At 41.2% G+C, this 144,179-nt stretch overlaps 1 protein-coding gene across 7 annotated transcripts; it reads right to left on the bottom strand.

The window, feature by feature from the left end:
• Positions 1–31,917: 31,917 nt before the first annotated feature.
• cnih3 (cornichon family AMPA receptor auxiliary protein 3) lies at positions 31,918–104,117 on the bottom strand. Of its 7 annotated transcripts, none has more exons than XM_034580125.1 (7): positions 103,539–104,117; positions 89,825–89,893; positions 77,172–77,219; positions 49,441–49,553; positions 42,122–42,265; positions 41,464–41,519; positions 31,918–33,728 (listed from the first exon to the last, which is right to left on the bottom strand). In XM_034580125.1, the coding sequence occupies exons 1-6, from the start codon at positions 103,947–103,949 to the stop codon at positions 41,492–41,494; spliced, it is 813 nt and encodes a 270-aa protein (XP_034436016.1). In that variant the 5' UTR covers positions 103,950–104,117; the 3' UTR covers positions 31,918–33,728; positions 41,464–41,491. The 7 variants fall into 7 exon arrangements, with proteins under 7 accessions (XP_034436016.1, XP_034436013.1, XP_034436018.1 ...); XM_034580122.1 differs by having other exon boundaries at positions 42,122–42,268; positions 103,539–104,114; XM_034580123.1 differs by lacking the exon at positions 31,918–33,728 and adding an exon at positions 39,280–39,562 and having other exon boundaries at positions 42,122–42,268; positions 103,539–104,114.
• Positions 104,118–144,179: the final 40,062 nt, after the last annotated feature.

The raw sequence follows: 144,179 nt of genomic DNA, 5'->3' as shown, positions 1-144,179 counted from the left end.
CCAGAGTTCAGTGTATGTCTGAAAGCAGCTTTTAAAGTATCTTCAAACAAGACATATATTAATTTGTTAGATAAGAAGTCATACACAAACATAGACACACATGCTGCGTCATACATGATCACAACAGTAATGTAGGCATTATCTGTGGATAACAGTTACACTTGGATTCATACTAATGATTGGCTCAGGGTTTAGAGCTGTAGTGTCCTTGGGCAAGATACTGAGCCCTAAATTGCCTTCTCATAGAGAAAGTGCTGCACCTAGATGCACTGTATGAATGTATGGGTGAATGTAATACTGTAAAGCACTTTGAGTGGACATCAGGACTAGAAAAGGGCTATACAAATACAGACCATTTACCCACATTCCTGTTTCAAACTTGATTAACTTTAACTTTTTAAGTCTTGATTCAAAGGCCTCCACTGGCTGGAGAGTGATCATCTAAGCCTACGTTCACACTGCAAGCCTTAGTGCTCAATTCTGATTCTTTTCTAGATCCAATTTTTTGGCTAGATCCAGGCATTTCTGGGTTTGTCCTTTCAAACTAAACTGTAGTATTATAGATGTCAGTCCACAGAACCCTGAAGCTGCACCACTGCTGATGCACAAAAAGCAGAAGAACTGACTGTTGCCGATTTATTTTACATTTATTAATATTGAATGTATCACATGTCCAAATTGGACCAAATTTGGCACTGCACTTTCTTGAGAAACATGTCAAGTATGACGATGATAAGATGATCGCTTCTTGAGCGTTCCACAGACAATCAGTTTTCTGGAATTAATAAATAGCTGGATTGCACTTCAGTTTGAATGCAGGTTTTTTCTCAGTACTGTCGAGACATCTGTTTGTAAGTGACGTTTGGCATTTTACTCATGTTTCACCTCATCTCTTCATCCCATCTGTATCTCACACCAATTTTCTTCTTGACCGAATTGAGGCAGTAAGGCATGAAAACTGTTGCATAATACATGTTTTTGAAAAGGGAAAGAAATACTTCAAGTTATAGTTTCTTTCCTCATTTAATATCCATTTCCTCCCCCTACACCCCCCCCCCCCCCCCCCCCCCCCCCCCCCCTTAAAAATTCCTGTATGTTTTCCACTCCTCTTCGAAATGAGCACAGATTTGCTGTAGGGTGTGGGGGATGCGTCAGTGAGCTCCATAGAAAATGTATTAGCAGCTCTGATGTTGGCCAAAACTGTGATTGCTTAAGCACTTTTTTCATGGTGCGATGTCAAATGGATGTGTCATGCTTGATGGAGACAATTTCTCCCGACTTTTCCTTGTGTGCGCTGGAGTGACCGACCCACCTGCATTGGAGCACTTGTGAATGAATATGATATCTTCTCATGTGTTTGTGTGCGTCGTTTGAGGATCACCTTCATGGATGAAATCAGTGAAAACAGTAAGAGCAGCTCTCATGATGTGGGGGGAGATTTCCCTCCGCTTCACTCTTACGAGCTCTGGAAACTCAGTAAATGAAGCGATCTCTAACACAGACACACACATACAATCAAAGATGAATAAATTTAGCGGCGTGTCCTCAAATCTTCAAATCAGTGCCGTACAGTCTGTTGCAAACACAAGTTATATAAACTCATTAGCTTCGCAGAAGTCAGATTTTATGACTGTTCATGCCACCAGCTGTCTCTTAAAGTGGCATCCTGTCGTCGTTATGGGTTACTGTGACATTTTGGATTATTAGTGTTTTAAAGCCAGAAAAGTTTTATTTGCGGGGGCTAAGATGCAATTTTCATCTTCACTTTTCAAACATACTTTTTGTGAACTCTTTTTTACCATTGCTCATGCTGAGTCATGCCCTGAACGCTGTGATCAATCAGGCTGTGCTGCCTCTGTGTTTTCCCACTGTACTGCACAGCAAGGTCAAGTAGTTTTATCCGTACCGCTAATGAAGCTCCACTAACCTGGTGACAAACACATTGTATTTGCTCTAATTACTTGACGACAAATGAATTCTGTCAGTGGAGAGCCACAGCAGAAAAGCTTCAGTCATTTGCATGAACATTAGCAGTAAGTGATCAGTGAATAGTAAAATAAGGCTAAAATCTGAAAACACAGGCGTCACTCTAAAGTCCAAAATGTGGGTTCAGTTAGGAGGTAGAGCTTTTGCAGAGATTCCTCTCTCGTGTCCAGCACAGCTTAGCAGCCTTTAACAAGTGTAATATCATAAACTTGCCTATAGCAAGTGATGCAAAGGTGTGCTGCTGGTGGTCACTGAGATCCCCAGAGATGGACATTTTGACTGAGGTGTGACAGGTACTCCGTCCCTCAAGCCTTCATCCATCCATCTTCTGCCATTTGCTGAGGTCAGGGTGTCAGCAGGTTTTGTAAGGTATCCCATGCGTCCTCTCCCTAGTATTGTCCCCAAGCCCAAAAAGGCGCACGCAAAAAGATATTCTAATTCATAAAACCGTGCACACGCACACCTCAACGCAATTTTCCCATATAAATCACAGTCCACTTGGAAACGTTTGTACGTGGATCTGCCTCATATCCCGCCCTCTACACGCCCACTTTCAACCACAAAACGGTCGATGCAAAGCACCTCATGAACATTATATTATCCTGCTTGTAATGGTGTTTGTTAGTGAGGTGGAGGTGAAGAAAGACAGATTGTCTGATGGCCACAGCAGTTATGTCATTAATAAAGAAAATACACTGATACACTGCTGCTGCTGTTAATACAGTGAGTGAGAGTGAGGACGATAGAGCTGGTGAAACACATAGGATATCTTCTGCAGACTAGACCATCCCATTTCAGTTCGGCCCTCACGTTTTACTCAGTCTACGGAGGCCTGGTCTTCGTAGACCAGATCCTCTGAAGGGCGCGATCCCCGAATTGGTGTTACATATTAGTGCTACAGGCTGTCCTAGCCAGTTAGCTGCCTGTGAGTTGGCGACCTCATGACATTTTGCTGTTTCAAATGTGGTGCGACAAGGCCTGTAGTCATTCTGATACATTTAAATGTAATTCAGGCGTATGGTTAGTGCTGTTCATTTGATGTTACACTGCTGAAAGGCTATTCATAAAGAGAAGCCGTAACAGAGCTGACAAATGCCTACTTAGGCCTTTTGAAACTGTGATGGTAAATTAAAACTGAAAAATAGAAATGAAATACATACTGTGTATTTAATGGATGTCCTTGTTTGTGCATGTACATCTGTATTTCTGCTGCTTCACTGCCTCAGTCTGCTCCAGCCATGAATCATCAGCTGCAGACAGACGCATACTTTTCCTTAATTTGTCACTTTTTGCTTTGTCTGACAGACGTTAGATCAGAGCAGCATAAGGAATTGGGGGAGGGGGATGGAGATCCTCAGACAGACGGCATGATCGCATCATATGTTTCTTCTCCAACTCAGCCTGTCAAGGTCAGTCAGCTGGAAATGTAAGCTACATTTGGTCATCATCGAGTCGTAGTAGTAGTCAGGATTCAGAGACTGGAAACACTTGATTGATATACAATAACACAAATTATTATTATTGCAGTAAATTAGGTTCCCTGCCTGAAATGTCTTAGTGCGACTTTTAAAATATTATCCTGCTTTAGATGTGATAATTCTGACAAGGAGGTTATGATTTTTTTTTGTTTCGTTTTTGTTAGTTCGCAGGATTACACAAAAAATGAATGGACAGATTACCACAAAACTTGGTGGAAGGATTCTGGGGATGGATCAGGTGGTGGATGCAGGATTCTTTTTTCACTTGTGAGATAGGATTTTTTTATAAACATTTTTTTTTAACAATTTCTCATATTTCCCAGAGAATAATTCCAGAATCTTGATGAAACTGAACAGAATAAGACTGAATGTGCAGCTTGATTGTTGGGCTTGGTGGAGGTGTAGTGCTATCCCAACTGATAAAGAGGAGGATGATTAACAGGTGTTTTAGGCCGTCATACTAATCGGTGGTGTTTTTCTCTTGGTTTTTTGTTGCATTCAAATCAGTTTTCTGGATTTAGATATATGCTAATGATTTAACCCAGCCTTTTAAAGCTATACTTACTGCTGTCTAGAGTTAAAAAAGATTTAATGATGAATTATAATTTGGCATCATACATCTAAATGTTAGAACAAAATCCCTGCTGATCATAAAAGCAGCTCATACAGCAGGGCAATTCAACTTTAATAGCAAGTGGGCCTTATAGGAAAATCCCTGGGGGTTTGTGGGCCTAACAGAATGTTTGTCTAATGTTAATAGGTATATTACTATATGAAATAAACTAGTGATGCACATCCCTTTCTTCCCCTAATCTAAGTAGTAAAAAACAACTATTGAGTAATTGAAACTCAGACCAGCTAGCTACTGGGGTCCGGGGACATGCTCCCCTGGAGGAAAAGGTTTTTTGTAAAAGCCCAAATTGAGTGCCTATGGTACTTTGTAATGCAGTTCCTTCTTAGTTCCTTCTTACACAGTAATTATTGCATATTTTCTACCAGAATGTTGACATGTAGTGAGTTATTTGAAAGAAAATGTAGCAGTTTGTCTCAGACAAAAGATATGTTATCAAGACAAGCTCGTGACAAACATTATAATACAGATGGACAGCTTTGGTTTGTCACATCTTAAGTATTCACCAATCTTTATATAAAAAGTGTTTATGTAAAACATGTGGAGCAGGTGGTTTTTGAAGGTCTTCACTGGCCTTTCACTTTTTCCCCCATAAAAACTCAAAACAGGTGTTTTGCTGGTCGACTCGAATTAACATCCCTTCACCTGGCTCACTGTGTCCACTCAGCTCTGATCACGCCGTGTGTGTGAGCACTCGAGTGTGATTCAAGTCATGTGTTAGCTTTTGTTTGTCCGTGAGGCTTTAGCTTTACATTTGTATTATCATGTCACCCACATGTCGGCCTGATTTGTAGCCAGTCTCGTGGGCCATAGAAAACTTCAAATGGGCTGTGTCTTGGCCAGTCAAACCACCATTAATCTCTGTGTTTGGAGGAGCTGTGCAGGACCCAGGTGGAATTTAATACCAGATGTGTGGAACAGAGTGGGCTACATGTAAGATACCAAATCCTTGAATAGAAGAAGAGATTCATGGGAGAAAAGCCTTTGATGTGCCCTAAATTAATTAACGTTCTCCCATTTCTACCAGGACATAATTAGACTTTTGGTTCGCTGAGGTCTTTCAAGTGAGGGTTTTATGATAATTATTTTTACAACAAAAGAATGGGTCAATGGGTCAGCATCAACGAAAGCTGAGTCCTTCATCCAATAATAAACAACAACAAAAAATACATACATCATGAACATAAATGTATTTGTTTTAAATGTGCATAAACAGTAATAGAAGATGGTATTTAACACAACACACCAAATGAGGGAATAAACACATTATTTTACAATTAACTGCATGTGCCCTAAAATCCAAAATTGCCATTTATAACCCCTCGAGTTAAAATGTATCCTCCAAAATGTATATTAAAACTCTACCATGGTTTGGGCCTGTAAACATCCTGTGTGTGTGTGTGTGTGTGTGTGTGTGTGTGTGTGTGTGTGTGTGTGTGTGTGTGTGTGTGTGTGTGTGTGTGTGTGTGTGTGTGTGTGTGTGTGTGTGTGTGTGTGTGTGTGTGTGTGTCAAGTAAAACCTAAAGACAGAAATAGCAAATTATACCCCTTCCATTTTTTTAACTAACTTTGTTCATATATACAGAAACTCTACTGTCAGAATTTTAGAATTGAACGAATTAACCAATTGACTATAAAAAGGCGTTTCAAGTAGCAGAGCAGAACAGGAGTGAGTGACCAAGTGACCTTTCTCGTGGCTCATCTCCCTCCTAACTTTACAAATACACACATAAGCACAGACAATGCTACTGAGGAACAAATTAACAACACAAATGACTGCCAGACACGCTGAAATATAACCTGCTGCTAATCCTGCGATCACCATTGATTCTAATTCATCATCCGAGCAGCTACGATTTATTTCCATCTACTCCCTGTGTTCTGATAACGCTGCTGAGCTATTCACATTGCCGTTATCTTATTTGGTTCGAGGCCGTGTGACACATAGTCCGTCTGAACGAGGACACAGCCGATAGAAAAAGCCTTGAGAGCATAATTTAAAATGCAGCAGATGGTGCATAGGGATGCAGCAGCAGCAGCAGCAGAGCTAAAGGTGTCTGGGCAACAAGATGTAACAACATGTACCATGATGCATCCTCACTGCTCTCAAGAGCTAAACGTAAAGATTTTTTCGCTCTCTTTCACCCTAAATGTGGAATCTCTAATTCCCTGTGCACTGCAATTCTTGTCACAGATACCTCCTACATGTGCTACCTCAGTAACACATTGAGTGCCATCCATTTGGTTAACATTGCTCCTGGCCTATTTACCTGTTCTCCATCTTTTAGCTCCTCCAAACGATAGGGAGATGCCAAGAAGATGGATTAGGATGCAGAAATATTATTTGCCAAATGGAACCGGGCGGCTGTGGCTGAGGGGGAGAGCGGTCATTCTCCAACCAGAAGGTCGGCAGTTCGATCCCAGTCTTCCCAATCTGCATGCCGAAGTGTCCTTGGGCAAGATGCTGAACCCCAGATTGCCCCTCATACAAAAAAGAAAAGTGCTGCTAATAGATGCACTGTATGAATGTGTGTGTGTGTGTGAATGGGTGAATGGCAAACTGACCTGTAAAGCGCTTTGAGTGGTCATCAAGACTAGAAAAGCGCTATATAAATACAAACCATTTACCATTTATTCCCACACATCCAAATTTGGTAACCACTAGGTGCTGGACAGAAGTGATGAAATTCAGAAGACGAGAATGTGCTCACTCCAGTTAATGCTCCCAGGTAGGTAACGTTCGGGCACAGGCCCCTCTTCAGACATTTGCACATTCTCGTCTTCTGAAGAAATGGACTCTACTAATTCATTATATTCCCGTATACCTCTAGTGGGGCCCTCTTGGGAGCTGCTTTGTCTGATATCACTCAGACTTGAGTGGATGCCCACGTCTAGTCCCGCTTCTGAACTCCCTCTGTCTGTCTTAGTCTCTTGGCCCCCCCGCCCACTTGTGATCCACTCAATGCCATTGAACCACAGCACAGTGGTTCAGCGCCACTTGATCAGAGTGGTGTCAATAGCTGCTTGATTTCCTATGTTGAGTGGTTGAGCTCTTGGACAGAGGTCTTCGACACGGCTTCAAAAGAGTGAAGGGCTCTGTATGGAGCAATGCAAACCGTTTGAAGTTCCCAGTGTTTCTCTGGCCCTTGAAAGATGTGATGCGTGACACACATTTAAAGGATTGAAATGTCTTCAATGATGGCAGACCTTGGTGAGTTTCTGGGTCGGGTTGGAGAAGCATTCTCAGCTAAAAGCACAGCACCAATGGTGTGCTTCCAGTTCCATTCCCGACTCTGCAGAAACCCAGATCAACCAGCACAATTCACTGGAGCTGTCAAAAGAACACTAACTGCTCACTGGCGTCACCATTCGTTGGAAGTCCTGCTATAACAATGGGGAGGGTGCATAGAAATTGTGGATAATGCAATAGCTCAGTGAATTTAAAGCATCTCAAACCTCTAAATAACCTCTGTAAATATATTTGGCCCATGGTGGATCCACGGATTAAAAGGTATAAAAATCGAGTGCTGCTTAGAACCGACTAAAAAAATAAAAGGAAAATAAAAAATAATTTTAAAATGCCAACAATGCAACCTATATAAAGAGCCCTAGGACGCTCCAGAAAGGCTACACAGCTTATTTTAAAATTCCTAGTTTTGTTAAAACCACAACTAAAAAGTGTATTTAAAAAGGTTTATTAAAAACAATCGATGAAACAATAAGCATGACAAAATTTGAATGTCTTAAGACTCACTTAATGTCCAGGTACAATATTTTCTGCCGTGGCCCCGCCCAGGCTGGAGTATACATGCCGATCCGACACGGGCTGCTGCTCTTCGGGCTCCTGTGGCAGTGAGTCTCCTGGACCATGGGTTCCGCCGAGGATCGTTCTACAACTCACTCTTTGTAGTTACCTGCTGCGTCTGCACTCCCTAAGGGGCTTTGCCGGTTAGTAGAGCTGCAAACTGGCCCTCCTTATTCTGGGCCTGATCCGAATGTCTGCTCCGTCTTTGTCCACCTGTTGCCACTTTACTGTTTGCTGTTGGGGTCAGTGCCTGGGTGTTTCAGGCATGAAAAACACTTGCATGCACTTAACACAAATAATAAAAGCAAAACAATCAAAACAGAATGATACAAATTATTTTAAAAAACTGTTTAAAACATGCAGCAACTTGAAAACACGACCATAACACTGACCTCGTCACATTTTCAGTACCTGTTCAATAGCTACGGTTTATCAATAATTCATTATTTGAAAACCATTCAATTCACCTGTTCAATCAGTCATCTTATGATTATTTTGTGTGTGTGTGTGTGTGTGTGTGTGTGTGTGTGTGTGTGTGTGTGTGTGTGTGTGTGTGTGTGTGTGTGTGTGTGTGTGTGTGTGTGTGTGTGTGTGTGTGTGTGTGTGTGTGTGTGTGTGTCTGTGCAAGGTTGTTAATATTTACACGCTGGAACCATGTGGCGCTGGTTTAAAGTTAATCCAAAGGTCTTCCTCCAACACCGGAGATACACACTGCGAGCAAAGTGGAGATCCTGCTGAGACACAAACGCACACACACGCACACACGGTCACATACGGACACACACTGCATAATCCTGGTGGAAGTGAGGTGAATGCAGCTAAATAGGTGTCATGTGGAGTTATTGGAACAGTAACCTTTGCCTCTGCTGTTTATTCACCTCAAATCCTCTGAATCTCTCTTAGGTCTGTTATAATGTGCTTTTAAAACATACTGTAAACATACTGTCATTTAGTCAGTCCGATCAGATTTGGCTGTTCAATAATAGTCGACAATTTGTTCTGTTTTTTTCATATAAACTACCCAGCAATGCTTTATTGAACTGCCACATTGATTATAGGGTTCAGCGGGACGTTTCGTTGCACGATTTATGCCACACGGTCTTTAATCATAACTTTGGTAAGACAAACTGCCAGATTTGCTTTGCATTGGTTGATACATCCTCAGAACCTCTGCCGTGTCCGGGCCATCATCTACACCAGTGGTTTTTGCTCCCAAGATTTATTGCTATGACACTTTCCACCTGGTTTTTGTCTTTGGGTGCATTCAGTCCTTTGTGCATTATTAGTACTATTTGTGGCTCACGTCTCTGTAATCTCTGATTACTTGCCTTCCGGGTAAAATCGCATGAACTTTGAATATGTAATCCGATATTACACACACACACACACACACACACACACACACACACACACACACACACACACACACACACACACACACACACACACACACACACACACAACTGCAAAACATAGTCCAAGAACCCAGAGGGAAGGTTACGTTCTCTTGGAACTCTACATCACTAATTAACAATGCTTGTGGAATTCATGAGCAATATTATTTTGCTAATAAATTAATGCAATAATGTGTTTAGTAGGAATGTCGTACTGTTTATTTAAAGTAATGCTTTATACACCTACAATATAAACACATCATATATACCTTTTAATTTATTTTTTGTAAATATACAGTATATTGATATATAATTGATATATATTTCCATACAATGCTCACTGATCCAGAGACACTTGTCAGCAGCATATGCTGTGAGATTATTTTAGATTTAATAAAAAAATTATAGATTAATTTGAAAACTCTTGCATTTTTTAAATTTATTTATCATTAAGCTTGACTTTATTTCTTCATTTTCCATTTCATCAATTATATTTTTCTCGTTTATACTGTATCAAGTGGGTTTTATTTTCCGTCTTATGTTGCATTTATCGTGGCCTTCTACTGTGTCTATTTTCATGTGAAAGCATGTAATTTCTTTTCTTTTCTTTTGCAGGGCCCACTTTCATCTCTGTTATTTATCTGGCATGTTGAGGAGTTTTACTACTGCTCTTTAAGACTATAATACTTTTTATGCACAACAGGGAGCTTACATGAACAACCTCACCCGCATGCTTTTGTCTACTAAGCAGCTTAACTGCAGGTTAAGAGTCTGCTGCTATTGAGGAAGGCCTGGGCATTACTCATTCATGCTGCCCGCCCAGATTATTAATAGGGCTCTTGAGATATCTCCCCTACTTAGAGCCCAAGAACCTAAATCATTATTAAAGAGTAATTCCACCAAAGCAACAATGCTTTGTTTAATTGAACGTGTCAGCGGTGTCAGAGGATAGAGGAGAAAGTAAAATATTCCGGGGCTGCTGGGTGAACTGATAGTTCCCAGTAGAAGCAAGGTCACTCACTGTGACCCCCCCCCCCCCCCCCCCCCTCCCCCAACACAAAGACACCATTCAATATCAGGGTGCAGGGGAAATTGATCTGCGGCTCTCTCCGAGGAGCCATTGTTGCTGGCTTCCTTGTATTAAATGACAGAGCAAATAAGAGGAGATGAGATGGGGATGGGGGAGAAAGGGAGCGGGCAGTGTGGCGGTTGGCCAGATAAGATGATGGGGGAGGAGGAAATGAAAGGAGAGGAAGAGGCCGTCGATGAGACTGGTGATTCAGCTGCTTATAGTCAGTTCACCTGCTCACCTTCCTTGTGTGTTCGGTCTCTGTGATCCATCTCACTCTTGGACAGTTTTTGCTTTTCCTCATATCCTACCCTCAAAATCAAGGCAACAACCTAAATGCTTGACAGTGTGATTATATGTCACGCAAAGGATTTGGACATTGGGACGTCCAGCAAATGTCGGAGCAATAGCAAAGAGAGAGACCTGGCATCAGCTGCTGCCGGGCTGAGATGGTTTGACTTAATTATTTGCTGTTATAACAATGGACTGAAATGTCATTACTGCAGCTCCATCTACAGGCTTCAGATGGAGATGGCTCCAAAGTACGTCAACTGCACAAGATGACAACTTCCGTATCCAGGATATTTTGGCTTCATCTCTGGACAGTGGGAAGAAGTGGAGTGACATTGTCCATCTTGTATACAGTCTGTGGTTCTGTCCCCTGAGTTCCTGGCCTCAGTACAACAAGCGCCTCTCTTGACGAGCTGATGTTGACCCCATGATAGGTATGGGCTAATGTGGAAATGTTGCTCATAACAAACTGCTACAGCAAATAAGACATATTAAATTAACTATATGTGTTTTCAAATTTACTGTCATGAGTGAACACAACATACTTTTGCAAAAGGCCATGGCTGAATAATTAATGTTGCTATCAGTCAAACTGGGAGTTTCAATTGGCCACTTCCTTCAATTCCTTTCGGATGGTTAAAGGCTTATTTACTTGTTGGACCACTCCTGACACTGTGGAATGTTGCTGATGAATTTGATGATGCTGCTCTTTTCGGTTCTCGTCCATCTGTAGCATTGTATCTGGTTTCTCTTAGGCCATAATAAAAGTGATTGAAGTTAGCTGAGGCAGACGACTCAAGGTGATGCTGTGGTCTTGAGTCATCCGACATGTCAGCTGAGCTTGCACACTGCCATGACCATTTGGGTGGCCCGTTTAAACTGTCAAACTCATTTGCTCATTCCCTGCTGCTGCTTATTCGTCTCTCAGCTCATCGCCGCCGCTCGAGAAGCCACCTGTTCCCTCTGGCACGACACATCGATTCCTGTCCGCTTTTAATGATGGTGTTTGGGATACAGCCCGGAAGTAGTGACAAACAATAGATATGAGACATGTCTGATTGATACATTAATCCATAATTTACTGTATAATGGTCTGCTTGACCTGTCTCACACTCGTAATTGGATTACCATTGACAGAAGTTTGGTTGGGAAAGGTCACAAACGTGTATTACATCATCTGCAAATACTGGGTCTTCATTGAATTTGTGTGCAATTTAAGTGTTCTTCTAAATGGACCGAGTAGCTCTTCACCCCTCATTTAGAATAACGCACCTTTCAGACATGCACTGAACTCCAGGTGGAGGGCCTGTACGTGAGAACACAAATGTCTGAGTCAGTTGCCGCAGACATCCTCTGGAGTTTCTCCTGCCAGCCCCCGAGTAATAACTCTGGATAATGTCCAAGTGAGCCTATGTGAAAATTAAGCAAGTGGGCACATTGATGTTTCTAAGGCCACGGTCACACATACAGGAATTTAGAAGTGGCAAACCTTTGCCTCCCGTTCACTTCTAATCTATGTGAGCGGGGAGGCGAATGAAACATTCACTTCCTGTGGTAAAGCAAATCCACAATGTGGTTTTACGTGGATTTCAACTTTCGTGAACTGAAAAGAGGAGCCATGAAGATGTGAAAGACACTGGAGAGACGGTTGTGAACGCATCTGAGCTGAGGAGCATCCTGCTGCGTTGATCTCGTCTGAAAACTGCTTTACATTTACTAGCATCTATAGCGTCAGATGTCAGATAACCCAATGAAAACATTAGCCTTTTAATGAAAATATATATGGCTAATGGTTTATAGGTGGTGAGCTGGTTCCTCTCCCGTACAAACTGCCAGTGCAGGTACAAGGGAAAACACAGGGAGAACTTAACACAATAGTGATAGTGGTCACATACTGACTTTATAGTACATGTACTTGTCCATTTAGAAGAATGCATTTCCTATATTTCTGCAATTTGTTTTCACCAGCATTGAAATGTAGCATGCATTTGTGGATTTTGAGTGGAGCTCTATATGTAAGCTATTCAATCTGCGTTTTCAGATTGTTAGGGTATTTGTGGATAGGAACACATATTTGTTGAGTATCAAAAAGTCACACACAAATCATTGTATGCATTTCTAAAAAAAATGTCCTTTCATTTTGAGTCAGATTTCTCTCCTCAGGACACATCCAGGATTAGAACCGTTAACTGTAAACATCATTTATTCAGATACTGTTGATATATAATGAGTGAAACTGATCGTGGAACATTTGACACTGACACTTCTTTCTTATTCTCACACATGGAGAATGACATTATGTGGTGAAGGCAGCTTCTAAGATTTGTCCGAACTTTTTCACCCAGCTATTGCTTTGTGTTTGTGTGTGTGTGTGTGGACAGTAAGAGTCTGAATGCTCTTCTTATTTTAGACTTCCCAGAGGCGGTACTTCACAGCCTGCCTAACACTGTAGCACAAACACATTTGTAGTCAACACACACACACACACACACACACACACACACACACACACACACACACACACACACACACAGTAAACAGTGATTGTCATCGTCTGGATTGGAACCACGCCAAACAATAGCTCAGTTACACACTGGGGTGGTGATAGATGAAGTGAAATTGCCGTTTATTTCATGCTTCAAGTCGAAGCTGTGCAGAAAACGACCTCCTGACTGCGGTAAATCAACAGTTACACACAATATGAACATCGCAAATGTAGAAAATGTAGCTAATAAATCCTGGCACACACCCAGACAAGCACGCTTCTAATAATAAATCCACTCATGGTAATTCATAATGGCACCCTGTGTGTGTGTGTGTGTTTAGGGGGGGGGGGGGGGGAGTGGGTGGATTGATAATGTGTAATTACATAATCTATTCCAACTGGTGACTTTAATTCAAATAGTGTGAAAAGCAATAATATTGCATTTGCTGGAATTTTCCTATGATACTTTAATATGGATGTGGACAATTCAATGCTACAGATCATGCAGACCGTACTTGTTCTACGTTGCAGCTTCTTTCCTTTTGTCGCACGCTCTCTGAACTTATTCTTTTGTTCATACACAGCCTTTGACAGGAAATTAAAGATTTTTAAAATCATATTAACTTAGTTTGAGACTTTAAAATCCAACTCCGTGCACAGAGTTTCTTTCGAGCTTTCAACCTCATCACTTGGTCTTCATCAGTGGACGGATTCTTAAAGATGAATCTGCTAACATGCAAACTCAGCAGGTGTAATGGAATCAGGACTTCTATCATCTTAGTGTTTACTTACTTCATCAGCTGCAACAGTCCCTGAATTTTCAATGAAATTTGCTTTAATAATCAAAATCCCTGCCAGCAGTTTTGGTGACATTCTGGCCATATCGACGACATCAGGTCAAAACTATAGAACAATCTGAACGGAACATTACCATGAAATTTGCTGAGCTTATTCATGCTCCCCAGAGGATGATCTCCTTCCGATTGGAAGACTTCAAGAGCGTTCCTATGAGCTGTGTAGGCTGGATTAGAACGTTACCTTCAGCTAGCTAGCTACCTTGCTTTGTTCAGAAAATGAGGGAAAACACTGCTTACCTTACCTTACTCTCCATCCCCATGTTTTTCTATTTTTCTTAGTGTACCTCATTCTTATCTTTTTCTTTGTTTTAAAGAGTATATTGATTGTTTCCCTATTATATCCTTCACTATGTAAAGTGTCTTTGTAAAATTATTATTATCCTATTCAAACCAACACTGTCATGACGTTTTTTAAGTTCCTAAGGCATCATAACATCTACTCAGCTTGCATGTCAACAGATCTCCACTGAGCAAATGTTCTCAGCTGGTGATGACTGTGCAAAGCAAAAGTATTAGTCTAGATCATTTTTTTTCTAATTCCAAGATCACAAATTAACTTTCATAACTAACATCATTGACTGCTAGAAGTTCCACTGGCAGTTGTGTGCGGAGAGAAGTTGCAATAGCTCAACCAAGGAGGGGAAGAAGAGCGATAGCTGACAAACGGCAAACGGATTCCAAATGTGTTTAAGAATTGCCCTTAGTAGAAAACAAATACATTCATTACATAATGTTAGGACCTTGACATGTATGGTATCACTTATGTCTCAAATGATGACATTTCTCAGTGCTGTAACCTGAAAAGAACTATATTTGACTGCCTGTTGGTTTTTACGGGGTGTAGTGATCATTACAGCCTCTAGGGGCTGCTAGCAGAGTTTTGAGCCTTTTTTGGTCTCTTTGATCAGATTACTGTAATCCCACATCACAGACTACATGTAACCCACTGCTTGTCAACCTTGTGTTTTTTGTGCTGAGGTCTGACACACTATGAACATTCAATGTAAGACAGCCATTGAGTAACTAACACACACGCACAAATCCAAATCCCCATCAAAAATAGGTTACCTAAGAACAGATGCAAAGCTCAAAGGAAATAAAATTCTGCCACTGCAGATTTCCCCTGGAGACTATGTTGGCATGTGACTGTGTGTCTGTCACTGCAGTGTTCACGTGTGTCTCTATATCATGTGCATTTTTCACTACGCAAGTTGCGTGTGTGTGTGTGTGTGTGTGTGTGTGTGTGTGTGTGTGTGTGTGTGTGTGTGTGTGTGTGTGTGTGTGTGTGTGTGTGTGTGTGTGTGTGTGTGTGTGTGTGTGTGTGTGTGTGTGTGTGTGTGTTTCACGGATTCCATTTTTATTAGTTCTGGTGTCCTTATCCTGCATAAACAGATGAGAGGTTGGCAGGGTAGACATGGAGCCAGTGGGGGATGAGGAAAAATAAACTGTGAAAGAAGGAGAGAGTGAGAAGTACCGAGCTGGATAAAGACGGAAATAGAGAGGGATAAAGGCAAATAAATAAATAAAATTAATAAAAAATAAAAGGGTGCACTGTCTAATGGTAAATTTGGAATGCTGTGTGTGTGTATGTGCACATGAATTTCCCATAATGCATCTACCTAGAAACACTGAACTAAAGGTTAAATCGCTCCAGATATTCAAATCACCCAGTTTTAAGAGTGTGAAATGCATCTACTGTGATGGTTCTCATGGGAGTGAATCTCGCAGCTACACACTCTGGTCTGGGCTGAATATAGAGCCTGAAATGTGCCACTAGAGCAATTCAAGGCTTTAACGGTTTCTTTTAGTGTTTATTCTATAGCTTCTTAACATTTAAAATGACAAACTTGTTGTATTGTTAAAATGCACCCTGCAAAGAATCGTGTTAAGACTATTAGATGTTTGGTTCTAAGTGTGTTTTACTGCAGAGGAATATCTAATAAACCTCCCGTGCCTTTACAGTGCTTACAAAATTGAAGTACATGTATCTCTTCATCTCTGCTCTCTCTCTCTGCTGGCTCAAAGACACACTGTTAAAGTTTTATAAAAAAAAAAAGATTATGAATTGTTGTGCACACAGTTGTTTTACTCTATGGTGTGTGGATCATAGGCTCACACAGGTGTTAAAGGTAAGGTAAGCAATATTAATTCAATACACTTTTTGTCAAATTCTGTCAATATCTTTGAGTATGTTCTGTGTATGCAATTCAAAGCACTGGCTCTGTACACCACAACACTGTTGTATTGAATTGCAACATCAGTAACAAGGGTATGAGTGCTCGTGCACATGATGATGAGGGGGCTGAAGGGGCAGTGGGAGCAAGACGGAGGTCTCTGAAATTGGATACAGACAATTCTATAGGAAGGGTCATAAGTATCTGCTAACAGTTCACTAAACGCTAAAAATAAAACTGTTACATCTCAAACGAGATGCTGTCATCATTCATCTGCCTTTTACTATCAAGGGGGGAAGACCTGAAAAAGTTCAGAGCGTATGACAACTACTGTTAGCTGCTGGCCCATTGTTTTATCAAGTTATTGTTTGTGTTTTTTGCTGCGAAATAGGGACGTCCTCTAGTGTGCTAACAAAGAACTGGATTTGATTGCAGCAGTTATTCACATCCATCCTAAATTCAGGTTTCAAATGAGTGATTTACTCAATTACTCAAATGACTTAGTGGGTAAAGACTTTAATGATGTGCATATCAGTTGCTAGGAAACAATAGCATTGCATCTAGAGCAATCCACTTTGTAAATAAAACGTTTACAGAACTACAAGCTGTTCAAAAAAGGGGGGACAAATTAAACAAATCTGTCGATCCTTTGTATAATACTTTTTCTTTTTTAAATTAGCAGTATTTCTACTTTATAATTCCACAATTTTACCAACAAAGGTGATGTTACTAGGAGAATATTTGATGTGTTCTTCGGTCTCGTCAGTTCGATCACTTTCAGACAGCAGTGTGACCGGGGTTAACTCAGCGTGCTTTACACACCGTGAGAAGCATGTTAACAGCTCTGTCTGCAGGATTTCAGTTAACTGCATCAAATCATTAACACCAGATAAAGGTTGGGCTTTATTTTCACCCATTTCTCTGTGCACCTGCTCGCTTGCTCTCTTGATCATTAATGCACCATTTCTCTCCATCTGTTAGTGGTTCTGCAAAATAACTTCAATTCAAAAGTTCAGTGTGTAGGATCCAGTGGCATCTAGTGGTAACGTTGCAGATTGCAACCAGATGAAGACCCCCTCACCGCACCCTTTCCTTACGAGCCTGTCGGAGAAGCTACAGTGGCCCTCAACATAAACACGTTAAAGGCCCTCACAGTGTTTGTCCATTATGGGCAACTGTGGCTATGCAACATGGCAACTTGTTGGGCCCATTCCAAATTAAATTACAATAATGTTTAGTATCAGGTGGTTATACACAAAAAAATGTCTGAATATTATGTTCCCAGTCTTCCAGTAGATCCCCCAAATTCATTAAATTGGACCTTAAAATCTCCAGTGCAATGAATTTTAGTTTCCATTTCTGTTTGCAATGTCAGTTCTCCAGTGTTATGGGTCATTGTTGTTTCACATTGGGTGTAATGTTACTCAAGGGTCATCTGTAAAATGCAGAGCATTGCATTGTGGGATGGTTTTTTCTGAATTAAATTGAACTCGGATAAAATGAAATTGTTACACTTAGTATCTGGTAATGTGTGGTTTTATTTCACAATGTGATCTTTTTTTTCCTACCTACTTTATTTTGATTTAACTTAAGGAACTAGTATGTATTTTATTCAATTTTATTTGTTTTTTTAACTTATAAATGTGCTAATTAAAAATTTGGTGTTACGTCGTGTTGAGTTATATAAAGGTATTGTACAACAACATAAAGTTTTAAAATTTGCATTAAAAAAGATGACAAATTAGATCTTCAAGCAAGTTAGTTATTTTAGTTGTTTGTGGCCTTGATGTTGGTTTGATTGTTTAGTTCTAAACTGGTTTGTTCGCTTTGCGTCTTTTTATACACGAGTAAATAATACATGTTAAATTTAACAGCCTTCTGATTATCAAATTCAATTTTAAAATTACACTGAATTATTAATAAACTTATTACACTCTCTATCAGTATTGTTTTCCTTGCTTCATGCATCCTTTATTTTAATGCAAATTAATTTAGCCCCTTAGGAATGTTTACATGATAAATCGGCTACAGTCGATTGGGCCCATATATGTATGTATCCTCTCTGCCAACCGCTGCTGCAGTCGGCAGGTGACACCACAAAGCATTAAATGGGAGCAACTCAAGGTTAAATGTCTCATGGGGGCTTCTGTCCATCACTTCCCCTACAGGGCCTTGCCCACTGATCTGAGGCCTCAAAGTTGTTAGGATGTCAAACTACAAAAGTGGGTCTGCAGGGAGACAAACACACAGAGGCAAGAGGCAGAGACGCACACAAGGTGAATTTTAATTGTCTTAATCTGGGTTGCTGGGTTCATTATGGAAGCCACAGCGTCAGATTCAGACCCAGGACTAGCTGGCTCTTTGTTAAAGGGATAGTTCACCCAAAAAATGAAAATTCACTCATTACCTAGATATTCACTACGACCTCCTCCTCACTGATCCCTGCTCAGCGACACTGCCACTCATGCTCTGCTGCCGAACTTGCCTCCACCACCCCAGCCTCCACCTTTTAGAACTGAGTCCAAACACAGATGTGGTAAATGGTATTCATCTTGAACAAATGTGGCAAATCAAGGGAACATCCAAAGAATGGAGACAACCGTGCCAAGCACAACTGTTTTCCCATTTGTGCAATAAATGGTTAAATCATGACAAAGTGTTCCTGACTGAAATAACCGTAACACACGACCAGCACTCTGCAGCAGCAGCGGCTGTGACTCATGTGACATTGTCACTTACGTGTTCACAACAACATGTGCGTTCATGACAACAGCAACAACAACTGAGTCGAGCACCATTGAACTTTGAATAAGCAGGTGAACAGCTCTTTGTGCAGCGCCAGTGGTGCAGCTTCATGGTTCTGTGGACTGAGTCCTGCAGCAGGTCTTAACTTGCTGCGGCTTAATTACTGCCAATAACTTTTACAGTTTCAGAAAAAAACTGCAACCACTACAATAGTCAATGTAGAATTCTAGCATCTCTTTATCAGCCTAAAATAAAGCAGTGTACAGAGGTGAAGCCAGATGTGCTGTTGTGGGAATAATGGTTGGAATAATATCTAATTTCTAATTCTAATTTCACAACAGTCCTTTGTCGATTGCAACTTTTAAGGGGATCAATATCTTTAGCAAAAACATTTTGTGAGCACAGTTAATTATATTTATTTATATATTCTCTAACACATAATGATCATCGCATTCGCCCATTTAGCTCGTCCACATTTAGCACAGAGCCTTGAGCTGTGAGCAGATGGAGAGGAAGAGGAGAGGAAGGACTTCATGTATAAAGCTGTTTCGGAGTTAATGGCCAAGCTCCTCAGACATATTTGGAGAGTAACAGTATTTCTCAGCAATATGTGTGTTTCAGGGTGCGTGGGAGCTCGTGCGAGCTCCGCCAGCCTCCTGGTTAATGTAACAGTGTTGAAGGTCACCTCAGCGTCAAGGAGAGGAGCATATCTATCTGTAATTAGCACTCCCACAGAGAGCTCAGCATCTATGTGTAACCAAGCCACTGTACACTCACACAGGCAGAGCTCTCATTGACTGCATTCATTCTGTAACTCCTGCCTCCCGCCCAGTAGCAACTGGGATTGGCTCCAACTCTCCAGATTGGACTGATGGATGGATATTTGTTCAAAGCAATAATATGGATATTTGTCATGTTTTGTCCCACTCTCATTAGCCAACCCTATGTAAAAAATTGTAAACAAGGCACCCCCTGTCAGAATTCAACACTGATTGGTCTGTTTGTGTGTCAATCAGGCAACGTGCCATCGTCAAGGCTGTTGCTACCCAAAGAATAATCCGCAAGTGTCATAGAATGTAATGCTGGTGGCTCTTTCTTACAGAACCTGTTAATATACAATCAGGCTTTGACAACAGAAAAAGGATAACTCCAAAGAGCAGTGTTTACCACATCTGAACGAATATTGTCACACGACGCACAAACATCATTACATCAGGTTTATACTCGATTCGGTTTCTTCCACGAGCCCCATGCTCAGTCTCTTTGTCCCAAAAAATAAATGATTCCCAAAAAAAAACCACTCAGTGGAAGTTTAATCCAACAAAAGTTGTCCATATTACCTATGCATAATTTAGCTCAAAAAAAAAAAAAACGTACAAAAAGATCTGTGTCTTCAATCAATGAATAAAACATGGGCAAGCCAAGGTAAAAAAAAGAAATCTCACCAGTAGTGACTTGTCATTGGATAACTCCATGCTCAGTCCCTTAAACTCTGGTGAATGTGGCCGTCAGCGATTTCTACATATATTATTTGTGGGCTGCAGAAAATAGCCTTGGTCTCTACTAGGCTCCAGGTTTTACTCCGTTCCCTTCACGACACTTTTGCCACTCTTTCAAAGTCATTCCACAGTTCACCTGATGTTTTTTTACAGCTGAACCACAAATAACAACCTAAGATGACTAACACAAATGTAGGGCATATACACATAGAGGATTGAACAGTCTCATTATTAACACAATTAATACGAGTTAAACTCTACTTGGATAAACTGACCTAATAATTAATTGATCCCTACTTGATGTTAAATAAAGATGCTGCATTCATCACATCTAAGTTGTTAAATGGTGTGCTAAGCGCTAAAAGAATTGTCCCCCCCACCCATCCTGATGAAAATGATGAGATAGTGCAAACACATACATGTGGACGGGAATAAATGAGCGGTACACATCGGGATCTCACTTTGAGGGTTTGAAAATATTAATGTCACCAAATTCTGGGTGCTTCAATAGAATATAATTTCAGTCGAGTCTACCTGATAAAATTTGGTTTATTTCTTTTTGGGAGATCAACGACCAAATAGCCAAGTTAAAAGATCCCATTTACACTTGGTCACTTCAATAGCACAGTTTATATAATCAGGATAATAATCAGGATAACAGCAGCGGCATTTCTATTTTATGTTGAGTTATGAGGAGGTCTGGCTGGTGCGGTGGGATTTCATTCAGTGCTGCTGACAGAGAGATGAAGCAACGGTGCAAAACACAAAGTTAGAGATATTATATCTAAATGTTTTCATGATTTTGAGGATGGGGGACATCTCTGAATGGTAGACGATGTGGTGGTTTAGGGTTTCAGTTTCAACACGGATCTGAAAATGAGAACGGCTTTCCAGATTCCCATCCAGGAGCGGTTGCTGATAGCGGGGAGCCGCCCACCTTCATTTACACGGTGTTAACCCTTTCAATATAAATGTCATGATGTCGAGACGTCCCAAACAGCTGACTCTACGTACGCATTTATCCTGAAAGGTCCAAGGTGGAGTCATTTAATTAAGTTGTACAGCTTAAAGAAACACTTTCAAGGGTGCAGTGTCACTTAAACTTAAAGCTATAATCAGGTATGATGACATTTATGTTTGAGCTGAACACATTATAAATGAATCAAGTTTTATTCTTTATCACATGGATCATTCAGAGCCCTTGTGTTAATTTCAGCCAATTGTCACTGTCCGATCCACCACACACCTCAACACCTGTGCTGTTGAGCAGAGCATCAACCAGTCACATCATTCTAGTGCTCTGGAGAGTCACTTACACAATCTCCCTCTATCCTGATGCATTAAAGCAGGACAGGCTTCCTACGGTGCAAATGGCAGTAAAGGCTGATTCTTCTGTATCACTGGAGTCTGTGCCAGAGGCTCTGAAGGTACAAGTGCTCTTTAGAGATGGGTTCATTTGCAGTCCTCTCTAACGTTACAATGGAACGAGCTATAATCCTTTTCTTTTTGATGGCCTCATTTCGCTGTTTTAACTCTGTAGTATTCTCTGAACAGGGTTTGTAAGTGTATAACAGTCAGGTTGTGTGTAGTAGAGATACATAAAAAGAAAAGAAAAACCTGGACTGAAAATTGTAATGCTTCATTTTCATTGTACAGTTATTTACTTTTAAACATTGACCTAAATCAGACTCATTTTTAGAGCAAAAAAACGCTAACCAAAAACCAAATTTACACTTTGGGGCAGTAGCGCTCAAACAGAGGTCCAAGGATCCCCTGTGAGCACAGTTTCCAGATTCCTCTATTGAAATGATCATGATAAATCAGAATTCAGTTGACATGGAGAAGATATTTCTAATACATATCTAATGCCTTTCTAAGATATTTCTCTTCTACTGTTCTTTCACATAACAGTAGAAAACTAAATGTAAAAAAAATAGACTATGTCAAATGATTCCAAAGGATGTATATGAGGCTTCCCCAGAATATTTTCCATCTTGTTGGAGGTCCTCCGCTAAGTTAAAATTAAGACCCTTTGCTTTAGGGTTTTGCAACAAACTGTAAACACAGTATTAATATATTATAAAGTAGATAATATTGAATGTGTTGGCTAAAGGTTTGTTTACACATCCAGCAGAAATGCTGCAAATTAGTATTTAGTGGAGTCAAGTTTCAGTCCAAACTGTAATTGAAACTAATCAATAAACTCTGTAATTGATTTGTGTATATAACAACTAACATGTAAATAGGGGCCTCATTTGAACCTTTCACAAATGTGGCTTTTATAGATTTTTCTTGATATAAATTCTGAGTTTTGGGAATCAAGCAGTTGTATAATGCAGTAATTTTAATTGCTCTCTGCGTGTGAGTACTTTCCCAAGCTTGCTCCCAATGGCTTAGAACTGTGGTAAATTACGTGAAACTTTAAATTTGTGAGTAGAACATTGATCATAGACACTTTCAAATTCACCCACAGGATTTTATCATTGAACTGGAATGGCATTCAATAAAACGTATAACGACAACCAAGCCACGGCCAATAAAAGCACCAATAAAACACAGCTCCGCTACATTGTTTTTACTGTATTGATATAACATGAAACAAGGACTACATCAGTTTACATCCTCTTCTCTGACCGCTGTGCGACAATCTTCGAAAAATATTGGAACAGATTTTCCATAACCATTGAGTATTAAATAAATGTATACAGATTCAAGAAATCCATACTCCCCCCTCCTCTTGTGGGCAAATGGAACATCCCACCTGAAACAATACCAAGTCACTCAGTGTATATGGCTTAAAGTCGGCTGGAATGTCAAACCACACCATAACACACAGCAGTTTGCAGGATGCAGAGCGATGAAGTAATGTCATTCTCATCCTGATCTTATCCATCTCGTTTGTAAGAGACGTGGAACAGACACAGGAGCACTGGTCTGTACAGGTTAACCTTTAGCCTGAAGCCCAGCTCACTCCCCCCACTTCTGTTTCCTCTCCTCCAGCCTAGACAAAAGCCTTTCCAACCTGACTGACGTAATTCGTTGCCCTGACTTGGTGGGTAATCCGACCAGACCACAGACATTGAGAATAGTTCATAGGAAAATCCAATATTCTCCCTGGTTGTCTTATTTGTCGTTGTAACTCATAAAGAGGCAGGATTATTAAAATAAGACTGTTTCATAACCAGATAAAAACTCCTTGGAGGGGCTTTAATATGCCAGATTTTTTTTTCATCAAGATCCATGAATTATTTCCTGGGAAATCAGTGATAAAACTCACAATGTTAAAGAAAGTGATAAGAAAAACTTAAAATACCCCCAGATCTGCGCCTACATTTAATGGGTTCTTTTTTGGGCCACACGCCACCCGTCCAATTTTCAAGAAAATGTGTTCAGCAGTTTTTGCTTAATCCTTGTAACAGACAAACAACATTGAAAACATAACCTCCATGGCAGAGGAATTCTTATTTTTATTAAATATTGTATTGTATTGTGTTTGGAAATATGTTATGATTTCTTTGAGTCAGTATTTGCAATAAAATTTGTGGGGGAATATCATGTTTCTGTCTCTGATGCTGAGTTACTGTGACGTGTGATGTGATATTCATAAAGTGAGGATAAAAAAAAACTTACTGTGATGGCCCTGAAAAGTGCACTGATCCTTTCGAATTAGAATTAGTGTGGTTTATTCATGTACAATAATAGATACAGATGAGCAAGTCATTTTGTCAGCTTTTATGTTTACCGCTTATATCGTGATCAATTATTGATTGTTACAATTAAGAGAAGCTTTTGCTGCAGGAGCCCCGGGACACTGCACACGTCACTCTCAGTCACTCACAAACCTTTTTCCTATTAAGGGCCATTTCAATTTTCATGACCACCTTCTAGGGCAGTTCTTATTGAACACATATATCACACTAACCTCTCTAATACGATAGCTGGGACTGCCTCTCTTTGGTGAGGCGTGAGATGATGATGCTATTCGCTGCTGGTTCTCCACATTTTGGGCAGTCAGTCTTAAAGGGATAGTTCACCGAAAAATTTAAATTCACTGATTATCTCCTCACCACTTATGCCGATGGAGGGCTGGGTGAAGTGTTTGAGTCCACAAAACACTTTAGGAGTCTCAGGGGTAAACAGGGTTGCAGCCAAAGTGACCCCTTCTTCAGACGTAATAAAACAACAGAAAGAAACACAGCATGCCTCCATACTTCTCCTGAGGTGTCATCCAAGTATCCGTTAGCCCCAACATTCATTTTCTACTCGAAACGAGGTCATTTGCACCATGTTTTGAGCCTAAAAGTCCACTACCGGAAGAAGCGATGCTAGTGGACGTAGCGATGCTAACGCAGAACCCGCTCGTGTCCTTGGGCGAGAGCTTGTGTGCGGTGGGTGAGGGTTTCCGGTGTGTGAGTGCGAATGTGAACGTGCCTCTGAGGAGGATATTAGAGAGAGAGACTTAAAACATGGTGTAAATGATGCCAGTTCGAGTCGAATATGAACGTCGCGGCTCCCGGACACTTGGATGACACCACAAGAGCAGTATGGAGGCAGGTTGTGTTTTTTTGTTGTTGTTTTATTTGGTCTGAAGAAGGGTTCCCATTTACTTCAATTGTATTGGATTCGGCTGCAACACTGTTCACCCCCTGAAACTCCAAAAGTGTTTCGTGGACTCAAACACTTCACCCACGCCTCCATCAGCAGAGTGTTGAGTAGATAATGAGTGAATTTTCATTTTTCTGTGAACGGTCCCTTTAGGCAGAACCAAGTCAGTGTTAAAAGAACTACTCACACCGGCAAGTTATAGACAAGTACTATACTATAGATATACTACATTTATTTTTATATTTATTCAACTGATGTTTTACCTTTTAGTTAAAAAAAAAAAAATCTCCGTCCACACGACCTTTGTTTTACAAGATATCGCCTTCCAGACGAGAACACAAAAACGACTCTCAATGCTCAAACAAGCATGCCAGGCCAGTAGGTGGCGATAAAGTCAATGATCTCTTAAATACCAGAGAAGAACATTGTAATCATGCTCAGTGAACTTAGGTCAGAGTAATATTGGAGGAGGCAGATACCTTTGAATGTAGGCAATGTCGAGGAGTGATGCTAAACCAAACGCAGAGAAACCGGCACATAGCTGTCATTGTTGTGGTTTCAGGCACGTGCTCATTATGCAAAGTAACAGTGGGCATGCACAAGGTAAACGGTCACACCATCTTTTCACAATCACTCAGATTTGTAAACATGGAAACATAGAAACTGGAGTTTTTGAAAATCTGCATTTTGGAAGACTTTTGTAATGATTCAGTGGGTTCAAAAGCTGACGAGAGGCCCAAACACAGAGAAACAAGTTTGACAAACATCTGCGTTAGTGTGGCCGGGGTCCTGTTGTCTGAGCTCCCAGTGCCCTTTGTTAGTTTGTCTGGTCATACTATCTCCTTGGTCTTGCTTCATGCTCCTGTTTGTCCTTGTGCAGATGTTTTTCTCTGTCGGTTGGATTTTTGCGCTTTACTCAAAAGCATGAGTTTGAAACAAAAATCACAATTCCAAAAGATACAGGTCAGTGCACGGGTAGACGAGTATCTCAGGCAAACAATGCAGAGGAGGATGAGGTAGAGGCTTAATCAAAGAACGAGAGCAGAGTTATCTAGCCGGAGAAACTTAACACTGGAAGAAATTGGGCTGGACACAAGGGAACTAAAACAAAGTGGCACAAGGGAAAGGAAGCACGGAATACACAGGGGGAGGAGAGGCAATGAGACACAGGTGTAACACATTAGGGCTGGCCAGATAGTCACAGCAGCCGGAGACACGCAAGGACAGGAAGTGACAAGAGGTGAGGTTAGTGACGTCAAACAAGAACCAGGAAATAATAAAACATGACCCAAGGGACTGAGTGGTTCCCTGACAGCCATTTTCAGACATGACCTCTGGGTAAAATCTGGAGAATTGAGAGTTGAGCAGCTCAACAGTAGCAATAAGGCTCTATAACAAGTTCTACTTCTGGATGAAGTTTCAGCTTCTCAGCTGTTAGCTTGCTCACCACAAAACTGTGTCTCTGTTATAATTTGGTCTTGTGTTGGTCACTCTTCCAGTTTAGCTGCTGATTTCTAGCAACACTGTGGACACACGATTAATTGCTGTCATGAGTTTTTTTGCTTGTTTTTGATATATCTGAGTTGCTTTTTTGTAATTATGGATTGTCTCACAGGCCATAAACAGCCTGGAGGCCGCAGGTTGGTCTGCCCTGCCAATGACTAATCAAAGAGTCTCAAGGTTACTTAAAGGTTCAGTGTGTAAGATTTAGGTGAAAGGGGTATAATGGCAGACATTGAATATCAAATGATCTTAGTGATGTTTTCAATAGTGTGTTTCAAATATATTGTACGATTTGTTGTTTTTTTTACCCTAGAATGGGGCCTTTGTATTTAAATACTTTATATTTACATCTCGAGCGGGTCCTCTCTACGGAGGCTGCCATGTTTTTACCAGTAGCCAAAACTGGACAAACTAAACACCTTTTGAGTTATGACAACGGAGGGCTACCACAGGTTCCTGTCATGTTTGGAAGCGTGAGGTGAGGGGTATTCAGCTGCAACATGCAACTTCACCACTAGATGTCACTAAATTCTACCCACTGAACCTTTAACTTACAGGTGAGGCAACTGTGAAACACAGAGGGATTCAACATGCTACAGTGTGCTCTCAGTTATCAGAGGCACCTGCAGTCCTCATGTGTCTGTCGTACAGAATGTGTAGTATAGGAAAATTAGCTAAATATACTGTGAAGACTTATCTTGCCAAGATAGGGGAAATAATTTGGCTGCTTGTCCAAGAGTGGGCTGTAAAACACCAGTGAATGTTATTTAGTTTTTGATGGATTCCAGGGATTCTCAGATATAACAGAAAACGCCTGCTTGCACCTGCCATGGTGCCCATTTCTTTTTCCCGTTTTCTTCTTTTTTTGTTTTTGACAGGAAAACCAGTGCTTATGTGGAGGACATCAACATGAGTTCTTCTCTTGTATTAAAACTCAATCACATAGCAAATTCATTCAATTACTGGACTGGACATTATGATGTATGGCAGTGCAAATTAACCAGGTTTTATTATTTTCTTTTTCTTCATGGGCAGAAAACCTGCTTATGTTTTCTTACTATTTACGTTTAAGTGGCACAACACACATTACACACAGAGAAACCAGCAGGTCATACCTTGCAAATATGCATTTTGGGAATTGGGGAGGACGTTGTACAGGTGGTTCAATTACAGGAATTACATTACTTTTACAGCAATATAATACACTATAAGGATCCAGAAATTCTCAACTACACTCATCATTATTTCATGACTGTTGGTTATTTTAAATGTAAAACACGACTCATTGCATTGTTCTAACCACTCTGCCAACATGATAGTTTCTATGTTATAATCCTTAGTCATACATACAAGTTAGAAACCAATAACATGAAAGCATGGCCAAGAAAATCTACTCTGTTCTGCACAACAATCCCAACTTGGTGAGCCAGATTTCTCCTGTACACAAAGTTTAAGAAATCAGATATAGCAACTTACCAGTAACCAGGTTATATCAGTGCAAGTAAATTCTTTATAGTTACTTTACTAAATACTGAACTTCAATATTTAAGATTTTGATTCATGATTATGAAAAGAACAAGTTTTTATCAGAAGTTTTAGTCTCAGTCAATAAGACTAGGGATAATTTATTGATTGATTATGAGATAGCAAACCTTGCCTTGTTTCATCATAAAACTGATTTTGTGATTTGTAAATTCGTTTGATAGACATCAGCACAAGTTGCACCATGTTTAAACAAAATGTAATAATGTATTGTAGAGGGAGATAAACAATAACATCTCCAGCCAGTCATTGTTTTATGCCAAAGGGAGACAGGTGAAAAGGAGATGTGTGGCAGGGCTAAAAAAGGTGGAAGAAAATACAACATGAGGAAAAGGGATTAGAGATAAATTCACAAGTGGGGTGTGCAAAACAATTTTTTATGTGTGTACATGATATCTTTCTGGTAGTAGCAACTTCTGAGATCGCAAACTTATTATACAAAGCTTTTCTCATTAGGGTAAATCTGCATGTATGACTTGAATCAGTTAATGGACCTGTAATTGTGTTGGATGCACACTGGCCACACAGGTGAAATCATCCCCCTGTCACCAGTGGCGCTGTGAGTAATGCAGTTTGACAGCACAGCCATATGAAGCACACGGGGAGCTGACAGACTGCCCATCCAGCTCTGCAGGATGGCTCAATTGCACACGTCAAGTACCATAATGCTTAACTGCATCTGCCACCCCTACCCTTCTCTCTCCCGCTCAGTGTCTGAGGATAAAATGATCTCGGGGGAGGATAGTGAAAGAGGCTGAAGGACGTGTAGTGAAACAAACAAAAGAAAAAATTGCAAAAGACAAAAGTGTTTGCGATAAGGTGAAAACAAAGGACTCCAGCTCCCCGGGGACTGTTAAAAAGATGGCAGACGACTTGAGAGGTGTTTTGAGGACAAAGTGAATGAGTCAGGAAACAGCACTCAAGAAAAGATGACTCAGCGGCTCAATAAGACAGACAGTGGTCCCAATGTTGTTAAACCTGAATATCAGGACAACAACTGACTATAGAGACATTTGTGAGGGACTAATAAACCTGGAACTTAGTACTATTAATTACCATATATGGTAATGCAAACCCATCAATAGTGATCAACCTGTCAGTCTTTCAAGAGTTCTCTGCCAATCGAAATAATTTATTTGGAAGGTAAAATGACATGGGTGGCAAACTGGAACAGTGGTTTGCACTGTCGCGTCACATCAAGAAGGTTCTTGGGTAAGCCAGGGGTCTTTCTGTGTGGAGGTATCATGTTATCCCCATGGTACCCCACACTCTAAAGACATACAGGGGTTAGCGGTTAGGTCAATTAATTAATTTGACTCATTAGACTGCAGGTATGAATGTTTTTCTGTCTCTGTATGTTCACCCTGTGATATTCAAGAAGTGCACAGTTGAACAAATAATGACATTGTATCCATTTCATAGAGGTAATTAGGAATGTTATGGTTTCCTTAGTTGGTATGAAATCAATCTAGAGTAAAAAGGAATAATAAAAGGAATAAATATATAAATATGTTACAAGCAGATGATAGACTCAAAATAGTATGCCTAAAAAGACTGGGATTGAACTGCCGACCTTCTGGTTGGAGGATGACCACTTTATCCTCAGCCACAGCCACCCAGGATGGTGTCTCATTGAACAAAACCATCAACCTGGATAAACTTCAGCTCTCCTGTGTCCCATGTCAGTCCATTCTACAGAAACTGACTCCCTGTCCTATATTCACAGTTTGGAAAAACTAGGTTTGAACTCTAGGTGAGTCACAGGGCCTCTTTCTGAAGGGCCTTCACATCGACACAGTAGCAAAATGCATCAGCGGGCTTCAGCCCCATACAGCGTGGGATTAAAAGTGGCTCCCTCGCTGTGAAAAGTTGAGGGAACAGAATTTTACAGACAAACCTCAGGTTCCAGACGGCTGAGCACAGTGTGCCAGAGCCGGAGGACAAGAGCTCAGTGTCATTTCACAGCTTTGAGAGGAGCGCTGGTGAGGATTTGGGAGGGAGAGAGAGAGAGAGAGAGAGAGAGAGAGAGAGAGAGAGAGAGAGAGAGAGAGAGAGGGGTGGGATGAGGAGGTGCAGAGTGGGATGGGGGGGCTCATGCAGATGCCAGTCTGCACACACACACACATATATACACAAACAATGAAGAGCCAAAAGGTCAGAAGCGTGTGACTGGTTTAATTAAGATGAAATACATGGCAGTGATGTGGACACCCAGGTGCATACTGGGAAGACAGACTGTCACCAATCTGTCGTCGCCTGTCTGCCACAGACACACACACACACACTCACTTACCTGTACACGCACACAAACACACACTCACACACACATTAAAACTATCCTGTCACAGTCAGTGATCAATTTAACCATGAAATGTGTATTTTAATGCAGTTCAAACCAATCATCTCAGTCTGCTCCTCTGTGTCACTTCCTGGCTGGGCCGTCTTTTACAAAATTAATTTCCTTGAATATGTCTTCTCTGTGTTTTTCCCATCACTATCGTGTTTCTTTGTTTTCCAGTCCATCTGTTAGTGCTTCCTTATGTACCATGCTACCTGTGTCATTTTCAATTCATACACTGCAGTTACATTTTGCACTTTATATATCTGTCCTTTAACCCTTGCAAGAGTTTTAACAGACTGTAAAGTGTAGTTTTGCTGGTTTTACTGAGGTAAAGGAGAGTGGAAGTCAAATTCTGAGCAAATAAGTTGCAGAATTGAGGAAGGAAATTTACAGTAACTTGACTTGAGCTCCGCGGTGTCAAGGCAAAATCTGCAGTACTTCAGTACTGTGTGTTTTTAAAGCAAAGTGGCTTCTATTTAGCCCAATTTACTTATGTATGATGTTCAAGGAAATCTAACCACACAAAACCAGAAAAAGTCTATATGTACTAAGTGATATATTGTAGAATCCTCATTCATGTTCATTCATGGTTGAACTGTGGAATATTTTTGCACAGAAAAAAGACTGTGGATCTTTGGGTGGACAGGAACGAGTGTTAACTTATCGCAGAGGCATGTGAGTATTCTTTTATCAAAAACTGTAAACATTTTTGGTCTCCTTGAGGTTTCCTCCTTTTAAAAGGGAGTTTTTTCTCTCCACAGTCGTCAGTGTGGGTGAATAGTTTAAATACATGTTGCATTAAAAGTTAGATCTGTCGTTCACATGTGGCGATTCGGCACCATCTGTGTGTCACTTTTATGATGGTGGATCGCGTATCAGAGATCGTGATCGTAATGGTGGATCCTGTATGGCGGATTCTGTATCGTGCTGATAGTGGTGGTGGACCACGATTGAGGTGGCAGCTGATGGTGGATCCTAATGGCGGCAGTGGACAATGACTGTGGACTATAGTGGCCTCCGATCTTGATGGTGGATCATGATCTTGCTGGCTGCTGACCATGGACTATGATTACAACAAGACTGCTTGATATATAATATTTCTCCTCAGATACTCGACCATTACTGACAATAATCCATCAATTCATTGACCTTCAGTTATGCTACAAAGTGTTTATTCTAATCAATGCTGCAAATACCCTTATCTTGATGATGTTCTTCTTTACACTTGGCATCTATTGCACTTCTGTCCGTCCTGGGAGAGGGATCCCTCACATGTGGCTCTCTGAGGTTTCTACCTTCTTTTTACCCTGTTAAAAGGGTTTTTTAGTAGTTTTTCCTTACTCTTGTTGAGGGTTAAGGGCAGAGGATGTCACACCCTGTTAAAGCCCTAGGAGACAAATTGTGATTCGTGAATATGGGCTTTACAAATACAATTTGATTGATTGATTGACTTCCTATTTAAACATAATATATAGAAAAAAGTATGACGAGTTGAAAAATATGGACACCAAGTTTTGATTTTAAAATACTTTTATTTCATAAACAATATCTAAATTTTACTTGGTTGGTCACATACACGGTAAGGATAGAAAATGACTTAGAATAAGAGAAAACAACAAGAAGTGGGCATTCCTATCTGCTCCTTGAGTCAGTGATCGAGTGAGGGATGACGGTGGAGGTCTACACACCTGGTATTACCATCCGTCCTGAGAGATCCAATCACTAGTAGCCAGCGATAAGGACGTGTGTTCACACCTGGCATTAAAATGTGTCCTGAATGTGTCTCCTGTGACCACAAAACCCACATGTTAATACCAGGTGTGTGCTAAAATATCTAAAAGTGGCAAACTGTGCTACATGTGGAAAGGGGAGGTCCAATCACCTGCACTGCTGAATTGTCTGCGAGCCAGATGCCGAGTTCCCTGCAGCTGCAAGGGATGACCTCTAACCTGCATATGGAAGGGGACTTTATCTCCGGGAAATAACTATATAACATCTCAATATACTCAGGCAGTTTCTCAAATATCATTTGCATTGTCTGCTACTTTTGCTTTTACTCAAATCACTGAGAGAGATTATTTTGAGACACCTTTCACTTCCTCTTATTCCTATTTTAGAGTATGGAGGCAAGCTGTCAGTATCTCACAAATAGACATAAATAAATAAATAAATCAATTCAAATACTGGAAAGACAACATTTTGGTCCATGGTGTAAATAGAGCTAGAAAAGACCCCCCCACCTCTTATCTTCAAACAGGGCTGGATAGTTCTTTATATGTTGGAAGACCGTCACCTGTGTGGCTAGACTATCATAAATCATTTCTAATATATAACCAAATATTGCGAATATTGTGCAAGATCAAAGACACTATTTGTGCAAAGAATGTGTGCTCCTCTACTATAAAAGCTTTGACAGGTTTCAGTTTTTTTGTGGTTTTACTTCGGTTCCGAGTTCTAGAAAAGCTTCCCACAATAGAACAACACGAGGACAACACGAAGAAGGCTTTTGCTGTATAGAATACCTTTTGCCGTAGATCAATTAGAAATGCCTTTTGTTAAAGAATACACCAAAAATGCACACGTCACAAAAGCCATTCACATAATGTTCGAAAGAGAAGTCCACAGGCTGTGGACTGTTATGTGCCGTCTGTGGGGAGATACAAAGAGAACTCTCCTCCCTGGTGCTTCCTCCAGAGCTCATTTCTCTGTTCTGTACAGTGTGATCCATCCGTCCACTCGTCCATCCACCCCTCGTTTCGGGCTCACCGGGGAAGCTACGGTTGGCGAGGCGTCGGCGAGGAATGACTGAGGGTCGGCGAGCGGCGCTGGGCTGGACAGTGCTTCACCATGTGCTGTGCCTGAGACAAACTGTGCAAACGCTACTGTGCTCTTCGTCCTCCGGGCTACCGGCACTGCTACTGTACAGTGAGTATGGTACCACTCAGAGGATGTGTGTTTGTGTGTGTGTGTGTGTGTGTGTGTGATACAAACATTGGCCAGGCAGTGATTAACTTGGGTCTCGCTATGACCAATCAGACTGTAAACAGCAGATTTAGTCTTCAGTTTTTATGTACAGTCGAGCATAAAGCAAGTCCTTTCCTCTTTGGGGGCGAGGGCCAGAGCATAGAATGAGCTTCAGCCCCGACGTGTTCATCGTTTGGCCTCACAACACAAAACATGTTTCTCTCATTGTCTTTTCTGTTAAATTTCCTGTCATTTCAATTCTAGAACTGACCCAAAGGGCAGTCTGTGAATCCAGAGGCCTTTTCTATTTCTCTGTAGTATAAATCAGTTGTTATGAGGTAACCAAGGAGTAGACCATACTGCAACACAAGAGAAGAACAGGAGAAAGGAAGTGAGACGAGGCAGACGTGACGAAGCAAAAAAATTACATAACAATTGAAATCATCTAAAGGCCCATTTGAAGCATTACGATAAAACTTTGTGTGTGTGTGTGTGTGTTTGACATCTCATTCATCCATAGTTCTTGGTGATTGATCTCAATGCTGCTGCCTCAGCTGCTCGCATTTAAAGGGAAGTCAGTTTGTTTGTGTACTTGATGTCAGCAGTTGACTTATTTATCTCGGATTCTGACAAGACAACAGACTTTTATATGTGACGTCCCTTTGAAGCTTCTCTTGTCATAATCTGCATAATCTTCTCTAACGGCTGAATTTCTGCCATAGAGACACAGTGTCAGGGATCCTGCTATGCACCTTAATGGTCCTAGTTCAATAATAATCAGTCGGGTTAAATGGACATAATACTCACATTGTTCCTCTTACAAAAGAAAAGTGGAATTTTGTATGGAGGTTTTTCCTGTCTTTATCCAAGAGTGTCTTTGAGAACCCTGCGCTTGCACTCAAATAGCCCCTGCTTGGGCTTAGACTTGATCTGCTTGTGCTCAAACTGTGATCTTGCACTCTGATTTCCTGCGCTCCAGCTTCAGCTCTTCTTCTCGCCCTCACACTGTCTGTGCACTTAGTCTGCCCTCAGATTCCTCCTCTGCCCTTGGTTTTTTCTTCTGCATTTGGAGTTTTTTGTGCAACAAGTCTGTCAAAATTCCCCAACCAATAGAATGCCAGGTATAGTGTTAACAAATGAAATTGTCCCGCCCTCGTTGCGTTAGCTTTATTTTAAGGGTCCCAAACGGGTGGGTAAACCGGGTTAATGCACTCCGACCCTCCACAGCTTCATTTACACACTCAGCTAACACATCCACAACGCGGGCGCACAGTTTTGAGTGAAAACCAGAATGTGAAATTAATAAGTCCTGCTCTCAGATTGAAAGACCCCATAATTTTGCTGCCAGTCTTACTTGCTCTGCTGTAGCTAATGATGGCTTATGTAACGTTAGCCAAACTCGATACCACTATGAAACCAACATCACTGAGTCAGTTTGCCGAGTTTATGACTCCTCTCTTCTGTGCAACCCTGTTTTTCATCATCTGTCTATGTCCATGCTCACACAAATGTACGTCTATGCAGATGCCCAGTGTAGTGCAGACAGTAGCACGCATCCATCTGCCAATTTTGTGATAACGCCACCAGTAATTTGAACCTTTAAACTTGTAGATCTACAGCCAACACTCGTATTTCTGGGGCCTGTGACACCAAATATACACAAAAATAAAATGTTAAATTTGTGGTCAAGGTGGCAACCATTAACCTGGAAGTTACAGAGTCTTGATTTACTTCTGATGTTGCAAAAAAGTCCTGCATGTTAAACGTTTTTTTTTTTGTTGCTTTTCCTCACATTGGTGGTTTATGTTCCTGAACACTGCTAACAGGAAAACTGTGGAAACTGATCACAACAATATATTAGCGTATGTAATAATCAGTGGAATCAGGTTTATATAATAGGAACAAATAAGTACAAATAAAATAAACGTTTTGTTTTATAAATAACAATGTAATTTAGTTGAGATGTATCTTAGCATTAAACACATTGGTGAGTCCTTACATTTAGATATAGATCTGTATCAGAAACTAAAATAAGAAAACGGTCTGGATTTTAAGAGAAGCAAAATAATCATTGTGACAAAACATATTTAACCACCACGTACGGTAAATAACATTGAATTGCAAAACTAAATCCCCATTTTTTACATTCTTTCTACACTACATTGCAATTTTACAGTTTTTTTTCTTCCTGCTATGATGTATATAAAGTACATCAAAATATAAAGGAAACAATCCTTCCTGGCATGTTTGTGTTGTTTTTATTTCCTAGAATACACCAGCAGTGAAAAACTTTGCCAATGAATGAAAAATAAAAAAGCAAAGGCTGATGAGCATCATGTAATGCAATGAGCATGTAAACAATAAGCTGTAAAACATATTGCTGCGAAGTGTAATGCGATTCCACCAGGGTGATGCTTTGACACTGATGAGCTTCAGTCAAAATACTATATATGATTATTTGAACCTGGAAACAAACAGGATGATTAAGCATCACATGAAACGTCAACAGCATAAAAATCACAGATTGGAAAGTCGACACTTATTCAGTTTCACTGAGCTGTGACTTGACAGGAACAGATTTGCATCTCACTGACAGAAACTCATGACTCCAAACTTCAGTATTCATCCCAGAGTCATCAGGAGTGGATGATTTCTCCTCAGGGTCTTGTTGTCCTACTGGTAGAACCTTGCAGAACCAGGCTGGTCTGGATGTTTTGTCAGAGTCCAGACTCGGTTGTGAATTTATAACTGACCCATAGATAGGTGGGTTTACATTTGATTTATTTATTTAGATGTTGTAAACTGTATGTGAGTGGGTTTATTATCTGAGGAATAAGCATTGCTGTAAATCATCTCTGGATAAAAGAAATGAGACAGTGGCTGTCATGTCTTTGTATATGTGCATTGTTTCATTTATATTTGAAGAAAACCTGCAGTCTCTCCTGGTTTGCACAGTTGCGTTGTGTTAAACTTATATCTAAAGGCTCTAGAATTTTTATTCTTGGACTAGAGCAGCTTTGCATGATTCATAGTTCAAATAACGTCTTTATATATCTCAAATGACCTGTTATGCAGCCCCTCAAATCGAAACAGGCAGTATAAGCTCAGGCCTCCTCAACAGCCCACTCTTTCTCATTGATCGAACTTCTTACACAAAACATATATAACAATCTTTCTAAATACGCCTCTCTTAATGTGGGAATTGTGCTAAAATGCTGTCAGGGGTGATAAAAAAAAGCTAATAATGCAAATAGAACATTAGCCTAATTAGACAATAACTTAACAATGTATGCTAAAATATGACTTGTGTCATGAGATACTGCAGCAGAGAAATACTTCTCTCGAAAATGTGTAATGCAGATTCATTGCTACATTTCCACGACTACTTATCACACCGTTTACAACATTAACAACAACAATAATAATCATAAATGATAATGATGATTGTAATAAAAGCAGTCAACACTGTAATATTTTTATGTTCATGGTTGGGGTGGGGGGGGAAACAATTTTTAATTGTGAAAGTCCAGCCGGGTTTAGTGAGCGTTATCAGCCATTAGACCAGGATCTGCATTATAACTGTAGCAAAGTGCAATTAAGTCCCGGGATCATTAGAGCAAACGTGAGGTGAAATTGTGCTGAACACAGGCTCCTCACAAGACACCTTATTACACAGTAACTACATGTGGTAATGAGGTAACATCCAATTATTGTAATTAGAGTGCAGTGCAGCCCTGCGTGTTAATGTGTGAGGTGAAAGGACGGGGAAATCTAATTCCCTCCAACTATTACGGGATTTTCACCAAAACGCTGCATTGTTATAAACTTCTTTCCAGACGGTCTACAAATGTCAACAGGCTCCTTATTCTCCAATATTCTTTTATGGAGGGAGTTTTAAGCAATGCGTAAAAATGTCTAGGGTAATTCTGTTGAACATTCGTGTCTTGTGACTCAGTGCTGCATGGTTTTTAATCTATCTGCACAAACAGTATACAAAAGTGAATATTCCACCTTGTTGTTAAGATATATGTCTTATTGCAAATTATTGTAATTGCGGTATTGCCCCTTCAAGTTTTGTTGCTTCAATCTAGCTTCACATTGCTACATGTAGTCAGTGGATCCACTGTGATACAAGAGTAAACTTTGCTTCTACTTCACTGAAAAATGACCACTCGCACTGGTCCATAGCTCAATGGCTGCCAGTGATAAACATTCTACATAATGATAACGTTATAACTACACACATTTTCATGAGTTGTACATGTTCCCTATAGTCAAGTATGAGCATCTGTCCAGTTAATGAGCCAAGGTGTGTTTGTGTATCAGTGCGTGAGTGTTTTTGTGGGTGTGTGTGAGCAAATACAAAGGGCAGATTATCATGTACTCTGGAAGGTGGAAGGAGCAACAGTTGGGATAAAAAAAGGTTTGACTTGTAAATGTACAGCAGGATGACAGTCACGACACGCAGGGCAGCCGCATCCAACAACATGCTGAGGACCAGTACGCTAGAGCACAGGGTTAAAAAGAAAACAAGCTGAGGAAATACCGAAGCCTGTCGTCTTCTTCCATGGGGAAAAAAAGGATTAGACACCTGAGTGCATCACATTACACACAAGTCTCCACAGAGGACAGAGGGAAGAGAGAGGCTGGAGGGTAAAGATCAGAGGTCACATTCTGAGGGGGACTGTTATTCAGGCAGGGCGTCGTTCTGCTGAGGAAAGTGAGATTTATGTATATTGATATTGTGCTAAATTCTAAAAAAAATGTCTCCTGGTTTCTAGGTCTTGATTTCTCTCCTGAAACATTACGTAGATCTATCTCAATGAACAAAATATAACGTAAATAGATGAGTGTATGTATAAATGTATTAATCTGCTCAATTCCCCCTGAGCTTCTATCCTCCCGCTGTCGCCCAGATGGACAAAGTCAAGAGTTATAGAGTAATTCCAGTTGGTCATCTGCACCGGATACGCTCCACTGCCCGACCAAAAGATTTTACATCACCCCCTCACCCGGGTGTGATGCTGAGTGCTCAGGTGCAGAGTGTGTTTTCATCTGTGTGTCTGTGAGGGCATGCACGATTTCATTACGTGAATATGTGGGATTTTGCGTACGTGTGTGTGTGTGTGTGTAAGATTAATTGTGAGGGTGTGAAGGATCTTTCGGTCACAGATGCAGGAGAGTGAGCCGGAGTGTGTTTGGTTTCAGGGAGCGGTGAGAGAGAAGGGTCAGTGTCATGACATAAGAAAACAGAAACAAAGCCCCACAGAGCAGGTTTCAGGCCTCTTCACTTCCAATTCAACCAGTTCTATTTACTCATCAAATCATCTCTTTGTGTTGACCAACAATATGTTTGCCCTGCACATCTGTCTGTGTATGTGGGCAAAATGAATCAACAGAGGGGCGAATTTGGTGGGAATATTAAGTGGAAAGGCATCTACGAATGATTAACTCATGGAGCTGATTGGGTCTGCTGATTTTTTTTTTTTTTATGATACCGCCACAAAAATTGAGGGATAATCTAAGTCTTATATTTATCAGTAAATCATTTTACATCAATATGACATGTGGCATTAAGAGGAAGTCACAATAAGTCCGAAAATGACATCGTGCATCACACTCAAAAATGCATTCCTCCAGGTATCGCTACATCCTATAGGACTATAGAAACATTCTTTTTTTGATGCCTTAGCTTATTTAGCTTCATCATCATGGTTTAAAATGTAATTATGGCATCCTTAAAAAATGGCTTTGATACAATATAAAAATGTGCATCGCCTGATTGGGATTTATACAGCACGCAGGCAGGGTGTGCATCGCCCCTCTGATGCTGTTCATTTTTTATGCAATCATAGTTTACTTCCTGAATTGGTAACTGGTTTGACATGCACAATTCTCTACTTCCATGATAGAAGATTTGTGAATGAAAGAATACTAAATTTAGATGCTGGCCAGCTCACAGGTTGATACTGCACTGTGATTTTTTTGGTTCCTACATGAAAATCAGACCATGTTTGATGTCAAAAATACGTCTCAATTGTGAAAACAAATATTTTCTCTTGAACTTGGTGGAACTGAAAGTGAATGGGCCATCACTGTGCTTTGTAGAGGGCTATACCTCACATCTGCTGCTGCTGCTGCTGCTGCTGCTGTTGTCAGCGGTCTTTAAAACATCAGATCAATCCAACATGAGCTGAAGCAGGAAAGGATGGAGTGAGATGGAGAAGCAAGATGATTTAAGTTCAAGAAGAATGCTCTGTTTACAGCTGTGTCCACATGTGGACCAAAACACACTACCCAGGACATACTGTATTTTCTCCACAAATAAAATATAAGACTACAGTGATAGTTTATATTGATATTGCATCTCTTATCCTACTATAAAGTTGTAGCCCTCTTGGTGACTTCTTCCAGAGAAAACTTTGAGTCATACATTTCTTTTATGTTTTAGCCCATTAACTACTTATCACATATAATTTACATTAGTGTACCTATTTTGCACAATTTCCTTTACATACAGTTAAAACACAATAAGACGCGTAGCTTTTCTCTGGGACTCGTTGAAACGCGTTGTGATGGTTTAACACGCAGGATTTCACACGTGGGTAAAACACACGCGTCGTTTTACTCCTGTGGCGTTCACGTGACGTCAGGTAAAAATGTTCAGGAGCAACTATCAGGTAAGTTGAAGTCTTCCTCCATTCTTCGAGCACAACACTGTGAATGTCGCGTGTGAATAACGTGTTCTCCGTGGGCTTGTGCGAGCTTCAGCCCTGTGTGACATTTAGCTGCAGGCTAACAACAACACCTGTGTGCTGCCCGCAGGGTGGAGCCGTGGTGGAGGTGCTCAGCGGACAGGGTAAAGACCCCGTGGCCAAATGGAAACTAAGCGGGGGGTCGTCGGCCAATACGGAAGGTGAGTCTGCGGGGCTGCGTTCCAACATGGCGATTAAACACAATCTTTATCATCGGAACTTTAACAGCACATGTGCCCCGCGAGTTGAGCTAAGTGCCACAGGGCCCAGAGATGTTCTCTTAACACAGTCCAAACCACCAGTACTGACGTCCTTTGAAGTCATATCTTAAGTGCCATTTTTGTTGAACCAACAACACATCGAACTCAAGGCTGATGTTGACACTGGTATGAAAATGAACGAGATGTGAGCATAAATCAAAATGCATATATCGGTTTCTTCTAATTATTGCTACTATATCATGCCAGGAGGGAGTATACTCTAGTGTGAAAATTTGCATTTAAAATGTAAAGACATCATCTTTACCATTATCAATGAAAGGTTATAGTCAGTATGATGATATCTTTAGAAGAGCAAATTGCTTTTGCCAAGGGAATGAGACCAGGTAGATAAGATATCTTGAAAAACATCCAGAGGGATCAACACAAAGCGGCGCATCATTTCTCTGGCACATCTTGATTTCATGATATATTGTCATTAACGATATAGGTTAACTTGTTAGAGGTCTGGTAAAGATATTTCTATTAAAATCACATAAATACACCAAAAATATTTTGCGTTATAGAAAAAGACCAACACATCATTGCTCATGATGTTGCTTTTCTACCTGTGTGGTATTGCTGTGATAAACATGTTAACAGCATACAAACATACCTGCTGCCTAAAAAGACATAACAACAGCACATCATACAAGGGTGGGACCTAACCAACCTTGCAGCATGTGTTAAATGTTTTATCACAGCATTATCGCACGCATACAAGAGCAACTTCATGTTAAAGTTGCAATCCTTTTCAGGTTCGGGAATAATTTGTAATCAAAAATCGCGCTAATACTGCCATGTCTACAGAGACGCCAAATCCCCAAAGTACAATCTGCAACTGATATGGCTCCACAAAAAATCTCAAGCTACGTGGCTGTACGGCTAAAGGCCATACAGCCACAGCAGCCATGCATGAAATATTAATAATTGAAGGCAAGCTTGGCCTCCATATCAGGTGATTTTATGAAACACTGTGGTAGCCATATGGAAGATTGTTAAGGTCAAATTTTCTTCAGAATGTTATTCTTTCAACTTACTATCCTAGCATAGAAGATCAAAAAAAAAGATAAGGATTGTACCTTTAAGTGTTTCCATTGATAAGACCTATTAGAGGGATATTTCCAGGTTCCACACACTGCAGCACCCACATGACACATGGAACAGGAATCCGGAGTGATTAATAACAGCATCGTTAGACATGGACAGGAACATTGAGTGCATTTCAAAGGAAAGATATCTAGCAAAAACAATGGTAAATATCAGGCACATGTTAAATCAAGAAGCGATCTAAAGACGTAGTTTTATCCATGTCAGCATTACAGTGGTGCTTGTCAATGAAGTAAAGAATCAAATTCTCTTAACATCACATGCATTAGCAGTAGTGGCCCTACAAACACAAATTATTAGCCTAACAAACCTAGAGTACATGAGAGAACTTGCATGTGATTGCCAGAGAAATGGTTACTTTATTCAGTGATTTGCACTCACATTGCTTTGTCAGAACTGGGGAATCAAACAAGTTAAATGGCCACACGATAGAAACAGAGTTGGAATCAAAAGCGATGTGAGTGTAAATTTTTTGTTTTCACAATTTCCCTTCCAAAACAGGTCTAATGCATGTTTTAAAAGAGTAACTTCAGTTCAGCTTTCTGTAAACTCTAGCTGTTGCAATCAGATTAATGTAATCTATTTTAAATGTAATCCAATCATTTCCCACACCCTCTGCCTTGTGCTCACCAGTAGAGATAGTAGAAGAAGGAAAGGACGAAGAAGGACAGCTTGCACCACGCCTCCTTCAGGCAGAACTTGAGTGTGTCGCCGTTCATCACGGACGCCGGGTCGTAGAGCAGCTCCTTAGTGTCCGTTGGGGAATGAAAGTACCTACCACAGAGGGCAAAGACCACACCGCGGGTAGTTGACCCGTTCCAGAACCCAGGGGAAGGGGGAAAGAAAGGAGGGAGGGAGGCAGGGTAGATGGCGGAGGAAATGGGAAAGACAAAGTATGGACAAAGATGGCATGATGAGTTAGGCGGAGCACCATCATGCAGAAGATGTGGGTGAAATAGCAATTGAATAGGCTTGAGGTGATTGACTGTTTGCGAAAACTCCTTCTCTTGCCTGTCAAGCTTTAGAATTCTCAACATGCTGAAGCCATGATTATGTCGCTAAGAGTTTGGAGAGTGGGTCCAAGATTTTTTTTAACCTCAACCAAAAACATTTCACCAAAGGTACGAATTGAAATTTTTTTTTTCCTACTGTAACTTTAGATGTAAATGCTAGCATGATAACTACCTTTAAACTGCCAGTAACAACCTAGTGTTACTCCAAAGGCTAAGGGGGGTATCATTAGCTAACTATGTTAACTACAGGTTACATTTGAAAAAACATCAACTCTGTTCTGGACTAGAACGCCTAGGTTAAGCATGATTATGCATACTGTAAGAGTTTAGGCTAACATGAGCTGCTTTATCATGTTCTATACTGGATTAGGAGGAGTTTAACCTCGAGCAACTCTAGCCAAACTCGACATGACACTCGAGATATGTTCCTTTAATAAACTGAAAGCTGTCTTTTCCTTCCTTCAAAATCGGGATCCCATGGATATCTAAAGTCATCCAGCAATGACAGTTAGCCTGGGGTAATCAATGTTTGGATATATATTATAGCAGCTCTAACAGGATTTCAATTATTGATAACCACTGTAGCCAAACGCGAATGGCTTGGAGCCTGACGAGATAGATTCTCGTTTTGTGCGGAATCCTGCTGTCTCGGAAGGATGAACACTGACAGTCACTAGTAAGGGTAGCAGCAAACAGTCCATCAGGGATATAAGTTGATGTGACTTATCTTGTCGTGAAACTGTTTGTTTCCAACAAGATAAACAAAGCATGATTCAACACAGTATTTCAGTAGATATTCAAATATATTTTCACCCAGGTCTGTTCGAAAGGTATCAGGGGTGGGGTTCTTTAATCCTGTCAGCTCAGCTGGTGAATTACAACTCCGATTTTTTTATGCATCAACATGATTCAAAGAGTAATTTTGTTCCGTTTCAAATTAGTTTATATGCTGACTGATTTATGGCTGAAGAGAAAATCCACCCTATAAGAGAATCTGCATAAAATATTTAATTGGTTTTAGCATAATCAATATTTGTAAACAGCGGTCTCTCTCTCTCAAGGCTGTGTCAAATGAAGATGTGTCACCAAAACAAAACCAAAAACCTGGTGGTGATTAATAGCAGAGTCGGGGGCTGGGGGAATTGTTGGATTCTTCCAGGAGCTTTTACATCCCAGTGAGACCTATCTCAGGAGGGCTGTTACAATTATGAAATCAAGCCGCTCTGAGAAGTGCTGGCATTTGCTTTTGAGAGAAAGCTGTTCATGTACTGATGCAATTGCCTTCTTGCTGATTTTATAGGGTGAAATTTGCCTTTAATGGACCCCAGAGTTGATACAAATGAACAGGAATCTGTTACAACGGATTACTGAACATTATGTTAGGGACCAGATGCATTCAGATGGTTTGCTTCTTCTTTATTCTTGGTCATTTAGTCCATACAGACCATCATAATGAATTTCACATTCAAATGATGGTTTGAGTGGTTTGATGGGTAATGAAGTCTAACCAGAAAGCTGCCATCACAGCTAATGCACGTGGCCTGTTCTGTCGTAACCCAGGTGAACAGATGGTTAATGCATGTCCATACTGAATGTAAATTCATGTTCATTGGTTTTTAATGAATGTGAAACATTGCACATTTGGTTGACATGAATTAATTACAATGTACAGTCACTAAGTCACTGTTAATGTCGGCCAAGTATGACTCATGCATGTGTGAAACACTCTATAATGCAGCAGAAAATGCATCTTGAATGAAACAGGGGTCTTTGTAATGAGTCACTGAACATCATTACCACGTATTCTTGCAACATTTACATGCACAAATGGCTGATGATGAGGTAAACAAGATAATATAATAGTTAACGATACGATTTGCTAATAAATTGTCATTTAAAATAAAAAACAACACCATTTGTTACACTATTCCCCTGAGAAAAGGTAACAGATGACACAAGAGTGAGATGCGTAAACAAATCTTCTGCAATATGTTAAACAACACACACACACACACACACACACACACACACACACACACACACTTTGAGAATGATTCAGCTGGCACCCAAAGCATTCTAAGAAACTGCACATCGCCAGCTTTCCTTAAAATTTCCCATCACACACCCACGTTCACATATTGTGAGAACTTATTTGTTTTGATAAACAAGCAAATATTCCCCACCAATGAAGCAGCCGGTTACATAATCGCACGACTAATGCGATCATTAATTCTCCACTGAGGCCCGGGCACATTGTCTGTCTGCGTGTTGCTCTGTCACACTTTGAGCCAAAGTAACAGCCCTAACAGGCCAACGAGGGACTTAAGACAACATCATTGCTTTAACTTAGGTAATCCTGGTGACACCACATTGTAGACACTCTATTACTACTCCAAAATCGAAGGTAAAGTCATTGTTAAAGTCACAGTCTTGGAAGCGTTCAAGTGAGGTGTGGTGCAGCATGCAGGATGTAACATTTTACTTCCACCTGCCGAGATCACATGTTTTTGTTTACAGCACATCGACACCCGAGTCTGCCCTCATCAAAGCTCTCCAATCTCGTTGTCTTTCCAAGTTGACAACTCCTTCACTGTCTTCTACGTATATGGATCCTATTTTCCATTCTGAGATATTTTTTATTACTATTATTCCGTTGCGTGTTAGAAACGTCATTGAGGCACCCAGTTGCTTCCAGTGAATCCTCCGGATAATCTCCTGCTGTTTTGTCACATAAGCCCATTCGGACATTATCTAGAGCTTTATCGAGGGGCTGGCAGGAGAAACTCTGGGCTGCAGCAACTGACTCAGACAATTGCATGTCTGAAAGCAGATATTTTCACCATTAGCTGCACCTATCGATACCTATTTTGTATGCAGAGCTTCTGAGATATCCTTCTCTGATATTTCTAGAGCCACTGGAGGTGATTGTAGTTCTATAGTTCCAATCTGTGGTGTTGAGAGAATTGAAAAACTGTATCCAGCAGCAACATGTCTCTCGAGAAACACTGTCCAAACAAAGTCCCTCTGGACCATCAGTCGTCGAGTTGTAGTCCAAGACAAAACGGAGGAACAGTATTAGTGGGCTTTGGAGGATCTAGTTAGGAAATACCTGCCCCTTTTATCTTGAGCAATTTATATTTCACCTAATATCGCTCCTTCTCTATATCTCCACCTCCGTAGCCCCTTGGCTACATGCTTCACTGATCTACAGTCGACGTGGAAAAATCCAGAACATTGCAGCAATATACTGTACATGTCAGCCCTTCTGAACCAGGATGTTGCCTGAACCCACTTCCTATGTATGTTATTTATTTGCATGTTTTCCGTGTTGCAAAGTAGTCCTGACGTTCCCTGGAATTTGATTGTGTACCACATAGGCAGTGGAAAAGGCTTATATGAGAAGAGCAGATTTCCCAAGGTCAGAAAGACATTGTTTTTTCAAATATTATGTTTTCATAATTTCAAAACTCTAGTATTTTTCAGTGGTTTTAGCAGAAATGTCAAACAGTCAGAAACCTTGGCACAAAATATACTGATCTGCCTCATGTTTAATATTATCATGGCTACGTATGTAGCACTTTATAGCACTTAAGTGAGGATTTGTGTTTTTAACATCCATAGTGTCTCTATACCTGTCCCTGCCTGTGCTGCTCAGTTTCCGTGACCTAACCCTTTAAGACAGAATTATTTCATTAGTTAGGAAAAATGGAACCCCAAAAGAAATATACAGTGGCTTGAGAAAAAACCCTCGTATTGTACAATTGGACAAGATGGATACAATTATCCTTTGTTGAAGCTCGAGGCTTGAGTCTTCTTGAGACTGCCTGTCATCTTCATGTCTCTCCACAGATGTTCTATGAGGTTTAAATCTGGGCTTCGGCCACACCACTCAAGGACAGTGGTGACTTTTAGTAAAGGAATTAATAAGATGTTGAAATCTTGACACTTCTTAATTACTTGTGACTTAATTAAACTGACATAAAAGTGGATTCAATTTATTATTTGAACAAATTTACATTTTGAATGTGGGTATTATGAACTGCTCCAGTGAAGAGCTTTTTACGGTGTTTGAATGGTCACTGACCTTTCCTATTGCACCCCCCCTCAGGACAAACGTTTCATTTGGTAAAGCTAATGTTAAAGCTGTGAGGACAGATTAAACATCAGTATATAACGAACGCCAATACGAAAGGGCAAAGCGTCAGGTTTTCCAGTCTTCTGGGGTAAACTTGTGGCAGATGGTGTGTGGACTTTAGTCTGGTCTTTGGGTTAGTCCACTTGAGGACAGCCAGAGACTTGTCCTAAAGACACTTATGTCTTTGTGTTGGCTTTATGCTCGGGGTCATTGTCTGGCTGAAAAGTGAAACATCCTCACTGTCGTGGTTGAGGTCGTGTGAAGCCTAGAGCAGTCCCCCCCCCCCCAAGTCTTGGCTGCATTCATCCTTCTGTCTCCCTGTCCCCTCTGCTGAGAAGACCGCTCCCCACATATAGCATGATTCTGCCAGGTATACTAGGTGTATACTATTGATTTTTGTCTCATCAGACCAGAGCTGGGGTCTGATTACTTTCTGAAGCCACTGAAAGTGAGTCATTTCAAGTGAGCAATTTACGACAACTGGTTTTCCTCGCAACAGGACATCCTTCAATACAAGTTTGAATCGACAGACCTCTCAAAATCCATGGAATCTGTGTGAATCTGCCCTTTCAAAACAGTCCTCCAGAAATATCCGATCAAACCGAGCCTCACATAGACATCGGAGCGAAAAGCTATAGCGCATATACACACCCTGCTTTTTGTTGCTGTGATACATGGACACTGCATGTATCCATGAGCTGAGTGTTCATTTTGTTCCACCATCAGTGACTCCATTCCTCCCCCTCTCACTCCCCCCTGCATCTCTTGTCCATATTAGATCGGTCTCCTGTCACTCACTTCCTTTCTCACCAAACCTATCGGACTCCAGCTACTCCCTCCTTCACCTTCCATCCTCCTGCTTCTATGACTTACCCCCTCTTCCTTGTGTTCTCATTCCTCTCTCTCTCTCTCTCTCTCTCTCTCTCTCTCTCTCTCTCTCTCTCTCTCTCTCTCAGCTGTGCAGGAAGCAGCATCTGTAGCTGGTGGGCATCTGGCACAGTCTCCAATTAATGAGACAGCAAGATGCTTTTCCCTCTTTGGCTCTCCTCTCCTCTCCTCTCCTCTCCTCTCCTCTCCTCTCCTCTCCGCTCACTCTGTAAGTTCAACCAGCTGAGCACACAAGCTTAAACCAATCAGGCTGTCAGCAGCCAGCGTCCGACCCACGACCAGCGGGAAGAGCAGCAACAAAGACAAAAACAGATCCAGAAGGAGCAGCGAAAGGAATCTGAAGATCGCTGATTGGTGACCTATTTTCAGACACTGCTGTTCAAGGGGCTGGTGATGCACTGATCACTGATATACTTGCTTTTACCCACACATTTGATTCAGCTTCAAATGGGGGAGTTTTGTCCTCAGAAACGCGACATATCCCCAAGATGCCATTAAACACATGAATGATAGGGGGCGGTGTATCATGTTGTGGAGAAATGTCAGAAGAAGCCAGAACAAAGAACAACGACAAAGCTTTGAAGAGAAACCAAAGGATCTTGTTACCACTTTTGCTTTAGCTGCCATGATCAATAAGTTCCCTAACCTTCAGTCCCAAGCCCATTCATTCCTACTGAAGACATATAGTCTCAAAAAGATATAGTTACAATTTTGACAAAAGGCTTGAGTTGTTTCCTAAACAGCTGGTTATTGAGATTTATACAGTCCCTTCAGTTAGGAGACTTTTTGTTGGATTGTTGCAGCTTAACATGTCTGATTAAACGGTAGCTTTTCTAGAAAATCAACGTCGTGTGTTGATGTGTTTTGGCTTTTTTGCTTCAAAATTGCAAGAGGAACTTAAAAAAAAAAAGCAAAAATAGCCACGTAATTTTAGAACCATGTTTTTATTTTATGCATTTAACAATTTTCATATTTAGAACGTTTTTATGCCATCACTTGAGCGTTCATACTGATTTGTCATGTATGTGAACATGTTTCAGCCTTTTTACAGGTGTGTCTCACCATAAGAAGTTTGTGTGTTTGTGTTTCACTACAACGTTTTACGTGGTACTAAGTAATTAAGAACCCATTTTTCTGCAGAGGAATTGGCCTTCAGAAGTCATTTTTAAATTTGAGATGTTTGCGCCACACACGTTTGCATCTTCAGAACCAGGAAGTGAATTTGATGACATACATGAATACGTTTTAAACAAACTGTTATTGCTATGACTCTTGAGAAATTACACAAATTGGTCAGATTTGCAGAAAAAGAAAGCTGTGATTGGACAAGATTGGAAGTCGGGATTGGATGAATTTGTGTTCATTTGTTTCCATGGAAGGACTGTTTTTAGCAACTGTTACTCAAACTGAGAGAAATCATGAAAATACTTTTTGGTATTTATTGATACTAAGCTATGCTATTTATATGTGTGGGTTATTACACATCTTATTTCTAAGAGAGGAAGTCGATAGAGGATCATTAAATAAAAAACGCAGACTGCATTCAACTTTTGAGAAAGAAATACATAAATTTACAATGGCAACTTTCGTGTGACTATGGAGAGATTATGGTCAGTAAATTGTGGTTAAACAATGTGAAAGGTTTGGTAACTTCACCACATACCTATAGTTTTGGGGTAAATGTTTCATGTAAATTGTGAGGTCTGGAATCACATTAGGATATAATTACTTCTCTTTAACATTGTTGCATTGGCAAAAAAAACTAGAATATCATAAGTCTCATTGTTATCTACAGCTTTTTCAGCATAGGTTTCTTTTTGTCAAAGTTTCAGACAAACAACCGCACACGCATACACACGCATACACACGCATACACACACACACACGGACAATCCAACGGATTGGATAGTTACCTCCAAGTGTTGTAGAAGAGCAGGGGGATGTTGAGGCCCACAGTCAGCCACTCCTGGGCACACAGGAACATGATACAGAAGAGCCCATGGATGGAATACTCCGGTAGCACCAACTGCAGAGGAGGGAGACAGAGGCAGGAGAGAGATGAGGATTAGTCACATAGTTCATCTTCTTGGGCAGCTGAACTTGGTTTGTTGGAACATTTGTACGTGGGGAGGTGATTGCTGTAATTTAAATGGATGCTTCCCCGCAAAGAAAATGACACTGAAAATTCGACATGACGGCTCCAAAAATGAAGCCAAAACTACATGATTGGCCCCTGATGGCTGGCTACAGTACTGCTAGTATAATCTGCCTCCTCCATGTTAGTAGATGGCATATGAGCCAAACTACAAAGTCAAATTACACACCGAATACATTTTTATCAAACCGATGTGTGTTAAAGTGTTCATGTTTTCTGATAAGTTTGGTTTTAATTACTTATTCAATGCTTTCTAAACAGGCTGAGAAATATTGATTGACAGGTCAGACAATGAATTGGTATGCAGCTCCACTTCACGATCCCTACTGCGTAATCAGTGGCTCAAAATGACATCACCAGCGTAAGATGGCAGCACCTGTATTCCAAGAAATGTTGGCCTAATTCTTTCACAATGGTAGAAAGTGGAGACACTTAATGCATCATTTTTATTGGTGAGACCGGCTAGAGAGATGGAGCACGGGGGGGGGAACTAGATTGATTATTCAGATGTACATCCCTAATAAAAGGTTACACTCAGTTTTATCTGTTTCTCCATCTTCCTTTTTACTGCAGTGCTGATACTAAATGCAGATATTACTTGAGCTAAAACTACATTCAAAGGGCAGTTTGCTAGCAGATGCCACATTATCATTTCAATGCCCACAGGTGAAAGAAAGCGCATCAAGCATCATTAGCATTCAAATCCTTAGCCTAGCCTATATTTAGCCACTGAAATCTGTCTATCTGCATGTATTCCAAGTGGCTAAATGCCCCCATTCAAGATTATGGAGAGCTTAGCTTCACAATGGGCAGCACACACTGATGGCAGTGGGCCATCATTATCATAATTATCATATGGCAAGACCACCTCTTGGCAAACAGTGAGGGTAAGAATATGTGTGAGGGTACTCGCCACCAAACCCAAGAGATTCCACTATCTCTCCCCCACCCCCTCCCCCTTAAGTAACAAAGCTCCCTTTTGCTCCCCAAATTGAAAGGTTGAGGGAAGTTTAAAGAAGTTATGAAATGTTTTATAATGACCCGACATTTGCATTTCATCTACATACGCCCTCACTTGACAAGTCCTCACGAGAAGTAACCCAACAGCCAAACAAAGGTCACAAGAAGAAGAATGCATTGAAGAAGAAAGGGTACAAGAAATCTAGATACGTTTTTCAGTCAAACAAAGAAAAGATTACTGTAGGAATGGACCCTGAAAATAGCTGCTGATTGTGCGATTACTTTGTAATAACACTTATCATGTTTACTTCTATTTAAAAATGTACAATTTCTTCACTTCACTTCATTCACACAGTTAATTTTGTATTTAGTCAACCAAGATAATCTACTGCTGTAACCTCAAAATTCGCTTTTTATTTCGAAATGATCAGCTAAGGTTCTGTTGTTGTTAAGCAACAGACGTTGGAGCATCATTAGCCCTGACACTGTTACAGATGATCACTTCAGATTAGACTAAACACATGTATAAAACTTGGCTACCACAGGAGCTGACATAAAAACACTAAAGCCTGGCTTACCAAGCTACGTGAGTCTTAGGACTATTTTATTGCGTGGTTAAAATTGTGTGTCATGCAAATCCCTGCAAACAATAACCCAAATCCCAGTCTGAGTCCACCGAAGCCTTTCACCACTATAGTTAATGTTATTCACAAAGAAAGCCACTTCATCACTCATGTATATTTAACAGTGTACAGGGCGGCGCATTATGGTGCCACTCTGGGCCTTGAACATTACTGTATACGCTGCCATAACAAGGCCGTGTTCAGGATGCATTATTCAGATGGCTGCATGCCTCCTAATAACAGAAAAACACGTCTCCACTCAATAGCTCTTTAACAGTGGAAGACCAGAAAACTGCTGTGAAGACAAAACCTAAATATATCCATTAGTTTTTACACATGCAGCAGTGAAGCCGTGCACAGTGCAGCACATGGACGAGAGCACACACACGCACGCACACACACACACGCACGCACGCACGCACGCACGCACGCACGCACGCACACACACACACACACAGAAACACCCCACATAGAGAAAAAGCTTGAAGTAAAAGACAAATAGTCACACTGAGCTTTACATTCTCTCTCCTCTGTTGAGATCCCTCATGTTTATTGGCTCAGTGCTCAGATGAGGTTGCAAACATGATCTGTCACTGCAGGAATTACACAACACTGAGATGTGCATACAACTTTAAAGGCAACAACATCACAATGTGATGTCAACAAGATGAAGAAAGCATTGTGTCCCCAAGAGGCCTTGTAAAAAAATTCAAAATAACCACGCTGTTATAGGCATTTAATATGAACGCATCAAAGCGTTAGATTCAAGTATCCTGTCATATGTTTACTGATTGCAGACTTGGATTTGTGATTGCAAACCTCATCCAGTTATGGCTTAAAACTGTTGACTCAGACCAATTCAGGCATCGTTATTTCTCTAAAACTCCAGCTCCCACATAGTAGAAAACTGAGAAATTAATGAAGGTGTAACAATTCACAGATATGAACTGTAAAATGGTTTAAATGAAATGTAAGAGATGCAACTACATCCGTTTGTGGACCCCCGGATCCAACTAAATGTACTATGACACAGTCGGTGGCCTGTTTTTGTAGTTAAGATGCTGTTGACAGAAACAGTCTTAAAACTCCAGTAAAAGTTCAATAATCAGTGTAAGACTCAACCTAGTTGTATTAGAAGAACAACAGCAATATGTGTGACAACAACTAAAGCTGAAGATTTGGATTTTAGACATTGTAGACAGAATTCTGGCCATATGTCGGCTCTGTAGAACAGAGATGAAGTACAGCAGTGGCAGGACAAAACCTTAACACAACAGTGAAACCTGTGCAGGCGAGGAGGAGTCTGTGGAGGCTGGCATCTCCCTAACTAACTGCCCAAAAAATTACATGTAGTTCCGAAATGATACATTTGTTCTTTGATTATGTCCCTGTTTGATAAAGGAGGGTGAATTTGGGTAATCTGGGAAATTGGGTAATGTGGGACACCTAAGTTCCTGTCCTGTGTTTATTTCCTGTTCTAGAAAATCTAGTCAACAGGACTTTTATTATAGGTTTAGCATTAACACCAATCCTATTTTTAAAATGGGTAATGTTGAGCTTGGCACAAAGCAAGGCTATTTAGGCCTTTTTTAAAGCCCAATACAAGTGTCCCATATTACAAAGTGACCTGTCCCAGATTATCAAACTCAAGCAAGAATTTGCTGTTTGGCATAAAGAACACTAAAAGAAGTCAAAATTGCAAGAACTGTCCCAGATTACCCAAATTCACCCTAACAAAAAACTAGTTAGCATTCCATTAAGTGAAATACATTACTGGCTTATTGTAGTTTATAATGGCAAACCAATGTCGATATCAAACAAAGGATTGTGTCACTAATGGCAACTACATCAGCCATTTTCAGACCAGTTTGCCTTTCACACATGCACAACACAGCAGGAGGTTTTCTGCATAGACGCGTTAACAACAGCAACGTTACTATTGATTCCGCTGCGGAACACATCGTCAGCTCTTATCACCACAAACTCTCTTGACACTTTCGACTAGATGTGTGTGGCTCCGCTTTTTTTACCCGGAGATGTTTGTTTTCTTTCTTTTTTTTATTTTAGCATTAGTTGCGTGTTGGAAGCGTCATCCATTTGCTCGCAGTGAATCCAGCAGGGGAAATCCTGCTGTGTTCTGCAGACCTTCTACTGACTCTCTGCTAGGGGACCAGGTAGAGAAAGTCCTGCAGAAACTGCCGAGGCTCCCACTTGGACATTTTGCATTCATACATCCAGTACTTCTCCGGAGTTCAGTGCACTTTCTTCCCTCCCACATTTACTACTACATCCCAACACTTAAGTTGGAGCTGCAAATCTATATAACATCAGACACTCATGGAGAAACCAATGTAAACCCTTTAGTAGTATACTGTTAAAGTTGAGGTTCTGGAAAAACCAAACTACCTTTTTCCTATTTACAATTTGGGTAGAAAGCATAAAGTCCTATTTGCTCTCTAAATCCAACAGTGTGACCACAAACCATTCAGTCAAGGTCTGCTGAGCAGTCGCGCCCTTTCGTATAAACAGCTGTGTTGAAGTGTGAAACATTTAGTCATTGTCAAAATAAACTGACCAAACAGAGGCTGTTCATTGTTTACCATTACAAATACTGATTGTATATGTTCAGTGCACACACACACACACACAAATGCAAATTAACAATTAATAAACTCCACTGAACACTGCAGATGCCCTTGCAATGACTTCTTTGTATCTTTATATTCAGTGGGTATGTTCACAATATAGCATATATATGTGTGTATGAAAGCATATGCATTCAATTTCCATGCTAATGTGTAAAAAAACAATTTTCTTCCTTCAATCACAGACGTGTGTGTGTGTGTGTGTGTGTGTGTGTGTGTGTGTGTGTGTGTGTGTGTGTGTGTGTGTGTGTGTGTGTGTGTGTGTGTGTGTGTTGACAGAGGGACCCATCTGGGACTGTGCCTGGCTGGGACAGCAGATCTGTTTCTCTGGCTGTGGTGCCCGGGGGCTCCCCCTCATACCCATCTGATCCATCCAGCAGCAGCACTGGCAAGGCTTCATTCATGTGGGGATCTACATTTGACCCCAGTCACTACCAGAGTCCCAAGATACACAGCGACTCTGCAATCTAGAAACACCACTGCAACCATGATGCATTCCACACCGACAAAACTCACAGCACTGTGTATGTTAGAACATTGAAAGTGTACATACTATACTGTAGGTATAGATATAGGTACCTGTAGTTTAACCATGACGAGCTACATGAACACAGTTTTCTGCAAGGCTGCTATAATGGATTGAATTATAACGTTAGGTATTTATCTCATATTGGGCACCAATGGCAGTTTACACCCAGTTTTTTTAACACTATTGAAGATATTTAGGGTAAAATATACAGACAATAATAACAATGACAAAGAAAACAGCGTGTCCGCGAACCGAGTTGAAGTTGTCTTCTTCTACATCCTCAGATAAACTACGGCAGTGGTCGGTAACTAGGTCAAAGCATGGGTCTAAATCTTCACCAGATCATTTTGGTTAATTAGTTTTTTTAATTTCATCTTATCGAACATTTGCGGAAGTCGTGGGTGCTGTTCTCCGCCATGGCAACAACATTCACAACACACTAATAAAGCACAATCTTTATTTTGTTGCTGCAATGCTTTATATTGAGCTGAATGATTGTTGTGTATCTAGAGTTGTGAACTTGTGTCTGAAGATTGTGTTGATTGTAGCTGACACACAATTTATGAAAAAATAACATTAAATTATTCAAACTTACATATAAACTACACACATGAACAATAATATAGCAAATTCTGTTTAATTTGATGAATGTCACTGTGCACCAAAGACTTTTTATAAAAAGGGTGTATTGTAGAACTGAGGAGGACTCACTAATGACTAAGGACAAATTCTGAAGTTTCTCCGGAGAATTAACACAAGACAAGAGAAGATAACATTACAAACAGGCAGATTAGGATGGGCACTGTACTAGTTCTACTAATTTGTCTTACTATCAAACATAATTTGCTAAAAACTGAATCATACTCTTCTGCAGTCAGACAAACATTATACATAGATTTTTTGATTCAATTCGACTTACACTTCCCAAAGATTTCATTATCTCTAATGTCCATTAGGAAAAAACTCTCAGAAATCAGCATAATCCCTGACAAAATCCCAAATATTTGCACGAATTACGTATAAATCATATGTTCTGCACACTGTGAGGGCAAAATTTAAGCATTTTTTCTTGCTGAATGTGACATGAGAATATTGATAGTACTTAAATGTCTGTGTATTAAGAAGAGCCAGGAGGCAATAACATTCCCATACGTTATCGTTATACCCTTTCTCCTTGAGGGAGCCAGCTGACCGGTCCATCACAGGCCTGACACAGAGGCAAACTGACGCCTACTTTCACACCTCAGGGCAATTGAGTCTCCAATTAGCTGAGGCCCGCTTGTCTTTGGACTGTGGGAGGAAGCTGGAGTAGCTGCAGAAAACCCACGCAGGCACAGAAGGCTGGTCATCAGGTTCGAACCCAGAACCTTCTTGCTGTTCCACCTGCAATTACCCTACCTTAGCACAAACACCGTAGTTGTGGTTATAGAGTAAGCTGCTCTGCGTGCTGTAACTATTGGTTTTTGACTCAAAGTGACTTCTTGCAGTTCACAGTGTTTGCCTGTTAAGGTCATGGTGACAACACTACTACTGGAAGTTACTGTCTCTTTATTATCAGCCTAAAGATAATAAGAGAAAAGCTATACCTTTCTATCTGTTTTGCCACCCAGCTTTTTTTACTGAACTTTACTGCTTCTGTTAACCCTACTCTATATATAAAATATAAAAAAAGCCGAGAGTAGGCATAAAGGACCTATATAACCCATATGGCCAATTATCTTGGTGTAACACCTGTAATTTAGAAAACCAAGGGTAATATTTCACTGATGAAATTCAGACAGAATCTCTGTTCATTAAATTGAGGCTAAAACCAACAACAATCAAGCAACTAAGGTCCAACTAAAGATGATAAAGTCACATTTATTTTCATCAAAAAAACTACTAAATGAAAGTAAGGTGGCAAAATCGACACTTTACTTTATTTTACTCCGCTGTCTCTGATAATATGGTAATCCAGCCTATATTCCAGTGATCACTCGAATTTTCTCTGCTCGTTCACCGTCACATGCTCTTTTTTTCCTTCTCATTACCCCTGCGCTCAGGCAAACAGCTCTCAGACCTCTTACTGCAAATCACCATCCAACATGGTAATTGAGGCTCCTCTGCCCACGCGTGTGTGTCAGAGCCCAAGTGGAACCTGGCAGGGCCGACTCCACTCGGCCCAACCTCTCCAGGTCCAATTAGTCAGGCCCCCCCGCCATGGAGTGCGCTCAGAGGCTTTTTCAAATGTGACTTTCTTTTTTAGGCGCGCGGGGTAAGTCGCTGGGTCACAAGCAACACTAGCAACTGAGGGGAATAAATAGAGGATAAAAGAGATGATAGAGAAGCGATGGGAAAAGAAAGAGAGACGCAGCATGTTCATTGTGCGGCTGCTCACCAGTTTCACAACTTCATTTCTCCAGTCACCATCACACCCGGGTCACACTGACTGTTTGTCAGCCACCTGCTTGTGCAGCTTGCAGAGCAGCAGCACGTGTGAAAGCACAGATCCCCACAGTGCAGAGTGGCTGGGACACTTTGGGCCTTATCTTGCAAAACGATTGTGAGGTTCACCAACAAAAACCTCGCTAGTTTAGCATTTCAACGTTGTTTAAAGGACATATTATCAAGATGGTATACTGCTCCTCCTTCATCGGTGGGTGCACATCATGTTTACACACACACACACACACACACACACACACACACACACACACACACACACACAGATGTTTTTCCCTTGTGTGATGTGAAACCTTCTCCTCTACAGAAAGTATTCACTCTTACTTACAAAAAATGACAAAATGCTTTAATAGCAATATATCAAATCCCAATCACACCTGGGTTTTAAAGGACATGGGAGGTGTCACTCTGATTGGTTTAATGCATGTTGCTTCTAAAGCTCATTGGTTACAGCCTATCTGTTTTAACCATTTAACAGTGGAAAAATAGATAAGTCCATAGTAAAGTGGCTTTGGTCTTGTGTCATGCATCATTCATCATCACTGAACCAGATGAAGCCCGCGTATAACATCCATCAGACTTCAAAGCATGAAATACATAACTACATCATGGATAAGGTTATGGATGGAGTAGTTTCCTGCATTATTTCCATCAAACTGAATGCATGTCTAAGAACAATTGTGGAATCTGGTTGGTTGAGTTTTTTTTTTTTTTTGCTGAAGCAATCAATATTGAGAATCAATGAATCCTTTCACACTTCCATAAGACTCTCACGGACTAACAAAGGCCCACATCACTCAAACTTTCCCTCTTTCTGCAATTGATTGATGACATCATCAGGGTTATTTTTACTATTATTTGACAAAGGTGCCTCACAGAAATCAATGGTGCGTTTAAATCTGTGTGAACATGTGGTCCCCTCCTCCTATAATCTCCCACATTCATTCTTATTGAGTGCCAAATGTACTGTCACCAGTCTTTAATCAAGTCACTTCCTACTAACGATAAACATTATTTTTTTTCTTAGCTTTTTTTGACACCTGTTTTCTTTGGTTCACTCTTTCACTTAAGCTTCAATACTATATGGATACATTGTTGACATTTGGAGTTTATGACAACCATTTAAAATGTGTTAACATAATAATTAGTTTTTACTATGTGTTTTACCTTGGTAGCTAAGGCCATCAGTTCTATCAGTTTCAAAGATTCAAGATTCAAAGATATATATATATATACATATATTATAGTCTAGAATTTATAGAAATAAAGCATGAAGGCTAAAATAATAACAGCAGAAGACAACTGTATACAAAAGATAGAGTCCAGCTCCCATCTGTAATTTCACTCATAATCCTGCACTGCACTGGAAAATCCCATGTGCACAACTCCAATAGTGTTGTAGTTCAAAGGTGAACCAAGAGTGTCAATCTATAAATGGTCATATCAAAAACATTGATCTATCTTGGTATGTTTTCATCATGTACAATCGTCTGACTGCCCATGTTATTCAGAGATCTCATCAGTCTCTGAGTATCAAAAGTTGGAATAGTGATATAAAGAATTTAAATAACTCCTAGTTTTCCTTTACATTGAAGCGGTATTCTACATTCCAAACTTAATTAAAATAGCATGCCAGTTTTATAATTGCTTAAATATTGACATTTTCAAGATATAAGGATTTGGCACAACAGTAGTGATACTATATATTCGTCCACGGCTTCTTGCATTGATTGCCAAGCTGCTGAGAGACCATGTTCCCTTGAGCTGAAACATCAAAGCCTCCTCTGCTTCGTCTCGAACACACTGCGCTCACTACAGTATTCAGCAGCTCTCTGCTGATGCCCTTTCACCCTGAGGCCAGGAATGATAGGCGTGAAATTGGAAGAGTCTTGTTTTTGCAATTGAGTTGATGAAATGCTCTTTCCGCATGAGTTGGCGAGGACGGCTGCCGCAGGCGTGGGCATATTCGAAAAGCCCTCACACACTCGGATGGAGCTTTGGGTCGGGCGACATATGCAATGTTGCCTTCAGCCGGAGGAAACTGGAGAATTAAATTCAAAGATTTACTGTGATATCTGTGCATCGCTTTGAGTTTGTACCTTGAAAAAGGTATTGTACTGTCATGACTACTAAAGTAACTGCTAAGAAATATTCTCCAGTCAAACCTTTACGTTTTAGACGTGTCAGCCGCCATTTTGTTACAGTAGCTGTCACCTAAATCAAAAGTGGTGTGTCTCATTTTGTAATGAAAGGCGACCAAGTGGGGATTGCCAAGTAGAATATCCCCCTGACTTTGAGACACGCACACACACTATCGTGTCTTGCTAAAAGCATGTGACAGGGTCGTAATCTCACTGAAAGTTGAGTTGTTGAAGGGGTTCTTGATACAAACACTAATAAGAACTGGAGCATCCATCACAGCATCTGAGTCTGTTAAAGCACAAACGAGTGCATCCTTGTGTAGTAGATATAATGCATATCTTCTCTTGAACCTGTTTGCTTTCTCCTCCCACTGAAGGTCTTTATGTTTGCTTGGAATGAAACTGACAAGCTATCGTGGTGCAAAGTTAACGACTTACTCAGAGCAGTTTAACATGAACATGACAAGAACTGACCTCCAGACAATATAGGACCCCGCATCAATGTTAAATGGCAAGAGGAAGAAAAACTGGACTAAGATAATTCAAAAATCAAATAAATTACCATTTCTCTTGTTACTATTGGGATGATTAAAATCAGCTTGAGCTCACACGAACAAGAACTGCAGATTTTAGGATTGGTGTGTATGTTGCTGGCTAAGAAGCTAACTAGTGTCATCACATTAGCCACGAGTAAATGCTCGCCGAACAAAAAAATTGCGTAAATAAAACAAAGAGAAAAAATGCTTTAAATCATTACAATAGGAGAATGATGGTGTTTCCCATTAATTATCTATACTGTGGCGGCCCACCAATTTGTATTTGTTCTTCCACAGTTTCACAATAAACCAAACTTGGTGTTTGGCTCCATTGCTGTTTTGTATTGCTGTGTGTGGCGCTATTTGCCACGTGATTGCTCGCCATGTCGCGTTATCTATTTTTTTTCCCCTCTTATTTCAGTATCCGTTCATGGCAGCTTAAGATGGAGGTTATGCCATAAAGATTTCAGTATTGTCAGGTGTTGGAAACTAAAAATCTTGCATGAGATAGTGAAAGACGAAGTGAATGTTGATTGCAGGTTGATGACTGGAGAAAAAACTCCCAAAGTCAGATATGCCACACGCACATATGGTAAATGGCCTGTATTTATATAGCGCTTTCCTAGTCTCGATGACCACTCAGCCACAGCCGCCCACCTCACTACACAAAGGGCACACACTATTTGAACATCTGCATCGGAACGTGAATCATTAGGTGCAGAATCGTCCACTTTGACCGAACCTCCTAAAGATACTGGGTTGAATACGTTGCTGTGCCTCGCGGTAGTGTTTCTTCTAGTTCGCACTTCCATGCCCCCTCCCATATCTTCAGCCTGGTCTCTTCCAACAAAGATTCACAGGCTCCCTGACAAGCTAATGAGTCCTCCTCTCCCACACTTTTCCCCTCTGCATCCCCTCGTCTTTGGCAGGCCCAGCCCTTCAGTTTGATTATACCCTGTTCTGTTTCAGAAGATGTGGACAATGGTGGTCACGTGGGATGATGCAGCAATACCCCTAGTTTCAGACTCCCTTCTTATTGAGTAGTGGCTTCATCAGCACCCTTCCCATCCCAATGTTACGATGATATTAGATCTAATAGTCAATTCAAACTTGTCCGATAACTTGGTGTCAAAGTATCAGCTTTTGGGCAGTTTAATTGAATTAACATTGGATACTCATGGTCCCCACAGGATGAAACTACTATTTGGGGTTATTCTTGATTTCTTTAACCCTAAACCAAGATTTTGAAGAAATACTTTTTGTCTTTGGCGAATTTGTAACAATGAAATAAGGAGGGTAATGTACACTTTTTCAATAATTTGCGCTAAACAACAAAGCATTGTAGTAATATGTTCTTCCATATCACCACCCATGGGACAACAGGGATATTTTTTGTATTCTCTTCATAATTAATCAGGAAAAAACTATCCCTATTAAAGGAGAGCAAAATCCATAATTTCTTCCAATGTAAATATCAATTTCCTGCATATTTATACAGTATTTATTTTTTATTACATTGCAAAACTTTTCTTGCTTCTTTGCAAAGTACTCTTATGACATACAGAACCAGTTTACATGTGTACACACTCTCATGGTGTACATACTATTATGGTGTTGGTCATTAGTGTTTTCAAAGTACTACATATTCTCCATTATTACTGTAGAGTACAGTCCAGACCACCCACCACTATAATTGAAGTAGTTTTGGACCATTCTTTAACTTCCCTAGCTGTATGTCTACTTCTATGTAAGTACAATAAGAGCAGTGTTAATCCAAAGTCAAATTCCTTCGATGTGTACACATACTAGGCCAGTATGTTCTTCTTAATTGGGAACAAACAGCAGTTCTTACTGTCTCCCTTGAATAACATGTTATCCCTCCTACTTGAGCCCATAGCTGTCACTAACCAGGTAAAAAGTGATGATGGTTACAGGGGCCTGCTATGTAGTATAAAGCTTTTACTGGAATGTACAGTAATAAACTGGGACCCGGAGCAACATTGTTTCAGTGGGTCCACATATGCTAACAGTGCCCCTGCTTGTGAACGACTAAGAAGATGATGCTGTTTACATTTTCCAGACAATTGCGTTGGGAATCGAGCAATGGTGCATAAGGAGTTCAGCTACGCCTCTTTCACTGAACATCTCCGCCACAATTACTATCATTCTCTTATGCTAATGTATTTGTTAATTATCCTTATGAGGACAAATTGTCTATAAATAACACTGCAGGCACTTAATGATGATGTGACACTGTTATATCCTGTACTGATCTGCTACAGGCTCAGGGACACGTTAACTTTCACAAAAGGCTAATATTCAAACCAATATAAACAAAGAACATCAGTGTATCAATACACACAGATGCACACACATATTTGTATGTAGAACTTGCCTAGGTGACAGTCTGGTATATGCAGACCCATAGAGAATAAAGCACATTGGCTGAGTGTATGACTAACTCTGAGTATATCCCCACGACTGTAACACGCACTGTTTATAGAGAACAGCTTCTGTCTGTCAAAAGCACACAGAAGCCATGCAGAGGAAAATGCTGCATAAGTAAATTCTTAGTAGTTTTTCAGTCACTGGGATTATACACCTTTTCTCCAGCAGCGACAGTTCACTGTTAAGATGCATGATGGGATACCCAGCTAAGTAACCCTGGGAATTATTTTCATTCAAATCAGCAAAGCGCATTTTGCTGTGGCAGCACATATTCTATCAGAAGTTGGGATGTGGAGATAATGGTGGTAGATGATTGTAGAGTTAATTACTGGTGCATCTTTCCTGCTGGATGCAGAGGTTTGCTGCCACGATCCTTCCCTTACCTTAACGACATACTGTGTTTTAGTTTCCTTACATTAAACATTCCCTGACCTTTTCCACACATATATTTAGCCTTGTGCAAGAGCATTTGTGTATTTTTGCTTGCTCATTAGATAAACGTTACGTGTTCATGGGGAGGCTCTCGTTTTACTGGAATGTACAGTAATAAACTGGGACCCGGAGCAACATTGTTTCAGTGGGTCCACATATGCTAACAGTGCCCCTGCTTGTGAACGACTAAGAAGATGATGCTGTTTACATTTTCCAGACAATTGCGTTGGGAATCGAGCAATGGTGCATAAGGAGTTCAGCTACGCCTCTTTCACTGAACATCTCCGCCACAATTACTATCATTCTCTTATGCTAATGTATTTGTTAATTATCCTTATGAGGACAAATTGTCTATAAATAACACTGCAGGCACTTAATGATGATGTGACACTGTTATATCCTGTACTGATCTGCTACAGGCTCAGGGACACGTTAACTTTCACAAAAGGCTAATATTCAAACCAATATAAACAAAGAACATCAGTGTATCAATACACACAGATGCACACACATATTTGTATGTAGAACTTGCCTAGGTGACAGTCTGGTATATGCAGACCCATAGAGAATAAAGCACATTGGCTGAGTGTATGACTAACTCTGAGTATATCCCCACGACTGTAACACGCACTGTTTATAGAGAACAGCTTCTGTCTGTCAAAAGCACACAGAAGCCATGCAGAGGAAAATGCTGCATAAGTAAATTCTTAGTAGTTTTTCAGTCACTGGGATTATACACCTTTTCTCCAGCAGCGACAGTTCACTGTTAAGATGCATGATGGGATACCCAGCTAAGTAACCCTGGGAATTATTTTCATTCAAATCAGCAAAGCGCATTTTGCTGTGGCAGCACATATTCTATCAGAAGTTGGGATGTGGAGATAATGGTGGTAGATGATTGTAGAGTTAATTACTGGTGCATCTTTCCTGCTGGATGCAGAGGTTTGCTGCCACGATCCTTCCCTTACCTTAACGACATACTGTGTTTTAGTTTCCTTACATTAAACATTCCCTGACCTTTTCCACACATATATTTAGCCTTGTGCAAGAGCATTTGTGTATTTTTGCTTGCTCATTAGATAAACGTTACGTGTTCATGGGGAGGCTCTCGTTCGAGTGGCATGTAAGGCTATGTACGCACCATTCTGGGTACATCTCAACCTTACTTTGTAAAGTTCCTTGAGATGATGAATTTAAATGCAATTGAACAATTTAATCCACAGTTTGCCTCCCGTCTGCACATTAAAAAGCATAAATAAGTGCAGTTGGACGATTATTATTTTCAAATGCACAACTGTTCTTATTTGGCGAACAAAAACCTGCACTTTTATCCTTTAATCTTCAAAATAGGGTTTGGAGAATTTATGAATAATTTAATAAGGTATCCACGCAAGTGTGTCAGGTAAGCAGGATGTGGGAGAGCTGCGAGCCGGAGCCTGACACGTGAAGACGGTGCTGAGCAGCAGGGAAAAACAAGTGAACATAATCCACGGAAATCATGGACATTTTAAATGATGTATGGAGTGATGCTGTTGTGCCGACCACGTGTAGAATTATTCACAACCCTTCTCCCAAATCACAGACTGCAGACAAAACACATGTACCAGGTGTTTAAGGGACAAACAAATCTGGTGCGATTCTACAGGTCGTTCAATCTTCACAGAACAGCAGCACTGATGTGTCACACTCATGGATGATATTGTTGGTAGTGTTATTTTTTCTAAATTTGCAGCTGATGGGAAAAGAAGCAAACAGAAAGAGTCCACACTTGACGTAATTGACGAGTTATTTTTTTACTGGACAGATCTGTGTGTGTAGGTGTGTGTGTGTGTGTGTGTGTGTGTGTCTCCGTGTGTGTCTGCAAAGCAAAGCCAAAACAATTGCCCTGCCCCTGTGATAAAAGGTGGTCTATTCATACACGGATGCAATTTGGCGCCAAAATCAGCACCAGTATTCAATCGCATCACCTAATCGGTATAAACACAAGCCGCACCTCTCCCCCACATGTGAGGAAACACATTCCTTTGGAAGCAGGAATTGGTGAAAATGTGCAAGAAGACAACTGCATAAAAACTGCATTTCCCTCGTAAGCTCGCAGTGCACCTGCAGGGAAATATAGTCCTCAGACTGCAGAGATTCATTGCTTGAATAGAAAGAGTCTAAATGTGTCCCTTTCATTATATGCTATTTTAAGATATCTACATTGAATACATTAGTTTAGAGGATTGCATGACTGACATCCACCTTTTTGCAAGAATGTTCACCCATAAACACAAGCCAAAAGAGAACACACACGACATACACACACACACACACACACATTCAGAGCTAAATCCCACACACAGAATCACCATCTGTGCAGTGCAGACTGCAGTTTTCCTTTGTGTCCTGTGTCTTGGCAAACTTCACAGAGTTTTATCAAAGTATGCAGGACAGGCCCTCAGTGGCCCCACATCAGACAATACACTCACACACACACACACACACACACACACACACACACACACACACAGTCCACAGCACCTGCACGCCCAGCTACTCCTACTGGCTTCTGAGGATTGTCTACTAAGAGGCTACTATGTAGTGTGTGTGTGTGTAGCTGTTTTCAGACATGACCTGCAGGTAAAATCTGGAGAATTGGATACTGAGTTTGCCTTTCACACATGCACAACACGGCGGGAGGTTCTCTGCACAGACGTGTTCACAACAGCAACAAATCCTCCGCATTATTCAGACGAGAGGTGGAGCAGGAAGTGGCGTATCTACTCTGCTGTGGAGATCACGTGATTTTCTTAACAAGACACAGACACGGTGTCGGCTCTTATCACCACTAACGGTGTCTTAGTCGGTGTCTTCTACGTGTGTCACCACTTTTTCACCTTTTTTACATTTTTTTTAGTCCTAAACCCAAATGCTTGCAGTGAATCCAGTGGGGGATCCCCTGCTGTGTTCTCACATCGACCGCTCCGGGATTTCTACGGAGTACCTGCAGAGTTCAGTGCATGTCTGAAAGCAGCTTGTGTGTGTGTGTGTGTGTGTGTGTGTGTGTGCGTGCGTGCGTGTGTGTGTGTACACAATGGTGGAAAAACACAAAGAAAGGACAGGGGACAGACTGAGTGAGGTGTGGGTATGGATGCATGATGGATACAGGAAATGAGAGCGAGTCAGGGAGAGATGGGGGGGTGGGGGGGTCTGAGGGATGGAAGGAGGCAAAGAGACCTTTGTACTGGAACTTCAAACGCATCACGGCAACCACAGGGGACCCTCCCTCCCCCTCCCCTTTTCAGCTGACTCCTCTGCATCCTCAAATCTGGTTGGCTATAACTGGAGCGTGGGGTAAGCTTCACGATGACATCACTAGCATGTAGGAGTGAAGGGAGGAATAGAAGGAAGGGAGGAAGCCTGCAATTAAAGAGTTTATGGCTTCCAAAAAATTGAAGAACTGTCTAATAATCTTTCGCTTCATTATTAATGAAGCAAAATGTGCACTCGAGAGAGACACATACAGATTCAGATACAATATATCACCTAAATTAATGGTGTGACCCCTATTTCTCATTGGCTTTGGTGAAAGTTTCCTGTAATGAGTAAAGACACTGACCTGAGGCGGCTCAGGGGACACAAAGAGTGATGAGTATAGGGCTGCGGCAGGAGCAGAACCTCAGGGGCAGGTCCGGGTACAGTATGTGTCCAACTTATCTGCTCTATGCATTTCAGCTTCACTTCACAGTTTCCTAGCTACATTTTACTAAGAAAGGCAGAAAAAATGTCTGTTTGGAAAAGATATCTGTAAAGAAATCCCACAAGTTTCCCTTTTTTGCAGGGGTGGTAAATTTTGATACAAAACGTTTATTTTTAATAAGTTGGAACTATGTGTTCGTTACCTTTAAACCGACAATAATTCATAAATAAAATGTTTTTTTGGCCTCATGGAAGCATCACATATTAAGTTGAAATGGTGAAGTTACTTATTTACACATCCAGCAGTTACGGAACAAAATTAGAATTCTGGAAGTCACGTTTCTGGCCACTTGTTGAATCAAAGTCTAATGTTTGCTCACTTATAGCTTTGTTTTGGCAAATATTGCCAAGCCCTAACATTCACATTTAAAACAAGGTCATTTACACTGTGTTTTCAGCATAAAAGTACACTACCGGAAGTAGCGATGCTAGCAGATGTAACGATGCTAATGCGCACACCACGTGTGGCCTTGGGCGAGAACTTGTGCGCAGTGTGTGTGGTTTTCCGCTGTGTCCGTGCGAACGCGGCTCCGAGGAGGATATCAGAGGATATTAAGGCTAAAAACATGGTGTAAATGACACCGTTTCGAGTCAAATATGAATGTCGGGGCTTGGATGACACCACAGGAGCAGAATGGAGGCATTTTATGGTTTTTTTTCTGTTGGTTTTTTATGTCTGAAGAAGGAGTCACCGGTAACTTCAATAGTTTGGGATTTGTCTGCAACACTGTTTACCCCTGAGACTCCAAAAGTGTTTTAAGGCCTCAAACACTTCACCCCCCCATCGCCAGAGTGGTGAGTAGATAATGAGTGAATTAAAATTTTTGGGTGAACTATCCCTTTAAGTTAACAGGTTTGAATTTGTTATGTAGATTTGGATGCATAATTATGAGCTAATGATAAAGCGAGGTAACGTCAGGATTAAATTCAGCTTGACTTAATGTTTTGACATCACAGATATATCATCACAAGTTAATGAAACATTATCTAGTGACATTTATCTATTCTGAGGAGACTTCAGTTACTTTTGAATGAAAATGTAACGTTGTTGCAAAGTTTGGTGAATTCATTTCTTTATGTCTCTGGACATTGGTCCTAAAGATAGAAAGAAAAAAAAAATACATTTCAGCTACCTGTTTCCTTTATTATTAACTTACTGATTAACTGGTTAAATTAAAGCTGTGAGCGAGCTGCAATAGAGTTTGCGGTGATAAGAGATGACGACGGTGTCGGGGTGAACAAAATCACGTGATCTTCGCAGAAGAGTTAATACGTCACTTCCTGCCTCTGCCTGCTGCACCCCGCTGCTCCACCTCTCGCCTGAAACATGCAGAGGATTTGTTGCTGTTGTGAACGTGTCTGTGCAGAGAACCTCCTGCTGCGTTGTGCATGTGTGAAAGGCAAACTCTGGGTAAACGTTGTGGCCAATTCTCCGGATATTACACGAAGGTCATGTCTGAAAACTGCTTTGGAGATTGTTCTGTCATTTAGAAAACAATTACTATGTTGGTGTAAAAGGGGATTTTATGTGAGGAAAACACTGTGCTCTTTAAAATCATCCATATTCATGCAAACAGGGAAATCCATGAGCTCTGCTGATTTATTTTGTGCCATGCCGTAGATACAAACTGTCGTCCCACCTCATGCCCGCTAAGTTTTTAACCAAGTGCTCCCTCCTCATGAATATGAATGGGTTCAGGATGCATTGCTGTTTTGCCCTGGGCTTGAATCTGAGTTAACTTGGAACGGGCAGGCTGACCGGCTGAGTTTATATTCTTGGAGAGAGTTCACACCATGATGCTGCAGAGCTTCAATTTGCAAACGCTGCATTCAGCATCTGCTAATTGAGCTCGTGAAAAGTCACGTGTGTTAAGAGAAAGGTCTGTTGTATGAAGATATGGATGGATGTATACTTAAGTCCTACAAGCAACATCTGGATGGACAGATGTTTGGATGGAGGTAGCATGGAGTATGACTGTACAATGATTTGGGGATTATGCTGCTTGTCATATTCTACTCCATGTGGCAGCGAGCAAGCTGCTATTAAAACCATGCAAACCGTGCTGCTGTTATAACCTGCTTTGCATATATATATCTTTTTATTAGGGTGTGTTGTCTGTTTGCTGACAACATGCTGCTATAGCATCAGCCAGGTGTTGGCAGATGGAGTGTACACTGTGTAATACCTCTTCATTCATGTGTGAGCACAGCCTCGTATTGAAGCACATCTGTTTCACGGTCTAGCTCCACCAATGCACTCTGTGCTGTAGTGCATGATGTTGCTTATTTAGGAGAAGACTGGAGGGGTGGATTCATACTGTATGTGATATACTATTGGTTACAGGGGTGTTTCATCAGTCAGACATTAATGACAAGCTTTTATTCCATCCATCCATTATCTGTAATGCTTCTTTTGCCGGTGGAGGTGGTGGGGGGGCTGGAGCCAATCCCAGCTGACATAGGGCGAGAGGCGGGGTACAGTTCACTAGCGTATCACAGGGCCAACATAAGCTGCGTTCAGAGATGCACTGAACTCTGCAGTTCCTCCGTATTTTCTCCAGAGGAGGTGCATGTGTGGACGCAATTGTCCGAATGAGACGATCCACAGTTTCTGCAGACTTTCTCCGCCTGGCATACTAATATATTGTCCGTAGAAATGGGTGTGACACGCGAGACGCAAAAATGAAAAAAAAAAAGAAAGAAAGAAATATCTCCCGGTGAAAACGTGGTGACACACACGTAGAACACACAGACGAAGATGTCAAGAGAGTTTGTGGTGATAAGAGCCGACACTAGTGTCTGTCTGTTGTAAAGAAAATCACGCAGCGAGTTAATACATCGCTTCCTGTTTCTGTCTGCTGCACCCGGCTGCTCCACCTCTCGCCTGAATAATGTGGAGGATTTTTTGCTGTGAACACATCTGCGCAGGGAACCTCCTGCTGCGTAGAGCATTTGTAAAAAGGCAAGCGGGTAAACTCCATAGCCAATTCTCCGGATTTTACCCGCAGGTCATGTCTGAAAACGGCTTTACGGAGACAAACAACCCAACCCACTCACATTCACACCTACAGACAATTCAGGGCACATCAATAACTATGTTTTCATTTGAAAATGAATCGACTCTGCCTTACTCCACTCCACATTACTCCAGAGATTTGGAGCCACTAAAAAACGGAGAGAGGCTGCATGCCCTGATTTGGAAATGATGACTTGGACACTCAAAACCGCTTACTGATTGGGTCTATGCGTTCACGACGTAGCTTTGCCTACTGATTTGCTATTATTAGAGAAATCTGCAGCTAACAACCAAATGCTTTCTGTGTACACCAGCATGTGTTCCTGCAGACACGGGGATAACATGCAAACTCCACACAGACCTGAGACGACTGTGCTTACCATCGAGCCGCCGCCCCCCCCCCCCCATCTATTCCATTTATGTTATTGATCTAGACCTTCAATCACTATTATTTTACAAATTATTTGTTTTTATACATTGATTAGTGTCAAGATAGTTGAATCCATGGTTTTCTCCCAAAAAAATGAAAGGTTCTTCCTAGACATGAGGTTAACGGTGTTGTATTTTCCCACGGTATGCAGTTTGAAGAAATTAGCACAGTGTGGTAATGGTACAGCGTCAGACTTTGAAAAGCCTCCACTCCATAACCCAAATCAGCATCCAGACTATTATAGTCACCAATAACATCATCATTTATTCAACACTTCCTGTGCACAATAGTACAGATTCTGAGAGAAGAGAGTTTATTTCGTGACGACTACAACTATGGAAATCTGGGCTGTTTCGAGTGTAAGTCATGCAGCACACCATTATTATTCACTTCCTGCTGAGCCTAACAGTGGCTGGTGTTTTCTTGTCTGAGACGAGTTTCCCCCTCCCCCCTTCACCCCCCCTCCCTCCTTTCACTACACCTCTCAGGTCTTCTTTCCTGGCAACAGTGTGTGGGATCAAGGGAGCACTGTGGTTTGCATATAAGCTCATTATTGTGACTGACAGGGAACTTACACAGCTGCTGCGTGAAGGATAACACAGGAGAAATCACACATGTACAGCCATTTATCAGCAACACACCAGATGGCCCTGTTATTGTTGTCGGTTTACTTAGTGTCTGGCAGTCGCATAATGTTCGACACAATAGCACAATTAGGTGTTTTTAAAGCAAAAGCGTCACTGTCAATCTACAAAATATGTGAAATGAAAAGTAGAAAAAACGCGAAGAATGTTTTGTGATTTATTAATTTTAGTAATGATAATTAATTTTATTTAATTAAGCAGCTCAATGACGCAGATTTTACACACACACACACACACACAAACACACACAGGTTTGGGCAGTTATCGTATTGGTTAAGTAGGACCTCAGAAATTACGTTTTGCAGGCTTTGGTCCCCACGAGGCCCACTGCTCAGTGTTTCTGCTGGGAAAAAAACACTTTTTACCATTGTGTTGTTGCTCAGGCTAATAGCCCATAATGAGCACATGAAAGTAAAACCAGAATTTAATGGTTTTGAAAAGAGATTAAGAAGGAAAATACTGTAAACTGAAATATACCATTGAGATCATTATCTCGACCTTTTTTCTTTGTTGGAGTTCAGTTGATTGGACATGAGGAAATGTATATCAGACCAAAACCGAGCCATGAGGTGGAAGTAGCTGCCTGCAGAACACATAGACTATGTTGTTTTAGGGCACAGATCTGGGGAAGGCTACAAAAAACTTGCAATGAGGTGTGGTCTGAGCAATCAGGAGAGAATCGTCTTGGTAACTGAGGTTAACAAGAACATGATGGTCTCTCTGGCTGAGCTCCAGAGATCCTGTGTGGAGAAGTAGCGTAATCATTGCAGCAATCCCAGATCTGGGATTAATGCCCCTCCTCACTGAAAGACACAAAGGAATCAAGCTACAAGAAACACGACTCACAAGATTGAACTGTTTGGCCTCAACTCTCGAGCTACTTTCAGACCTGCACTGGACTGCAGGTCATTCCCTGACATTCACCGGAGGGGCTGTATATGTGAAGGCAAATGTCCAAGTCAGTCGATACGGACATTCTCCGGATGTCCCCATATAAAATCTCCAGAGATTGTCCAAATGAGCCCATGTGAGAAAACAGCAGGAGATCCGCAGAGCGACAGTGGGCGTGTTGATGAAACTGCCGGTTGTCCATCTGGAAACTGCTCCCACCTCCACACACACGATCTCTGCCACGTCCAGCCTGTCGCCCGATATCCTGGTTGCATCTTAACAATGTTCTTCATGAGATCACCAGAGATACACTGTTTCCCAAGAAGCTCAATTCCCCATTTCATTCAGTCTTTAAAAAAAATAGCTCAAATTAATAAAGTGAAATCATAAAAAAACATCCAAGTTAAAGCATTGGTTAATAACAGTGTGTGGCCACTTTCATCACATCAAGAGTACTTTAATGATAGGATTCATGTCAATATCAATTGAGTTCATAATTCAATGTAATCAATTCAATCCTACTTTCTTCTGCTTACTTTTCATAATTAGTTATTGTTCCTGTCTTTGTTTGCAGCAGCACGAGGAGCCCTGTTCAAACGGAGCGCATCCCAGTGGACTTCAGCTTCCAGCTCACTGCTGTGAAAAATGCGACGCACCGAAGCCTTTTCACAGATACTACGTTAAACCAACCATGAACTTTGTTTACCACTGGAGGTTTTGAATGTGGTGCCAGATAAATACAGGAAAAGCTGTTTCATTGGAGCATCAGGGTTTGTTAGGAAGTCTGATCAGAGGAGCTGTGAAGGTGATAGGAGGCAGACATGAGAAGTTTTTAATTTACTAGTGTGCCAGTATTATACATGAAGAAAAAAAGAAATTGATGTAACTTAAACTGCCCTGACATCTGCAAGTGTGGCTCCTGTTAGCTGTTAACCCAGCTGGTCCTGAGCGGCTGGGAAATCAGGTTAGTTGAGTGACTGTTTGTAGAAAGCAAAACCTTAAACAAATGCCCCCAGGACATCACCAACCGCTTTCTTATAGATTCTCCAGACTTAACAACACACATCCACTGTGGTCCTTCTGGACGCTTCTCTCATCTCCTCACAGGATCTCTGCAGCTTAGCCAGAGTGACCATCAGGTCCTTGTTCACCTCTCTTACCAAGTCCCTGCTGCCCTGGTTGCTCATTTTGGCCGAGGTTCAGGAAGAGTCGTGGTTTTACCAAACTTTTCCAGTCTTATCGATAGCTCCAAGTGCTTTTACCCATTCTCTCACACACACACACACACACACACACACACACACACACACACACACACACACACACACACACACACACACACACACACACACACGTACGTGCACACACCTTTGCATACTGGAGGATTCTCTCTATCTCCTGATCCTCTACTTGAGGCTACTGTGGATCTGGGGAACCTTCATTGTTTGGAGCCTTCCCCAGGCCTGTGTCTTGACAGGGAAATGCCTTTTTTTTTTTTTACGTTTCTTTTTTGCTTATTTCTGGCAGTGTTATATTTTTCTCAGAGGCAACACCTATATATTAGGAGGAGACAGCCCTGAGTCTAAAAGGGAAAGGCATCGTGTTGATGTCGGTGCACGGAATCCATTAAGCATAACTGCACCTTAAGAGTAGAATTTAATGCCAGAGCTGTTGCTTCTGTAGGATTTTTTGTATTAGTTTTGATACGAAGTCAGTGGGGTTTTGATTTGGTTTTCTTTTTCGGTTTGACACAGTGTCATGAAGCAGAGAACCATCTCAAACTGTAACCTGCTCTCTCTGTGACCACCGCTACAGACGGATGGAATTATCTGGATTATCTTAAAAACTGATTGTTATGACCTTGGTGACACAAGTGAAAAGCAGCTAAAGATGGTTTTGGAAGACACGGGCAGTTATTCAAAGAGAAAATACCCGTGGGACCTTAGAAATGAACCATTATGTGCTGTGCTCATCCTCCATCATCTACTCATTACTGTCCTAAGGAAGGGGGGAGAGAGTGGGAGGAGGTTGAGAAGAGGAGAGAGGAGGAAAAGGGTGAGACAGGACCAAAAATAAAGGAAGGAAGAGCGCTAATGAGTACACTCAGGTTTGCTCAGTTGCTGTGACAACGCACCGACTCAAGCCACAAGACTGCACACACACACACACACACACACACTTTTGTATATCTATTTTTGTGAGGACACTCATTGCCATAATGCATTCCCTAGCCCCTTACCCTAACCTTACCCATCAAAAGTAAATGCCTACACCTAATCCTCACCTAAACCTTTTACCCTAATCCTAAAACCAAGTCTTAACCCTGAAATATCAAATTGAAAGTGTGTCAGAAAGTGAGGAACGGCCAAAATGTCCTCACTCTGTAGGTTGTAGCCTCAAAGTGGTCCTCACAGAGATATCTGTACAAGTTCACACACAGCTGAGAGTAAAGGACAGAATAAACCCTTCACGCTTTTGTCATCTCCATGTGTTTGCAACCGCCTAATACCCAGGAGAACACACACACACTCACACAAACACTGCAGTGAGATCAAAAATGGCCCGTGTCCACTTCCATAGTGAAAACTATAAAGTAGGTGTGCCAACATAAAGAAACGCAGCCAAAGCTTTGAACCAAATCAATCAGGGACACCGCGCTGCGACTGTGCCAGCTGGAGCGCGCTGTAGAGTTTCAGAGGGGGAGAGAGGAGCTCCGGACAAAAGGAGGAAAAACCTTCACAATGCAGCAGATCCTCTGCATCCACACTGACTGGCACAGTGTGTGACAACTCCAAAATACTTCCTAAAACTGTGTGCATGCAGCATACAAACCTATTTTTGTGATACCATTTTTTTTCTGCTTTTCAATTGCACTCCTTGGCAATAATCAAAATTCACAGCAGGTATCTTGATGAAGACAAATTATTAGTAATAAGTAGGAAACTAGTGACTGACAACTAAGTGCTGCATTTTAGATCTTAGTGATCTTTGCTGACATGCACCACTAAAGAATAATATCAGCATAAATGTTGTGGGCATTTTTATTTATTGTTGAGCTATGCTGGAAATTTAGTGGCGTAAAAACAAGCTCTATTGATAAATCAGAAAAATGTGATCCGTGACAGGTGAAACAAGGTCGCACCAGAGGAAAGGAGCTGTCGGCCCAGCTGTACTGTGCTTTATTTTGACTGTTGAGAGTTACTGAGAGAGAGTTTACAAGGTCACAATTGGCTTTAAACTCCAAGGCAGCACACCTTGCAAGGCTCCTGCGTTTTCTCACAGAAATCCGGTCCTGTTGTACTACACCGAGGTTTACTCTCCGCAGACACTAAAGAAGAGCAGATGTGACACTTTATGCATTTATTGCTCATTCCTCCTTTCAAAAGGCTGAACTGTGACGGTATACAGCCTGGCTGTGAAGGGTGGCCGTGTATGTGGTTATTGCTCCGACTGCGGCTGCATTCGCGGTTGACTCTGCGTTGCTATGGATATGGCTGAGATAGCTGTGCAGGGATTTGAACAAACGATGCTTCTATCAGACAGGACAGATGTGTGACCAGTACACCACATGATTTCAGGAACATGGATGGCTTCAGCACAATACTCAGCCATCAAAACACACAAACTGGTGAATGGATGATACACCCATAAAGCAGAGTAACACAAGTCGCCAAAGCCATGGCTGTGTCTGAAATCACTCACTAGTCCCTATATAGTCCACTATATAGTGAATTTGCAATTTTGCCGTGCTGTCCAAATGCTCAGTGAAGGTTTTAAACCCTATACAGTGGACCCATTGTTTCCCACAATGCATCGTGAAAAGTAGTGTGCAACCGATGGTCACAAACCAAGCAATATATCAAAAATATCAAAATCATCAAGAGGATACAGAAAAGACGGACAGGTTTATATCTGTGGTAAGACCCGAGCAGATTCATATTAAAGTGTGAAATAAATAAATACAATTTGCTGTGGGATTTTCCACTGGCTGAAGTTGTTGTTGTACGTCATCATCCTGCGACAGTTACGTAATTGCGGGCGCAGAAAAAATGCTCAGAGTTGTGTCTGGAAGCGTTTCTTCCTTTGCCAATGAGCTCACGCTATAGTCCTCTACATAGACGTCCCTATATAATAAGGTAGGGGCAAGCGAATGAGTGGGGGATTTCGGACACGGCCCATGTCAACACAGGGTTTCAGTCACAACCGGGGCTTTAGTTTTCTTCAGTGCAGGGAGCTATAGGTTAACTCGGCTCTGTAGCTCCAATAATCTGCCTACCTGTAGTGTAGAGTACAAGAGTGGCTTGCGTCTGAGCCCATCCCGGCTGAGACGGTGCTGAATTGCACTGTGCACAACTAATGGTGCTCCAATACATAACACATACACAATGTTTGTATTGCATGGGTAAAACTGAACATTGGGGATGCAAAACGTTAGATGGTATTGGCAATGTAGTTCATCCTCTTCGCATCAAGAATAGCTGTAGCAAATGTCATGGCTGTCCATTAAATAGGTGTGGAGCTATTTTTGTCAGGAGCAAAGTGGTGGACCGATCGACCAACTGGAGCTATGCCTCTAGCATGTCTGAAGATTTACATGCTGTCATTCATCCATCAGCTATACCATTTACTGAATCCATTAGGGACCCTAGAAGGGTTCAAACCGATCCCAGCTGACATGAGGTACAAAGTGGACTACACCCTGAACGGGTCGCTAGTTTATCACAAGGCCTGGGGGGGGCTGGTAGCAGGTGTCATGCACAGTAGCCTTAGTACAAGTACAACCCTCAAAGATTGCCAGAACCATAATATTGTGTTATAGTATGCTTGTGGAAAAAGTAGCATACGACCACAACATGTCTCCAGAGAATTAAGCTGCATTTTCCACTTACAATAGCCCATATTACAGGAACACTAAATAATGCAGCCAATTCTGTCTCAACAAAAATCAATCAAATATATAGACTGATCGCATGGCTGCAGATTTTGACCTGATACTGATTTCATCACAGGTTTAGAAGCCGTGTGAATCCAGGCTTCGGAGATGTTCTTCGTGTTGATTAAAATGTCAAAGATCAGTGATACATTAGCTGGAGGTCACCTTTAAGCTGCACTGTGATAACACATCTACAGCTACCTCCAGTTATCACTGCACAGCCAGTCACAGCTGCAAGGACAGTGCATCTGGACGTCTGCACATGTGTGTGTGTACGTGTACTGTATGTTGCTTTGTGCATTCATTCATGTGTGTATTTGTCTCGGTGTTAGTGCTGTAGGGAAAATGTCCTCTCCAGGGGCCAGTGGAGGGCCCGGGGGCTTGAGTTGACAACACTGATAACCAAGATCAGCTGCTGGAGTAATGAACCTCCAGCATAAACACACACACACACACACACACACACACACACACACACACACACACACACACACACACACACACACACACACACACACACACAAAGCGTGCAGACGCAGCTTGAGTTTCGGAAGGGTGGAGGGAGAAACAGATGTCACACTGAAGCTGAGAGGGGGCTTCTTCACAGACTCACTTGTACCTCAAGGCAAAATGTCTGCAAACACACACACACACACACACACACAACAGAGAGAGAGCATCCATCTGCAGAGCACAGAGCAGTCTCCCTTTTGATGTCAGTCCAACATGAGGCAAGAGGACAAAAGAAGCATTGCATTGCGAATAAGATAGTTAACAAACTACAACACTAGTCTTATGAGCAAACACCGATGTGCAAAGTACAAAAATCCCCACACAGCAGCCTTGCAATTAGAAAAGTACATTTGTGCTGCAAACGACGTGCATTTCAAACACGTATAATACCCTTAAATGTGTCATCTGTCCGTACAACGTGACGTTTCATCAGCAAAACGTTTTGCATTTAAATTTCCACCGAAAGGTGCAATGCTCCTTACACCTAATTGTATTCTCATTAGCATAGTAATTACAATCTGCACAGCACAAGTGGGATGGTGATGATGATTGGTCCGCTGCTTACCTTCCTCAGCAGGTTGCAGATCCTCTCAATATTCCGCAGTCTCTCCCTCTGTAAGAAGACAAACACAGGAAGGGGTAAGTTTGAGGAGTCACACTTGATCCAATTTGTTTTGTTTTTTGTGACGGGCTGAGTATGCTGATATGTGATCAAAGAGGAAGCAGAATAGAAATAGTGCACGTATCTAGACGTTGTAGGTGTCGAATGGGCCTGATGCTCAGTACGAGTACCCTTCCAGAACGCTGCTCAAACTTATGAATGATGAGAAGCTACAGGAACGATCACAGCCAAATATACTTTACATTAATTATACTGAACATGAATGCACCGCACAAACTCTTTTGACGTCTTAAAGGCTTGGATTCAAGTCCAGCTCAGACTTCAGACTTGACAAAATCACAAAGGTGCAGTTAGACCCAAAGAGAAAGTCCGCAGAAACTCCAGAGGCTCTCACTCAGACATTTGCTTTCACACATACACCTCGTCCAGACGAACTGCGGGGATCTGTCAAGTTCAGTGCACGTCTGAAAGCACCTTGCGACTACTAGTGGATCCAGGTAGTCTTGCTATCAGCTGCCATTATCTGGTGTGTCTTTGTAATTGAAAGCAAAGGAGCTACATGGAGAATCAAAAACATGTACTGCAGAGAAATGAATTGCATATATTGTTAACTACACCCACCCTGTAGATCTTTGCATGTCTCCATATAAGAAGTGCAGTGTGATGGCACAACTATTCATTCACTTCATTTTGGGGAGTGAGAAAAATTTGAGTTTCTCTCCAGCAGTAGTTGTCTTTGTTTACACAAGTTAGTACATTTTAATATGTCTATGGTCTTTATGTGTATTCAGCTGTAAAATGCCTAAATCAGCAATCGCCACAATGCTGAGGCACCGTTTCAACGAAGCTTTTAACATCATCATCAAATATTAACTGAGCTCCTACCGAGACCCAATATGGAGTGGAGTGGCAGCGCAGTGTGTTCCACAGGGGGCGATGCATAGCTGCGGCAGCTTATAAATCATACATGGATCTGAGCGCCACACTGTTTGTGGTTTTTTGTCCATTTGACTTTGTTCCTCTTGGACTGGTTGCGAGTCAACAACAGAGTTTCCATGGGAACGATGGAGTACTTAAAAAAAAAGCATTTGGGCTCACACGCAGTGTTAAAGCCAGCATGTCAAAAGATGAACTGATATTTAGCCGCCAAACAAAAAAACTGAAAATGTGCTGAAATAATTGGACTGAAAACACATAATGGAAACACTATTTTGAGTGTTTTCTGGTCCACATCGGCCTGGTTTCTGGGATTTACTTACTTAAAGCCACAGAGAGAGAATCTGTGTCTCTATACTTCACACTGTAGCCTACATTCAAGAACCATGGGTTTTAGCTCACCTGTGCATTTTTAATATCATGTGGGTTTAATGCTGAGTGCAGGGAAGAAGTGTGCTGAACTACAGTGCAAGTAGTCATGCAGCAGTTTGTGTGTGTGTGTGTGTGTGTGTGTGTACTTGTACTTTGTATTTTTTGTGAGGACCATTTTGAGCATAGACCTTGTGGAGTGAGGACATTTTGGCAGATCCTCACTTATTGGTTTAACTTACTCTTAGAAGGTCTAGGTTAGGGTTAGGATTAGGCATTTAGTCGTGATGGTTAGAGTTAGGAGATTTTGATAGGGAATGCATTATGCCGAAGAGTGTCCATGGTAAGATAGAAGTACAAGTGAGTGTGTGTGTGTGTTGGCATGTGTCAAAAACACGCAGAGGCAGGAGCTCACTTAAAATCTGCAAGAGATATGCTTATGTGTGTGTGTGTGGAGGAAATGACAACCCTCATCACACACACACACACACACACACACACACACACACACACACACACACACACACACACACACACACACACACACACACACACACACACACACAAACTGGTGGCTTTTGCCAATTTAAAACTGGCATGCATGTTATTTCAGGCAAACAGCAACCCATGAAATATGATTTTTACTTAGCCGAGGGCTCCACTGAGTCTCCTTACTTCCCTGCGATTTGTCTTCAACTTTGCATTTTTTCAGACTTTGTGTCTCATCTTTTTTACATTCAGTTTATTTCAGTCCATTAAAAGCTGTTTATTATTATAAGACAGTTATTTATCCTCTCCTGTGCATGTGGAGTGTATTAATATACACAAATGAATGACAACATGCTGTGCCACACAGTCTTTATCGACTGTGTGGCACAGCATGTGTTATTTTACTTTTCACATTTGAACGTGTTACCATGACTCTTTTGGCAGCTTTTAACACCTCCAGCCCTTTTTTGATGAGTATGTCTGCATATGTGTCTATGTCTGAATCTCACACTTTGATTACATTGGTTTTTTTAAGAATAGTTCAACATATTGTCTGTATAATACGGAGCTAATACCACTTTCATGTCATATTATAGTTTAAATAAATTGCAAATAACCAACTTGTATCATACGTGTACGACTCATCCACTGTGGTGTCAATCAATTAACACTATTTCAACCATCACACCACTGTCGATAGTCTTAATAACGGTAATGACATAAGGCAGGACAGCAAACCAGCACTTTAGCCAAAGATGCTGTAAACAGGTGCTCATTAGATGGATGAACTGTCCAGAAATATCATGTGCTGTTTAGAAAACATCATTAATCAGTGAGCTGTAGAGATGTTGGAAGTGTCTTGTTTGCTTGTTTTACTACACATCTAAGGTATCTTTTTCAACCTCTTATTGCTAAACCCTGCTCCCCACGACCTAACCCAAGCTCCTTAATGAAAGCTGTACTAGTCAAATATCAGCATGTACAAGGGTTTCTTATATCAGTGAATCCATAGATTTATTATCATTCTTAGTCCACTGTTTAGCTTATAGGCCCCTCAACTCTGTTTTTTTTCCTGTCACCATTAAAGGGGAAAATATCAGAGATTTTGAAAATAAAGACTTAAATTTACAAGAATAAACGTATACATTTACGGGAATAAAGTCATAATTTAACGAGAACATTTTTATAATGTCATGAGAATAAAGTCATAATGTAATGAGAAAAAGGTCATAACGCTAAATAAAGAATTTGACTCCTGGATCCAAAATCTTGAACCAATCTCAATTCAAACAAAATAAGACTAAAAAGCACATTTCTTGTGCAATCTTTTCAAAGTCCTGATACTTACTGGTACTGATAATGTAAAAATGCTTTATTCTTGTAAATGTATGACACAAATGTATGCAGCCTTTTTCTTATTGTCCAAATCTCCGATATATTTTCCCCTTGAATTTGAGTGACCCTAATACTTATTTTTTTTCGATGAAAATGCTCTTAATTGACTTTTAATTAGGTACTGGCTGGTAAACATAGTGGGGAATTGGGCCTAACAGCTAGGTGACCGAAACCACAACTCAAAATGATGCTAAATGTGTGTCTGCTGGATGTGCACAGTAAATAAGCAACTGTGCCGAGTTCTACTTGCTGTTGCATTCATTAGAAGTTGCATTTCAAAATTGATCTTTACATGTAGAGGGCTTAGCATTTCCTAGCATATGTATTGTTGAGTTTTTACTATTTAGCACTATCGTATAATTACAGTTTTTCTAGACTGTTACAGACATTTCTACTGTTAAATGTTTAATTTATGTTTGTGCTTTAAATAATGAAACCAGAGGGTCTTGGGTGGGAGGCTGCGAACAAGTCTGAGATAACCCCACTGTTACAAAGGAGAGAGAAGAAGCTGAAGAGAGCAGAGTCAAAAACTAATATGTAAATGAGTGTGACAATCTTATCATTTTGTAACATTTATTCTTAGTCTTGCGTGTGTGTGTGTGTGTGTGTGTGTCTGGGACCGTGTGTGTGTGTGTGTGTGTGTGTGTGTGTGTGTGTGTGTGTGTGTGTGTGTGTGTGTGTGTGTCTGGGAGTGTGTGCAGAGAGACAGGCTGATAAAAGTGTCCCGACTTACACTCTTTCAATCTCCCATCTCCCCCCCAAATGCCTCATGTGGCTTTACCTCATTTCACAAGAGCATCAGAGGGAAGCGTGGGAAAAAAATGTGAGAGAAAAAATATATTTCGCTCTTCCTTTTACATTTTCATTATTTAAAATGTTTTGAAGTACAAGGAGAAGCCACTTCAGCGGAAGCAAGCTTCACTTTGAAGTGCAATATATACGGGAGATGGGCAAAAAAGGGAATCTACGATTGGGAGGAGGAACGGCGGTGTGGTGTGGTCGGGCTCAGACTTTGCATTCACAGTGGTGGATTACATTTTCCTGCATATGCGTGTCCAGGAACTCTTTCATGTTCCTCAAAACAAGGAATTTTAACCCCTTCCTCTGTCCTCAGTATGACCTCCATGCACATTAAACCAACATTCACACACACACACACTTGTCTTTCTGACAAAAACACACCACAACAGCCATGAAAGGACCAGTCTGGTGGCCAATTATGTGCTGCTAATATCTATTTCTGGTCGAGAACATGCATCTCATCAGGAACTGGACAATTTCACTCCTGCAAGGCATCATCTCCCCTCGCCTTCATCTGCTGGCGGGTTTGAATGAGGACACAAAAATATATCCCACTCAAAACACTGTGTGTGTGTGTGTGTGTGTGTGTGTGTGTGTGTGTGTGTGTGTGTGTGTGTGTGTGTGTGTGTGTGAGTGTGAGCCTTTGTGAGTGCGTCTGTAGGTGCATGTGCACACACACTCGCAACTGTCTACTCATTAGCAAGCAATTAGGTTGATGGCTCTTTGAAATGTTACTCAGCGAGAATTTCCTTGACAAGCGAGAGTGGCGCGGCAGTACATTATAAACAGGAGCTGGGAGGAGGGAAGCTGGAGTGGAGTGGTGGGAGGGGAGGGGGGCTTTAAATCGACCTTTATTTAACCGCATCAATTAGGAGCAAACTCTCATTTACAGGAAGCGTCTGAGCAGTGTGAGCTTGATTGGACAATGGACGGGATGTTCATAATGTTAACAAACTGTCCAAATGCTGTGAAATAAATTCCCTGTGTGACTAAAGGAAGACTTGAACTTGAGAAGGGGAGACAGGCGTGGGGCAGCGGGGGGGGGGGGGGGGGGGGGGGGGGAGATGGACAGATACGATGTGTGGGTGGGTGTGTGTGTGTGTGTGGGGGGGGGGTCATTTAAATGGCATGAAGAGGCTACAGAAGCTGACATCACTTGTGCTTGTGCCCTTGGTGCATCCATAAGCCATTTAAACAAAACCATCTCTTTCCTTCATCTCCTTCCTCAGTTATCACTCTGGCTGCATCTGATATTATCATCGCCCACGGCTGTAGCTTTATCCCCTCATAATAAAATGTGTGTGCGTGTATAAAGACATGAGTGTGCACCCTGGTTGGAGTCTGTCTGCATATGTGCGACAGTGACACAAGCTACAGATGTCATTAGCATTGGAGACATTCAATTCTCAGCACGGTGGAAAACAATGCAAATAGAGCGCGAATGCATTTTCGTCATGGGACGTCTATGTGTGTGTGTCTGCATGTGAGGGAGTGATGGGTGTGAAATCATGACAAACATGCACAGCAAGCTGTGGTTTTGCAGCGTGGGAGAGAATACGTCGTCATGCATGACAAAGTGTGTGAGCACGTAAGTGTGCATGTTCACAGATATGCCTGTTTGCTTCTTGCTGGCAGCAAAGGTCCAGTCACACCAGAAAGCAGCACTGCAAAGTTCATTCAACCACCTTCGTGAAATAAGTGGTGCTGCACGCTGGATGACTACTTGCAGAGCTACTGTAGCTGGTCAAGCTAATGGCTGAGACCCAATGGCGCCTTGATTCTTCTTCTCTTGCAGACACAGGTAATTGGTAGATGAAGCTGGCCACTGATTGGGAGCACAGCGTTCACAGCCATTACATCAGCTGCCACCTCACGCCTCAGCCAAACCACCTGTCATTCAACTGTATGACGGCGACCAACACATGTATCCGCAACCCGAGTGGTGTGTGATTTCATTTTATTATAACCAGTCACATGATTGTTGATTGCCCTTGTTCAGAGCAAGAGAGAGAGAGTGTGAGAAAGAAAGTGCGCAATATATTTAGAGCTGTGCCACACTAAGAGTTGTCTTAGTTCAATCTGATTTAGCTGTTTAACTATGAAAATTGAAACACAAATTTTGTCTTAAGTCCTATCAAAGACAAAGGCGGCCATTTGTATTAGGTCAGATCAAAGACAAAAGGCTTCCATTTTGTACTTGACAAAATAATTTTATGTAGCCTAGATAACTATGATTTGCCCTCCAGCACAGTTGGTTGCTATCCGCCACTAGACCGAACGAAGAAGAAGGTGAAGCTATCAAATATCAAGAATAATAAGAGATACAGTACCGAAGGGGGAAGGAGAAGAGGAAGTAAGATAGTGAAACACACACAAGAAGCAGTAGATGGTGGTTGCCACTCGCCAAAAAAAACGAACGAAGATGAAGAAGGAATGAAGAGAATAATGGATGAGTCCCATCGAGCAAAGAAGAAGAAGAATTATAGTAGGTACTAATGCACCTTGATTTTGGTTGTCAACTGCCAATAAACCGGACAAAGAAGAAGTAGAAGAAGAAGAGAACAGTGCACTAACACAGTGGATGGCAGTAATGCACCTTGACATTGGTTGCCACCCGCTAATAAACCGAACAAAGGAGAAGATGAGCATCTTAAGGCGGTACATGCACCTCAACCAATGCACCTTGACGTTGGTTGCCACCTGCCAATAAACCAGACAAAGAAGAAGAAGACCATTTTGGCCATTTTGTATTCGGTCAGATAAACAAAAAAAGTAATTTGTCTCTCATTTATTTTGTACATAGTAGATGTTGGGCTTGAGGAGAAAAATGCACCCCCTGAGTTGTACATTAAAATAGGCAATGAACCAATCCCTGCTGACATTGGGTGAGAGGCGGGTTATGTCCTGGGCATGTCATTTAGCATATATAAACATTATTTCAAATATGACTTATGACAAAATCTTTTCCTGTCCTTATCCACTTATTTATATACTGCTGTTAATATAGTTCTCGTTTTCTTATCAGCCAGGTGGCTGCTTGCTTACTTCAATGAAGAGGTGGTCTAGAAATGCAGGTAATTTGCAGTAAAGTACATTTTTTCTTTGTGTGTGTGTGTGTGTGTGTGTGTGTGTGTGTGTGTGTGTGTGTGTGTGTGTGTGTGTGTGTGTGTGTGTGTGTGTGTGTGTGTGGGACAGGTCTACACAAAGTGAGGTTCCGCCCCGAGGGAACAGGCTAACAGAAACTACTAATTATCATGCGTGAAAGAAAAAGATGAAATGCCGAAAGATAGGAAGAAAGAAAGCGGGTTGGGAGACATTTTGAAAGAATGTGTGTGTGTGAGAGAGATAGAGAGAGCATATATATATCATTTCTGTGAGTGTGTGACTGGGTGTGTGATGTGTGTCTATGTGAACTGCGGCTGAGTACTGCAGTCAGGATGAAATCTCAACCCGACTGATAAAGAAAGATGGAAAAGTGTGAGATTCTCAAACTTGATTTCAAAACACAAGACGCTTGAAAGAATCAGTGCTTGTAAACTGTTATCACTTACACAAAGTCATATTTTAAAAGTCACACATTACAAGCTGTATTGCTTACAGAGAGTCTAGAGGCCTTGATCTTTTACAGATGAAGTTAGGGTACATAAAGTAGAAGATTCAATGATTTATGATTTACATGTGTAGCTGAAGCCAAAATGAAGTTGGCCAAGTTTACCATGGAGAGCAGGAAGCAGTCTGACAACAGTCTATAATCCAAAGTGAAGAATAAAACACTGACCATCACTTCTAAACCCTGAAACTATAACACTCTGCAGACATGCATACAGTGGACCGATATCCTCTCTAAGAAATGTGCTTGAGGCTTTTAAGTATTTTACTCTTTAAATGTAAGTTTAATGGTAAAAATATTGAATAGAAGAGTCTCTTAACATTAATGAATAACTTAAATATGTATTAACCTTTAATTAGTCAAATCGTTATATCTAAAGATATTAAAAACAAAAGGAGTAGGAGCAGCAGTTACCAAGCAGCAGTACCAATAGGTTCCCTTTTTTTTAAAGACTTCTGAAAGGACAGGGGAACTTTAGGGTCCAATTAGACTTCAGTGTCCCCCTGGCCCCTCCCCTCGAGCTATCCATGAAATGGGCAGTTCATATCGTATTAATAATGATATGTTAGTAGTTTAATATCGAAGATAAAAAGTTATTCTTTTACATAATATCCAGGCCCTTTATAGCCCCCCCATGTCTAAAGCGTCTGCCATGTAATGTCTTCTTATTTAAATTCATGGTTTAACAGAACTGGAAACTATTAGTGTTCTTTACTTGGAGCTGTGTGCTGTTTCCCTCTGCTGACAGTGCTAGGCTAAGCTACCCCCATCCTGGCTTCAGCTCTGTACATACCGCGCACACGTGGATGGTATCACCCTGATAATCCGTCACACGATGAGACACTTATGAAGTTATGTTAAATATTCTAACCCTGTCTAGAAACCTTATTTATTGATCATTACTTTTCCCAAATCCACAATCTTTCTAGGCTTTTCTGGTGCCTGCGGGATCTCATTAGAAAACTTTAAGAGCAGCTACAACTTTAACAATATATTAAATGGATGCTATGAAAGAGAAAAAATACATTTAGGGCCACTTTCTTATTCTGAAAATGGGTAGCAGTGATGCATTTCATATAAGAAGCAGGAGGCAAAGGGGAAGGGTGGGTTTAGGAAAACATGAGAGAGAGCGAGAAGAAAGAAAAGGGAAGAGAAAATTAGATGGAACTTTTGTGCCCATTCCCCTGCTGGATTCTTTGATACATTCTGTATTGCATAATGATATGCAAATATGACAAAGTATGAAAGTGGCAATGAGTGGGGAAATCTGGTCTAATGCACTGTTTTCACACTCTTGAAAATGCCTTTCAAGCTGACGAATTCTTTTCATTTCGCCTCCTCAGAAATCCTCATTCATGCATCTCTCCCTCCTTCTGTGTGTCTCCATCGCTGACTCTTCCTTTGCTCTCAGTTGGTTCATCTTTCTCTCTCCCTCTCCAACTTTTCTCCCCTCTCTCCGCCGCTCATCCCCAAGGAACTATAGAAGTCAATACTCCAGAGGATCTGTGCAGTCCAGAGCTCTTAAGTCAAAGTCACCTCCAAACTAACTGTTTGTGCTGTACTCCAGCACCATGTATTATTAAGAGCCAACTGTGTTAGTGGAAGCCCAAAAGACTCATGGGAAAGGGATTTAGCGGGCTGGAAGTCGTCCTAGAGCAACTTCACTTGGGGCATGCTTTCCTACGCTGGCCAACACTAATGTGCATTACTCTCCACAGCTTCTCCTGATTGCTGGCGTGGCAATTCTGAGGAGCAACGAAGCAGAACATATTTACTCTCCTTTGTTTGTTTTGCAGTTCCTCAATGTGACAAAAGGTAAAAGAAAGAGTTTGAGGTGAAGGGTGAAAAAAACGTGTGGGTTGCAGCAAAACACTGCAAGGCTCAAAAACGACCCCTTTCTCTCACATTACACTCACGCATATAATTTAAAATGTAAACATACAATTACATTTTACATTAAATGCATTAATGCAGATCTGCTAGGGCACAGTTTAAACCACAGCATTTGATTAACAAAAAAGGTGTATTCCTATTTAAGTAGCAGATGGGATACACAATATCACTAAATATTAAATTCCAGCGTTAGCCGGAAAAAGTCTTAAAAGCAAAGTAGGGATGGGTTGAAATGATCAGTATTATCTGTGAGTGTGGCAGTGAGTCTGCTGCTATGTATCTGTCAAGGTGACACTCGAGCCTCAATGTATCATTTTGGGCTGTTCCTGGTGAGAAATGACAGTGACGAGTGAAACCTTGATCTAACAGTGAGACACTGGAAACAAACAACATCCACCTTGTGTAGTGAAACATCATTTGTCAACTGATTCACATGACACACCAGATGAATTGGACCCCAAAAATAAAAGCATGGTATCTGCAGCATTTTCCCACAAAGTTGATTTAATCTATGGCGGTAATGGGAGTGCATGTGCACACGCACTCTCAGGAGGGAAAGAAAAAATCTCACGAGAAAGACAGAGCATGCATTGCATGCCACAACTGCAGCTGAAACTATGAGGTCTAGTGCAAGCGAGCACATGGTAAATGGAGCTGCAAACAGAAAGAGATCTACTATGTTATTATGAGAAGTGAAAGTAATTTTTGGGTTCATTGTAAAAACTGTGGTGGGACAAATTAGAATAGGGCGGGTTGCCACAGTCTATAAAATTAATGGGAAACACTGGTATCTGAGACGTATCAATGTGGGAGAGAAATTAAACTACTACTATTTTTTTCTTTGCTAGACTCATGCCTATTGATGCTGGTAGCCAAAACAGTGGGATCCTAACTTGCACAATGCATGTCAAGATGGCCCATCGTTCATCATCTAGAGATGCATTAGCCTCTGGGGAAAGGGGACGATATTTTGCGGCTCCTGGTTTGGACATTTCCGTTCCCTACAAACTATTTTCTGTCTGACTAGTTTCTATCATCACACGAGTCAAATGCTTCTCCAAACAAAACACAAACAGAGATGTACTTTAGGTGTTTTAGGTTCAGGTGACATTTTGGCAAATCTCTAGAATCAGCCATCAGTATATGGATGCAGATCACATTAAAAGTCATTAGGTGATGCATCTCGGGCAATGTGTTCCACCTCCTCTGCTCTCCACATGGACCGTTTACCTGCGGGCAACCAAAGCCTGCTCAAACGGGGATTGGTCAAACTAGCAATAGAAACCAGAGGACATATTCACGTGCAGAATCTGTTTATAGATATTAAGATGCAGCTAATGTCAGTACATACCTCGATTTTGACACACATCATATTCCCCTGGCGTGTGTTGTCCTTTGGCCATTTAATAACCCAAAATCCTGACAGCCAGAAATGCAACTACATCTGCAAATCAGCCGTCATCTGAATGTGGCAGGAAATTATGCACAACAGACGGGCTGATTATGACACCGAAAGAAAAAATCTGCCTGCTGACATTGGAACTGAAAAACATCATCAGCAGCTACATTTTATGTTTACTTGACAAGGACCTCTAGCTTTATAATGAATTATGCTATTAGCACGGCAAAGCCTTGTAGGAAGGAGTTGTGAGTACGTCATTAAGTCAACCATGAGTGTGACTTTGACAAAGGAGATCAGTGTTCATTTCCCATTTTAACACGGACTGTAACACTCCACAATATTTCTTGACAGGAGCTTAACATTCATTCGAGTGGGCATATCAGTACATGCTCGTTTTGGGAAGGCACTAACAAATGGTGCTGCGCTCCTGAAAGATCTGAACAAGTCTGCTTTCATCACATTTGTACATTCACCAGGCATGTAGATCACCCTCTGACTTCAAATTCATATTTGATAACTGAAGTCTTGATTAAACAGGGTTTTCGTTCCCATCTTTTATCAAGAGCTTGGTATTTCAGTTTGAGAGCAGGACATATTGATTTCACGTTCAGATTTGGTTATGCTTTCACTCTAAACCCTGGGCTCAAACTTACACAGTCCCTGCTTGTCATCAAACATTGCTTCAGCTCTCTTCGCACTTGCGCTGCTTCTGTGCACGCGTAAAACGTCTGCAATCAGATATCTCCTCTGCACGTAGATTGTTCTTGTCTGTTTAAATGGTGACTAATGAAATTGTGTCGTCCTCGTTGTGGGTGCGTTTACTTTACTTCTTTGAGAGTCCTGTAAAGGTGGCTACTTTAACACACAGTTTGAGCACAAGCAGAGTAAATCTAAGCACGCACAGGGTCAACAATTAAAGTGCAAGCGCAGGGTGTTGAATAACAAAATCTGCGAAATTAATAAATCATGCCCTGAACGCTCTTGAATAAAGATAGGGGGTGAAAAAAAAAAAAAAAAAACCTGAATCTGACAGTAGTCAGGGAATTACATATTTTTGCACAGTAACCAGATAGGGAGCTTCACCCAGGATTCTGATTTCCAGTAGGATTTTGGCAATTCATTTGGGATACTTATTTATTATTTAAGATATAACCAGCCAGAGGCCACAATGAAAAACTAGCTGGAGGTGTGAGGACTGAGATGGTTTAGGGATAGTAAAAGGTCACACACAGTTTACAATGAGAGCGTTTAACCTTTTGCCGCTGTGAGCAGGATCACACCAACTGCAAATTTAATATCTATCTCCTTTTATGGCTTGTCACTTTTGTTTTATTTATATTTGGATTCAGGGGTTATTTGTAAAAGATGATTCATTCATACTTGATGCTTTGCCCCAATGTCTTGTAATAGTCTGCATGTCAGCCAGGAAGTAAGGAGAGGAGAGGCGTACAAAAAACCAGTGGGTTGCCAGCTGTCTGATTTAAAATTAATGGACAGAGAGAAAATGTGAAAAAACAGGAGTGTAGACAAGGAAAGACAGAGGCAGAAAGGGGAAGACAAGTGTGTGGATGTTTGTAGCCCTTAGCGAATGGATTGTATTCATTTCCCCAACACAAAACAAAAGACCGTAATTGAAAGAAACATGTAGGACAATATGTGTAGTAGTGGAAATGTATAAATGAGTAGGGAAAGGAAACTCACCGCATGGAGTGGATTGCCCTGATCAATCGGCACTTTGAAGTCAGTCTGGAGCTCATCAAAAGCCGTTATCTGAGAGAGAGAGAGAGAGAGAGAGAGAGAGGGAGAGTAGTGTTAGAAGGGATGAGCAAAGCAGATGGACAATATAGGATAAAATAGCATCATTATTGCCAAAAGCCTCCTGAGTTTGTCACCTTTCATGCAGAAAGTAAAGCTTTATGCATCCAGCTGGGCTGCAGAGGACCACGATATAAGACTGACTTTACTTTGTGTTTAATATTGATAAAAAAACTAGTGCATTAACAAATTTACCAAAAAACTGTCTACATTTATGGGTTGAACATGACTCATAAATCGACACCCCAGTGTTTCAAACCATCTTAAACCTTCATGGGCCAATGCTCACGTAATGTCAACCATTAGGAGTGTCTCTGCATCATGACATTTATATATACAGTATTTGAAAATGTTAACACCCTCTAATCAAAGATGGGCGGCCCCTCACCACCAGTGACCGTCTCTGTACCTCTCTTTCGCTCGCTCGCTCCAACACACACACACACACACACACACACACCCAAACCTAACGTATGCCAGAGCTCTTTATTCACTTATTTCCTCGCCTCTACTGCCCTGAGACATCAAGGTCAGCATTTAAAGTCGACATCAAACCATTCCACCTGCTGCCCTGTGAACAGAACAGGCCCTGGCATTAAACTTAATAGTGTATGTAGCCGGAGCTCTCTTGAGGGCTGACGAGGAGACATCCTCCATTTCACAATCAGCTCTTCCTCGTCGTCATCATTAACATGATCTGCACCAGTAGAGATGTTGGATCACTTCTGCCCAGAGGGACAACATTTAGATGCAAGAGACATAAAACGAACCCGTCGGATTGGTGTCATTTGATCTGTCCGCCCACTCACTGCCACACTCTGGGATGACTCTCAGTAATAACAACATCACGTAATGATGAACAGTAGAAACACTACACAGCACTTCCATGTGTGCTGCAAGTGTTGCAATGGAGGCAAGTGCACACCAAAGACAGATGTTGCTGCTGGAATAGTTTGGCCTCAGGAGGAAAATGTGTGTGTGCGCGGGGAAGAAATATGAGTGTGTCAATCAGTATTTGTGCAACACTGCAACACTGCAATGTAACATCAGCACAAGTACATCGGTGTGAGTGAGAGTGTCGTAAGAAAAGTAATTTGTTTGTGTGTTATGAAAATGTTAACGATGCATTGTGGGTATACAGTGTATGAGCAAGAGACAGAGGAAGCAGTGGCGTGTGCATTCATACATGTGAATGTGTGAGGGGAATTAACATCAGAGAGACGGCAGAGGTTCACACCATTCCCGGGTTATTTCCCTGGGCTCGCCCCGCACTAACAGCCATCTCTTTACATGTTATTTCCCAGTGGACCGCAACAGTGATCCTGGCTCATTGCCTCTCTGTGTTACAGTGAGCTAGCTTCCCCCAGGCTGTTCCTCCTGGGCAATGGGAATGCACACACACACACACACACACACACACACCCACACACACACACACACCAACACACACACACACACACACACGCACGCACGCACGCACGCACGCACACACAAACACGCACATACGCACACATGCACTCACTCACACAAGTCTTCATGGCGCAAAAAAGATTCTGAGATTTCAAGTAATAGGAGAATAAAGTACAAGAATAAAATTGGGATATCACGAGAATTAATTTATATTGTTACGAGAGAAAAAGAAGAGACATGTGATTTTACAGGATTTGAGTCATAATTCTACAATAATAAAGGAAAAAAAAGAACCCACGCTTGCCTGAATCTGAAAGTTTGAACCAATCTCATTGTGAAAAGATTAGACCCCTTTAAATATCACACAGATGTTACAAAGGATACACAATCACCCACTACCAACTATTTCTAACTCCACAATAGAGGCAATTTCAAGCCTGCGTGGTTCTTTCTTCGGAATAGACAAAATTTCTTGCACAATCTTTTCAAAGTACTCATAATTTAGATAATCTTGTGCTGATGATGCAAAAATATTAAGCCTTACGTTATTTGTGAGACCTATAATATAACTTAACAAGATGCTGATCCTTTGACATTCCAATTCTTAAACAACGTGCAGCATAACATTTTGTTCTCATAATATTACGACTCAATTCTTGTGAATTTACAACTTTACTCTGATAATCTCAGATTTATTTCCCCCTTTAGTGGCCCTTATACTCTGTTGTAGATTATTGGTGCCTCTTTAAATAGATTTGGCAAAACACATTCATCCTTGTTATCAACTACTAATTTAAGTAAGTAAAGTGTGTAACCCAAAAGACCCATGTTGTAATACAAAAAATTGTATCCCTAAGGAACATAGTACAATTTCCCTCCCCTTGATTTATGATCCTCAGCTAGCGATTAGAAGCAACATCTGTTTCTGAGCTGCAGACCAGACGACCAAAACTCAAACATGTGACATGCTCAGAGGGTGATTCCTGCAGAAGATCCATGGCAAGTGACTCTGGATTCTGTTTTTTGCAAAATCCAGTTCTCTTTTGATGTGGATGTTCACTTTAACTGACTGCTTTGAAGTCATGGTTGGCTGGCATCAAACCTGGCGCCCTCTGCTCCGCTCTCTTGGCTCACTGGATTCTGTGTGTCAGCGCAGACTGTGGCTGCTAGTGGACCGATTCCTTGCTACGTGTGTTTGCATGGGGGAGAGACGGGATAGGCGAGATGGATGGAGCCTAATTTGTTGTGTTTTAGTCCACGGAGGCAAATTTGTGCTCATTTCCACTATCTGTCAGTTGGTAGAAGCTACGACCAAAACAAAAAAAATTTTTCCGCCCATGTTGCCTTCAAAGAAATCACGTAGAAATAACAACATTAAAAACAACAACAGCAATCAGCGGAACCTCCACTCTAATGTGAACGACTACAAGGTCTGTTTAAATTATTCAAAGTTTTGCCTTAAATATTTATCAGGACTTTAAATCCACTCGGCGTGGGTTAATTTTCTGCACAACCACTTCTCACCAACCTCTGATGCACAAATTACAACCCAGTGAAGCCGAAGCCCAACCTTAAGTCTTCTGTGCATGCAGCCAGTGAGAACTGAACAGTGCTGAACTTCACATATGAAATCTTTGTATTAACCACCAGGACACGATGCAAAGGCTGGAACACAGTTAGAACAAATCTCCCCATGTGGAGCATACAATTCTACCTTACCTCAGGGGACAGTCAAATGCAGAGGCTAGCTGGCAAAGAGAGAGAGAGAGATCTGATGTAAGTAAGCCTGTGTTGGTTTTGTAGCGTCAAATTCAAGTTTAAAGCAATGGAAGGGTCAACTGTGAAATGTCAGGAAAGCAAAGAGAAATTTGAAAGGGCTGGTGACGCCCAGCGGGATTGGGATGCTCAGTGAGGAAGGATCACAAGCTTCTCTCAATGATGTATGAAAACAGCTCAGGAGAAAACCTCACAGTTTAACAGTTCCATTCTTGAAACATGTATCCTTTACTGGGTACTTAAGCTTCATGCAAGTTAAGTTAATTGGAGACGCTAATGCTACGTCCATATGTTTTAATTTAAAAACTGTTGAACACTGTGATGGATACACCTCGCATTCACACTGCTCCAGAGGTTTAGAGTCGCTAATACAGAGACGCTTGGAAACACTGCTGGCCCTGCTTTAGTATTAAAACTCCCAAGTTGTTTTCTCGATGTGCAGAAATGGAGATTTTTGGGAACGACTGTTGTAGACATGGTTAGGATTCTGCTTACAAGCATAGGAGACAAGATATTATTCTAGCAATTTGTGACAGTTCCTGAGCCCAGTGGGACGCCCTCCTGTTTACACCGGCCCACTCCAAATCTCAAACAATGAATAGTATAGATAATAAGTAAATCAGTAAAACTGCACCAAATGTACTACACTTCTTAGTCCCTGCCTTTTCAGATTAATTATCTCTTCTAGGACTTTATGCTGAACATCAAAATATCCCTCTCCTGTAGACTCAGAGGCCACTGGTTGGTCATGTGTGGCAGATGGCTTCTTTTTTTAAATAACTAACATGTCAGTGTCACACTGTATCTGTGCTGAACACCTTGGTAGCAATATCTTGGCTGAACACCTTGTCAGGGTGAGACAGCTGAATATTCCCTGTATAGATAGTATTGGCACAGTCAACTCCTCCTTTCAATGTGACAAGATCAAATGAAATAAAGCTCTTCCTTCCCTTAAATTCTGAAATCAGCATTCTGCTTTATTCAGCCATCAGGTCATCCAGCGAGGCACCAAAGGCAAATGAAAAGCACATATGCAGCTACAGTGACTAGGTTAATAGATCAACTGAGCATATTCAACAGATATAGTATTGTCAATTTTAGGATGTTTACTGTGATCCTATTCTAGGTGGTAATTGTGAGTTGTTTGGAATATATTCAAAAAAATTAGGAAAATCTACAATATAATGTCAAACAATATTCATCTTTCATGAAACGAGCAAACAAACAAAGGTAACCTAAATAAATAGTAATGTTAGTAGTTTAACATATTTAAAGCTGCAGTAGTAAACCTTTTTTATAACCAGAGGGGGCTCTGTACATCATAAACTGCTTCTATACATGCATTGAACTCCGGATAATCTCCTGAAATTATCTGGAGGGGCTTTAAGTGAGAATGCAAATGTCCGAGTTAGTTGCTTTGGACATTTTTCGCAGTTTCTCTTTTCAACCCGCTAGTAAAAACCCTGGATAATAGTCCGAATGAGCCCATTCCGGCGGCCTCACACCAGTGTGATGTGCTGTAAACAAATACATGTGATCGCCGCAGCTTCTTGTTTTTTTTTTCCTTCCCTGCCACCTGAGTTTTCAACTCTATGATGTAATATCACTGTCAGCCTTTCAAGCGTGTTTTACAGCTCCCTGTGCAGCCACTGGCCTTTGGCCTCTGCTCATGTTGTGGGCTAAGCTGTGACATAAGGTCAAACAGCCATGCACCATAATAAGAGCCAATACCAGTTTAATATGTATAGCAACAAATCACAACATCTGAAGGCACGGGACAAAATTATAGAGAAAGCCAACAGTTCCCATGACAAGTAAACACTTGACGACTGTGACAGCCAGAATTGATTAGTAACACCTGTATGTGCTTTTTCAAGTCAAAATGGCTGCTGTGAAAAAGGTCTCGAGCAATTTTGTCCCACTAGGTGCGACAAAGCTGAAGGAAAGTTTAGGGTCATCTCAATGAAACACAGCCTGCATATGCCCCCATAAGAGCACTAACCAACCAACACATACACCAACTGCTGTGCCACAGATGTGCAGAAAATCGAAGAGATTTTAAGCAGAAAATCTGAGTTGTTTAATACAAAATATTAGAACTCCATCCACAAATCTCCACCCAAAATGAAGACCAAACTGTAAAGTGACTCATTTACATTGCAGTCCCCATGGCCTGGAAGCGATGGTCGCTGTTTCTGTTGGACTATGGTGCTTACATGTGTGGGTAACCCATAGCAGCAAAGGTTGCTACTGCTTAAACAAAGACATAAAGAGCGTTGGCTGTAACCGACTGGAGTTGCAACCTCTAACCAGTTACTGCTGTGAAGTTTACAGTATTTTGTCAGTGAAAATGACTCATTTGTTCTAGTGTTGATCACATAGGATGGATATTCCTTTTTTCTCACACATAGAGGACAATATGAACAGCTTTCTATTGTCTTTCCTTCTGATCTTTCAATACAAGCTATACTGCTGAACCGCCTGATACATACACACCATCTGTTCCATGTGGCAAATCCCAATCCAGTCCAATTTCCATGTCAAAGTTAAATGATTTCTACATGGCAGAAAATCTGTCAACAATGTAAACATAGTAAAGCAGTATTGGGGTTTTACATGCAAGGATCTAATGAATGAATGAATGAATAAAACAACAACTCTCCACCATTCTGATCATCAATAAAGCCTTTTCCCCCGCACGGCCCCTTCTTCTGACAGTTATCCACTACTGTACATGTGAAGCAGCACGAGTCTCTTTCCGCAGAAGGAAAATCTATGCAAATCTTATTGATTCTAATCCACACGATCCACACAAGCTTTACCTTGTCACTTGTGATCACTTGGCCCAGAGAAATGTTCACAAACTAAACATAGCCACAGAGAAAACGCTGGAGTAGCAATTTGTCTGAGGTGGCAAGCACTCTGTCTATGACGGGGCTGCTTAATGGGAGCAGTCAGGGCTTCTGGAAGGGCAATCGAAACGTGATAACACTGGCTCTGTTATCGCCATCAGTCTCTTGTAACATTATCACTTACAAAGCTAATGAATAAGGCTACGAAAAAGAAAGCTAAGCTTGTAAACTGCATATTTTTCCACATAAATGTTGCCAATTACGTGTATTTATTATTCTAGTGTAAAAAGCAAGTGCTGTAGCGGGTGAAATTGTGAGAAAAAAAGAAAGAAAGAAGTGGAAATGAAATGGGGAAAAAGAGGACAAGGATCACCCATATAATCCCCCAGTGGGTGCACTGTGCAGGGAACAATGGAAACAGTGGAGTCAGATTGATGGATGAGGAGCCAGCAGGGGTTAATGAACACATGGATCGATGCTGAACCAACTTGGCAAGACACTGAACGCCACCTCCATTAGCTCCCAGTGGCTGGTGCCAGAAAGCCCGGTTGACTGTTCATTGAGATTACAATCAGCTATGCATTTCTTTTCCCTTGAAGTCTCACTATAGGGCACCTTGAGCCTGAGCTCCTTCCTTTACAGTTCAGGGGAGTTGGGTGGAATTTCAGGCTGGCTCTACATGTTAACGGACCAAACCCTGAAGGTCTGAATCAACTTATTTTTGTTTCAAAACTTACAGACCTATTTCTCCCACCTTAAACACCTATCTTCTTCTATATATTCCCTTAGGTTTTCGTAGTCTTGATGGAAGTAACCAACTCTCAAGGTACAAGGAATCAAACTTCTGCCTTTTACTGAATGTTCGCTCTCTTGTATATTGGATTCAACAGGTAACATGGCATCTTCCAGTTAGGATAAGAGCAATATGGCAGAAGAAATGTTCACTTTAATCATAAAGCAAATTTGGGCTGTGTAAACCCTGTGTTGTAACACTGGACTCATCACTCAGATCTGAAAATACATAAGACTAGCCAAACTCATTTAATTGGGAAAGCTGATAAAGATAGTATGACCCAAAAATGTCATCCAGACCAACTTCCTGGAGAAACTTACTAATTATTATTTTGCGCACACCTTTTCCTTCTGCTATTAGGGGAATAATACCATCATCTAACATGTGCTCACTTTGGGATTTACCAGTTGATTGTCAAGTGAGCCACAATGAGAGCCAGCTACCACCATGCGTTGCTACAAAAATGTGAATAACTACTGGAATAAAGAAATAGTTTTAACTTTTGCATTTCTGAATGAACTAAAGAATTATTTATATTAAATTTCCCAATATAGTGTTTCGTAAATATTGAATGACTTTTTCAGATTTCCATTATTTCAGATGCAGCCTGTAGATAGTTGGGAACATTAAGTGGGAACCACATCTTTATTTCATCGCTGTTATAAAGACATGAATAATCCAGACGAAGACGAACTTTGGGTGCCCTCCCCACAACATAAAGCTTTACTTACTATAGTCTGCTCCTCTGACTGAAGTTCATTTCCTCCTTGATCTCATTATCTGTTTCTGCATTCGTATCTCACGCTGCCTGGCTCGGTACATCCCAGGACCTTTCCTCACTTTGAAGGAGACTCAACCTTCCCATATAGAACTTTTTTAAATGAATCCTTCCTCTCTTCTTTTGATCCCTCCCTATCTGCAGTGCTGCCTTATCCTTCCTTTCCATGGCTGATTGTCACTTTGCTGTTCCAGTCATCCATTCAGTCCAGTCTGAACTGGGCTGAACCCCTAGTAAGTGAAATCCATAGTCTCTCTGGCCTTTTCCCCCTTATTTCTCCATCATCCCATCACTCCTGCAGCTCCTCTCTCCTTCTGCAGACCCAGCCTCACCCCCCTTCCATTTATCTTCCTGTGACATTCTCTGTTCCTCCTCCTCTGGGTCTTGGCCAGTCTATCCCCAGAGGAGCCATACTGAGGTGTTACAGATCATGGGAACAAGATAAGGCTTCTGTGGGTTCAAATGAAAGTAGCACAAACCACGTTTGGCTAAATATCACTCTGACAGTCTTTCAATCTTTCTTCCCAATGCACTTCCTCAAAGTCTGTCTCCTCTGTCGTGCACATAGCAACCCAGTGAATAAATAAATAAATAAACAAACTTGTTTTGCTCCATATCATCAGAGCACCGTAGAGACAGGAACGGATGAGGGAGTGTTATGGTTGTTCTGTGTGAACGATTATTCACACGACACCTCTGTTAAGCCTGCGAATGCCCTGTACTTGTCAAAATCTCAGTGTGATGCGAAGTCACGCTCGGCGAGGAAGCGACGCCAACTGAGACGCGAGCTGAGCTGCAACCCTCAAAATCCATCCTGAAGAGCGCACGAAATCCTGATGTGCGGTGTCGCCTCGGTGTTACTCAAATCAGCGTGTGCTTTGTGTGAGGTGATTTAAGTGTACTAATGGAAGACAGTTGGAAGGAAGGGTGAGGGGAATATATTCCTTCCTCTCTGCCACAGCCGTATTAAACTTGAAGCTGATATATATAAACTAGGAATTATTGTTATATACAGTGAGGAAATACGGACAAAATGTGATTAGTAAAATACTTATCGGTCAATAAATTACTTTGTTTCTACTTGTTGTGTCTCAATCTTTGACATTTATTTGCTTGTGAGGCATGTCTTAAATTTTAAATGTTTTCTATGTGGTAGTAAGAAGTCATACATTCAATTTGATATATACCCTGAAGCAATCCAGTTTTGAAACAGCGCCCCTCGAAAAGACACATCAACACAATTCGGTAAACAAATGAATTGCTTTATACTGTCTTTTGCATATTACCATGACCAAAGTTAATATCATATTACACTTTCACTTGCATTGCTCTTTGGGGAAAAAAATAATAATTTGAAAAAAAGAAGTGACACTGTACCACTATGTAATAAGGTATCACTTATTAGGTATATTAGTAGGTTAACTCACAGCTTAAATGAAAGGATTAGTTTGACATATCGGCGAATAAACTTCTTAGCTTTTTCTACAGCCAGTTATCTAAGAAGGTTGATTTTACCGTCACTCAGCATGCAGATCATGCTAAATATAAAGCTGGAACGAGGGGAGGGTTTATTGGACATTGAGACTTGACACAGTAAAGAAAGGTTCAACTAATCTGCACCTTCACATATCACTATTTATCTCAACCAAGGAGCTTATGTTTTTGTTTTCTTGGTCTTCCAGTCAGTTATTTAAGACCATTACCCACACATTACTCAACAGATTACCATGAAACATGGTGGAAGGATGTGGTATGGTCAGGTTAGAATCCGCTACAAATAGCGCTGCATACTATACAATGCAGGAAGGGAGCAACACACCAACTTAGAGATCTCTTATGCCATGATGAGACGTGGCATGAAACACTTTTCAAAGATAAATTATTTACTTAATATTCGATAGACCATTGAGAAGCTAATAAGGAACTGTTCTGGGTTGCCAGGTTGTGAAAAATACCACAATCTGCTCTGTATCTTTTTAACTTGGTAATAATTGATTGATTTTCTCTTGATTAAAGCTTCTGTGGGTTTCACTTTCTAATAAGTATAAGTCTGTAAATGTTTATAAGGTAATAATAAAAATGTATGATGGTCTATACACCACTTCAGGGGTCTTCAATGAAGAGTATAAGACTAGTTTAGTGGAGGATAAAACATACACCAAATCCTTTCATTCATTTCACAAATTAAGAAGCCCAAAGATCTTTTTATTGATTTCTAGCTGATTCACATCAACATTCATTGTTTAGTTTGTATTAACTATAAGCTATTATATACATTATCAATGATGCTTTATTTTACCTGAAAACAACAGCTTCAGAATCATGGTATTTGTACACTTTATTGTAAAAGAGAGACACTCTCATTGCCACTCTGTAATCCTAACGGCTTCTTTGCACATGCAACTTTGCTGAGCAGGTAGGATTACCCACAAAACTGAATGATAGCCAGCAGCTTTAACTGCTAGAATCAGGCTGAGCAACTGAAACGCTGAACTGTAGATCAGTTAAAAAGATATGGAAGTCCATATCCATTGAGGAAACATTTAAAAATATCAAGATTTTTAAACTGAGATTGGTGTATTTGTTTACAGCGTCAGCTCTTCTGGTTCCGGAGGCTATCATGAGGAATAAGTGCTGTCTGGCCCTGTCGCAGTTGAATAGACCACACAGTCAGAGCTCGGGTCAAGCGCTCAGACTCTGAGCTGAATGGAATTATTTGCCACTGCATCGTTGCTCAGCTTTAAAAACTGTTATTACTCATATTATTCAAGTTACTACAAACCAGAAAGTTACCTCAGGGCCTCTACTCTCCTGTTGGTCTGAGGTACAGGGGACGTTAGTCCATTTTGTCTTGGCTTGTTGCTCTATCCATTTAAAATGTGCTTTCATACCACACTACACCTTCCACCCAGTAAATACCCAAACTGCCACACTATAATGGAAACCCCAAGTGGGAGAGTAAATTACGTCAGTTTGACTTCCTACCCTCTGCCACGCTGCCGGGACAGTCTCTACATCATAACTGTGCTATGGGGCTTCCCCATCTATCAGATGCCGGCGAAAGGAGCGTCTGCCTCGCTCTCGACTCTAATGACACTCGGAGCACATTAGGCGGCGTGGTTACATGGGAGGTGAATCACTCAAGCAGAGTGGAGCCGTTGAAGCGCTGAACCGTAGAGCTCGGGGGAGGTCGCAGTTCACCTTGTATGTTAATTAAAATGGCTTCAAAATTGCTTATGTGAGTACTCCCGTGGGTGATTGTGATCTTCTATTTTATGTGACGAACAGACTAATTCTGCCCATTGCTGCAACTGGTTGTAAATGAAATAGAAAATTGACTCTGGAAGTACAGTTGAGTTGCCAGGATTTTATATCATGATTAATGGTACCATCAACGGTTTAATGAACCCATCAACTTGATTTCCCCAAAAGAAGCTTCGTCACCAGTTCATCATGCAGTGGCTTTAAAGTGTAACTTCCACATCTAGGTTTTGGCTGAAGTGTCTCGCTGTGAAAATGTAAAAAATCCCTTGAGAACGCAGTGCATGGAGGCGGGGCTCAGAGCACAGAAATCTCCTATGAAATAGAGGCTTCTCACCTCCAGAGTTTTCCCGATGAACAAGACCTTCGGTCGTCCCGAGGCATTTGGACTGCTGGCTGAGACAATCGCCTGTGCCAGCAGTTCTAGTAGATTTGAAAGTTTGAGTGGGGCTCTCCAGATTCCCTCTCATGAGCGGTCTCTGGTGGCTGGGAACTGCCCAACGTGTAAACTTTTCAAATAGAGGTAAATGTCATGACACAGAGACGTACTAAATGCCCTGAGCCATCCATCCAGGCTCAAGATCAACATCATCATCCTAAACAGGGACTCTTTCTAAGCATTGGCCTAGCAAGGTCCAAGACGGTTTGAAACTCTAGGTGGCGTTGTGGGCCAGGTTCAACAGATAAATGTAGATTTTTCATAAATGTGGTATTGAACGTGACATTAAAACCTGCATTAATGTATTTCATTAAAGAACAGTCGTAGAATTCAGTTAACAGCTCAAAAAACACCTTTAATTGTGCAGCATCTCTTTAATGAACTTGTATAGTTCCACATTCTGTTCCGTCCTTATTACCTGACCTGATCTTATCGAAAGACGTCAACCCCAGTGAGTCCAGGGATGGCCAGAGAGGAGTGATTAACGACAGTAGATATTCTAAAGATAGCAAACATGCACTCTCCTTTTTTTCTCTTCACATTGGTTTTAAGGGCAGAGCTTGATTTGTAAAGGAGGGGAGTGGAAGAGGAAGAATCGGTGGTCAGTGAGGGTTAATGAAAGATTTATCAGCACCTGAAAATAAGTAGAAGACGCATACATATGAGCTAATTTACCAGGCAGCGAGTGCTTTGATTGATTATGGTCAATTAATGACAGAAGTCTATCTATGTGAAGTCATTTGTCTTCTGTGACTCCGGCACTCGTGTTGCCTGCTGACAGGACCGGTGATACGTCTGAGTCAGAGCACTTAGTTACTCACTTTATTCCTATTGGGTTTATAGGGCTAAAGCGGCCGTATAGAAACAAAACCATAGCCTCTGTCTCTGTATACATCTCGTTTATTTATAGCTTGGTTGTACCCTGAGTAGGTTTGACTCAGAACACTTGCTTGTTTTAGCAATGCACTGCTGCTCAAGGCGTAAAACTAACCTGAATCCTAGACTGCCACAGTGGCCACTGTGTTTTTGGATACTGAGAGATGGCAACCTGCCAAAAGCGACTGATAAAAGTGAAACAGTTCCAGCCCCCCAAAAAATTCCCCAGCTTTTGGCAGGTGGCTGGTGTTAATGTGCAGCCTTGGCTCTGCCGCTCGTTTCCCACAGCTCCACATATTCCCACCTCACAGCCCCCCCTTCCTAATTATGCTTACTCGCAGTATGGAGCCCTGGCTTATTATTGCTGCATGTTTGTATGTCACCGTGAAAGAGAATCAGCGGAGGAGGCTCCTCCACTGTTAACCGTGTTAAGCAGAATGCAAGATAAAGCCTGGTGCGATGTGGATTATTGCTGAAGCTACAGAATATTGTCTTCCTTTGTGATCCTTCCACCCGTGCCGATTTTAAACCGTAGACAGCACTGAAGGGAGCGTTTGTGGCTTCTGGCCCTGTATTATGAATCAGGACAGATGGAGATGTTTTTCTTTGTCAGTCAGTAGCATCTTACAGGTTTTTCCTTTTCTCATAACCACTCATTTTGTTTGTACTATCATTACTGTCTGCCGTGTCACTGTCCTGCTCTCTTTAATTCTGCTCTGTGCAGCAGAGACAGGGCCAGTGTCTCATAGACAGGCGGACCGGCTATTATCTGTAATTGCCAGAGGATCAGTCATCACAAGTGCATCAGGTCGGTTGCTGTTTCAATACAGAAGGCAGCCCTGGGGCAATAGGCTGGAAGACCTGACCCAAATCTGTCTTTATGTAAGGCCCTTCGTGATGGAGATGTTGCTCAGGGAGCAAATAATGAGATTATTCAAATATCATAATGCAGTCTTTCAGACAGGCACTGGTGTATAGCTGAGCTGAGGCTTGATTAAAGGCAGAGGGATAAGAGGGAGATGAGAGAGTGGAGATATGGCTCGACAAGATTTCCTAATTGATCTGCAAGCAAGGGGCTTTAATTGATCTCAGATGCTGTGTAAGGCTGCAGGCATCTTTGGATATCGAACTGGGTCAGTACAAATGTGTGAAGTAAGCCAATGAGAGGAAATTGTGATTAAAATGACGGATGCATGCACAGTATTGACGATGGAGCCTTCTCCGTGAAGATACAGGTGCACACCTGTCCTGTCTGCAAAAAAAGAAAGAAGATCGTGCACGCACTGTGCACGAGCCTCGAAACTGAAGAGAATCGATGCACAAGGATGTGTGCACAAATATCACCCTGCGCATCCAATATGCACACACATCCCCGACGATGAGACAAGAGGATAGACCACAGCTAAGGTACTTACGTGCCATATTGCAAAGAAGATCAGGGACACGCAGAGGACCAGAGACAGCATGTAGCAGAAGGCAGCAAAAGTGAACATTATTGAAAAGGGAAACGATGGAGGATTCCCCAAAGGAGCACGATCCCACTGACAAACATCTAAAAAGAAAAGATGGAGAGAAGCGGGGCCGGGAAGAAAGTTCTCAACGGTGCCATGAGGAGCCGAGGCGGTGCCGGCACCATGACTTCGCCCTTCGCAATGTTTGCAACAAATTGTTGCAGGAAACCTCCCCAGATGGTGAAGGTGGTGGTGAGCCGCGCGTCGTCCTCCAAACAGCAGCGGCAGCAGCGATGTGAGTGAAGTCCAAGCTGCTCTCAGGATCAGTGCGCTCCGCATGATCCAGCGTCCACAGGCGGTCGGAGAGATGGTCATGTGAAGGCAGTTTCCTCAAGGAACCGATGGGACGAGGCTGATGCGCAAAAGATCCCGAGAGAGGAGGATTCCTGGGTGATCCATTCAGAATCCTGTGTGTGTGTGATGCTGCTGAGAGACAGGAGAGAGCAGCTCCTCACTTCGTGCACAAGGCGTTAATATAAACCCAGATCTCTCTCTCCCTCTCTCTCTCTCTCTCTCTCTCTCCCCCCCCCCCCCCCCCCCCCCCCCCCCCCCCCCCCCCCCCCCCCCCCCCCCCCCCCCCCCCCCCCCCCCCCCCCCCCCCCCCCCCCCCCCCCCCCCCCCCCCCCCCCTCTCTCTGTCTCTGACAAACCTATCATTAAGGGGATGGAGGCGCGTGAACAGTGGATCTAAAAGCGCTGCGCCCGGTGCGTGCGTGGGTGTTGTGTGTGTGTGTATGTGGTGGTGGTCCCGATATAACTCATGTTGTAGGGGTCTTGTCTTCCTTTATGGGAAAAATAAATCTAGTCCTCATAGCGTAAATCATTACATTTTAAGGTGAAGATATGTTTTTTAATGTTAGGTTAGGTTAATGTTGAGTTTTAGGTATGGTTAGGTTAATGTGGAGTTTAGGTTATGGTTATGGTTAGGATATGTTAATGTTAAGTTTAGGTTTATGTTAGGGTGATGTTTAGTTAAGCTTTAGGTTATGGTTAGGATGATGTTAGGTTAGGTTAGGATGACGTTAGGTTAATGCTAAGTTTAGGTTAGGGTGATGTTAGGTTTAGGTTAGGTTAATGCTAATTTAGGTTATGGTTAGAGTGATGTTAGGTTGAGGTTTAGTTAAGCTTTAGGTTAGGGTGATGTTAGGTTAATGTTCAGTTAGCTTTAGGTTATGGTTAGGATGATGTTAGGTTATGGTTAGGATGACGTTAGGTTAATGTTAAGTTTAGGGTTATGGTTAGCGTGAGGTTTAGTTAAGCTTTAGGTTATGGTTAGGGTGATGTTAGGTTAATGTTCAGTTTAGCTTTAGGTTATGGTTAGGATGATGTTAGGTTTAGGTTAGGTTAATGTTAAGGGTGATGTAAGGTTTAGGTTAAGTTTAGGTTTAGGTTCATGTTAAGGGTGATGTAAGGTTTAGGTTAAGTTTAGGTTATGGTTAGGGTGATGTTAGGTTAAGGTTAGGTTTAGGTTAGGGTTAGGGTGATGTTAGGTTTAGGTTAGCGTAAGTGAGACAACTAACTAAGTGTTAGTGAGGGTCTCCAGGAAATCAATGTAATGTCCTCTGAAGTTAGGTAGACACAACTGTGTGTGCGCGCGCGTGTGTGTTTGTGTGTACGTGTGGTTGGGTGTGTGTGTGTGTGGCAGTTTGCTACATTCACCTGTACTATATAAACAGATTAACAGTTTAATGTGACAAAGACACGTGAGGAACTATTGAAATAACAAATGCTTAATAAACAAAAAAAATATTGACTGCCGCACAGAATTATAAAAACACTCCCACAGTACAATTATCTTACAAAGAGAAATCACTCAGACTGAAGGTAAACTCAGTCAATGGCACCATTCTTAACTATGAGCATGAGGCACATTAACACTGTGGAGATGTCGCCACCTTCTGGCGCTTTTGTAAATCGCCTGCAGTGACATTGGCATCAGTGCGACAATCAAGGGGTTAGGTTAGGGGTTAGTGCTGACACCCTGTAAACATGCTACTCATTGATATGACAGAAATAACAGCCTGATGTTGGTGTATAATCATCTTTACTGGATGTGTGCGTGTTCTTGATGTAACATACACCTCTGACACCGTACACCACAGTGAACCACAGTGAACACTTGAATATCCTGCATACAGTTTCACAAAGTATTCTGTGGCACAACCTTCTGCAGTGTTCTGTGAAGCGGGTGTGAGATAATGACCTTCCTGCTCCACATTAGTGCTGAGCTTTAACCATATTTATAACCATCAGAGGTGGGAAGTTCTAAAGTACAAATACTTTGTTACTGTACTTAAGTAGATTTTTCAGGTATCTTTACTTTACCCGAGTAGTATTTTTCTGATGATTTTTACTTTACTCCCTACATTTGAAAACAAATATCTGTACTTGGTTACTGGTTACTTTTGTGTTAAACAGACAGGAGAGGGAGACTCAACTGTAGAGTAGAGGCATAGCATATATGTCCATGTCCAGAAGTGACAAACATGGAAAACAGTTAAGAATGAGCAAACATGGCTGACAATGTCAATAACGTCCACAACGAAGGAGGGCAACAAAACATTCCCTATCCCTGGCCCCTATTTACATTAAGAATACTTAATTCCACTGTAGCCTCCACATTTCCTCCTGGACACATTTTCATGTCACAAATCTTTTCTTGCTTTAACTTCTGTTTGTAGTATTTTTCATTTATTTTAAAGTTGAACTAAGAGTGATTTAAGTCAAATAGTCTTTGAAATAAATTGATGTGACACGAGTCTCAGTTTGCTTTGCACAGATAGTCGGTAAAATGGCCCTCAGAGGGGTCCTTTTTACTTTCATACTTTGAGTAAATTTAGAGCCTTTGCTATACTTATACTTAACTTATACTTTAACTTGAATAAAGAGGTTGAATCAATACATTTACAACACCTCTGATAACCATTGCATTGTGTCAGGTTGCAGATTAAATACCATTAACCATTAAATAGCAGCTATAAAGGTCTTCTAACACTGGGCCTGTATCAAGTACGACTTCAGCTTTCATTTAGGTTGTGTGTAAAATTGCTGCAGTGAACATGTGTGCCGTCAAGCGCAACGAGCGCAGTGGAGACCATTGGAGACCACTTAGAAAATAAATAAACCATGTTCACCCTCAAACCTCCATTTCCAAATGGTGTCCCTGGGCAGAGTTTAGGATACCACTGATTGTCCTGATCAGTTTGGGAAGGTGTGAACTCATCTGTCCTTTCACTGTAATCATAAATACTGCGGTGACACTCATGCGTAATGCTGAATATGGATGCCAGTGGCTCTCAGAGGACAACGCGAGGTAAACAAGTGTTCAGCGACCATGAAAATTTCCATGATGATGCTCATCGGACGACTTCCCTGGAGCTGTGCTTGGTTTGTTGTGGTTTTATAAATCTGATTATTCTTTGGTTAATGTTGTTTTGGGCTTTTGTGCACACACAAACCTTTACTATGAACACTATGCACTGTTATAGTACTTATAAATGAGTATTGTAGTGTAGTGTAAGTCTGTTTGCTTCCTCAGCTTTAATGCCTGCCCCCCAGCACAGCCCAACATAGAACATGGTGCTGACAACAACTGGCTGATAAAACATTTGAAGCAGTTAATTGCACACACTGAAGAACCTAAGCCTCCTGAGCTCAGGTCCTCCATGTAGACAGCCTCGATGTTGGTCTACCTCTCCAGCTTGTTAATAATAATAATAATAATAATAATAATAATAATAATAATAATAAATCTCATTTGTATAGAGATTTTCAAGAAACCCAGAGACACTTTACATATAATTTAAAAGAAATAGTCACTGTAGATAAAAACATAACATCATTAAACATTGAAAGCAGATCTGAAGAGGTGAGTTTTAAATAGGGATTCGAAGGTCGACAGTTCAGTCCAGTCTCTGATGTGTTGGGAGAGAGAGTTCAGGAGGGAAGGGGCAGCTATAGAGAAGGCTCGGTCACCCCAGGTCGATGCTTGGTCCTGTGTGGAAGGGAGAGGAGGCTGCATGAGGGGATGTGGTCATGGAGCATGTTTGTAAAGGAGCCTGGTTGTGGGGGCCTTTGTGGGAAAGGAGGAGGATTTTGAATTGGATAGTGCTGAGGCACCGGGAGCCATTGAGGTTCTGGAGGACAGGGGTGATGTGGTCACGGGAGCGAGGGTAGGTGAGTAGAGGGGCAGCAGAGCTGTGGATGGACCGACGTTTATTGAGGACTTTGAAAGATGTACCATAGATGATGTGGATTCATCAGGGATTCAGCGACAGAGAAGGGGAGTGATGGATAGAGATGAGCTCCGGTTAGCTAATTGACATCGTGTTCGTAGGTGAGATGGTTTTCTGACTGGTGTCCATTTATCTCTGCGTCCTTACTGCAGACTGGAGAAGTTGGTGGTGCCCACAACCATCATTGCATGCAACCATTCAGTTGCAGATGATTTGTCTCACAACAACTCTCAAAGGGATCTACCAGACCCCTCTACTCATCCTCCTGTCCACACTCCAAAACTCAGACCACAATGTCATCAGAACATCTCTGTAAATGACAGGACTGGGAGTTTTTCAATGTTGATCAATGGAAATAGAAGTAGTAATAGTGGCCCAGTGGTTAAATGGAATAAAATAAAATGATAAGAAGAAGAATCAATGATTTAAATAATAAATAGATAATACAAAGAGGCATTCAAACAGCAGTGGCAGCAAACAGAGGCCTTGAGAATAAGAGCATGAAAAGATGCTGTTCTGGCTGCATCACCAGTAAACAGCCTTTAATAGCTGCCTAATCATATGCTGTACAGATTGTACAGTCCTCTGAGTCAAATGTGTGAATTCAGCTTACACAGGCTAAACAAAGCTGACTTGGCTTGAGTGCTAACAGAATAGCTCGCTGCGGCTGTAGCTGGCAAACCAGCTTAAAACGTCTGTCTCCCTGTGTGTATTTCTGGCAGGTGGATGTCACCCTGTCAGAGCTGAGGATCATTTTGAAGGTTTTAAAGGTTGGCTTGTCGCCTAGCAACGGCTTGTCTGTTGACAGCTGATTGGGGTTCAGGTAGATCATAATAATAAGAACTTTATTTATAAAGCACTTATACAAACAAGGTTAATGAGTGCTTCACAAAATACATGGTAAAAATAACGCTGCATGCAGCTAAAGATAAATCTGACTGGCAACTGGCTTGTATGGCAGTAATGCCAGGCTCAGTAGATCAGACATCATTACCTCTACGCCCTTTTAAACTAAACACTAAACACCTACTGTCACAGTCTAAAGCTGTCCTATAAGAAACTACATAATATTTAGTTGTAAGTAAAAGTATGGTGAAAAGGATTAAAACAATTTTAAACAGCACAGTAGCACCAGACTTACAAATCAAACAGAAATGCTTTCCTATAAAAATAAGTTTTGAGCAGTGATTAACAGATAGGTAGTGAGTTGGCGAGCCTAATGTCATCAGCAAGAGAGTTCCAGAGCCTCTGGGCCCTGAAGGAAAAAGCGTAAGAATGACAGGTGGCCGATCTCAGGTTGCGACTGGGATTGTAGGGAATCAAGAGCTGCGAAATATAAGTAGGGGCCAGCCCACGTTGAGTTTTGAACGTTTTTAAAAGAATCTTAAAATCAATCTTGAGTTTAACTGGCAACCAGTGAAGGATTGGCGTGACATGAGACCTACGGTTTGTTTTAGTTAAACTACGAGCAGCAGCATTTTGATCAAGATGTTTGAACCCAAACCTTAGTAGAAGTGGCGTCATGTCACCTGGCCAACAATTGATCACCCAGTCCACAAAGCACTTCAAGATTTTCATATATGAACTTCTAGACCACTTAACTGTTCTTCCGCCTTTTTAGTCATTCTCGGGTGCAGACTTAGACCCCTTACAGGAGGTGGTCTTGATCTGGTCTCATCCAGAGTCTGTAGTGGGACATTTGCAGTGTTATGGGATCCAACCTTGATGCTACCCAACAACCAGGTGTGCTGCAGAAGATTGACCTGAACTGCTCCTGTAGCCAGGTGTGCTGTGCATTCTGGGATGTGGCAGAAGAATTGTATAATAATGTTTCTCTGACAGAAATATGCACTGGGACATTCTTCCTATATTTATTTTCTTGCTCCCACCCCAGACACATCCGACCAATAAACGTGAGTGAAAAGTGTACTTTGCCCCGTTAGGATTTTTTCTTTTTCTAAATATCTAATATTAGTCTTGAATAATTGTCTTAAACATTAGAGCTGCAACACAATATTGTGGGGGAAATGAAATCTAACTAACACACAAAGTTATCTGCAACCTTCAATAACATTATCGTCATTGTAGCTAACCATCAACTTAGGGGACATCTACAAAAAAATTGTGATTGCACATAACGTCACTACCCCCAAATCACGTCACTACCCCCAAATCACGTCACTACCCCCAAATCTCGGGAACTAACATCTACGTATATGGCCTCCACTTTTGACTGAACTGCTGCAGTGTACTTATTCACAGCACAAACACAGATTATTGGATGATAAAATAAAGGAGTAAATATACTGTAAGTGCATTTGGAGAGCACATCCACGAAGGCTGAGACCCTATCTTGCCATGTTAAAGGGATAGTTAACCGGAAATTGAAAATTCACCCATTATTTACTCACCAATATGCAAATTTGGCTGCAACACTGTTTACCCCTGAGACTCCAAAGTGTTTTCTGGACTCTAAACACCCCCCTCCGTCGGCATAGTGGTGAGTAGATAATGAGTTAATTAAAAATTCCGGTGAACTATCCCTTTAAAGAAAGTGAGAAAAAAATCGGGTGTCCAGTTGTTTATTTGGATCCACTCCAAAATGTCTTCCCTCCTCAAAATCTAATGGAAATCAGTCCGGTAGTTTCGAAATAGTCCTACTGACAAACAAACACCGTAATGGCAGTGCAAACAAAACCTGAGTAATTAAGAACTGCAACTTTTGGGCAAAGTATCATCCATCCATTATATTTATCACTTATCCTGTTTGGGTCATGGGGACTGGAGCCAATCCCAGCTGACACTAGGCGAGAGGGAGGGTTCAGACAGGGAGACAAACAAACATTCACACTCCCATTCACAATTTAATTTAAAGTATCCAAACAACCTAACCCTATGTCTTTGGACTGTGGGAGGAAGCAGGGGAACCCAGTGAAAACCCACCAGGAGATGTTAACTCCAGGCTCAACACTGAACCATTAGGCCTCACTGAGCGTATTTCATGAAAATATATTCATCCTGCGGACAAACTTAGCCTTTCATAATGAGCTGAACTTTGTAAAACCCAGAACCAGCTCAAAAACAAAAGGACATTATGCACTTTGGACACACTTTGGACATCACACAACACTTAAGCTTCTGGTTAGATTTATGAGTGTGTCGACTTGGGGGTTATTTAGGTTGTTGAGTCTGCTATCACTGGAAAACTCAATTTAACACACTTTATGCTGAGTACTCAGACCAGGTCTAATGACTTCAATTCAAGACATGATTTATTACTGAGATAAATCCGCTGGGACAAACAGTGAAAAAAGATTCTAACAAGCAAAAGGCAATTTTACAGCTCATTGCATCATTTATGTATTCTCATTTTCTCCACAGCACGCCAAGTGCTCAGTAACATTAAAAAAAGAAACTAAATCTCCACTTTATTCCTCTCAGAGAGTCTCCATGTGAGAGCTTTGTGATCAGACACTGGAGGCCGTCACTCAGCCCTCCTGCGATGTTACAGAGAAGTGCTACCACACACACACACACACACACACACACACACACACACACACACACACACACACACACACACACACACACACACACACACACACACACACACACATTGACTTACATAACATTCAGAAATACTCACTCTAACTGTCACCCTAAATACTACATGTCTAGCTTGTGTGTTACACTTGACCAATGCAATGTCAGTGAGAGACAGACAGGTATAGACGGACTGACTGATGAGTCTGCATGGCAACTAGTGATGCAGTAGATTTAAGAACCAGTGCTGCCTCATTATTGAGCATTTCTGATACAAGCAGCGTTGCCAGATGGGAAATGTTGAAGTATTGTACCAGAAGCTTCAAATGATTTTGAGGAAAATGATCATACACGACCAGAGTAGGGATGGGACGCTCAATACTGGCGTTTCCAATCTGTGTTGAGGTTTGCGAAGCGATTTAGTGTACAGAGACGAACCTTTTCAAGGCACAAGGCTCTTATTTTGAAACATGAGACAGGAAGGACTTCTGTTAAGCTCGCAAGTCACGGTGTCACAACATGACAGTCACGTTCATCATCACATGCATGATTTGCTGGAAAGACGTCATGTGACAAGAGATGCGTAAACACAGACGTAATCCATGTTTTACACTCCAGATTACAACTGATAATACCAAGTGTCACAAAATGATCAAATTATCGTACATCATACATTATTGATCATACATCGTACAGAGGGCAAAGTTATCGTACATCTGGCAACACTGGAGTTCTCTTGACAGAACACATCATGTTCTCGAGATAAAATAATGTGGCTGGTAGTTTTATATTTCACACTGATAACTTGCTTTTTTAAATTATTATGAAGGAATTGGGCAGACATTATCATTAATCAATCCCTGAGGATGTTGCCACACAGCTATTCAATCCTTTGGTACGGAGATGGTTGTAGCCAGAGGAGCAGCATCATGCCTTTACCTCCAGTGCCATCATGAGGTAGAGAATTGTGAGATTTGAATATTGGCAGGATAGTCAAAACAAAATGGTAGACGTTCACATTCTCTTGAGGAGGAAATGTACATTAACTTTATTTGACGTAAAACTTTTCTTCATTAGGTCAAATGTTTAATTTATCCAAGGCCGGGATTCATGATCAAATAGCTGTAAAATTCCATGTGCCGTGCTGGTTAGCAAATGTTAGCAAGGTAACATGTTAGATGATAATGATAAATATTATACCTCAATATACCTTAGCATTACCATGTTGTTGTTGTCATTGTGAGCGTATTAGCATGCTGGTGTTAGTAGTCATGCCTCACAGGGTCGCTAGCATGGTGATCAGGATCAAAATGAAGCAGCACGCCTGTCTACAGTCATCACAAGTATAGGCATCTTCATATCAGCCCAAGACTTGAGATGTAGCACTTTAAACCATGTGTAATGTATGTGACTGTCACCTGACACGTCTGAACGCTTAGTTCTTAGCTAGTTCTGCATGTTTCACTGATAATTCCCAGGTTCCTGCAGAATATCCCTCAACTGAAAGTTTGTTCAGCTGAGTCTAATAATGTTCACTTTAAAATAACTTTCCTGTGTTGTGCTTACACCTCCAAAGTGTTTATGAGCAGTGGACTATCAGTATCAGCTGCTGTGGGGATTCATTTTTAGCAATAAGTGTTGTCCTCTTTTGTGAACGCAGCATTGCCAGAAATTGGCATAGCCTCTAATTTCTTGTTTGGAGAGGGGCCAAGGCCATAATGTGCTCATTTCCCAGTAGGCATTTTAAATGGTGTTGCATAGCAACCAATAATCCATTTTGTTTAATCAAGATGCTTTTTCTTCCTTATTTTTTAATCATTACTTGCTGTTTGACATGTATTTAGTGTATCTACTATTCACACCTGACAGTTCTTCAGTGAAAGTGATGGTCACCGGTCATCGTTACAGCAAATAGTTTTAAAAGTTTCGAGATTTACAGTCTGTTAAGGGATTTTTTTTAACACTAATTGCATGTACATTAAACCTGCAATATTTTCATGGCCACTGGGAGGCAGTATAATATACTGTGAACATATAATTTACATATTGTCACCATTTGAGTTTATATGACAAAATGTGTTAACAAATAGTTGTTTATTTAAACATCCTGCAGTTATGAAGCATTATTAGCATCCATTACTCTGAGTGCTGGCATAGCTGAATAAGCATCCTACCCCTGTCAGTGGGACAAAATGACTCAACAACACATGGACAGATTTTCACCAAACTATATTATCTGGGAGTTATCTCCATATGATTAAGTTTTGGAGCTGATCAGTCAAAGGTGAAGGTCAAAGTCTACAAATAGCTAGTCTCTCAATGTTATTTTTCTTATACGATAACAATAATAATAATCATAATCTACTTTTCTTGGTAATTTCTTACTAATGGTATTATTACTATTAATATAATTATTAATATTATTATTATTGGGCTGATGCTCTGTGACAGTCTAGTGACAACCTAAAAGCAGATCATGCTCCTGTCTTCACTGTAAAAAGAGGAACTGGAGAGGTTTTTCCAGTAGGTGGCGTAATTCTTTCATTTGTATTAGTGAGAGGCGCTGACAATACAGTTACATTTGACATGAGACGGTGTTTTGCAGAAGCAGCTTTTTAAGAAAACCACCATTTTTTTCTGTAGAGGTCGAAACAAACCTCCCTTAAAGGACTGTGTTCAAGATGAAGAAGCAGAAACATACAAACACTCTTCAGCATGTTTCGATCCTTCATGGACATGTGCACTATAAAGATAATAAGATGCTCCCGTGCAAACAAGAGGATCCAGACGGTGAAGCAGAAGGGGCAGTGAAAGCCTGGTGTGTCTTTACAGCAGCGTTGGAGGGTTTAGATGACAGAGCCACATAAGTCACACAGGCTCTGTGCTGCTTAATGTACATATCCTGCATTTAACATGTACAACTACACAGTTGATGCCTCATTACTTAGATCGTTCTGTTTACACAGTATTTGTCATTCAGTCAGTTTTAAGTTGATACTCTTTGCTGATAATGATCAAGTCGTAACTTCTTTGCCTTAACTGGAGTAAAAAGTTTGAAATTCAGAACCCAAACACCTTTAGGCAGGTGTAGGTTAAACGTTACAGCCACTCAACACCCAGCTTGATATTTTGGCGTTAAACTTCTGAACTTTTGCTGGGATACGTCCTGTGAAATAAATGATCATTTAATGGAAAAAAGAGAGAAGGTGCAAGCAAGTTAACAGGGAGTATGACATTTCTATTTTGAAATCACCCCCCCATTGTGTCATTTGAGTTTCTTTCTTTGTATTTTTGTGTCACATGTGCCTTATTATTAGTTTGAAGTGTTCCTTGATCGTTATGTTGAATTTAGTGAGTGTTTCTCATCCGGATTTGTTCTTTTTGCATATACAGTCCCTGTCTGGACTCCATATAACTTTTGTATTCGATGATTTTCCTCTGGTTTTGACTATTGTGCTCCTTTCCAGGCTGAAAGACTTTAGTTTTTGACGTATTCTTTAATAAATCACTTAACTGCCTTAGCTTCGTATCAGCATTTGTGTTCCGTTCCCTGTGTTCCTGGCATCAGCTGCGACCCAGATCTGTGTGTTCATAATCCAGGTGGTGAGTGGGACACAAATGGTTCCCAAACAAGCTGAAATGACTCTTCTCTAACATCCCATCTTTTTGAGATGGCTGTAGTGCATTAAATCCCACAGAAAATAATAAAAGTAACGATACAATAATCGTGACTAAATTAGTAAAATATATACTCTTGTATGCAAAAGTGAGTTAGCAAATTACATGTTTTGATTTTCAAACTTGGAGCCATTACAAATTCTTCAAACCAAAGCACTGTAACTTCTTATTAACTTAGAAAACTGGCGAAACGAGAGTGGGCACTCCACCACCGCCCACCGTCAGATATCACAGCCTGCAAATGATCTTTATTTCCTTGATTTAGGGATTTTCACCCACTCTTTGTTCAGGATCTGAGATATTATAACACAACATGTTTTACATACAGACTTTCAGTGATGTTCAGGTCAGGGGGCTGTGAGGGTCGTCCCTAACGCTTCTGCTTCCTCAAGTGTTTCCTGGTGGAGGTCGGCTTTGGATCATTGTCCTGTTTTTACTGAAGGACACCATTTGAATCCAGAATTTGCTGATATTTAGTTAAATCCATTCTTCCCACTACCTTTGTAATATTTCCTGTGCGACTGGCTGCCACACAAACCCAAAGTCTTGTTTTTTTTAAGTGCTGCATTCCTTTGGACATTGCAGCTGAATTCATCTGTCCACCCTGTTTGTTCAAGCTGTGCTGCAGGGGGACCACCATCCCAGTGTTGTCAATGTTTGCATGATATGTAATATACAGTATATATCTCTATATATATCTCTATATATATCTCTATATATCTCTATATATAGAGATATATATATACACAAAACATGTCAAATATACAAATAATGAGAATGGTATGCAATATGTTTTGTTAGTCTTGTTATTTTCTGAGTGTGAATTTTCTGTTCTGTACTTAGAAATAGGCTTTACGTTTCTCTCCCTGCACAGCATGTTATTTATCATTGTTTGTGTATTTTTTTTTAAAAGTGCAAAAATAAATAAAAATCTTGTGTCAGTTAAACCTTCCTGCTGCTCCTTTGCAGAAATATTGAATGTTTGTTTGCCTTTTCCTCTCAGCAGACCTGCAGCTGTATCAGACAGACTGTCTTGGTCTTCCAGATTTTGCCTCGACTTTCACATTTCTCCTAAACTGTCATTTCTTAATGACATTTCAGACAGTGGAAATTGGAAATGCTTTTATTTATTTTTAACCCTAACCCAGTTTGCTTCATTTCAGATCCACAGTGAGTTGGTCAGTGGAGCCCACAAAAATTGAGTCAGATAATTTATCAAACTCAATTTTTACAATCAGTTGTCAACCTACCTTGAGTCCTTCTGTGTCCATCAAGGCCCAACGAGTTTATACATTTTTGTGTTATACAAATAGAAAGATGCCAAAGGTTTTGTGCATGGCACAATTATTTTTGAACAATTCTTATTTGTACAAGTTAATGAAATAAAAGTAACAGTGCATTAACATTTGAAAGACTTCTAATGTTCTAATGTAAAGTAATGTTTGCTGCAGTGTCAATTGCTCAGGGGTTCCCACACTTTTGCATACAACTGTTCACATTGTACTGATTTATTCATGGGATTATTTGTTATATAATTCTTGCAATAAACATAGTATTGAACAATTCATACTGTTCTCACAAACCATTGACATTCTACCTGGTCATGCTTGGTGTGTCACGAAGCAAAATAAACAACAACATTCACAAATGTTATCGTAAACAGCTGACATGTGGTATTGTCCTTGTAAACTACTGATCTCCTGACTCTTACACAGTAGGGGAGGAAGTAGTCAAACATTTTACTCAAGTAAAAGTACAAATAAATAGACAAAAATACACACAAGTAAAAGCACCGAATATCTTTTCTACTTGAGTAAATTACCTGCTTTTAAATGAACATTAAGTATTAAAAGTAAAAGTACTTGCTGAGAGATGCCTATACTAACAATCAACTACATCATGTACTGTGTCTATTTGAATACAGCCATGTATGGGATGTATCTAATGGTTGAGTCTCATAGCAAAATCCATTTCAGAAGATATGCTTTGCACTCATTGAAGAGGGCGGGGTCTAGCGGCAACAATGTGTACATGTAACGCAATGCATTGTAAAAATGTATTGGAGTGAAAAGTACAGATATTTGCTGATATATATTGTAAAAGTACCTTAAAATAAATCTACCAAAGTACAGATAATGAAAAATGTGCAGTAACGAAGAAAATACTTTGTTACATCGCACCATTGATCTTAGAATGCTGCTAATGTATCAGAGCAAAAGGGTTTTCCGGCCCAGTGCTCCAATTCTGCATAATGGTTGTGCATCATTAATTTTAAATTATTAGCTTAATACTCATTTAAGTCAGTTCAGTGCAATTCCCCCTTCAGTTGTAAGAGTCAGCCGAGTGCTGTGCTGGTCGTTTGTGTGATCCAGACAGATCAGTGTTAATGACTTAATCGATACGCCCTGAGGCTCTGAAGCCACCAAGTAAAACAGAATTACTGCTTCAATATCACGCACTGGGCTGCTGCTCTTACCTCCCTGGAGTCGACATTAAAAGGTGGATCCGCTGCAGCGTGAGGAGAATGTTCCTTTTCGCTAGTCTGCACCGTAACAGCAGGCATTTCAGTCTTTCAAATGCAGTTTGTCATTACAGAAATAATCTGCTTTTTGTGTATGATCACTGTGTTCAGATCATAGATGACTGCAAAAAGTACAAACCTAAAGTACACACAGTGTGCTTTCATAAGAGTGGAAAAACTGAATGCAAATAATAATAATAATAATAATATTAAAGAAGAAGAAGAAGTAAAGCCCCTGTACCTGATTTATTCATCTATTTTTAAATTCACATATAGGATACTCACACTCACATGTGTAACATACAATTCATGTGGAAAACAGTTTTAGTGCATCCACCCAGGAGCACAAATGGACTTGGAAGGACAACACACACCTTGACATTTCTGTCAAAACCCAACAAAATAAAATCCCACAACGTTCACACAAGTCATTTTCATGTCACAAAAGTGCCATCTTGTGGTGCCAATAATAATTGCAATGTCTGAATGTCTACGACAGAAAATAAGATTTGATTAATCTGTGATGGTCCATGCACTTTCACAAATCTCCATAGTCTCAGCACCTTTCAAAGTAATGCTGGATCACTAATAGAAGCTAATTGGAAGTTCAATCAGGACCTTTCTTTTGCATTCATGTCTTTTCTGTCAATCTTTAAATCTGCTCTCCTCTGTGTCGCTGCCATTTCAGTGATTTGCTGCGACCATCCTCCTCCTCAGTCGTTATATCCAGTGTCCTGGTGGAGCCCAGCTCAGTCCACTCATCTCCACTCATCAGATCCTCAACACTTCCTAGATCCCATCACCACCAGCGATGTAGACCTTGATGACATCATGAGGGATCTAAGTGCCAAATCGACTCTTATTTATATCAAATCACCTTCATTTTAATGTGCATGGTAATAATTTTTTGTTCATTCTTTAAATAAGGTCTCTCCGGATTGAACTTCAGGTAGTAGGCCATGCTGACGCTCACAGTTAAAACAAGAATATATAAACAGACTGTGTTGTCCTTTTCTGACACTTTGGTCTAGTTTTTTTCCTTTTGTAAAGTCTAAAGAAGATATTTACGGTGGCCGAGAGAGCTCAATGCAGTGAATATTAAGGAAACACATGCAAATAGAAAAAAAACATGTGCAAATTAAGAAAAACACTTCAATTTGACAACACATGCGCAGCAAAAGGTCACAACACAAGCAAATACAGAAAACGAAAACGACAACGGAAAAGTTTCCAGGGGAACCAAAAAAGTGATGAACCTGGCTGTAGTTCAATGCTTTGTGAAGTTCCATCACCACTGACGAGTATTTTGCAGCCACATGTCGTCAAATTGATGAAGATGTTTTCCGAGTTTGCTTGTGTTGTGAGTTAATTTGAACTTGCAGTGTGTTAAGCTCTCCTGGCCACCGTAGATATTACCTTACAAAAAGTTTATACTTTCGTATAATTTTATACTGTTTGGAAAAACAAAGGTTGACAAAACTGCTGTGACTAGCGAAGGTTAAACAGTGTGTGTTTTCATACGTATCAGCGGCAACAGGCATGGTTGAGACCATGGTTGCACAAACGCGAACACACACACCCGTTCCTCCAAACCCTCTTGGAGATTTGCATATAATTAGAGTGGTGTAAAGATACTGGCTGTCAAGCAGAGCCTGGGCCTGCTAGATAAGCTCATGTGTGACCACCTTGCTGCCTCCCTGCTCAAACCCCAGAGCCACAGGCACCAGTGAACTCCTGCTGGGGAGTGAGATGGAGAGTTTGAATGGAGCTGACTGGTGTTACACATGTGTAGTGTCGCATGCTAGGTGAGCCATAGATGCTGTTTCTTGTGGTGATATTTATATTTGATCATTTCTGAGTAATGTGGAAGAAATGGTTTTTGAACTTTTTGGAAAAATAGCTAAAGACGCTGTACAGATGCTAACTGTGGTTTGCTATAGACACAGGTATGTGTGCTGCTCCTTGATATTATATAACGATGGACGATATGACAGCTCCTCAAAAGTGAAACCAAAATGTTTTGATCAGCCCACTGGTGGGTGGCTGGCTGCAGTAGAGGTCATAAACCCTGCCTCCTCCATGTTAGGAGATGGTATACATTAAATACATTTGAAATATCTTAATATGGTCATTTTTGGTGTGATCTATCAAACTGATGTATGTACAAGAGTTCATTTTTTCAGGTAAGTTTGGTTTTAAAACGTTATCGGCTCCAGCAATGGGGGTGACAGCTGAGACTGACTTGAGATTGGTCGAGAGCGTGTATTAGCAGGACGATCACGATGGCACAGAGGTCAAACGTACTAAATGGTGGCCCCCCGTATCCAAGATATTAAAGCTTCATTTTTACAGGACAACAGGACAAAGTGGAGACACAACATCTTTGGTGATGCTGGGTATGCCTGTGCTGAGCAATAGTTATAAAGCCACAGGAAAAAGTTTTGTTCAGTCTGAATTATGTTTAACTCACACTCTCAGCTCTGTTTCAGTTCATGCCACACACACACATTGTATTTGACTGAAGTTCAAAAAAGATTATTGATTATTGTGCTGAAAGTTCATGTGCCACTTTCGACACACTTTTTTCTACATTGGTGGTGGGAGGCTGCTGATCTTAGGCACCAAGCAGCTCAGGGCAGCCATTCCCTTCTAATGGCTGGGAAGAGCGTCTCATTTTTATTTAACGATTGTTCACTGTGCTGTTGACCTGGTTAGGGTTACTCTGGGCATAACAGTACCTGGTGGGGGTATTCAATGAGTGTTGGCTTTGGAGTGGAGGAGGTCTTCACTGCAGTTTTGGTTTTGTTGATAATCCAGAGAGTGATCCATGCTGCGGAGAATGCAGCAATACACGAGAATCAGGTGGGAACAAAGCCCTCCATTTCTTTAACATTAGCTGTCGTAAAAGGTCATATTCATAGTTCTTTACCTTTCATCTAATCCAGTTAGGATGTTAACTGACTACTTGCTACAATAGAGGTGGATAGTAAACATTTTGTTAAGTAACCAAGGTGACACTCTTAAAGTTTTCTACCTTAGCTGCTTTGGAAACACTGTAGGTGGCTCCAACAGATCTGTGACGTCAACAACACTTCATATATAATCAATGTCTTATTTTTATCTGTGTTGTAAAATCCAACCTGAGGCCATAGACCTTGGCCTGGCTACGGCATGGTGATGAGAAATATGGTTTAAAATGTTTTTTTTATGTCATGCTTGTTAATGGGTTAGATAAATGTGAGACATACTGCAGCACAGTTCACAACACTTGGGTGCCCATGTGGGGGAAAAGAAACCAGAATCCCAGCCTTGTGGTTGTATGCCTTTGCCAACCAGTGCAGTTTCAGTCTAGATAAATATTTTTCCAGACATTGAGGTCACCATGACTTTTACCTCTGACCACGGAAATCTAATCTGTTCATCTTTGAGTCCAAATAACAACTTGAGATATCATGTTCAAGAGCCCAAAAAGATTTTCTGTGTGCCCACCATGACCTTTGACCTTTGACCACACAAATCTAATCTGTTAATCTGTAAAGCAAAGTGTGCGTTTGAGCCCAAATTAAAATGATTATCTCCAGATGTTCTTAAGACAACACGTTCACAAGGCGAAAATAGTTTTGGCAAGCTTGCTGTGACCTTGACAAGTGAACGTTTGTACCAAATTTAGAGCAATTCTCCAAAGGCATTGTTAAGATATCATGTTCACAAGAATGGGAAGGATAGACAATTTAAAAAACGTTATGACCCTGGCCACTGGCTGTCTCCGGCACAGAGGCATGAAAATGTAAAGGAGCGGGTATGTTAATACTGTGATTAAACTGCTGCATTCATGAATATTCTCATATGGGTATGCTGACCTCAGCTCTACAATATGTTTTAGCCTCATTCAGCTTCTTTTAGTTTGATAGGGCCAGCACTTCCTTCACTCTTCTGGTTAAGTTATTGCCGTTTCCAGCCACAGCAGGTGACTGTTTTTAGCACAAAAGCTCTGATAAACCCTCTGTATGCTGGACAGCAGCAAACCACAGTTTAATTTAGGAACTAGCTTTTTAGCATGATGGAGGATTTTCTCTCAGGATTGGGTGGAGACTAAAACAGAGCTTGAAAGAGACAAATTATTGGATTTACATTTACCAGGACCAAACATTAATTAATAGTATTATGCCTTAAAACCTGTCCATCATTTCAAATTGACCTCACTGCTTTACTATAACGACAAGACTACTGATGCTCATTAAATGTCTTAAGACTCTAGCTATTTCTACACTTGTTGAATACAAAAGATGAACACATCCATGGGACGTGGAGTTGAACTAATTACTTTCATTATTGAGTGATTAGTAATGACTTTACTTGATGGCAGTGAAAAGGACAGGAAGCAGGTATTATAATATCTCGGTGTGGACAGAAAACAGCCTTGTGACTTTTCTCTTTTTCTACACACCACCTTTCCTGCCTCAGCTTCATGTCAGCACGGATACTTATTTTTGTAATAATTCATAATTTTCTTCAATTCCTGGGGAGGTTTTTATGCACAGATAATTTTTTTGCACAAAATCTGTGGATGGGCACACGCCATAGACTGTATATAAAGATGGATGACATGTCTCGGCTTCCTTCCACTTTTTTTGAGGCCAAAATATCCCCCGATATATGCCCGCTGCCATCTTGGGCCGATGATGTTGTTTGGAGTCTATCCTGTAGCGATTGGAGAATGGAGCGACAGTCGCAAAGTGTCGCTGATACACGCTCTGCCATCTGTGAGTCTCAGCTGCAAACCATGTCGTTTCACCCCGTTTTTATAATCCAATTTACCTGAAAAACGCTTGATCAGAGTGATAAAAAACTACGTAAAATGACAAAAAAACATCTTTGATGTGTACTTTGACTCGTTTAGATTGGTCCATGTCCCATCTGCTAACATGGAGGAGGTAGGATTTATGACCTCAACAGCAAACAGCCACCAGGGGATGATAAAGGCAATTTGGCTTCACATTTGGAGAGCTTTCATGTCGTCCATCTTTATATACAGTCAATGGTATACACCTATTGAGAAGTAGCAATCATCCAACTCGTCAAACTATGGTTGATAAATACTATCATTTATAGTTTGTACATTTTTGCCTTTATTCAATTATTACACAGTGAAGGTAAAATTATCTAAAAAGTACGAAAATAAATAAAAATCTACTTGTGATTATAAATCTGTTTCATTTCATTGATAATGTTTTGGTCCAAGCTAGATTTTAAGTCTCCTTCTCCATTAGCCCCGACCCGCTAGCTGCACAGTTTCTGGGCCTTTCTCAGAAAATGCTTCTTCCCTTCCTCTACACTTCCATTGAGCTCAGCGTACTAGGCAATAATTTTGGAAATATACACTCCAATGTTAATTATTGATTTCTTGGGCCCTTGTATCCGAATCTGTTAGAGGCATTAAATATTGCCTCCCAGTAGCCATGGCTGTACCATTAATACATTATCAATCTCTTCAGGTTGATCAATACAGTCTTAAGTACTAACTGCTGTGCGGGTGAATGGGAGCTTCATGGTGATTGCTGGATGTGCAAATATCCCTCTGGAGCCTGGATTACTAATCCTGACAGACAGGTACAACAATGACCCAATTACACTATTCACTACTTAGATTGATTAGATTCAGAATTCAACTTTTCATCCTGGTGAAGCTAAAGACAAATATAAGCATGTGAAGTATCCAACCCTAGCCAATAGTTTGCTTTCCATCCAGTCACCAAGTGTATTGGTTCATATCAGCCCATTTGCAAGATGTAATTTACAGATTTACCACTAGATGACAGTCTTTAATTTCATTGCCCTCGTGCCTCGTGGCTTTATCAGAAGATTGTGTCTCCTCATCATGCTGCTTATCAGCTAGTTCCAGTGGGATCTTCAGCTCTCCAGGATTGTACATGCATTAAGATAAAACTGCCATGTGATGCAGAGTATACACACATACAGTATATCTGTACTGTATTCTGCTACAGGCACATGCTTGTGAAAAGCCCACACAGGATCCCTCGCTCCTGTATGTTGAAGATGAATCACTGATCAATACGCTGCTGTCTGAAGCAGCCGTGCTCATCCTCTTTGGCTGTAACTCCCCTTATAAAAACCGATGCCAGATGGTTCCCCACACTGCTGCAGGCAAATGTGTGGAGCGGTGACCTCCAACACCAAAGCAGGGTTTTTGATTTCTTTGTTTTTCCTTTCAGTTTATTTTTATGATGCTTTTTCCAGGGAACATAAAAGGCCAGAAGCTGAAAAAGGAAAAAATCTTTCTCTATACAAAAAATAAAGATTTATATCTTTAAAGGTCTTAGATTCTGCAAAGAAATGGTATGAAATGCATTTCAATGTCGTACTTGTTACATGAAAAATGTAAGTGCACTTTGCATTGAGTGATAATGTGACTGTCCCATTGCAGAGTAACCAAAATGTAGTTACAGTTGTAAATGTGTCCCCCTTTGCTGCACAGTTAATCACAGGTAAACATACAATTCAAACAAACTGTATGTATTTGATACGTAATTTTTTTAAGGAAATTAATTGGCAACAATGACTGTACATCAAACACGACTGCATTTCTTGGGCTTTTGGCTTTATGGAATTTTCTCAACGAACCCAGCAGCCTTTTTTTTAGGAAACTTCCCTCCATAAAAGACAGTTGCTTTAGGAAGCTTTCACACCCTGACCCTGAAGTCATGTAGAGATCATCTGGAGGAGCTGTGAGTGAGACAGATTCAGGTATGTGCATCGTCCGACTGAGCAAACCATAATGAACCGGCTGACACTCGACACAATGCAGTTATAATGCAATGACACCTTGAGTGATTAAATTAGCGTATTGCGGTTCCACAGATTTCCACTTTGCCCTGATAACGTTCAGTGTTACAAACCAGTTTCCTCAACTTGATTTGACTCGGCTGGTGCTGTCCATAACACTTCCTATACGCACCAAACTGGTCCTTACAGTGAAGAATACCACTTGGAGGATACAGTGCCAGATTCGTACATGTACCAGGATCAGTAGACTGTTTGTTAGCCTGTTGGCCTTTTGATTGTTACTCCCTAATTCTGTCTGCCTGCAGACGTTGGAGAGACAAGCTGCTGCAGTGAGCAGAAAGCAGTGGTCCTGTTTCTGAACAGCATATTTAGAAAACGGCATGCATCTTGTCAAAATGTCTGACTCAGTGTCTCAATTTGTTTGAAATTTAACTGAATTTCTAGCAATTCAGTTGAAGGTGCTCTCTTTCTCCTCCATGAGATTTAATGAGACTCACAGCAACTAGAAGGTCACTGAGAGTGCATAGCTCTACCAAGGCCCAACAGTTATGAAACCACATTAAAATTCAGTAGTTCTGGATTTTCTTTTCATATCTGCACACACTCATAAATATAAGTCCCCCAAACATGCCTGATATTTTTTTTCAAGATTGTTTATTCTCTTAAAAATATACAAATATGTAAAAAAAGAAAGAAGCCCCATCTGACAATGTTAAAGAAAGTGAAAAAGATCATTCGGGAACCACCCCTGTTCCGTTTCCACACCAAAATGTAATTTGGTTCTTTTCGGACTAACACCCCATCATTCCACCAACTTTCATGGTAATCTGTAGTAATCTGAGGGTTTTTTGTGTAATCCTGCTAAATAACAAACACATGCAGACAAAAAACGGAGCACACCTGAGAAACAGTTTAAATTAAATATAAATGTATTGGTCACCTTCCTAAATAACCAATTATATATAAACAAATCAGACTTCACCTATGCAAAGGTGTTAGAAATGATGCATCCTAAAGTCAATCCAAATTGTATCTATAGTGCACACTATATTAACTGGACCACTCGCATTTCTGCCTGTAAATTTGACAATCTCTAAAGTCCTGGAGAACAGATCGATACTTGTGTGTTTTCTCCAGTGATTCTTACATGAGACGCATCAATATTCTGGTATGAAATGATGTAACTCCTGCAGATGAACTCATGCTCCTGAGTATCTCCTCTGTAGCCCCTTCAGTGCGGCTGTCTGTAAACTATGTGGAAGACGGTAGAAATCTCTGTTAGGGTCCTGGCAGCTGTGACCTCCCGAAGCGACGCCGGAGCAAACCAGCTCGGCCCGCAAAGTCACATCACCGCTTCTTTCTCCAGCAAAGACAATTAGCAAAAGTACCCCGCATCTGTCTGAGCCTTTATCAGTTTAGCTGCATCTGTTTCAGGTTCGGCCGTATTTCATTCAGATCCAGTTTGGTTGGGGTTCGGCTGCACATTTTCAGCTTGTGACAGCAAAGGAAGAGGTGTAGCAGCGAGCCTTTCTGAACGTGCCAGCCAGCATCAGGGCCTATCTGTGCAGGACACAGGCTGCTGCATCAGCATTTTGCTCATAGAGACAGAGGAGAAAAACCTTCTATTCTCAGGTTAGGAGACTCATGAGAGGCCACAGGGGGCGACAGCTACACATTGTTCTCTCTACTCACTGCTCTGCCTGTTGTTCTTCTCCTCTTCTTTAATTGTGTTTGGTTTTCTCTTTTTTTTTTATAGCCATTTTTGTGCTCATTATCTTCCTCCTCTCCTGCCCCAGCTTTTTCTTTTTTAATCCCTCGCTTTTCGTTTTCTTTATCGCTCAGTTTCCCCTGCCATGAAATCAGAAGCTCCTTGACAATTTTCTTTTCTTCTCTCTAATTCAACTCAAGACGACGGCAGAGTCAGCATCCTTTACATCAGCATATCAGATACAGCCCCCGCCCAGAGCCAGCACAAGTAGAGAGAACAGAGGAGAAAAGCAGACTCTGTACGCCGCCCCCCCCCCCCCCCCCCCGCCCCCCCCCCTCAGCACACTGTGGCTGGTAATCTTTCCCAGAGTTCACCTTGATGTAAATGTGCAGCTAATCAATACACGACATTACAGCAGTAACAATAGGCTTGGCAAATTACCCCTGTAAAGGCCCACTTGGGAATTGGGTTCATTTATTTAAGAGCTCCTTTGTTGCCAGTGGTGCTGTGCTGCTTCAGTGTCCAAAAAGTTTTCTCTCCTTCTTTTCTCCATTTCCCCCTGTTTTTCTGCTTTGCCCCTCAGTCCACCCCCACATATCCCCCCCAGCACTTGTGTCTTCTTGGGATTGATTTGCTGGGGACTGTATCTTATCTGCAGGCAAACGCTGCTGTTGTATGTTTGACTTTGCCTGGTTACACTCAGTTCCTTTTGTGAAATGCTATCTTTATTTTTACACACAAACATGCACACACACACACACACACACACACACACACACACACACCACACACACACACACACACACACACACACACACACACACACACACACACACACACACACACACACACACACACACACACACACACACACACACACACACACACATGCACCTCAATGATTACAGTGTGATTTTCCTTACTGTGTTTATTCACTATAAGGAAGATAAAACAGCTGGTCAGTTTATCAATATGATGTGAAGCCATACATTTAGAGATGTGAATGTTGTTACTTTACATCTCTTTCACTCTTTTTTTTCCTAGCCTGAGATAAGAAGGTTGATCGATCATATAACTACGTTTGTGTGTTAGGCACAGCTCTGACGGCAGAGACAACCTGGCTTAGCATGAAGGAGAGAGACAAGGGGAAGGAGCCTTGTTCTTTTCCAGACTTATCATTTTTTGTTGCATCAATTCTCATCCTCAATGCAAAACATCAATCCCCTGGACCGGATAAATGAAGTTTGAATTAAATGTAATTCCACATGGGGGCAAAACTTATCAACTGTCTATGTTCTAAAATGTTGAAGGAAATGTGTCTTTTTGACGTAATCACCTGGATGATGAGTTCTTTTCTTATTGTGCGTCAATAAACCTTTTCTCTGTCGCCAGCTGATCATCATAAGGCATATGTGTAAATATGTGTGTGCTGCTTGTTCATACACCGGACGGTCTTTTCGACCAGGCTTGTGAAATTTTTAAAGAGTTTAAGAAACACAAACATTTCATGGGGCTGTACTAAGATAGTATTAATGCTAACATTGGGTAAATGCTAACACTGGCATGGCCACAATGACATGTCTTAACACGCATCATGTACATTCTTAGTTTTTAAAACAGTTACCATGCTGGTAACTAACATAAAAAACTAAAGAACTCAAACTAATAGCAATTTTCTTTATTATGGCAACATGTTTTATACAATGATACTGGATGGAAGCAAATGTCATGCAGCATGTCATGGGCAGTTGTTGTATTAATCTTTTGGAGGCATTTTATTTTATTGTTGATTAAATTGTAAAACAATCAATTAATGTGAAACAACTCATTATGACAAAGTGATTTTGTTTGTGTTTTTAGGATTTCTAGCAAGCACTCTATTTTAACAATCTATGATCTGATCCAAATGGCTAGTGCACAGTGGAAGTGTGTTGTACACCCACTTGTTTCAGTACACATTATCTTCATAAAGTACCTTTAAAATATCTGATAATACTGTGCCCCTGCTTGGTCAGAAGCACAGGTTTTTTTTGCTGCCTCAAGATAGCACCTCAAGATAGCAATTTGCCAATAATGCACCTGACTACACCTCAATTTAAGATTTATTAAAGAATCGAAAACTGAAATCCCTACAAAAATCCTGTGATCAAATAGTGAATTGAATGTAATTGACTTTTGTAAACTGCTTTTCTAGTGTTAATGACCTCTTAGGGTCAATTTGAGGTTCAGTATCTTGCCCGAAGACACTAGGATTTGCAGAGTGGAGGAGCCTTGGGATAGAAGCACTGACCACCTGGTTAGTTGATGACCCACTTTACTGTCTGACCCAAATATTGACTTCTGTAATGTATGGGATACATTCACAGATTGTTCTATTATGGTTTTGAAAGTAACAGTGAAATGTCTCTTTCGCATATTTTTAATCTTAGCATAAAATACAATTTGTTTTTGACATTTTAATAGACATCTGATAATAACTAGTCTACAAGTCAGACCTCTGATTGCCAGTAAGAGATTTGTTCCCTTTTGAGTCAGCACTGTAACATTGTGTTAACCAGATCTTTTTTCTATTCCCCCGTATTCATCTGACCTCATTATCAAGCCTTTTGGTCTTTAGGGAACATTGCCTCAAGCTAAAAAAAAAAGAAACAGCTACTCCTTTTTTTCTAAGCAGGTAACAAATAATTGCCCAAGGATGTGAGATGGTGACAACATAGAATACAAACATAATTAGGACAGAAGGCCAAAAGAGAAACTAGTTCAATTTAATTGGGTCTTTTCTGGAAGCCTTAAACAGAAACACCAGTAATGTTTTGCGAAGTGACACAGCACATACAAACTCAAGAGCCGATGCTTACTTCATTTTACTTTAGTGTAGCAGTACATCATTTGACATTATAATCCTACCCAACATGATACTTACTAGTTTATAATATCAAACACAAAGAGGCAGGCACCGGAAAGATTTTTGTCAACTGTAAATGTCACAAAATGCTACATTTCTGAAGATTACTGTAGAGAGAAAAATTTGTTTCTTTTATTCCTGTGAGTTGTTTATTTTACTGGCTTACAGTTAACTTCTATTTGTTCTATTTAGTCGTAGAAACGCCATGCACTATGAAATACTCCAACCTGCATAGTCTCACGTTCAGCCCTTCAGGAAGCTTGTGTAAATCTGTGCTTATCACCGTATCCTCTTCCATCAAGTCAGCTGTTCCCTGGAAGCTATTGCTAGCTAAGTAACACTAATTAGCTGTCAACCCTTAGGAGAATTCAGTCAAGAAGACCAAATGATCTACTTTAATGATTAAGGGTATGATCTAAACCAGTGGTTCTCAACTGGTCTGGCTTCTGGACCCACCATCACCCCTCAATGACAAGCCGCGACCCAAATCGAGGAAAATTTTATTTAATGAAAAGATGGTGCAGTTTGAACCTGAGATAGTACAGAATATCACAGTATGCCAACACAAAAAAACAAGTTTAATGATAAACCAAAACGACCAGCAGGTGTTGGTGCTAGAGGGGGAAATATTCCCTTTTACACCCAATTAGCTGCATTTGAATTAAAAACCAAAAAGTGCATCTTAAGGACACAAGGTAATACAACATACATAACAATTCAGTAACTCCAGCCTTTTTTAACAGACTCAACAGTGCTTTCATGCACAAACATGAAATAAAAAAGTCCAACTACTGAGAAGTAGTTTCAAAAAGACTCAAATCATGTAGCTTTAGCTGAGAATACTCACTCACTGAATCTATGACAACCAACACTGCACTATTAAGGAGTGTGAATACATGGCACTCCGCTGTGTAAAAAATCCCCTTCAAAATAAAAGCACAGGATTTTTTTCTTAACATTTTGTTTTGCCCAGACAAAGGCCCACTGAAAACGGGTCCGCGACCCACCAGTTGAGAATCACTGATCTAAAGCAAATGGCAGAAGTGCACAGTTTGAGCATGTCATGCATCCACTTATGTGGTTTAACACTATCTTAAAAAAAAGACCTTTAGAATGTTATGCCAATGGTTGGTCAATAGCGTGATTGCTTTCTGCCGCCTCAAGTTCAGCCATAAGCCAATAATGCACCTGACCACACTTCCTTTTAAGACCAACAAGTGCACTGGTGCTCAGATGGGTGCAAGTGCATTTGCAATTTTAATAATGTGGGTGCTGGACGAGAAAATGACAACTGCATCCGTCTGAAGCAAAGAGGTATTGTGCAAAAGATGTCAGATCAAACTCTATGTGCCTGCACAGCCTCCTGCAGCACAAGCTATAAACAATTTAGTATTTCTGTACTGCTTAAAGATGCTAAACCGGGGGTGTAATCTTGAATTCTTAGTTAAAAAGCATTTTAGCAATGTTTTCATTGGGTTTCATTCAGTGATTAAATATGCAATTACGCTATAAGTACTGCCTAATTCTTATTTAAGTGACATGATGCCATTCATAAACCTCACTCATTAAGTGAGTAATGAATTAAAGATAATGTTGAGACAGGATGAGAGATTATAAACTGACATGCAGTGCAGGTAAGGAGAAGTTACCATGTCAACGGAAGCACACAGGTTATAGCTCGTGTGATATTAGGGCTTGTGGGACCACCTCGGCTTCTGTGTTGCGTGACACACAGGGATGCACCACTGAACTCTCTTTGAAGCCATACGTAGGCCAGTATACAAACACAGATGTGGCCAGATGGGCTGTGTGACCCTAGTTGCATTCGCTGCATGGAGGGGTGAACACCTTTAAAGACATTTAGCATATTTAATGCTTTCGGTTTCATCCTGGTGTTACTCACTCGCTCTAGGAGATGTACAATTAGTTAATTAATTCCATCTTTTAAAAAAATGCGAGTAAATGTCAGAAAAACTGCTTTGGTACTTATTAGCCTTGCTTTGCAGAAGAGCAATGACATGCACAACCTTTCTCTGAACTAGCGTTTAACAACCCCTCAACATGGTGGGTCTGCTTTCCTTATTTCTGCTCTCAGGCATTTCAATGGCTATCGCACTAATGGCAGTGATTGCAGGTTCTCAGTGCAGAGATCTTTAAGAATGACAAATTCTGCATATGATCTGTTATAATTGGCAAACCTTAAATAATCCAGAATGTCTTTTGCTAAATTGAAAAACAAAGTTTAAATGCAACATAATACACACACAGTTAAAAATCTAGACCTTGCATTGTGGAATGGGAACAAGTGAATAAAACTGAATAGTCAAATATGAATTCTCTAAACTCCACTGTACTAATTTCCAACCAGCCCCCCTCAGTATTATGAATGGGGGCAGCTGTAGTGCTACAGAGGTGAAGTGGTTGACAAAAAATGTAAATGGAAAAAATGCAGTCATCAACCATGTCCTACTTGCAAACCATACTGTTTTATGAATGATGCACTGGGGAGACAAAAATGGATGGCACCTTTTTTTAGCCGCTGTCGTTCTCTGCTCTCCTTGTATAACAATAAGTGTAAATATACAGTCAGCTGCATGCCAGAGACAATCAGCACAGCAGGGGAGCCACAAGACAAGAAGAGACAGAGGCAGCGTGATGGAATGAGTCAAGACTTTAGAATAAATATCTCAGAGCGATCCATCAGTCTGTTCTTGACTTTGCTTGAAATAAAGCGTTTTAATGAAGGAGCTGAGAGATGTTTGTTCAATGAAGCACTGCAATGAATCATGGAAGGCTCAAAGCAAACTTTGTTTGGTCTTCATTATCGATGTCCTTCACCTCAAAATAATAGATAAATCCAACGCCTCTGCTGCAGCATGTACATTTTTTTTTTCAGTAAAAGATTTATTTGCAGAAGGGCTGTTAGTTTTCCCAAAAATCTAATTCAAACTGATTTGATATGGATCACATTTAATTAGAATATATTCAAACAGGACCTTGATAGGGCGGTTTCCCTCCTTGTTTATGCTGCACAGATTCTAGCTCTTTATGATGACAATGAAAGAGGGGTCGTCCTCAAACCAGAAGGTTGGCAGTTCAATCCTCAGTCTTCCCCATCTGCAAGCCAAAGTGTCCTTGGGCAAGATACTGAACCCCTAAATGGCCCCTCATAGATGTTGAAAGAAGTCTCTTTGGATAAAAGCGTAGACCCAATGAGATGTAAAGTAACAACTTTGGCTGGAGACCCATCATTTTTATTCTCCATCATTGTCACAGACGTACATAGAGCCATGCTGGTTTAACACCTGTTTTAAAGAAAGGTTTAATTTAGCTGCCTCGAGATTAGTCATCCTTAAACCCACGGTGAAGGCACAAATGAAAAAGATGAATCAGTTTTAGGTCTGTGTGCTTTGATGACCTTCAGAAGTGGTGAGGCATCATTTTGTTTTTCATGAATTGCCAAAGGAACCCAATGTCTATCTCATCTCTGCAGCTTGTTGAAATGGAACATCTCTTCTCCGCTCTCTCTGCGTCTCTTTGATCTCCTCTGAGTAACAGTGTGGGAGGAAGCTTGGTGGTACTGCATACGCCTAAACAGCCATCAGTGGACTTACTATATTCTCTTTATCCTCCGAAATTCTCCCAAATTGTCTCCTTGTTTTAAATGAACCGCACCATCCGGAGAGCAGGGTTGTACTGAACCTCAGGGTGACCCCAGCTTGACCTGTACGAGAGGCCACAGACAAAATGCAGGGGGTAGATATGGTCAAGGCCAGAATCCATAACTGTGAAATTGCCTCGCACTCTAACGTGCCCCAGGCAAAGATCATTCAACTCTTGTGTCATTCATTTATCAATGTGTCTTTGCAGTTTACTGCACACATGCCGGGGAGTGGTTTGCTTGTCAATAGAAAAACATATTCACGAGGATCACTTCACTGCTTATGCAGTAAACTGTTTCTACCGATCAGACAAAGTGCTGTGAAATGATTTGTCATGACCAGCAATAAATTCAACTGTGGGCTGATTCATATTTTGTCTTTGTATGTAAATGTCCTTTAGTCTTAGAGCCCACAACTGCTCATTATCATTCCTCATTTCTCTCCTCCATCACCTTGATTCACACCACTTATTCATAATTCTGTTACAAAAGAGATTTCTCCCCAAAGCAGGTTTCCATTACCTTGTTAACAAGGTCAGTCTCCTGTTGCTCTCCTGCTAAATTAATTCCTTTTTGAGGTATTCTATGAGTCAGCAGGAAAGGGGAAGTGTTGCCTGAATACTGGGTTTAAATTTAGTTGTGTGTTTAAATGAAACAGCATGTGTTAGATAAACTCACAACATTAAACTTAAAAGTGGTGCATCATGGGTTGTTTCTTGTTTGTGAGCCAATTTTTATCATATTAGCCCTCTGAGCCATTAATAAATAAAGTCCTCTGAAAAAACTACAATAAAAAAAATCACAAACCCTAGTTTTAAGTGACTATATAATGTAGTAATCTAATAGTAATAGTAATGTGTCTTATAACTATACCCAGGCTGTAGAAATAATGCTATGTCAACTGAAAACCTGATAATGTCTCTGCTGGAGCCTGGTTGCAGCTGGAGGTTTGCTGACATGGTAACGGCTCAGAGGGCTAATCGTTAGCTCGGTCTCAAAAGCTCCCAGAGCTTCTCTCACTGTGTTGTTTACTTTGGCATCTTGTTAAGTGTGACACCTCATTTCATTAGTTCAATATAATGATTATAAAGGAACTGTTAATACTTAAAAAAATACTTTTTACAATGTATATACTGGACTCGTTGTATCCCACAATGCAATGTGAAAAGTAGTGTGCAACCAATTGCTAACTGAGCAATATAGACCAAAATGCATTAAGCTCACGCTGAATGAGCCAATCAACATAGAGTTCTGTATGATGTGCATCTATGCTATCTGTAAATAATAACCCTCAGATGTGACTTAATTACAGCCAGCAGCAAACTGAAAAGCCTTAAAGGGGACATAGCATGCAAATTCCACTTTGTTAGTGCTTCTACAGGTTAATGTGGGTATCTGGCATGTCTACCAACCCAAAAACTCTGGGGAAAAAACACTCGCGCGTTTTGTTATAGTTCCTCTAAGTCAGAAACGTCATGCTTGAGCGACTCGATTGCGCTTCCTGGGTATTGTGTCGTAAAAGGAACTGGAAGTCTCCCTACACTCGTTAATTCCGGGTTTATACCGGAGGCTGCGAGGCAGCGCAGCGCCGTTCCCAAGCACGCAGCCGGGCTGTTCACACGGGACGAGCATTTCTCCGCTGGTCAGCTTGCGATTCACTCACATGTGGCATTTGTCTGGATCGTTGGGACTGGGAGGCTGCAGCAGCTGCTCGGGCGCGACCGCTCGCTCTCCCGTGCGTGAGCTGGAATTTGTGTCAGCGCCACACAGCCAACAGTGTGACTTCCGCAGTGTTCAGCGCTACTGTAACCCCCGAACCCCGACATTCAACGGGTACAACAACAAGCGGAGAAAGCAGAATCGCGGGCTGACCTTATATATACAGTCTATGGGGCTGACCAGCGCGGAGAAATGCTCGTCCCGTGTGAACAGCCAGGCGGCTGCGCGCTTGAGAACGGCGCTGCGCTGCCTCGCAGCGGTCTTCCACAATGCCAGCTGTGTGGAAGACTTCCGCAGTGTTCAGCTCTACTGTACGCCGGGTTACAGTAGTTATGCCGGGGTACAGTAGTTACGCCGGGTTACAGTAGTTACGCCGGGGTACACCGGACGCGGAAGCGCCGCTGCGAGGCAGCGCAGCGCCGTTCTCAAGCGCGCAGCCGCCTGGCTGTTCACACGAGACGAGCATTTCTCCGCTGGTCAGCCCCATAGACTGTATATATAAGGTCAGCCCGCGATTCTGCTTTCTCCGCTTGTTGTTGTACCCGTTGAATGTCGGGGTTCGGGGGTAAATGATGGTCTTCATAGCCCCCCCCCCCCCCCCACCCCTCTCTTTCTCTCTCTGTCTGTCTGCTTGTGTGCTTGTAGTGGATGGGCAGAGGGGGACATTTAATTATGTGATTGGGAAAATTAAAACTCCAGGACAACAGAAGGGGAATACAAAGTATGGGATGCATATTTGATAATTTATATCATATAAAATATGTAATTTATATCGTTTAAAATCATGGGGGGGGGGGAGGGGGGAGCTGGCTCATTAGCATTTAAAGGAACAGGCACTCAAAACAGGTCACTCTGTGGAGGGCTGTTTTATACAGGGTAAAAAGGGTGCTGTTTTATATGATCCTTGTGGTATTTTGACCAAAGTATGTTACAGACATTTCATTAAGACCCCAAGGAACCATATCAACTTGTGGTAAAATGGGCATGCTATGTCCCCTTTAATATGTATAATATGAACCGACTGACATTGATATGGCACATTTAAACTGAGCATCAACAATGATGTACTTACTGGTACAGAGGAAAATGACAGGAGCAGTGTTTGAAAGTGTTTTTTTGATGAGTGAGTGTATTTAGGACCCAACCAATAGGACACAACCAATAAAAACATAGTTTATTCGGAATGTGTACCTCGATTCGTTGGCAGTGCGCAGCGTGAATGATAGAGACACAGAGAGGAGCAGTCAATTACTGACACGGCCTGTTAAAACAGTAACACATACATTTTTTACTGTCCAAACATGTATGAAAAGACCCCAAATGAACACTGTAACCAAACAGCATTTGTATAAGAACGGTTCTGTCCCGAGGGTTTTGATCCATATAAACTGTTGATCACAAAGGGGAAAAAACTTAGAAACCTCAAGTAGAGCCACATGTGAGGGATCCCTCTATGGGGACGGACAGCAGTGCAATAGATGTCGTGTGCAGCTGAACACATCAACAAAATTACAATATTTACAACATTGATGAAAGGAAACAGTTTTTAACATAATGGAAAGGTGTGTCAATGTTTAAAGTATGTATACAGTACACAAGAAAATGTCTGATACAAATGAAGGGAGCAACGATAGAGCACAAGGACTCAATAACAAGTATCTCTATCTCTGTACCTCAATACACATCAGCAGACACTTCTTGTGAATAGCAAAGCAAAGTGAAATTTATTTAAGTGAAAGAAGCTAACCCACACCTCCATGTTGGTTTCACTTATTAGACACCAGAGCTGCTTTAAGACATGAACTCTGGAGAATGTCTGTATAATGGAGTCCGGACTTTCTTCTGAGTTTGCCTTTCACGTATGAACAACGCTGCAGGAGATTCTCTGGTCAGACGTGGTAATAAGAATAAGACAATCTCTGGAGCGTTCAGGCGTGCCGCAGCGGGCAGGACGTAGATATAAATTCTGTGGTGGAGATAAATTCTTTTTTAGTTTTTTTAAAGCACCTCACTAACTGAGGGGCCTTATATACAGTCTTATTGTTCTTCTCAATATGAACAATACAATGATTTGTATCATAAGTTAATATGAATTCTAATTTAGATGGAGAAATGACCATATATTTCAGACAAAATATTCTTAAATGCATAAAGGGACCAACCCCGACACATGATGTATGCTTCCACCTTAGTCAGAAACATTATACTGGGCCCTGGGGAAATATTTGAGAGGAAGTGGTGTAGTTACAGTCTTTGTATGTGTATTTTTGCATGCCTGTCTGCTGTGGGGGTGGTTGCTCTGGTGGATGAATAATGAGTGTGTGTGTGTGTGTGTGTGTGTGTGTGTGTGTGTGTGTGTGTGTGGATGTGGGATTTGGTGGTATGTGTGCCATTGGGGAAACACAGATGGAGAGAAAGGTTTTGGGATGTGATCATGTTAATGAACTCAAACTTCCAGTTTGAATTAGCTGTAAATAAGTATTTTCATGTGTTCTACACGTGAGGAGGACCAAGAGTGACAGATAAAGTGCTTCTTCCTCAATCTATTAACCTGTAGGTTTAAATTCTCCACCTAAACATGTGCAGCTGGAATAATACTTAAGTGTACGACTCCCCTCCATCCCCTCATGTGGCAAACAATGCATTCGGATTTGTCACTGTCAAATATGTAATTTCAGCAGCAGTCAAAGTAAATTGCCCAGCCTCCCCCAGTACTTTATTAATGCTTTACATATCACGGCGGAGCAGAAAATGGGTACAACCATGCCCCCGTGTGTGTGTTCAGGCTGTGGCGTGAGTCATTTCTCACCATGGCTCTTTGCACAGGATCAATTGTCATGAAAAATGTGACACGTCAGCTGTGTAATTGTGTGTGTGTGTGTGTACAAAAGTGTAGGGTTGAGCGAATATGTGTTGCTTTACCACATGCATTTGTTCATGCGTGACTGTTAGTGTGTGGGCCTGTTTATACGTTTTAGAAATGATGGCCCGCTGTGTTTACTGATGTGATTTAGTGCAACAGTTAGTAGACGCTGTACATCGTCAAGTGGCTGGAGTGTGTGCAGGTCACCCACGTTTTAGCAGCGCTCAGTGCGCAACACACAATCACTGCCGTTCCATGTGCACAACAGAAGAAAATGGACTTGATGTATTAAAAATCTGCTTCATGTTGATGTTATGGGCAAATGCTGTATATGAAGTGTGAAAGTCCATGTAGAAAGCTCTAATGATTGAAATAGAAATAAAACTGCTCCATTAGTCACAACAGATAAAGTAAAGTCTCCTGTGAAGACAGAACTTGGAGAACAATTCATCCTTCTGAGGCTGCATTAGAAGACCGATTGGGTCACAGCGGTCTAGAGTCTAGACTGGTCCCTGTTCGAAGGCTACGAAAAATGCCCCCCCCGACATATTGCATCCTCTCATCCCTGAGAAATGAAGGCTCCAACGGAAGGATCCTTCTCTGGTTAACCTTCCCCATGAGTCATCAGGCTTTGCTGACAAACTGTTTTTTCTAAGAGGCAACGTTGCTGGGAAGTATCTGGCTTCAACTCGAACAGCTGCCACTACGCATGTAACGAAAACTAAGGGGCAATAAAGCTGTCATGCTGTCACGCCAATCGTGGAAATACTCTGTAGACCAGACTATTCCATTTTGGTTCAGCCTTCCCGTTCTACCTGGCCCACAAAGACTGCCTCCACAGTGCGCCACATAGATCGCGTCCTGTTAAGGAGGCACCACCTGAGTTGAGACATGACTCTTATGTCCTTGTTTACAAGTGGTCACCTTATGCCGTTTTTTGTCACCTCTCCACGCAAGTATTCACAATCACACGTGTAGATACATGTGTGGGCGTTATGTTAATGTAAATGAACCACTTCAAACTCACCCATGATCAGGATGATGTTAACTTTACACACAGTCAGCTGTCTGCTACATTTCTTAGCTGGCAGGTTGTTGGTCATACACACAAGAAAAGAAAAAAAGTGTCTCGTATCAAGAGTGTGTAAATCAACTTTAACACATGACGTGCATCTTCAAAGATCGATATTGAGATTGTGATATTTTACATTGGGAGGAACATTTTGCCAGCAAGAGCAGGCAACACTGCGACCGATACGACCCACCCCTCCCATCGGCCCTCTCGTCAAAGCTACGCCCATATGAACGTGCACTAGCTGACGACTGCTACATTCGACTTTTCTGTGACTCGCCTACAAACTTCTGACCTGTCTCTGCTTCAGCGGTGTATGTCTCTCCGGGGTGTGTCTGTTAGTGACAGACAGATACCCCAGTGGATTTAATTTGGTCCGAATTAAATGACTGGTCGTGTTTGTTACAGTGCTGCTCGGGCCACAGTCACTTTTTTCAGACAACTTTATATATTGATGGCTATCAGGACGTGAAAAGGATTTCAACAAACAAAATGCAAGGTGTTTTTTAATCCTATCTATTCCTTGCTGCACTATGACTGAAATAAGGAATAATTATTTTTGTCAATTCTGTGTGATTTTGGTGGGTGGCCTGTTATGGGTATAACATAACAGCTATTATTTGAAGAGACTTACACAATTAGTACAGTGTTTTGTTAAATGATGCAGTGGCTTTTATGTTGAAGTCCCAGACCTGTGCTCTGTTTGTATAGTGATGGACTGTTGTCTGCTGTTTCCCTCTCTGGGGATGTATCTTAGATAAACCTCTGACTGAACTCCATTAGTTGCTAAAGCTCCCTGCTTTGTGTCAGCGCAGTTATATAAGGAGCAGATTTGTTTTATGTTTATATTTAATCGATGAGTGTAGTTTTATGTGACATCTGCCTTCATGAGACAGAAGGTCTGCCTATCAGTGAAGTCAAACTGTGGGATTGTTTGGTTGATTACTGTAGTGGAGTATCTGACATTTAGAGTTTTGTTGTTTGTTTCTGTTTAGATCTTGTCAGGCTAGTTCCTTACAATTTAACAGGGACATGCTCGCGTAATGGCTGAAGGTACAAAGTGGTGGAAGGCAGGTTCCCAAGTTAAATATTTACCTGAGCGATAACAAAGAATTAGAAATAGACCCAAGATCTGTTCTGAGAAGCAGTGATTTTAAATTTGAGACAACATGTCATCAACTGCAGACATTTTCAGATCCTGAAGAAACAAACATTCTTTATTCAGATGAAATAAATCCGATCTTCGGTCAGTTGCCATGGTCAGTTTTATGAGTTCTAATGATTGATGATGAGTCTAATTTGAAGTTGGGTCAAATCATAAGCAGCGTCCCAGTTTAGACCATGAAGACTGAACCGAAATGAGCTGGTCTGGTCTACGAAAGATTTACCAGGTTACCCCACCCTTCCTGCCATCGCCTATAGCAAAAGAGCTGCTGTTGGACATGATGTGAAAGATTTAATGACCATTGTTTTTTTTATAATTTACAGTAAGCTGTTAGGTTGACTTAAAGTGTGAGATTTGTTTATCACAAAAGCACACTGAATCCTGGGATAGCTTGGCCCAATGACGATCCACCTGTTGGACCCTTTGTTTCTAGGGGATGAAAGAATGCATTTGAAGGAGCCTTGAAAATGAAACTGTCTAGTTCTGCCACTGTGGCAAAATCGGTCGTCAAATTCAGCCTCTGAAGGATCCGTCCCCTGAATTGCAACACAGCTACAGACTGTATATAAAGATGGACAACACCTCTCCACTCCCTCATTTGATACTGAAATGGAGCCAATACATCCTAAATAAAAATAGGGCTACGTTGTAGCACTAACAGGCCCGAGCACATGCATTTTGAAGCCTGTTGCGGTTAGTGGAGAGAGCGATCAATGACCAAGCGCACGTCTCTGCGTTGCATGCATTTTGCGCACTGCGGCAAGGACAAACCCTTCACTTCCTGCGTCCATCACGCGATGTCAATCCTTCCCTGCTGATTGCTCATTACGGTCCACGCTATCAATTGCAGATCACACAGTTGAAATTGTATATAAATTGAATGATAGTTGTAAAACAAAGCTTAGTTCCTGTTGCCAGTAGGTGGCGCCATCAATATTATACATACAGACTAATAGATCTGTTCAAGTAGGGGCTCTGATGTAGCATTATCAATTTTGTTTCAATTGGACAATGTTACAACAATTTAATTTTCACACTGATCAGTAGGTGGCGCTATGACCCTGAATTAATATTAATATATGGAGCTGTTCAGGTCAGGATTGTGATCATAGGGCAGTAGTTCGGAGCCGGTTGGATAATGCAGAGTGGATTTACAAAGTACTTCCTGTTTCATGGCGAATCAGTAGGTGGCGCTATGACACTGAGGAAATATTGACACATAGAGCTGTTCAGGCTTGGACTCTGATCATGAGACAGAAGTTTGGTGGTGATAAGACAATGCACACTGGAGTTATGACAACATCGTCTCCTTTGGCGAAGGATGAACCTTCGCCGCACCTCAATGTTTACAAGGTTTGAGAAAATGTCACAATTCTGACGATGGTCCTATGACTTGACTGAGCTCTTTTGAGCTGTATATTGTAAAGCAGCCAGGAGCAGTGCATCAAAGTATAAAACATGTCACTTCCTGTAGCCAGCAGGTGGCGCTGTGATTTTAAGTCATGATTTCTGTGTAGATGTCATCAGGCCTGGACTCTTGTCTTACATGTCTAGTTTGGACTCGATTGGACCAAATATGTCCGAGATACAGAACCTCGTGTTTTGATGGCGTGTAATCAAACTTTGATGCCACGCCACGGTCACACCGTGTGATGAAATCAAATATACCAAGGTAGTTTATATCTCCATCTTGTTGAGATGACATTCCCAGAAGTTGAAGTTGATCTGATGAAAGCCCTACCCTTTACCAGGTGCCGAAGGCAGACTGGCCCCACCGATCGGGCCCTCTGACACAGCTTTTTCTAAAGTATGTGTTATCACCGTGGAAGTGAAAGTTTCTGACCTCATTACTCCAAGGAAACACCACACAAAGGCAAGGATGTCAGCTGATATGATGGCACGTGGCGGACAAACCGTTATGCATGTGCGCTGTGGTTGTGAGGCTTTTGGTCGTGAGGTAATCTTAAATCTCATCCTATCTATGTGATTGTTGAGGATATTATTCAGCTTGTTGGTTAACTCGAGGGTTTCACCACTGAAAATATCATCCATCCATTGAGACCCATTCTGCCCCTGCTGTATCTCACCAACTGCTGTTGGAAGCAGAGCGTCAATATCACTCATGACAGATTGCATTGACTGCCTACTTAAAACCTTGTCAAAGGCTGGGTTGTAAAGGCTGTCAAAGTACTTGTTATTCAGTCTGCCCACAATACGACAAATGGACGCTTGGGCAAACTGCTTTGCAGCGATTGTCTTAATCCTTTCAGACACTTTCTTCAGAGAGGGTGTGCTCTGGGCTGTTTCTAGATCATCTTGGTTTTGCAACATGATTTCATCCACAATCACCTCAGCAACGTCATCTGCAGCATTCTTAATCTCCAGAGTGGAGCCAGATTCCAACTGCTCGTAATCATAGTCGGATATTTCATCGTAAGTAGATTCTGTGTATTGAGAGACCTCCTCCTTAATGATCTCCTGGACAGTTTTGGATGTTGCAGCCAGAAGACTTTCTCTGTCTTCTGAGATTGTCTTCCGGGATGAGGATGATGACTGACAGGAGTCATGACTGTCATCTTCATTGACCAATAACAACTGGTAGACCTTCTTTTTGCTCTTAGAAGGTGCACACATACGTTTCAGATTCCTCATGAGTCCTTTGATCATTTTGCCGGCCTGTTGAATCATACCTTGTAGTCTTTTTGGAGGTGTGACACGAGGAGTAGTTGCCTTCACACTGTCCACGCTCACGGAAAGGACAGAGTTGACACACTATGCAATCTCTTTAGCAGTCAACTGGGTCAAATGCTCGGAACTTACAAGATTGACCTCATCTGGAATGTCAAGAGCCTGAGCAAAAACCTGAGGAAGTGTGTTACCCAAAGAGCAAATCACACTCTTCTCAGACACAGCCACAGCTGTGCTCTCAAGACCCTTTAGGATGGATTGTGTCATCAAAATGACAATTTCCAGCAGTTTCTCTCCGAGTATGGTCATTGTGGCCACATCAGGTTTGCCTGCTTTCGAAAGATTCCATTGTTCTGATGTCATGCCTTTGAAAAAGGACGTCACAATGGGCAGAATGCTGTCGATGTCCATCTTCATGTTTCTGATATTGTTTTTCAATACTTCTGTTATTGGCTTAGTTTTTAAAAATCGGGATGAAATCTTACTATTCCTGTATCGGAAGTGCTCTCTCTGTTCTCCGTGTACTACTTCTAACATACACCGTGCAACATGCACTGTTGTGCGTCTCTGTGGCTATAAATAGATGCAAATACTCAAAGGTTTATATCAGACAAATATTGACTACACAACATTTTTCATTGATATTGAAACATTTATTTTGATTGAATCATGTGAACCACAGAAGCAACATACATTCAGAAACACTGAAAAACAATTACTAATTCTTACTTTACTAAATTACTAAATTCTTTTCATTCCTTTTCTATGGTTTGACGTTTGGAACAAATGTTGTCTCCTGGAGGTTCAGACTGGAGGTCGGCACCAGTGGGTTTTTATCCTCTTCAGTTGAGCTTTAAACCAGAGATGTCTGGGACCTCGGGTTCAGGGTCTGGGACCTTGGGTTCAGGGTCAGAGACGTCCACTTCAGGGTCAGAGATGTCCACTTCAGGGTCTGGGACCTTGGGTTCAGGGTCTGGGACCTCGGGTTCAGGGTCTGGGACCTCGGGTTCAGGGTCAGAGACGTCCACTTCTGGGTCTGGGACCTCGGGTCCAGGGTCTGGGACCTCGGGTTCAGGGTCTGGGACCTCGGGTTCAGGGTCTGGGACCTCGGTTTCAGGGTCACCGATGTCCACTTCAGGGTCTGGGACCTCGGGTTCAGGGTCTGGAACCCAAGGTCCCAGACCCTTGTTATTATTAATTTATTTTTTCAGGCAAATGAATTAGCTTTTTGAGGGCTTTAACATGCTCTAATTCTTACCAAAATTTGCAGAAAATTAGGTAGTGGTGAAAATTTGGAGGCCTCATGCATTTCGGGATACATAGAGTACATCATTCTAGCCTCTTTTATGTGATGGCTGGAACTGGTTCTATGGTCAGGCTGGTTTTATAAGTTAACATCAGGGATTTTTAAGTGTTTTTGCAACAGTCAGTTTTGTATAGAATGGAGTCAAAGCAGTGGGTTGTCTAAAACACTTGCAAACTTAAGAGCACATGTCAGAATGGGGAAATCCTTGGGACATAAAAACAGTTTATAGAACTTCAGAAGAGTTGTCCTGAGCTTTGAACTTGTCGTTGCTTTTCAGCTCAGGGATTTTGTGTTGTAGGTTTTCAGGCACATCAACATTAAACGGCTCAACAAATGTATTCAGTTCCTTTTGTTTACTTTTCAAAGTAAAACATCTCGCCAAATGCCTGAAGGGCTTTCGCAAAGTCACCAGCATATTCAGATGTCATAGCAGACTTTTTTTTTTGAACAGGAGGAAAATACAGTGTTTTCCCACAACACACAATTTGACTCAGTGGAAACAAGGCCACTTCCAAAATCCTCAAACTGAATGAGGTTTCAGCTTCTTAGCTTTAAGCTTGTACATTGCAAAACTTGCCTGCGCAACCTTGTCTCTGTCAGTGTGGTCTTGAGAACACTCAAACTCTGATGTAAAGTATTTACTTTATTCAAGTGACTTGTAACTCATCCAGTTTAGCT

Source organism: Hippoglossus hippoglossus, chromosome 24, assembly GCF_009819705.1.
Source record: "Hippoglossus hippoglossus isolate fHipHip1 chromosome 24, fHipHip1.pri, whole genome shotgun sequence".
NCBI lineage: Eukaryota > Metazoa > Chordata > Actinopteri > Pleuronectiformes > Pleuronectidae > Hippoglossus > Hippoglossus hippoglossus.
Note: the sequence above shows the minus strand (reverse complement) of the source record. Positions and strands in the feature narration are given on the sequence as shown.

Bases quoted from the DNA above. Each gene is read 5' to 3' on its own strand.
- cnih3 (XM_034580122.1), bottom strand. From the start codon at position 103,949: ATGACCATCTCTCCGACCGCCTGTGGACGCTGGATCATGCGGAGCGCA. The intron at 89,894-103,538 runs GTAAGTACCTTA...TCTCTCTCTCAG, and splicing joins TCTTCTTTGCAATATGGCAC to ATAACGGCTTTTGATGAGCT. The intron at 42,269-49,440 runs GTAACTATCCAA...TGCCCTCTGTGG, and splicing joins CTCTTCTACAACACTTGGAG to TAGGTACTTTCATTCCCCAA.